The following is a 131888-nucleotide window of genomic DNA, read 5'->3' as shown; positions in this document are numbered from 1 at the left end:
AACATCTCTTGCAATCCAGTCTTCACATTAAACAAATTTATTCATTCATTACTTATTGCAATGATGACGAATATGCTTCTTGAAAAAAAGAACAAAAAATACAACTGAACCTTTTGATGAATGTTGCTCAAAAATGTAGAGGGGGAGGAAGAGGGGGAGGGGGAGAGGGAGGGGTATCATGTGATTCTATTTTTTAGACAAAATGTTTCCAATTACAGTCAATCACATTTGCACGCTGATCTGATTCGTTAATAATACAAATTATAATAAATTTTTGAAATTCAATCAAAGTAGCAATAGCAATTTTTCTCCTTTTCAATTTGCATGTTAAAAATGTCAAATGAACATTTATTATAAAAGTGATCATCGTTTGTTTGTCAAACGTATGAACAAAACAAATTTATTTGAAAATATTTTCAATAAATAACGCAATTCTCTCTGATAATCCTCGTCATCACCATCACATCAAATTATCATTATTGCACACCGTTCGATTGGAAATGATCAATAACCCAAAGCTGCTATTCACATGCTGAAACAAACGTAACAGCTTCCGGCAAAAATTGGCTCTTTTACTAATCGATCCATCAACAAATGCGGTAACAAAATTGCCGGCACAAGTTTTAAAAACGTACGCACCCACAGAATTTTCTCCTTTTCACTTCTAACGATGCAACGAACAAATCAAATTTCCCATGAAACAATATCTACACTGAAGTAAATATATACAAGAAGCTCTGATCGATCGACAACCCTTGCTTTTATATTGTTAGCCCGTTGTGTGTGGACAAACAAAAAGTTAAATGTTTTTTATGAAAAAGAAAAATAATGAGAAGCATCGGTTTTTTAGTTTTCTCAAAATTTACATTAAAAACGACAATCTTTCAATTTTTGCGTTAGGTCGAAAAATGCTTGATATTTCATTTGTTGGACAAAAACAAAAATTTTAAATAAAACAAGGAATTAATAAAGAAATAATAATCTGTCATTTTTCATCCTATCAACCAATTTGACCAAAATTTGTTTGACATCTCTAATTTATCAAGCACCATAAATACGTCACGCATACAACAAATCTCACGTGCGTCAGATTTGAATGGAAATCTTTTCTATTCCACATGATTATTGCATGGCGGATTTAAATTCAATGCAGAATCGTCAACTACATTCTATATAAATATATTTATATTTATATATTTATTATTGGCATCAGTTTTGTACAATATCAAGTAAATTTCGTAATAATCATTGTATTCATGCAACTAATACTGAAACTTGATAAACATGCTTACTGCTTGATTATTATTCATATTGACCAACTTTTCTTTCGATCACTTATCATATTGATTCATCAGTAAAAATTAGGCATAACTTCCATTTAGAAAATGTTTACTTTTGCTTAATTTCATACAAATAAAAACTGCTTGAACCTTTTTACATTCTGTACAACTTTTACTTCAACATCAACCGTATGAATAAAGCAAATGTAATAAATAAATAATATTGATTGTTCGCAATTATTACACCAAACATCTATTCTTCATAATTTATTCCTTAATCGAAAATAGGATAAAGGAAGTGTTTATAATTTCTTACAATATATGTATACTTTTTTCCTTCTATTCCATTAACTTGAAAAAAAATCAATTCTGAATATAATTTTAAATTGCAATGAAATAATTTACAAGTTAAATAAATTAATAATAAATGAAGTATTATTTATTCGGAATTGGTATTGTGCACCTCTTGAGGTGGAAATCTGAATTACAAAATTCTTTGCATTGATTGCATAATGCTATCGTCACCTTATCCATATGATTAAGGCAAACTACAGGAAATGTATTTATTATGCATTATAATTTTTAAATGAACAATATAAAATGATTGCCTGATGTTTTGCTTTCTAATCTTCAATGTGCTTATTTTGTAAAATTGCTTTTCAAATAACAAAAAAATACATAATAATAATAGTAATCCAACATAAGCAAGAAAGAATGGGAAAGTTGATGAGAAACATAAAGGAGAAAACAAAGTGTTTATTAACATTAGAGATCTGAAATTGAATCTACAAATTTCAAATTGTATGATTTCAATTCTGAAATCTAAAGGAAGTAACGTCAGAAATATTGTCAATGTATATATTTTCTTTCCTTTTTATTTTTTTAATTATTTCCCAAGCTATCGTTGTCATCGATATAATTGGGATTTATGCTTGCGTGAAGAAAGAAAGAAAGACGGGAAAAAAATCAAATGAAATCAAATGACATTGACATATAATGGATGACAATTTTCCGTCGGGATATTGTCATGGTCAGTGATGTGAGTGGTTTCTTGAACTGTTCTTAGTTCAATAAATATGATCCGATAAAATTAGACAAATAAAAAATGGTAATAATCAAAATGACAAAAAGCTGAGCTACAGTGTTGTCAAGTTGAACGTGAATCACGGCTGAGTTTAATGAAAAGCTTGCAAGCAGTAGTTATATAGTTGGTTGATTATTGATCAAGAGTTAGTTTGCTTTCATGCTTATGCGCCTTTTACGTACAAGTCATTAGATGATAAAAACTGGAGCTGTGTAGTAGCTAGAAGCATGCGTTTGCTGTTGGCATACGCTGTTGGTATTGATTTTTCACCTAATCCTGATCAAACACACATGCGCAAAGTCATTCGGTCAAATTTAAATTATTTTATTGCAGCATGCGGTCGCTTGCTCTCTCTCCCTCTGTGTGTGTATCTGTGTTCAAAGGTTATCGTTTCCAAATTGACTGTCCTCATGTGAAAATACGACGCTTGGGGCTTGGAGTATAAAATGTTGAAGTTGAAGTTTGTTATAAATTGTTTTTGTTGTTACTCATTGGGATTGGGATCTGTGGATAAAGTGTGCTGAAAATTCAGCCTCAGGTTTGTCAGTTTAATCGAAAAGCGGCTAACTTGAAAATCAATTTTCAATTGGTCAATTCACCAACTACATTAGTTGGTCGATCGATCGCGTATCGGTTTTTCGACGTGTAACATTCGATTCGGTTGTTTTTCGCAAAATTCAATGGGCTGTAAAGGGGGGCAGCGGCTAAAACAAGCAAAGCACCTCCGCTTAGGATGCTTTCAAAGCTTTTTTATAACTGTTCAATTGTTGTGTTCAACAAGGAAATTTTCATTTAGATGGGACATAAAAAGACAACCACTGCGATGGCCAATTTCACCAACAACTCCACGTCTTTGGTGCGCAGGATGCAGAAACGTCCGAAAGAGGAACTTTTGGACAGCAGTTCAAAACCCGGAGCCCGTTACAGCGTTGGCGTTGAGTATGAGAGGAATTTTGACGGAAACAAGCCAATGCGCATTTGTGTTCTTGATTTGACAATTTTTCAGGGAAGTGACAAATGCCATAGCTACTTCAAAGACAACACAACCAACCACCGGTGAAAAAGCACTCGAAAAATTCACCGTTCTCAAAAATCAAATTATCAAAAAGACAGGCGGTAAATACATTTACACGTGCAATATTATTTGCAATCGATAATTCTTGAAATCACTTTACAGTTCCTGAATGGGGATGGATCGGCATTGTCGTCTTGATTGCCCTAATCGCGCTCTGTTGTTTCTATTACTGCATACGGAGGTTCTTTGCCAAACGACGCCATGGCAAAAAACAAGAAGGAAAATCTAAAGGATTTAAAAAATTTGCCAAGGGTGTAGATTTACTTCCCACAACTATGAAAAACAAAGTATTTTTTTGCTTTTTCTCTTGATTGCTTTTTTTTGGGATTTCTAACTTTTCTCTTGTTTAGATACAAGCCAGCGATCTGGAACAGCTAGAAGAGAATATGGAAGAGAATGAAGTTGAACAAGCTGGAGAACCAAAAGAAGAAGTGAAATTGGGAAAAATTCAGTTTCGACTAGATTATGACTTTCAGCAAAATCAAGTATCTTTCAATAATCATAATAATAATAATCAAGTGTGAATGCATGCATTTGCAATTTTTGTACAGCTTTCAGTTACGGTCATACAAGCAGTGGAATTGCCAGGAATGGATATGAGTGGCACTTCTGATCCTTACGTAAAAGTATGCTTAATGCCGGATAGAAAGAAAAAATTTGAAACAAAAGTTCATCGAAAAACGCTTAACCCGGTGTTTAATGAAACATTTCTATTTAAAGTGAGTTCAGCTTAGCAGATCTTTGTAGAATTTTGTTATTACATTTGGATTTGCATTTGATTCATTAGTTGCATAACTTTTAAACTGAAAAGCATATAATTATCTTTCTGATTATCATTATTATTATTTGCTAACATAAGATTAAATGGTCATGAACACTTTTTACCCTAATCTAGACTAACTTTAGTAGATAGATAGACAGATAGATAGATAGATAGATTTTTGTCATGACGTTTTTTATAATAAACCAGCAAAGTCAACAAATCTATAAAACATGGAAAATTTTCGCTTGACGTCAATCAATAATGGCTCCTAATAAGAAAGCTTATTAGGAAGCAGGAAATTAAATGTTGTTTGAATTAGAAAAAAAACCTTCCATGCTAATAAGGAACATTTCACAAACACACGCATTCGAACAATAGATTGGTATTTCATCGCTAGAAGCATTATTCAACATTTTATTTCTACATTCGGCTTGAAATCTATTTTCATGGAAATTTTCATTTAACCTTACACAATGAAAGCAGTTTTTTACAAGCAAATAAATTTCATTCAAATTGGCACCTGTGGATAATACTATTTTGTGCAGTTCCATGTTTAGTTGAACTTTTGAATCATTGCCCAAACTTTATTATTGCGCTCTCTGTACTGTTCAAGGAATATCAATATCGTATTAATTATTATTTCTGCATATGAAATTTCAATTCTACTGGATGTAAATCAGTCGTTTTTATAAACAACTGAATATTATGAAAAACTGCTTTTCATATTATAATGTAATACTAATGTATATTTTGTGTTGCACTTATTAGGTTCCATATGGTGAAATTACTTCGAAAACGTTGGCATTTTCAATATTCGATTTTGATCGATTTTCAAAGCATGACCAAATTGGAATTGTTCTAATTCCTCTGAACACGATTGACTTGGGTCAAGTAATTGAAGAATGGCGCGATATACAGCCTCCACCAGATGACAAAGAAGCTGAAAACAAACTCGGTGATATATGCTTTTCTTTACGCTATGTTCCGACAGCTGGAAAATTGACCGTAGTGATTTTGGAAGCGAAAAATTTGAAAAAAATGGATGTTGGTGGACTTTCCGGTATATTTCTTTACAATACTAATATTAGCAGTTTAAACGTTTTAAAATGTAATAGAAAGCTTATTTTATTAACAAAAGAATAATAAATTATTACAAATACTAAAAGTTAAAATGATTTTTCACTAATATTTTTAAAAGTTGGATAGAAAATGGAAAGTTATAAAGACTATTTATTTTAATTTATTTCGAATACCTTTAAGCAGTTCAGATTATTGTAAAGAAAGGACTATTCATGCAGAATTATTTGTGTAAATTTTCTAGAAAAAATGTTTTCTGCTTAATCGATATATATACAAATGCTGTTGTTGCTATTCAGTGATATGATGTACTCACGGATGATTGCAATAATACATGTGTATTATTTAGATCCATATGTGAAAATTGTTCTGATGCAAGAAGGCAAACGATTGAAAAAGAAAAAAACAAGTATTAAAAAATGCACTTTAAATCCGTATTACAACGAATCGTTCTCTTTTGAAGTTCCTTATGAACAAATACAAGTAAGAGAACATTTTCTATGCTTGTAAGCTAAATTTGAAGTAATTAAATTTTTAACAAGAAATTAAAATGTAATCTAAATAGAAAAACTAAAGAAATTTGAATTTTTAAACACTATTTAACAAACTTCACCATTACTTTGCTTGTTTTAACAGTAATAAGTTCAGTTTGTACTATAATTCTTTTGGTTTTATATTGAATATAAAAGAAGATGGATAAAATGATAGGGGAAAGTTGGATTAATCTGATTTGTAGCTTTCAATGTTAAAAGAACTGTTGGTTTAGAAAGTATCATTGATGATTACTGTCATGGACTATGATCGAATGGGATCGAACGAAGCTATTGGCAGAATAATATTAGGCTGTAATGCTACTGGAGCTGAATTACGTCATTGGATGGATATGCTTGCCTCCCCACGACGACCAATTGCTCAGTGGCACACTCTTCAATCTGTTGAAGAAAACGCAAACTGAATTTGAATTAAAATTATTAGACTGCTTATTGAGCATCATTTCTTATATTGCGTGAAATATCAACACTTCGAAAAAGCTTATTATTACCACTATCGCACGGCAATAATAAGACGAGCAAATTTTGCTTCGTGATACTTTCAATAATTATTTTCCCGTTGCTTGCAATTTTACATTAAAATATGGAAACTTTTTCTCATAGGTGTATCTTGTGCGAATTCATATCTTTTATTGTGTAATTATTACGGGTGGGAATTAAAGTGTTGTAAAAAAAGCGCAGTCTTTATTCAAATCAAAATTTATTCTTGGCTGTTCGTACTCGTATTTTTCAAGCAGTGCATCATGCAATTTTATGTATAGTCCCTGTGCATAGTATGCCCAGATTTTTGTGTGAAACATTACAATAAGAAACATATACTATATTCTCAATTCTGTGCTTTCTTTTGTCTCGTACATCAACTGTTAGTATTTTCCAGTGTTCATTTTATAGTGGTAATAAAATTTAAAAAGAAAAGAGCTGTTCTGCGTATATTTGAATTTTATCGACTTTGAAAAAAATGTTCGCTAACCCCTTTACGACTCATTGCAATTCAATCGAACTGAGCGTTAAAAAAATTAAATAACAAACCCTTCATGTATGCAGTAGCTTATGTCTTCATTTAATTTATTAATTTATGTTTGTTTACTTTGATAAGCTTCTAATGCAGATGTTTTCTTGTAAAATATTTCTCAAACTTGTATATTGTGATATGTATGTAAATTGTAAGCAGAAAATACAACGAGAATAAAATTAATAGCTTAACGATGGAGATAAATGTAAATTCTTAAACTTTGGTTTGAATTTATTCTAGTAATGATATTTATTTATGGGAATACGCTATTATAAAATTTATGTGCATTCGTAAAAAGTTAAATAATAAAATTTTCGAATCAAGTATTGCTTGTATTTTAAAGCATGCTCAGATTTAGAATGATGATGAGTTTTATATATTTTTTAGTGGCTCCAAACTGATAGATGGGCGTTGATAGTTGTGTTCAGCAATATTTTAATAAAATATAATAAATAAGATTTTCATATGAACTGAAATGAGTAGTTGAAGCAAGCCATTTTAAAGACAAAAAGCAACGCAAGTTAAAATAATTGTCAAAAGTTATTCTCTTTTCACAATGCAAACACTGGATACTGTAATTCTTATTAAGTATGCTAATTTTTATTTAAAACATAAATTAAATTGCAGATAATTGCCGTGATTCAGTACAATGCAGTACTTGGCGTTGTAGAGCTAGTAATGCTTAAAAGACCGGTTGAGGTGCTTCACACAGAGAGGCACATCTGCATTAAATCATGAGCAGTTTTTCATAAATGTCCACTGCTGCACTCCCGCCATTATGAATATCAGTTATGAGAACAATCGTTTATTCGACACACGTGGAACAAAAATAATCTTAGTGCAAGCAGAAACCTACGCGCTCATCACTGAACAGTTAACAATATTAGCTATATGATAGAATAGAAGTAATCCAGTTTTACTAATTTGATTCTCAAGTAATGCTAATTTGATTCTTCTATAATCTAATACACAGCACCAACAATTAAAAATAATAAAATCTGAATATATAAAATAAATTCTGCAAATCATTTACTGTTGCACTGCGTAATAAAATTCTTTTATAACTTTTTATTTCTGACCTCAGTAGATAAATTCACTTTTATGTCGCTGATGTTGCTTTCAGGCTTAAAATATAAACATTAAATTCGAATATATGCGTCAGAGCTAAATGCTTAACTTATCTAATCAGTTTGAGGATATTTGAACCCGTTTGAATAATATCAATCTGAACAAAATAAATCGTTTGTGCTATATTATGTTTTTTACTATCATTTTATCAGTATTATAGAAGATTGTTGCCAAGGAAAGAATTCAAAACATTTGTTTTTTGATACCATTTGGCAACAAAAATCTGATTATACATTAGTGTAAGTTTCTTTAAAATATGCTATAAATAAATAAATATATATATATATATATATGATGGAAACTTTCTGCACAACGTATAAATGCACAATTTGTACTAATAAAAAAGATCTTTTTCCAAAGATGATAATATTTGAAAAATATACAAATAAAAGTATGTAAAATTGTCATCTTACCAATATATATAACAACTTTGGGTAGACGAAACTGTGAGCTGGCACTTTTCTCAGTTAATTATTGAAAAAGAGAATTTGAAACATGTATAAATGATAAGAAGAATTCGCGGCGCATGTAACATTCATCACGATCGGTGTGTGGAAATTCTGTTTAGCAAAATGAACACTTACGAAAATTCATTTCAGATAAGAGATGAAATTGTTATGCCTCTATAGATTGAATACGCAAATTATTCGCTACTCTGACCTTTGACTATTATCATGCACATCTTAAAATAAACATATTTCAAGCATGTTTAAACACTGTATGCGATGTAAAATTTACTTCAAGTTTTGATTTTCAAGTTATAATTAACTTAGAAATGGAATATTCGAAAGAATTGATTTGCTATAAAAAAAATTTTCCAAGATTTGAAAATTATTTTCAAATGAAAGCAAAACAACAATTGTTACAATCGTTTCATAGATTGCCAGCCTGTTATCAAGCAAAATTAAGTTTAATGTCATTTGATATAGTTTGAAAGATGCTCCACAGTTGAGCCTGTGTAAAACATATTCGGACAAATTTGGCAAAATGGTCAAAGCGTGAACGTAAACAACAGCAAAAACTGACGTCTGAGAAGTTAATTTCATCATCTTGCACGAAGCAAGCAAGCAAAAAAAGAGTTTGAAAAAAATCTCTTTGCGGCAGGTGCTGGGCAGCTCGGCTTGTCAGTCTGCCAGCAAGCAGTTACAAGCAAGGCGGAGTAGGAGAGTGTAGCAAATAAATGAGGCCGTCAAAGCATCAATTGCCGAATAAATGAAGCCTGACCAGTCGGCTCGTCATTGCAAAATGTCTCGCAAAATGCAGCAAATTCGAAAGGCAATTCAACAAACCAATTCAAATTTCCAAAACTCTGGGAGTGTTCACCATCATCTCTCCAACAAGCATTAAAATGTTAATAGCTTTGCAAATTTTCAACTTGCATTTGCAAAGTTGTGATTAATAAAAAAAAAGAGTTGATTTTTAATTTTTCAATAAAATATTCAAATCTTAAAATTACACTATTTTGAACAGGTGGAAAGAATTGCTTTTACACTTTACGGCAGAGCTTATATTCTACACCTCATTGGTTGTGCTTACTCATTGATCGGTAAGCCATAATTTTGATCAGTTTGAATTCTGACTCTGTCAACAAACTGATCTTGTTTTCAACAAAAAATATCTCTCCAAACATCACTAGCAACGATTGTCAAAACCATTCATTGATTGTCATGGTGACAGACCATCTATTATATAAAATTGTTGATTTCAATCACACGCCAAAAAAGGAATGTTGCATATTCTGTAAAGAATATATTTTTTCCTGAAAATTTCAAATCATTTTCACGTTCCAAAAATAAACTCTGCAGATGCTAATTTTAAAGTACAGTTTGTGTATTTTAAAGGTGCATGCAAACTAAGTTGTCAGTCAGCTTTTCGTTAGAAATGATACTTCAAATAAATAAGCATTGACTTTACTTTGACCATTATATTCATATAATAATTCAATTTGCAATGCTAATTCTGCTCTACTTTGCATTACAAATGCAAATAAAACTGCAACCTTATTAACCTTTTACAATCCATTCTGAAGCGTAATAATTGGTGTTCTGAAATGCTCGAAAGAATTCTTTTTTTTTATTAATCATGTTGTCAGTGTATATGAAATAAAAACATTGCTAAAGAAATTGACAGTTCAGCAAAATATTGTACGCAAAACAATTTGGAAACATTCAAAGCATATAAGTTTGATCACAAATAACTTAAACCAGGATTAGCGGATGCTCTATTTATTATTCAATCTTTACATTATTTATTCTCTGTAGTAAAAAGAAATACATTCTGCAAAACAATTCTGCAATGAAATTCCATTGTTTTATTTTAATAATTCATTCGATTCATAATGATTAATTACTCTAAGAAACACAAACTGCGATCATGTGGAAATTTCGAAATCGCTTCTGCTTTCTGTGCATGCTATTTATTTTGTAAGAATCCTAAAATAATGGTGAGATGTTCACTTTTGTATAACATACAGATTTTTTAATTATCCATAAATATTCTCCGAACGGTAAAATATTAGCTAAATATCTATTTGAATAGTTAATTTGAAAATTTCAAAGTAAAAATACAAAATCTGCTTAACAGAATCGACGAACAGACGCACTGAGAGCAGCTGATTTGCATGCATGCATAGGTTGGTAAAAAATTGATAAAAACTTTCTTATTGAACAAATTTAATAATAAAATAAATAAATAAATAAGTGGCGCATTATTATTCATTTGGAGATTATAATAAGTGAACATCGTAAAGAAGAACGATTCGGTAGTGGACGGAAGTGTGCATAGCTGAGTGAAGCATCCGTTTGGAAAAAAAGAACCTCGAAATACACGTAAGAACTTTCTGCTTTACATCAGCAAAAATAAGTTGCAATATTTCCAAATGTGAATGCATTGTAAAAAAATTTCAAAGCTGGCTAGACGCAAATTGTCTGCACGTTTAAATTTTGCTTTTATTCTTTGTTGCCTGTTGGCATGTTGTGCGTGATTGCTTTTGACCCCGAATTCTTCCCGTTTATGCTTCTCTGTACAGAATCCACGCCTACAGGTGTTCTGCATAAAATAATAATGCATATCACTTGTATAAAAGTATTCTGTAACTTTTTTAAGGAATAAGAATTTCACAACTTCCTCCTATTGCACTGCTGGCTTCCAACATCTTCGCTTTTTCTAAAATTTCCGGCGTTGGAGTGAACACCGCTTGTGATTGGTTGATGAAGCCAATCGCATGCATTTATTGCTAGTGTTTCACTTCTTTTAACTTCTCTCTGTCTGTTCTCACCTCACTCTTTCTCTGAATTTTACGACAGCAAGAATAACGATAAATAATTTCAGTAAGCCAAACAGAATTGTTTTTATGAACAACTGAACTATCGAAACAAACCAACATATTGGTTTCATTTCAATTTTTATAATCCTTCGACGCTTCAATAAATATATAAACATTTTTTATACTTCACTCATTACAGCATCTTCTTTAAAAAAGTAGTTTATAATGGATTGCTAAGAGAATGAGGAGGAGGTGCTTGTGCTTTTTTACCTTATTGATATATGTCACATGAACACAGTATGTGCTTGCTGAGAAAAATTTCATGACAGCTTGAATAAATAGGCTTGATTTATGATCATACTTTTTTTACTTTTTCAGAGTATCTAGCATAAGCGGACTGACTGGTACAGCCACGTTCATATCACAAACACTTTTTCTTTTCAACAAGTCAGGTAAGCTTCAATGTGAAAAAACGTATAAATTAAACAAATTTATTCTTTTTTATTTGTTAAATTGATAATTTTGAACGTTTTTGTATTTTTTATACTGATAATGACTGTAACCAACATTTGATGACTTTTAAAGTTAAAGATATGAAGCTGTTTGCTTTGTGGTTTTTTAAGAAGAAGTAACTTTACTTTTTTCTTCCAAAGATGCATAAATGTTCTTACAATGTGTTGTTGTTCCTTTGCACATTTTGTTAAATATTGCTATAATAATGCTATACAATGATATAAAAATAAATAACATTTAGACAATTAACAAATTTAAATTCAAGTGTATTTGAAGCTTTGCCACTGCTTGTACGCATGCATGCTGATAATAATTTCATTAAGAGTGTGTTAAATTTCACAACTCTAAAAGCAGTTTTTTTAAACTTTAGTAAAATATTTCAGCAATATAATGATTGCAGGAAGTAACATAATAAATATGTTATGATGCTGTAACAACTTGGCCAAATTTAGTAAAAGGTAGTTGAGACATTTGAATTGTAACAATGAAAATATCAAACTTATTATGTAAAGTGTCAAAAATTGTAAAGTTCATAAATAAATTGCATTACATATACATACATACATACATACATATATATATATATATGTATGTATGTATGTATGCATCTATGTATATCATATATATGTATGTATATATATATGATGTTTTATTACATATAAATTAATCGAGTAGAAGTTATTCCATGTTGTAAAATAATTTTAAATTCTTTCAGTATTAATTTCAAAGAAGCATTACAAAATAATTTAAACACCAAAATTGGAGATGAGGAATTAGGCAGAAAACTTTTATGTAATAAGATCATTAGATAAAGGCTTGACATTCAAGCATGGAAAATCATTTTTTAAAAGTGTTACTATCCAATCAAGTTACTTTTAAATTTAACAGTTTCAGTAAACAAAAGCAACATGTGATCAGTTAATTAAAAAGAGCCAGAGTCTTTACGGATAGTTAGAAATGATTCATGGCTTTCTTCTATGCTAGTGTATTAATGGTGGATACGCATTGTACATTTTTTAAAAATTCAGTCACTCATCTGACTAAAAAGACAACAGCTTTCACAGGTGAAAAATTTTGAATGCGGAAGTAGCCGCTTCTTTAGTATGAACCTATTGTCTGTCAGCTTGCTTCATGCTGAACTGTCAAAATTGTGATTAATTTTCTAGACAAGAATAAAAATAGTATTCAATGAAAAAGAAGAGAAATCTTTTTCACATGAAGACAAAGGCACTGACATGTGCAGTGCCAGGATGAAATATAATCGCAAATAAATGAGGTGGATTTTGCAGAAATTATCTGAAATTCTGTCTACCATTTTCTTTAAGGCTAACTCGGAAGTAACCTTGCAATATGCGGAAGTAAGATCAATCTTTCATAGTTGTGAAATACGAAAATGTTTTCTCTCTTATGTTTCAAATTTATCAATAGAAGCTTTTATATCTGAATGTTACTGATACATGCGTTTGCAATGTCTGAGTTTCATTTGCTGCCCACATGTATATATATATATATATATATATACATTTATATATATTTATTTATATACATTTCCATGTGTTTTATTTTTAGCCATTCTAAAATTGAATATACGATTTTTGCATAGTAATTGCACTTTTCTTTTATCAGTGAGACATGGGAACTGGATGAAAGAGTTTTTCATATTTTTGTAAAATTGAAAAAGAAACTACTGATATCATTCATTTTGTGAAACTTTGGATTGAAAAAGAAAGAATACACAATTTAATGTATTTATAGAAATTGTATAAAAAAAGATTCAGCATGCTTTATCATAATCGAAAAATGTAAATATTTTTCACTTTCAAACGAAACAGCATTCTCTGTTGCAATTTTAGTAAGAAATAAAATTTTTGTTAGTATAATTGCTTTTATACCTTGTTTATATAGTCATTCTTTGACCACTAGTGGAGAAGGGTGAAAACTTTGTTCAACATTGAAGCTTAAAAGTTGCTGAGTTTTCAAACGTTTATTTACAAATCAAACTTTTTTCATACACTTTTGCAACATGCATTCAAAATGCTGGCTACTAATATTGACAACTTGCAGTTTTTTAAATTGTATTTTTTTGGAAAACCAAACGAGTATTTTTGCTATATTTGAAATTAAAAATTCCTTCATGTTTTAGTCGTTTCGATATTTCAACTTGCTAGTCTACTAAATCTGTTTTAATAAAATACTATTTTAGATAAAGTTCAAAAAAATACAATGGCGATGATAAATGGAAATGAAAATTCAGTAAACCTGCAACAATCAAGAGGTATGATTGAATAACTGTTACATATATATGCTGTATTTTAAAAAATTGTACAACAAAATAGGTTCAAGTCATAAATATCCAACTATACAGTATACCATCATTGAAAAAAGTTTTTTTTTGTATTTTCTTTATAAAAACTTTTTACTAAATGTAAACGCATGCTTGTGCTTGCATTTTTAATTTAAGATAATTTTAAGATTAAGCATAAAGATGCATGTTCCCAAAGTAAAGTAAAAGTATTCATTAGCAATGTAACGTCTACTAAGAAAAATAGCGAGTACTCATTTATGCGTATGCAAATGTCAGTGCAAAATGCAAATTACATTGCTCGCTTGCGCAAAATAAATATTGCTGTTGCAAAACAGAATTGTAGTAGAGGAGTTAATCAAGGCAAAAAGATTCCCGTTTTCAGTAGTATTAACATTTTACACTTGATCTTATGAACGAATTATTCAAATCTGTATTGATGTGAAAAATAATATTTTATGTTAATATTAAGAAAAGAATAAATTCATCTCAGAATATTTTTAAGACAATAAAAAGTATTTTTTCAGTTTTTAATTTAATTAATCGAAGATTATTACATTTCTGTTCAAGCTGCCGCAATGCAAGCAAGAAATTATCAGTCAAGACAGAAAAATAGTTGCATAAACTTAAATAATTCGCTAAATATAAAAGCTTGCAAACAAAACTTTGATACATTTATTTTTTGCAATGTGTACTTGTTAAATGGTTAAGTGGTTATAATTAGTTTAGAAAACGTTTAAATTAACTGAAACCATCTATAAATTTAAACATTATGTAAATCATTTGAAGTAAATTGTATCAGTATTATTATGTGATATAAACTGTGAAGAATTTTCAATACCAAACAAATGAAAATTGAAAACTAATCGTACTTACAATTTCATATGCTGAAGAGGAGTAGATTTTTTTCTGTTGCATGAAAGAGACTTTGTTGCTTCTACTTTTGCATATTTCAATGCTATTTGTTAAAAGTTGATATTTCAAAATAAACAAATTGGTGGATTACTGTTCTAATCGTTTGATAATTGATAAACAGATGCATACTGTATAAAGAAATTCAAATTGCTTTACTCCTACCTTTGGATTATCTCTTTATGCTAAAATAAGCAATAATTATCTCATGATTTCCTTGTTTGTCGTTCCATTTTAATCTTTCTTATGCATTAAATCAACAGTGATTATAAATCAAGCAAAACTTTTACTAGAAATAATAATTATTTTAGTTTTTAAATCAGTTAAAACATACACTGCTTGAGTTTTAAATTAGCTGAAAATGTTTTACTTTTTCCAACACTTTGATGAAATAAAACTTTTTATCAAATGTGAAATAATTTCCATGTCTCGGTAATTTATTTTCTTTCAGCATATAAAGCGTTACATGTAAATTTTCTTTGAACTTTATTATTTTATTAATGATTTACAGGTTTCCAGATAAATTTGGTGAATAAGTGTATTTTATCATATTATGAAGATGAAACAATAAATACTAAGAAATACAAAATACTTTTGGCTATATTGTTCATTAAGTGCCAATTGTGTGGTCATTTATTTAAAAGCGGAGCTAACAAATAAATACATTATTTAAATTGCTGTATTTCTTATTACTCTCAAAACATAAATACTATAAAACAGTAACCTATGGTCAAAATAAAGAATTGTGAAAAGTATATAAATAAATAAAAATAAATAAATAAATGCATGTGTAAGTTGCATTATTCAGTGTTGTTTATTTTTTTTAATTTTGTTTTTTGATTTCAGTAGAGAATTTTAATTTAAAAATTGGTTGCTTTTGAAACTTATGTTGACTGATTGATTGATTGATTAAATGATTGGCTGATTGATTGATTTTAAAGATTTCTTACGTCATCTGTTCAAACTGGTGATTGATATCGTTCGTTTGAATATTTATTGCCTTTATAAGTGCACGATTTACCTATTATTGCAAAAGATATTTTCACACCAAAAACTTTTTAATAAAAAACCAATTCTTCGTAAACAACACAACAACACAAAAATACATTTCTCGAGATTACAGTTGAAAAACATTTACATTATCAATTTGTTTAATGTAGTATTGAGATGAATAATTTATCATATACTGTAATGATAAAATGCACTGTAAAACAAAGTAACGTATTTCAGTCTGCATTCAGTCAGCTGGGAGTTCCGTTTTTGTTTTTCAAATTACACTCAATATTATTGAAGAGTCAGTGAATTTTTACAAAAATCAATTTGGACCATTTTTTTCATTCTGTTAATTATTAAATTTGCACAAAATTTTAAACTGCACAATTGCACTGCTGATTGAACAGAATTCACAAAAATATACCCAATTTGTTAGACATATTGCGGCAATTTGCTTGTACAGTTGAAGTGCAAATGACTACTGTAAATATTATAAATTAAGTATGAATAATAATGTTGCGTGTTACGTGTTGGTAGAAGGTTTTATGTTTCATTACAATCATGTTATCGAATTTTTGCTTAATTTAATGAAATAGCTTTTTTGAATGTATATAAACTATTCGAGATTATCATTATTATTCGCTCATGTATAATATACACAATATATGTTGAACAGAAATTTTAAAAGTTTTCAGAAAAAACAACTTACCAAAACGATAAAATATCTGAATGTCGAAGTTTCCATTATTTGAACTTTTAATTATGAACATGAAAAGTTCTTTGAAATTTACTTCACACAAAAATGATTTCATGCTTGTTGTATGCAGAATGATATAAAAATAAATAACATTTAGACAATTATCAAGGAGATGTAAATGTTGAATCTTCCACTTCTATGCCATTGGCATTGCCTGTATCAGGATTTGGCGTAAATTCAGTAGTTCCAGTTGGCGGTAGTGGCATTTATCCATCACCGGTGGCGTCTAATTTGTGTCGCACTCAAAGCAATTCAACTGGCAGTGGAAGTCCACGTCCAGTACCTTCACCGTTGTTTTATACATCAATGTCTCACGCTGGATACCAAGCTCCGTCGTTGATTCCAACGCCGATGCAACTGTCCCATTATGGAAATAATTTGCGAGCTATGACTGCTTTTGGAAATATCAGTTCAACTCCGGCATGTATTACGGCAAATTTACGTCGCTTTTCGTGCAAACTGTGTGCAGCGGTAAGTGTGATCAATTCACTTTAGGCACATTAGAAAATAGCTGCAAGAGGTAATGCACCAATTTTTGCGCGCATTTAAAATAAATAATGGGCAACAGTATATAGAAAAAAAACTTAAAAATTTTTTGTTTCAAAGCAGGAAAATATTGCGGTTATTAAAAATGTGGGTAGTCAGTCAGTTGTGCCGCGGCATTTCAGTGGAGTAGGAGGAGACTGTTGGTGACGTTTGGACTGTGGTGATTGGGTTGCGGTGGATTTTGCTTTTTTAAAAATGACTAAGAAGAGTTTTGTTTAGCATGATGATTTTTCATATTAATGGTGAAACAGTATTGGCTAGGCTAGTTAGTAAGTAGGTGAAGTAAATCTCATCGTGTGAACATGTCAGACGAGGCAAAAGCGACTTCATTGTATCTGTGCAGCCTCTTCTATTCTTTAAAAAAGTAAAGTGATCAATTTTCGCCACAAGTAATTTACACACGTCGTAAAAAAAGCTCTCAATCATGCACTCGGCACTACGTCGTGAACTGACTTGCGTATTCGTTAGTTAGCTGACTTGTCATCTCTACGATTAATAGCTGGAGACAGATAAATTTTGACGTAGCGCTTAGCTAGCTTATGCAATCGGCTAGATTTTGCCTGGCACTGTCTACCGCTCGTTTGATTTATCTTAAAGCTGAAATAAGCTGTGTTTAGCCATCTGCCATCTTTTTTATTTTCCTTCTCCAACGTGGTAAGTTGTAATAAGTTTTCTTCCCCTTAATAATACTATATGTTCTACAAAAATTTCCCCCCCCCCTCTACTTGAGCACTGCCAGTTGAAATATCCCTAACAAACAGACAACAACATTAATCATTTTAAATTATAATATTGTTTCAAAATTTACATTTTTTTAAATTCACAACAAGTTTTTAAATTTCCAATTGCAACGATGCATAAATTTACAATAATACGAATGCAATATATTATTTCAAATATTTCAATGTAATACTTTTGAATTTAAAACTAAATGTGAAGTTGAGTGTGAAAAACAAATATGCAGTTTATTAATTTAATTTAATTTAATTTAATTTAAATGATTGATTGAAGTATTAATATATATATATATTTTGTGCCTATTCCTTCAATTTACCGTTCTATACTTCTCGGTTGGAGACGGTTTGAAAACAACAGTCGTGCAATGATGATAAACTTTACACTCTGACTAACAAATTTAGCAATTGGATCGATTTTTTTTAGATAAATCATTTTAACTTATTGACTTGGTCAATTAAATCAGACTTAACGTTCGAATTGATGCGATTAATGCTTATTAAAGTTTGTCCAAAGTGAAATAAATGATGGCACACCTTTATGTGACTTTAAAAATTACACTGTACAATATTTGTGTAGTAATGTATTAGTGTTATTGTTGTTGTAATTGGAAAATCACGTTCAAAAATAAAACTTTTACCTTGTATAAATGATAAGCATTGGAAAAATTTTATTTGCTAGTTAGTACACGGTTGAAAAACATCCCTTCATGTGCTTGATGCATTATTTTCAAAAATCAGGAAACCCTAATCACGCGCGCGCGAAGCCTTAACCAATTCACTATCGTATAGCAATATGCAGTGAAATTTCAAAAGGAGATGAAAGTGATTTTCTCATTTTGCAACTATTCAAATTAGCTGCTTCAACTTTCAATATAACTAGGTGTTTTATTATTCTCAACTTGTGACATGCAAATTATTCGAAGAGATTGAATTTTGTTTAAAGATGAAAATTTTTGCAAAATCCACTAAATACAAAGTTGTAGATACAATCAATGCAAATATAATTGCAAAAGGTTTGCTCTGATTTGCAAAATTTTTCGTAAAGCTTTCATTGTGAGTTGTGGAAGAAAAGAAAAATCAGCAGCAATACCTGCCTGCATTGATTCGATATGAACAGCCTTCTGGTAAAGGGCCTGTAATGACGACATCAAATGTAATGTTTTTTCGGCAATAATAGAAAAAAAAGTTTCTCGTGCAAGAGATTACGCTGCTCATCAATCCGGTTTGCACTGCTTCATGTTCATGGAGTTTAATCGCGGGGAAGCATATCGTAAAAACGTCAGATTTGCTAAGTCTGATGCTTCAGTTGCTCTGCTGATCATAATTCATATTTCCAATAGTAAAATCCATGTTTTAAAATTGTACGCTTTTTGTAAAGTGCAATATACAACGCGTGGAAGGGTTTTGCTTGCTCTGTTCTTGATTTCAAATTTTACATTTTTATGTGTTGCCTCTGTGTGCGTGCGCGATGCATTTTCAGCTACTGCTTGCAAATTCTTTAAGCGTTCCTAAAATAAGCTTATTTATCGATTAGTGTCCGTATTTATTATCTATATGCCCTTTCTTTCTTCCCTTTTCTCCAATTCTGCTTCTTAGTCTGGCTTCTGCTGCAGCAACTATCGCTATTATGCAGAAACAAGAAATTTTTATTTTTATGTTTTTTTTCTGTGTGTATGCTTGCTTCGTCTCTTCTACTCTTGTGCAGCTTCCACTGGGAATTAAGCATCCAGTTGACTGTTAATGGAATTATGGCCAACCGGTGCGAACTTTGTTTCGATTCAACTCGTTTTTTTGCTTCATTTTACCAAACATGGCAGCCAATAGCCAAAATTTTATTAGCTGCCAATTTGGATATCTTTTTTCTTTTATTTTTACGTTTTCCTTTCACAAAAACTCACCCAATAATTTCATCAAATGTAAATACACTGTTTATCGCATGTTGTTGTTGTTTTTTTTGCTCATACTCATTTTTGTTAATCGGCTTTTTTTCAAACGCGCTTCAATCATTGTATAATAGCAATTGTGAATGGGAAAAAAGTTAAAAAAAAGACAACAGCAACAGCAACTTACCTGGGAACTTTCTTTTGCAGATTCTCAGTTGTCAAGCGTGTTCATTGTTAGCCTAAAATCTTCAATACTGACTGAACTCACGGCAAAATTTTATTATCTTATCTTGAAGGAAATGCAAATTTATTTTATTCAAATTTACAATTTTAAACTAGTAGGCTATAATTAATATTTGGATGTGAATATTATTTAATATCTTATAAATAAATATACGCAAAAAGTGATTTTTGTTATCTCTGTAGGATAACGTTGTAAAAACATTGGCTTCTAAAGTTTGTTGTATTAAAATTGGATGTTTACTGAGCAAACAACAATTTGAGCCGAGAAGTACTTTAAGAAATAGGTTGAAATGATTTTGATCGACCGATGAAAGTTTAATAATTATCTGAGGAAGCTAATTGTATCGACTATTGGCGGCGAAGCGTCGCAGACATCGGCCGGCTGCTTTTCGTCCGCCATTAGTTATTAGCTAGAGACGACAACGGGCGTTGGTCAGTCTGAGTTTCAAAAAATGAAAAAATTAAAAAAAAACACAACTGTGTCTGAAGCAACTGTTCTGTTGTTGGTTTTAGGATAATTTTTCCATCTTTTTTTAATTTTTACTTTCACCAACATAATATATTATAGAAATGCGGTAGTGTGTGTATGTGTGTGGGATTGGTTGAAATTCAAATAATGTTTGAAAAAATTACAAATTTCAGCTGTAGAATAATAACAGCAAAAATGAAATGTAGAAGTTTTTTTTTAAATTAGCCAGCTTTCAAAAGTTGCACGACGTGTCAGTTTTGAAAAAAAAGCTGCTTTTAGTCTCTTTGATCTGTCTGGTGAACGGGCAAAAATAGGATCAATATACGTGTCGTGTGTGCAACGACATTGGCGTGATTTCAATCACATCATCACGGAAAATCCCACCGCATTATACTTTTTGCATATGTATATTTTTTTGGTGATGAATATTAAAAGAAGGGAAAATAAATTTTTGAATATTTTAAAATGTACGACGATGGTGATGATGATGATGATGATGGTGGTGGTGATAATATAATTGCATGTGCACATGTTTTCCGTAAAGGAGTAGAGTTTTCATCATCGGGCGGTGGTTCAATTTTGTAATTAAAATGAAATGAAAAATTGAAAAGAAATTGTCCAGTACCAGTTGAATATTGGCATAGATGACCGCCGGGACGGTTGGCCGAAACTAGCAACACTCGACCTTAATTACGGTCGACGTTGAAGCCGACGCGCAAGCTTGCCAGCGTCTTCATCGTCACCATCATCAAGCAGCAGCAGCAGCAGCAGCAGCAATATCTATCATCAGCTTGGGCTGCTTAGGCTTTTTTTTTCACACGCATTCACATTTACACACAACTTATCACCACATACTGCACGGCGCACACTGACTACTGCATGCGGCTCGTTTGTCAAAAGTATGTCCAATTTTATTAAAAATTTTATAAAAATAATTTTATTTTCATTATGTTAATATTATTTATAATCTGTGTTTATTATGTATATGTTGAGTTTCTGATTCAAATTTTTTTGACCAACTAACTCTTCCTGTACAACTTGGAAAAGTGTAAAATGAAAAAGTAGAACGCAAATTTTGTTTTCAATTAAAACAATTAAAATGGACCAATTTTAAAATTAGACCAAAAAAGAAGGAGAATTCTGTTATTTTTTTTACATTTCTTTCTTAATTTTCCTCCTTTTTTCCATACAAATCTGCAAAAAATTCCACTGCCGGATGAGAAGAAAGAGCTTCTCTTGCATGACGTCATCAAAAAGCATTGATCATCACTTTTATTAAGCTTTAGGAAAATTAATCGTTGATTTTTCTGTTTTGAACATTAAGATAAGAAATGGAAATTTTCAAAAAAGAAAAAAAAGTTGAAGGAATACAACATGTATTATTAAGCTTTTCAAGCAAATTATTTATTGAAATTGAATTTTCATAATGAAATGATATTTTTTACATGGAAAATTTTTCTTTAAAAAACCCTTTATGCAAACGCATACACACACGTACACATGTATATATATATATATATATATATATATATATATATATATGTCATGCAGATTAAATTTCAGGTTGATTTGATTTCAGTTTTACGACGTCTGAGGTCATAACGTTTGTCTGTTGTGTAGCATATTTTTAGATGGATGCGTTTTCACTGTCCTGGTTTCGTTTCTTTATTATTACTATCATACATTTGTAAAATTTGAATATTCTCCTACGAGATTTTGTCGTATTATTGTTTTTGAATTATTATTAATTGGTCTGATGAATTATTTATTAATTTTTTTTTTGTTTTTCAAAATGACATTTTCATTTTATTCAAGCAACTTCCAAGTCGACAGACAGACAGACAGACAGACAGGCAGAGGGGCAGAGAGGCAGGCTTAAATAATTACAATGCTACGGATCCTGAGTGTGGAGAGAATTTTTTTTTTTTGGTCAGTTGTAAAAGTGGAAACTGGAACAACTGTCAGTAATTTTGTTGCTGTCGTTGTAGCAGCAGCAGCAGCAGCAGCAGCAGTAGGTATTTGTAGAGTCTTCTCTTCTCTTCTCTTCTCTCTTTTCTCTTCTTTTTTTTCTGTCGTAAAACCAAATCCAGTTTATGAGCTTGCTTAGTGCTGTCTGGTGCATTTGTCAAGTGCTTCTATTACTACTGTTAGACATGCAAATCAGTTCCATGCTTTTCCACACACTGCACTGTTGGCATTTCAAACGAGCAATCGTCAAGCCGTCTGTGAAATGAAGTACGCTATTATACTGCGTGCGGACAATTAAAATTAGGTAATTAATTAATTAATTAATTAACTTTTTTTAATTTAAATATCATTTTTTAATAAGTAAAACAAAAGAATAATAACAATAATAGTATTGAAGCAGCAGTAATAGTTGGTGAGATGAAGGAAAAAAAAGACAAATAGTATTTCTTTCTTTCTTTCTTTTTTTAGGCAGTATGTTGTGTCTGGTGTATTTGTGAGTAAGGGAGGAGAAGTAAATTGGAGCATTAATTATAAATTGTCATTTTCTTTTGTGAGATTTAAATGGAAATATTGATTTTCTGTCTGCTTAATAGAAACAAAGCGCGGTTATAATTTTAAAATAATCTCCGGAAGTACAAAAGCCGGATTGCAAACTAGGAAAATAGTTGCGCTTACAAGCGGAACTTTTTTTTTTAAATCAGTCTATCTATATCTATACATAATGTTTATTTTTGTTCAGCAAAATTTAATAAATATTTATTTATAAACAGTATATATATATATGCATATTAATTTCAAATAAAAAAGTAAATAATATTAATAAAATTTTATTCGTTTTTCTTTTTTTGAGTTGTAATAGAGTAGGGACAATGATTATGATGGCAAGGAAGAGAGCGAGAGAGATGTAAATCAATGTTGAAGAGTGTTAGTTGTTTTTGTTGTTGTTGCTGGTGCTGAGCTTTATCAAGCGTTGACGATTTTTCGATTTTCCCGACAGTGCCGTCTTGCTTGCTCCCTTTGGGAAAGCAAATCCTTCCCTGATTCGTCTTCAAATTCAACAAGGAAAAAAACCAAGCTGCTTCCTCATTCGAAATATATTTTTTCTGTTTTATTTTATTTTCATCCCCAACAACCGTATTATATATCTTTGAGAAAAGAAAAGAAAAAAAAGTTAAAGAGGAAGGGAGGGAGGGAGAGGGGGAAGGGTAGAGAGGTAGGTAGAGAGGGAGTTTTTTGAAGATGCGTATTTTTTTCGTCTTTTTAAAAATAATAAATCAAATATGATGATAATTTATTTTTTCATATTCGTTGTCGTCGAACAGAAACGATTTTTTATTTTTTGCTTGATCATGCGATACAACTCTAAACTAGCTTTCCCATGCTTTTCTAGTTTTTTTTTCAAAAAATGTTTTTTCTTGTTTCATGTCCTCGTCTACAGTTGAGCACCAATTGTTGTCTGATGGCCTGATTTGGTAGCCTGTTTTAAAATAATAACTGACAACAATTATTACAGCTAGCTTTACCTTTTATACGTATATATATTATATACATACACACATATATATACGTATATATATATGTGTGTGTGCGTGTGTATTTTTTTGTAATTTTGTTGAAGCATGTTTCTTTACTTTCTTCTTCTTTGTTTAAAAATAGAATGTTCTGATTAGTTCAAGATTTAAATATATATATATATATATATGTATATATACTTATCTAACAGGTCGAACAATTCTGTATCAATGATTGAATTCTTAATTAATTATGTAGTTATTTGAAAAAAAAGAAATTCACTTTTGCTGTTCAGTCTGTTCTGATTAATCCAATAAATTCAACATTTTAAATAATCTGTTGCAAATGTATTATTATTATTATTTTTTTTATCTCAGATAAATATAATCAGCAAGGTAGCATGACGAATGATAAATTGTAGTAAAAATTTCAGCTTATTTCGAGAAAATTTTTAAATTGCTCTCTGATACAATTTCTACAATTTCACGCATTACGTGTTTATTTATATTTTCAAATAAAAAATTAATACGAGTAAATTATTCATTTGCAGTTCGACCGAAAACTAACATTGCTTTGTGATTGAGATCATTATTTTCTCCAAAGCGGCATTTCCGCGTTGCAAATGAACTTGCCCAAAAAGACATGTATATCTGATTAAACTTCCTTGTTTTACACTGAACAATGTAAAAAATAAATAAGAACCTCTCACAGCGCACACGCAGACACATCATTCTTTCTAGTCGAGCTACGAATATATACGAATAATACACATGTGTGTATGTATGTACTGAATATGAGAAATTGCAATAAATAACCAATGTCACTGAAACAGTTTATGCTTGATTAGTAGTAATTAAAATATCAATGAGGTGCTTTGAAGATGGAATGAAGATTGTTGAGATAATTTGCTTATTGTTTTTCGATTTGCCTTTCACTTTCCATGTATAAAAGTTGTCGATTTATTAATTAATTGAATTAATCAGCTTTTCAACTACCGCCAGCCAACTAATACATAATTCCGTCCCTCTCTTTGGGTTTGCATGGAACAGTAGTGGTGGTAGTAGCAGAAGCAGTAGAATAAGTTGTGCTAGCAGTCGCGGCACTAGTAATAGCCGTAGTTAGTGTTCAGTAGTGGAAAACTGGCAAACTTCCCTCTCGCATGGATTCACGTCCAGGAAAAATAATTGCGCCATAGATTCTCTTTCGATCACCCCAAGGAAATCAACTCGTTGCGCAAGCAAAGCGTCTGTGGTGCAAAATTAATCATCGACGTCGGACATTTGTCAATTTGCTTGTCCATTTGCAACTGCAAATGCGAAAGGTAGAACAAACGGGTAGTAAAACGAGGTAGTAGAGAGTAAAAAAAGACAAATTAAAAAATTAAAATAAAAAACATTGTCATATTAAAAAAATATGTAATTTTTTTTTCACGTAGCTTATTCAAATTTTATCAACAAGAAGACTTCAAACAGAGTGATGCTTAAATGTATTTGTTTTGTTAAAGTTTGTTCATAAATTTAAATAAATACATTTAATATATAGTCAAATGTGTAAGAGAAAATATGAAAGTTGTTCGTATTTATTCTTATTTAACAACTTTTTTCAATATTGTGCATTCTCATTTCATTAATCATTTATTAACCACCGTGAGTGAAATTGATATGGTGTAATTTTAGTGATTTTTTGTTTACCAGAGAATGTACAAAAATAATCTGTAAGCACATATGCAGAATTGAAAAATTAAGTTTGTGCAGTTGTTGTAAAGATAATTTTCATATTCAGTCAGCATTTGTGCTTGTTCAAAGTTCAATTTCCGTTCAAGTTGGGAAAAAACGAGCTCGCATAATCATTCACACGCTTCTTCATTTCCTGTTTATAGAATTTTAAATTATTTTTTTCTGCGACAAACAATCAGCAGGTTGCTTGCTTGCTTGGTTGGTTGTTTCTTATCATTGCCATCTTATTTCACATTCAGACGTGGTGGATAATTTGAAATAACAACTGCTTGTTGTAGAAACAATCAATTGTTGGAAAAAAATAATCCAACGCAGAAAATTGTATTTCCGTGTCTGTGTCTGTACCTTTCTCTCTTCTTAGTCAGTCAGTTTAGTGTATGCGTATGTATATTTGTGCATAATGTGACAGTTCTTTTCCAAATTTTGGCACAGCGTAAAAATTGTACATTTGTAATTTGTATTGTACAAAATTGAATATTGAATTGCTGAATTGCAAACTTTGTTCCCGATTTAAACAATCCATAATTGCGTATTAGCATCAGTTGTTGACTTAAGAGAAAGAATTTTAAGTTCTAAATGCCATTCGTAGACAGCTCGGCTTTGTGGTTGTGGGCTTGGTCATTTTTTTCTCTCTCTTTGCTTTTGCACCCATTTGACGTGCTCACAAAGTGTTGTATATTATTATATTGTTAAAGCAAGTAATACAATGATTGTCTATCGTGTATGTGTGTGTGTGTGTGTGTGTCTGTGCGTGTGTGTATTTTTGAACTTTTTTTAATACATCTTTTCTCTATTTAATTCCACACTCTTCCTTGACCAAAGTTCAGTGTTTGATGGTGCAGATGATGAACAACATGCTAGTCAGCACTTTTCCTTTTCTGTCCACTTTGAGAAATCATGTCAACACCAACTTCATTGTATCCCAGGTACCGAATGTGATTTTTCATACATAAATCTATTATTATTATTATTATTATAAAATATTCTATTTTTATTGTTTCTACACCATATGTGATGATGAATATTTTGAAAATAATTTGGACCAATTTTGATGTAATAATATAAATTGATAAATAGCATCAATAATCATTGAATACAACAACAGTTAAAGCGGTTTGTCAATTGGACTGCCATCAAAAAACTGACTTGGCGTATTGGTTGAATTTTTATATTTTTCTTTCTTTTTTAAATGACAGCTCGACCAGATTTATAACACAACACACACAAATACATAAAAAAGAAGTAGACGAATAAGAGGAAGATGATGAATAATCATAAAAATAAAAAAAGTCTGCTTGCTTTTCTTCTTCAAAGCGGCGGCGCTCTCTGTTGCATCTGTTTTCAAAGTAGTAATAGCAGTAGTAGTAGTAGTAATAGTAGTTAAATAGCAGAAGGCGTTCAGTGTTTTTTTTCACCGTATATATTCTACTTATTCAAAATGCGCTTGTATACACGAGATTTTCATTTATTCCAACATGAACTCATCCTCATGGTTTCATGTCGACAACGGCTTTGCTATATTTCACAATTTTAGATTATTACAGGTAAATGCATATACATATATATATATATATATATAAGTGTATATAATTGTTATTTCAAAACTCTAATCCCATTGTTCATATAAAAATCTGCCGTCGGTGTTTTTTTCTTTTCTTTTTTTTCCTCTAATTAATTTTAAATAGTACTTTGAAAGAAATAATTAATTCTATTAATTTAAATGAGCTATTGTTTTGTTTGAGAAAAAAGAGAAAGTAAACTGCTTTATAATATTGTCTGATTGACTATTTAAAAACAAAAGCAATACTTTGGAAAGAGTATATTAATGCAGGAAGGAGGAGAAAGTTGGAATTTCAGCTTACTGTTATGTAGCCGGTTAGCAAGCTAGGTTAGGCTAGGCTAGGCTAGGCTAGGCTGGGTTGGTTCAGATGATTTTGGTCAGGAAGTTGGTTAATTTTTTGGCCAACTTGTTTTTAAAAATTGCATTTTTCAAAGAAAATTAATGTGCTCAGAAACTTCGGAAATGGTCAGTGAAAAAAGAGCATGCACGACGTTGGCTTTTTCATCATTATTATCGTCGAATAACAATTTAAAATAATTAGCCCCTGTCACGTTTCCAAACGAACAGCCTCAGACCAATAATCTACGATTGGTGTTGCTTTTGTTTTGGTTTTTTTTCTGTTTATTATTTTTTTCAACAACGGGCCGCCTCCATTCCCACGGGATTCACAACCAACGTTCCCGTCCGCTGATTGGTTAAATTATATTGTTATTAATTTGAAAACAAGCTTCTTTTTAAAAACTTTTTCTCACACTCCTCTTCAGCGCATGCTGAACAAGCGGAACGGCGGGCGGAATGGGTTCCTTTTAGCTTTGCATTTACCTCCCTATCCACCCGTCTCCATTATATATATATATATATATATATATATATATATATATATATACATAATTATTGCATTGTCCATTTGTTCACAAAAAGAAAGCATATCTCCTTCTTGAAACGCTGTTGACCGATTTTTTCAACACAGATCAGGTCGTACGTTTTACAGTGAAACGCTTTTTGCTTTTTGTACTTGCTGCAACTCGTTAAAAATTTATCTATCTATCTATATATATATTATAAATGCGCTTTTTGTTGCATTTTATTTATTACCAAAAAAATGATTTCACTTTGCATCATCAATCGTTAAATACTTGCTTTTTTCCTTTTTGCTATCACTTCCAGATCAAATGTACACACCACACATTGACTGTGCTTGTTTTTTCTTTTTTTGTTAGCTCGCTTTAAATGAAATTATTCTATTACTTAAATACTACTCTCGTTTTAAGTTTGAGAAATCAAAAAAAAAGAAAAAAAACAGCGTAGTATAATCAACAACAGGCAACAACTTAAATCATTTTTTATTGCACCACTTGTAGCATAGTTTGTATGTTTAAGCTGAAAAATTGTATTTTTGCTGTTGTTGATAATTTAAAAAATGAATACAACTGTTCAGTATTCATCTTCTTTTACTGGCAGGATTGTTTTGGATTGGTTTAAAATGAAATAGATTGCGCTTTCAAGGGACAATACGGTAAAATTGAAAATTGAACAACAATTAGTGTTGAATATATATATAATTTTGAAGTGGCTGAAATTCAGAGCTTTTCAGTGGTGCTCTAAGCGCGCGCGTTGAGAGTTCAATTTTCAGACAGCATTTAAAAAGTAAAGCGATGGCAACACGTGTTCCAAAAAGTCCCTCCACATCAAGGACCGCGACGGCGCTTGATCGATACGTTTTTTTCAACAGAAACTTCACAAGTAGAAACTGAATTTTGAATTTATTTTTTTTAATTTTATTACCTCACTACTCAACTTCTCCAAAATTGATTCTCTACGGCTCGGCAACTGTGCAATTTTCTCATTTCAAATTGTTACCTGCAAATCTCCAAATACGGTAGTTTGGACATTATTGATTTTTCAATTGTTGGACACGCGAAAAAATTTGATAGAATAATATATTTTTTTCCTCTTTTGTTTTTTTTCTTTTGATTTCAAAGTGAACTCCCAAAGCAGATGTATCACAATGACAGAAGATAAATCAGTGAAGTTGGAACAGAATGAAAAAAAAATTGTTGAAAAATGATTTTGTCAATTTTTAGTAAAGTATGAGGAAAATGGAAAAAAAGTTTTTAAGTGAAGATGAATTCCTCTTTTTTGATTGTATTTCGGTTTTTTTTCTTTTTGTGAAAATGTATTCAGGGTGTGTGTGCGCGTGCTTGCTTATATATATATATATGTGTGTGTGTATATATATAGATGTTATAGATACTTGTACGTGTGCATGTGTTGTGTTGTGTGGAGATGGATGCTTTGAGGGAAAATTGTCGATCGATCAATCGAGATGCAGTGTAAAGCAATTTATATATGAAAAAAAAGCACGACCGGCTAATCAATCAGTTATTTTCCACTGGCCAAACAGCAACGCGTTTGTTTGGCTCTTTGCTTTTTCACGGTTAAGTTCCTCGAGTTGTCAGTATTAGAAAAGTGTTTAGTAGTAATAATAATAATAGTAGCAGTAGCAGTAGTCTGTCCGTCGTAGTTTTTTCCCCTCTTCGATTGCTGCTCACTCATGCAAATGTGTTCGTTCATTTTAAAAAGAGACGGCAAACGCAGAGACAGAGAAGCTTGGGGAGGGAAATTCTTTTTTCTTTTTTAAACAAAAAGCTCATATTCGAAAAATGCTAACAACTTTCTCACAACAAAAAAACAGAACAACTCTTTCTTTGCATATTTTCCTTGTGAAAAGTTCGAAGAAGAAAAAGTACAAGAATTTCGATGTTTGACAATTCTCCTCTACCGTCTGTCCCCGTCCGGTGGTGGTGGTTTTGTTTTTATTCTTATTTTTAAAATGAATAATCAATTTAAAGTTGAAACGTTTTTAAAAAATTGAAATATAATTACGAAAATTATATCTGATAAAAATGAGAAAAAAAAATTCTTTTACCTTTCAGTTTTTCAATTTGCTTCTCATTGGTGGCCGAATAGCAGACGCACAGTTTAGATGTGTGTAGAGAAAAAAAAGTAAACAACAAATTTCGAAATCAGTTTGTTCTTTGCAATTTCCTCATTTCTTTGCTGCGGTTAGTTGTTGGCTGAATTTTCAGCAAACTTCCTGCTTCTGTTGCTGGTTGGGATAGTCGATTTATTCTCATTATCGCAGTAGTTCGGTAATTGATTATGTAAAAATCAAACCTACATACAGATATAGAACACAGTTGGACAACAGTATTCGACAGTAATGCGGATAAAAGGAACAAATCCACCACAGAATTATATTTATCAAATAGAAAAGAAAGAGAAAAATGTTTTTTCAATTTAATAAATAAAATATAAAAAATAATTAATTAAATGGATAATTTGTTACAAATTGGACTGGGCAGGGCAGGTTATATAAATTATAATTACTTCTAAGCTGACTGTATCGTCGCTTCGCTATCGACTGTTTGACAAAAATTTCTGCACCCCTACTGCATACTAGTTTTGTTGTGATTGTTGGGGTTTTTTTTATTTTTTAAATTTGTTTCTGCCAAACATTTCCTTGTAGCTGGTTTTCAGGCAACGTTAGCCGGCGGCTTTTTCCGCGCAAAACGTGTGATAGATAATTTGACGAGCGAAAAAATTTCCACACTACATGCTGGTGGGGATGTGTTTATTATTAGTGAATTGAATTGTCAGGGTGTGGCTGTGATGTAGAGTTTGGAAAAGAACTTGAAATAATAATAATAATAATAATGATAAATAATAATTAGTCGCCAAGAAGCGATTGAGATTGATCGTGGAAAATTCATTTTATTATTCATTATTCAAACTATTTTATTAGAAAAAAAGAGCTCAACTCTGGGCTGGGGAATGGAGTTTGGGATGGAAATGGAAATTTTAATTGCAAAAATTTCTGTAATGACAGTATGGTGATTGTTGAGCAAGCGTGAATGGGACAAAGGTTTTGAGATTGTTGTTGATTTAGAATTCAAGATAGCAGTTTGTTGACTTTTTGCACAGCACAAGCAGACAGACGGGCGGCTGTGATGATGGTGATAGTTTGAAGATATAGTTTGGCCAGGCTTTTTAAATTTGATAAAGTAGTCTCTATGTGTGTGTGTGTGTGTGTGTGTGTGTGTGTGGAAGGGAAAAGTAAAAAGTTAAACAGAGGATACTGTATATAAACAAGTGAACATAAATTTAAAAACATTTCAACACGTTTTCACAGTTGGACAGTTGGAGAGGGGGGAAAATTGGTTTCGATAAGCTGTTCTAATTGATGATAAGCATGCTTTTCAATTGGGAAGGGATGGAGGATGTGGATGGCTTGGTCGACGATGAAAATTCAAATGATAAGCCCAAACGAAGCATCACCAGCAGCAGCAGCAGTAAGAGCAGGAACGAGGTGGTGGAGGAAAAATACGTTGCATGAAAAACTTTTTCAAGGTCATCCATCAAGCACTGGATGCTTGGCTGACTTGATGTTTGTAGTCCGGCGCGCGCGCGCCAGACAGTCGGCGCCCGGCGCGTCTGCGGATCAATTTCTCCATTTTCGCGCGCGCCTTCTCGGTCTGTGTTGTACGAAGCAAATGGGGGGAAGTTGGGACGAAGTTTGACAATTCTAAGATGTGAAATTCAAAAATAAACAAACAAACAAACAAACAAACGATGAAATAAATAAATGACTGCTACAAAGAAAAGAAACATTGATTCTATGAAAATTTCAAAAAGTTCTGTTTTGTTGTTGTTGTTTCAAAAATACATCCCAACCGCTAGTCTAGACTTTGTGGACAAAGTTCGCCTCGTTGTCAGACATGCAGATCGATCGACACAACGATGTCGACAACGTCACCGGGCAGATTTTTCTTTCTCATCATCATCATCATCATCATCATTTGCTGCTCTCGCGTTCGTCGCTTTTCCACTTTGCCGCGTCGCGCCGGATTTCCCGGCTGCTAAGCAGGTTCACAACTGCCAACTAGCTGCCTGTCTGGTTGGCTCACTGCAAGCCACACCCCCGCTTTCAGTTCTTTTTCCCATATTATGTTGTTGTTTACTTAGATTTTTTTTGTTTCAACAAACGCTCGGTTTTTGCACAATTTCGTTAAAAAAAATTTTTTTTAAATAATAATCAAATTTAATTCTTTATATGTTGGATGGATGTACTGTTTGCTACCGTGACCGTGACAGTAGCAGTTGTTCAAATGTAAATTTGTTTTGAAAATAATTTATTCAAATTATGTAATGTTGTTGTTGTTGTTGTTCGTTCATCTTGTCGCGACAGTGCGGAAAAGATTTTTGTGTATTCTCGAATCACTCGAATTAATTAATTAATTAATTAATATCAACAACAAATTTAAATTTAAAAAAATATTTTTTTAATATTTATTTTCAACAAGAATAACAACAACATTCAGTGGATTTTATTGGTCTACTACTACTGTTGCTACTACCGTCTGCACTGGCTTCAACTGTTAAACAGCACCGTCGCCGAGACGCGGCGACGAATGTCGCCTCCCCGTCAACTACGGTGAGTCAGTCAGTCTGATATTATTTAAAAAACAGAAACAAAAAAACAAAGCTATAAATAAATAAATTAATTAATGAATTAATCAATACAATTAATTAATTAACTGCTTCCACTCGTTTGCACTACTGTATAACACAGCCGCACTTTGATGAAGCTCAGCTACCCACGCGCACGAATTTGCATTGCATTGAAAATAGCGAGAAAGAATTACAATGTTGTTGTTGTTATTGTTATTGAAATGATGCAATTCGGAGAAGTGAAATAAAAAAGAAACAACAACATAAACCCGTAGACTGGTCTCTTTCTCCAATTCATCGCCAGGCGTATGCAAATTTTTCCACCACTGACTGATGTGCTCTTGTCACCTTGGTGGAAATTGTTTTTTTTTCTTCAAATAATTTGCATTTTTTTCTCTCACTTTCTATTTGCAAAACTTCTGGCCCTGGCCACTTTCACTTGAATTTTTTTCCCGTATTTTTTGTTGTTGTTGTTCAGCCAGTCTGTGTCTGTCTGCTTTTTTCTCCCCCCCCCTCCACTCCCCAGTTTCTTGTCGGTGCCATTGGTGGTGTACTGTAGGTAGGTTCTTCGGATGATGCTTGTTTACGTGTTGTTGTTGTTGTTGTCTTTGGTGGTGGTGGTGGTGTGTCTTTGCTTGTTTGTAGCGGGGAATGAGGAAATTTTCAACGGGACAGCGACTTGGCTGTTGTGAAGCCGGTGTCTAGTCTCTCGCTTTTGTAACTTTGTGTCTTTCTGTTTCTTTTTCCCACCGGCTGTATCGTTCGTTCACCGACCAGAGAGACATTGCCGACGGCAGGGAAATTTGCAAATAATTTTTTCTAAAAAATAGCTTATTTAAAAAAACCAACAAAAGCTATTTCTTGTTCTGAAATTGAAAAAAACATCTGCTGCACCACTGGCTGTTGTGGCCTTTTCGCCTGTTTTTTCTTTTTCATTTTTTTCAAGCCGCGCTGCTGTATGAGGGTCACGAGAAGTCGACGAGAACAGGGCCATCCAACCAACCAACCAACCGGCTGGCTGGCTGGCTAGTTGACTGGCTGGGTGTCTGTCTGTCTGTCTGTCTAAATGCTTGTCTGCATAGCTGGCTAAACATTCCGACAACAACTTTGGTATTATTAAAATTTGAAATCTTCGTTCTTCTTAGTATCATATTTTTTTCCACTCTTTTCCATTTGTAAGAAGGCGATCCTCTGCATCCCATCCATTCATTTATCACACACACACACACACACACACACTTTCCCAGCGATGGTTGTTTTGGGGTCGCGCAGATGTTTTTTGGGTTTTTTGTGTTTTTTACGTTTTTTTGCGTCGTCGAACCGCGGCTGCATGTCGCTTCGTTCCAGTTTCAAACAGAGTCGACCGATCCAATCGCCGGAAAGGGGAACCTAATTTGCACAAAAATTACAGTAACTCAATGGGATGGGGTTGCGCACGGAGCGCTGGCGCCTGCGGTCAAGCTGTCCTTGACTGTCCGGTGGGGGCTTTTCTCTTTGCGCGGCCGACTGTCCATCGGGCGCGGCTTTCCATTGCTTAACAGCGGCTTTGGTTGCCTTTGCCCACCAAGCAGCAGCAGCACTTTGCGCCGCCGCCTCCCCCCCCTCCCCACCTTTGCTTTCCATGAACTTTGTTCGTGTGATCACAACATTACCAGCAATATTAATATGTTAATATCTATATGTGTTAATTAATTATACCAGTGACAGGGGAGCATCTTTTTCACACAGACATACATACACACACAGACAGAGAAATTACAACGCATGTTCAATTTTCACATTACCTATACGGCATCCGTTTATTGATGAAAAATTTTTAAAGATGTCTCTTTTTTTTCAAATTGTCGTTTACTATTTCAGATGTTCGATTCGAAGACAGAGTTGCAGATCCATACTCAAGTGCACATGCGTGAAGCGAAACCGTACAAATGTTCCCACTGCCCGAAAAGCTTTGCAAACTCGTCCTACCTATCCCAGCACATGCGCATTCATCTGGGTCTGAAACCGTTCGGACCTTGTCAATATTGTGGACGAAAGGTAACGGTAAAATTGAATTGCATCATCTTTTTTGAATAGTTTAGGTGGGATGGGTTCAATTATATTATTTTTATGTTTCGTAATTAATTGGTGTTCTTTCTGTATTGATGAATTAGTTTACCCAACTGTCGCACCTGCAACAACATCTTCGAACTCACACCGGTGAAAAGCCTTACAAATGTCGTTATCCTGGCTGTGAGAAAGCGTTCAGCCAGTTATCCAATTTGCAAAGTCATTCAAGGTGCCATCAAACTGACAAGCCTTACAAATGCAACAGGTAAGTTGTCATTCCTGGCACCGTGACCAGAATTCGTTCATGCATGCATGCAACAACGGTACTTGTGAGTGATCAGCAGCTGTCATTGTACAATATATATGTATATATACAGCATATAGCATCCATTAAGCTGAGTATCCATTTTTGTCTATCAGAACAATTAATTTGTTTCAATGTTTGAAGAAAAATTTCAAAACAATATACAATATGTAATTCAATTTTATTCCATTCTTGCTTTTTTGTCTCTCTCTCTCTCTCTTCAAAAAGAAGAAAAAAACCCAACCAGTTCAATCAATTTTAGCAATCATCCAAAACTTTTTTACTAGTCTCTGTTCGTTTTTTCTTCATATTCGACAAAAAAGCCATATGTGCTTAAAATTATTTTACAAATATCATATTCACTTTTCGGCGATAATTTCTTCAGCATGAAAATTGATTAGCAATCGTCTAGTGAGTAGAGAAATTCTATGGTAATTATTTTGTAATTCTTGTTGCTGTGCTTTCTTGTTTTCCAATTCAACCAAGCGGAGATGTTTATTTTCATAAGATTGATATTGCATTTTGCAATCATCGCTTGTCTGACATTGTCTTGGTTTGTCTTCGGTAGACAGCTGTCAGTGTGGTTAAGCCAGGAAGAGAAATTTTTTGACACTTTTTTCCTGACATCCAGTCGAGCAAAGTGCACGCAAGCTGAAAAGTTTGTTTGCAGAAATTTTACATTAATCTTGTTACAAAGAAGCGTCTGCACGGGTGAAAGCAATATCAACAACATCTTATCATTTATAGACATGTAGATTGATAGATAGGTAGATTAGATGGATGGATGGAGAGAGAAAGAGGTGTATTTTTAAGAAAATAATAGTAAATTTACAAGATAACAATACATCTAGATAGATCTATATGCATGCATTTGCAATGTTTTCCTTCTTCTTTTTTGAATATTGATGAAAAATTGTCAGACAAGCCTGTATTTTCACCCTGACAAGCCAGTCTTAGCGTAAACTGGTGATTCGTTAAAAAAAACACGCATCTTTCGGTTCGCAGTTTTTCGCCCCCAAGCAACCAGCAGTGTGTCTGTCTGTCTGTCTGTCTTGCATAATTTCGTCTCATTCCACTTCCAACAATGAGCAGCTCTTCTGCACACCAGCAAGCCGGGCAGAGAAGAGCATTGAAATACAGCACAAGAAAAGCAATAATGGTGCGTTTTCACTTGTCCACATCTCTTCTAAACAATTATCAAAACCGGGACGACTGAGTGGAGATGGCAACACAAAAAAGAAAAAAACACTGCTCGGTATTTTCTTGCTGACCAACTTATTTTACAGCTCTTGTCAATAACAGCAAAAAATTCATCATTTCTCTTTTGCCCCTTCGCATTTGTCATACTGTAGTACTGTATTTTATTATTCCGAAGCAGGACAACAATTCACATTTTTTATCAACATCAACAATTTTGTTTTTCTTTCGTAATAATAATGGATGTGCAAGTTTCAAAATTTGCATGTATCAGTAGACGAAAAAAACTATCTAAAAAACAAACAGAAGCAAAACCTAATAAGAATATGCAAATTTTTTCTGCTTTTTGACGGTTAGGTTCTGTTGTGATTAGGCGGCTCGTCAGATGCATAAAAATTTGTCAAACTGTGAAAACACGATGAAAATAATTATATAATTTTTTTTCGAAAATTTTTTCCTCAATTTCAATTTCAATTCTAGTTGTTACAAGTGCTTTTGCGATGAACAGTCGTTGCTTGATCATATTCCAAAGCACAAAGAGTCGAAGCATTTGAAAGTGCACATCTGTCCGTATTGTGGCAAGTCGTACACCCAAGCAGCTTATCTGGCCAAACACATGACCAAACATGCCGACAAGAAGCCGGTCAAATCTGTTCACGGTAATGAGCAGCATTTGTGGATGAGGGAAAACTCGTTGTGCGCAGTGCCCAGCATTTTAGACAATTGTGGAGACCAAGCGTCGGCCAGCGCGTTGCCGTTCAGTAAAAAAACAGCAGCATCTATTTTGCACGCTTATTCATTTTCCTTTTCCTCACGCTTATTCATTTCCCTATTCAAGATTCATTTCCTGCTCACAACCACATGATGCAACCACAGACCTGTGCCTACACGCCGACCGGTATCGCGTCCAGCATGGCCGCAGCCGGCATGACTGCCGATCCTTCAGCTTTCACCCGGTTGGCTGGATTGAATCCTTTGAGTCGAAGTTTCGCTGCCGCATCCAGCCGGACGCCGTACTTTGCTTACGATAATTTCAAATCTCCAGCTCACCCGAATGCTCTAACACATCCCAAGTGAGTTTGATGGAACAGTTTGAAAAACTTTTTCCCCTTTCAATAATCTATCTCTCCTGTCTTCTTCATTAACACATACAAAACTAATCAACAAGCGCAAAATTTTATGTTCCGTTTTTTTTCTTAAAAAAATTATCCAAATTTCACCAAGCTCGTTGCAATATGATGGCTGCAACGATCTGTGCATGCGCAAAAATGAGCCACTTTTGCCGCCTCGCTCGTCGTATGTGCTGGCGAAAGAATTTTTTGAATCTGTACATGACATGCTTTTGTTAAAAATGAAAAAAAGCAGCAACTTGACTTGTTCGTCCGGTGCTTGTTTTTTTGTTTCTTCTTCTGTTCTGCTTCTTTTGTACCAACCCAAAACCAGCTCGCATTCCTTCTCACAGACATCATCATTCATTGTCGAAAATCAATCACAGAAAGCGAATTTTCCCCCCACTTTTCTTACATATCAGTTTTTAGATGTTTTTCTCTTTATATTTAATTTTTATTTTACAATTATTTTCATCAACTTACCATTATTCAGTTGTTCATTCCGCGTTGCAATTCACATGTGTATAATCAAAAAAGCAATAGCAGCTTCGGTTGTTTTATTTCTTGCACTCGTTTGAAAGCAGACTGTCTTCTTTTCTAGTCTTCTTTTTCTTATTTGTAGAATATGTCGCGTACATTTCCCAGTCGTCATTTCAGTGCTTGTATATACTTTGAGTTCTACTGTATTGCGTGATTTTCAAGATCATACATTACTTTTTAAAAATAATCACCACCGTTAGTGAGTCTGTGGTAGTTGCAATTTTCACGTTTTGTGCTTTACTTTGCTTATATGCTTGCTATCAAAAAACCGCTAATAATTTATATTTTATTATTGTTTTGTTTTTTTAATTTTTTTGCATCTTTTTTTGACTAAATTAATGGTCTTTTTAGTTACAGTACACCGTACAATCATTTGATTCGGCTGGACGACATTCGCAATTATGCCGGCCAAGCTGCAGCGGCCGCTTCTGCCGAGCATCTGAGCATGCTTGTGAAACGGGATCCGCGTGAAGCGGTTTACAACTAACGGATTCATCCGTATATCTGCTTCTACCATATCCACAGCGCATCATTTATCATCTTAGCGCTTTTCTTTGTAGTTATTTATTATTTATTTTCATTTTATTTCATTTATTTTTTTTTATTTTATTTTATCATTTGTTTATCGATATTTTTTTCATTTTACACAAATAATTTGATACGCAGACAATTATTTTCTGCTATTAATCAACGGTGTTGCTTTTCAAAAAGGCCAAATACCGGTGAAGTTAAATGACGGTGGGCGCTTATTGAAAAATATCGTCAATTTAATTATTAAGTTTTTTCTCCTTTTCCTTCTTTATATAAAATTTCGAAACTATAGATAATAACCGATGAAAAATTTGTTTCACAAGCATTAGGGTATTTCATATTTTCCCGTTTCAACGCGCGTCACGCTAAATTCCATTTCTCTTTCTCTCTCTTTCTGCTCACGTTGTTCTCAAAGAGCACGTTGTTAGTACGGATCTTTTAGAAATGCAGCCTTGGCCTAGCGGAGTGACCGCTTTATATACATATACATATACATATATATATATATATATATATATATATATATATATGTAGTCATTTTCTTCTGAACTCTTCTGTTCGGTTGATTTCATTTCTACTTAAAAAGAAGAAAAAGCCAAAAGATTTTTTAATCTTTAAATGGAAATACATATATAATATATATTTTATCTTCAAAAGAAGAAAGTAGTCGTTTTTTATATATTTCTATCGTCCATTTTTAATTTTCAAAGAAAGAGGATGCAGAAGAAATTTTAAAATAAGCCGCCTTGCGGCCCGACATATAGTTCCATTGGGCCCGAGGCCGTTTAAATTGTTCTGCTTTAAACTGTTTTTCTTTTTTACTTTTTTTCTGTTACTCAATACTATGATTACCTTTCCCCTGTCCGGTTCTTGCTCTGTTTGTCGTCTGTGGATGAACTTTTCTTGGTTTTCTTTCTGTTTCTATTTTTTCATCCTTTGGCTCTTTGGGTTGGGGGAAATGTTTCTCTTTTTCCTGAGTAAAGAAAGAAGAAATTTTATTTCATTTATGATGAATTTTACTTTTCGATTTTGCTCATTCACCAACCAATGAATGAATGATGATCGGTTTGTGTATTTTGCATGGATGTTTTCATGAAGGGAACAATAGGAGACGAAAAGTTAGTCAAAAGCGAACTGCTGTGTTGGTTTAGCTTTGCTGATGTCGTTCCTTGAGAAACTTTTCCCCATTATCGATGTATCCATCCATCCATCCATCCATTTATATATGTGATGTGAAATTCTGCTTTTGCTGAAATAACTTACTTGTTTGTTTTGAAGTTTCAATTTTCTTTCGTAAAAATCTCCTTACACGAAGAATACTGACAAATTAGAGAAATGCAAGTACTATGTGGTACAGTGCAACAACAAGCTCACACTATCCACACTTGTCTGCCAGTTTACGTGTACAAGAGAACATAAATCATCAAAAAAAAAAGAAACAGTGCACGTATGGTTTTTTATGAGTTCATATTTTATTTGCTTTTATTTACTTATTTATTTTTTTTGAAAATATGCTTGTTGTGAGTTTTGTTTTTTTTTGTCAATGCTCTTTCTGATTTGTCGTCGCGAGTCTGCTGAATGAAATGGTTTTTTTACTGCTCAGATAAGAAAAAAAATTACAAGAAAGCCTGGAGCTTCTCAAAAACGCCTACTGTGTCTACTGTATGCCCAAGGCCAATGATCGACAAAGTGTCTCTCTTTTTTTGATTTTTTGCAAATCATATTTTGTCTGCCTGTTTCGAGGTGAAACGAAACCGAAAAAGCCACACCACCATTATTATTAGTATTTTATTGATTGCATTTTCGTTCAAGTCTCAAAGACTCTAATTGTCTGACATGAGAAAAATTAGTCCTTTCTCTCTTGCTCTCTTCTTAGTCGATTTCACTCACGAAAATGGTCCAAAGATTTTTATGAACGTCACTGTAAAAACTGGCGCCACTGTTTTGTCGGAAAAGAAGACAACCGTTTCCGTTTTTTTATTCAATTTTTATTGTGTTCTCATTTCGAAACTGTCATCGATAGTTTTGTTCAAAATATACATATATCTATATTTTATATCTTCTTGTTCATGATTTCGATGAATGTGGAAAAAAGACAGGATCATCCAAAATACACTGCAAATGCAAATTTACAAATGATAAATAGATAATTAGATGGATAAAAAGCCTTTTCATTACCATTGACAGGAAGTAATATTCAGTATATGCACTGAATATACAGATATGCGCGCGCCCATCGTCGTCTCTGTAACCGATGTCCAGTTTTTTTTCTTTCCAATCAAATCCGTTTACTTTTTAAATGATGATGATCATCAAATTATTGACTCACTTTCACACATTTCAAATGCCGTCTGTGGCTTAAAACTGTTTGTTTTCTTTTAAATACTTTTTTGCAGCATCTCCTCTTTCTCGTGTTCTTTTTTTTATTTCATACAAACATCATCAGCCTGGCTGGTTGTGATATTACTTTTATTATTCTTTTACGGTCGCTCATTAAAGATAAAACTTTTATCAATACACTTTTTTATTGGTGACAATAATCACACGAGTACAAATATATATATATTTATATTTATATATAACCAACGAACATCACAGGAACATATAAATAAGTGAAAGAAAAAAATATAAATCTACCTTTATCAATTGATGATTATATATATGTACATCAATAAACATTATTACTTACTAATCAAGCTAACATTATGTGACTAACACAATGAATGATTAATCGATCGACCGATAAATCACTTTGTTCAATTATAAAACAAAAAATATTAAAATCGTCTGCTTTTTTTGTTTTCATTTGAAACCTTAAGTAACTAAAATGATCAATCGATCATTTTGTTCCATTGTAAAATAAAAAATATTAAAATCATCTGCTTCTTTTGTTTTTTTCATTTGAATAACTTTTGTTTGAAAATGTTCATCTTTTTTTGTACCTTCGCATCTTTAAACTGCTGAACTGTCTCTTCTTCCTTTTCCACACCGCAGATTGGCGCCAAACTGGCAACCTGAAAATCAATAACCTAAATATTCAAACAAAAACAACTAACGTTATTTCAAAAAAAAAGAAATTGTTGTACGCAATAACCAAAGTACAGATCAATTTGAAATTGAAAACACTTTTCAAATAACCAACATATACCACCTGATGAAAAAAATTTATCCAAAAAAATTAATTTCCACCTAAGCAATCAACAATAAAAAAAACATTTCAACTATTTGTCTATGGGCAAATCATTCAACAGCACTCAGTTTTTTCTTCATTTTATGCGCTTTATAATTAATTAATTAATTACAACAGCTTATATTCAGGCAAAGTTTGCTTTTTCGAAATAACTGTAAAAATCCATATTTGATGAGCAAATTTCAAGATTAGAGAAAATTAAACGCGAACGAATCTCCTTACCTCTTCCGCTGAAGAATTGGTGGCGCCATCACAACTGCTTTTCGACTGGGGAGTTTCAACCGTATGGGCGCTTCTCTCCACTGCGTCCAAACGTAAAGCCATCAAATAATCACTTTTCTCTTGCTACAAACAGACAAACAAACCTCACCGAGCATGAAATCAACAGAGAAAAAAAAGCAGCTTACTTCACTCTTCATTGCCATTGGTAAACTGTTGTTTCGTTCTTCACTTTCCATTAAACGTTTGGCAATTTCCTAGAATCAATCAACCAACCAACAAATACAACTCGTCGAAAACAATCATCCCACCACACCCACACCTCGTCACGAGCTTCGAGTAAAAGCTGATCACGGCTTTGTTCCAACATCAACTGCTGGTGCAGTTGTCTAGCATATTGTTCGTCGTTGCTCTCCTGTTCGTGGCGTCGTTTCCAATATTCGTGCTCTTCAATTTCTTGCTCTTTTTTCGACAAACGCAAATCCGTACCAATAATCTGCCTTTCTCCACGATTCAAGTTGTAATGTCTGTTGACTGCACAGTGAAAAAAACAACAACATTACAAATCTGCATTTTCATTTCTGTCTGGTTGGTCAATCAAGCAAAAAAAACGCTCGTTTACATTCTTCATCTTGCAGACGTTGAGCAAGGCTGAAATCTTCGACTTCTTGCCACTGCCGGCGAACTGAAAAGGCAAAAACTGCCTTCAATATATTATAAAATATGCACTATAACCACCAACAACCTTGGCGTATGTTGGTCGACTGCTGCTCTGACAGATCATCCTCATCCACTGTAGTGGAATTCATCGTCAACGCAACGTTCAAATCAAGCGTCTCGTCGACAGCATTTTCACCAGCTACAATAATTGATCGGCAAAACAGCAAATATTTGTCATCATATTATGGAAATCAGGATAATAATCAAATCAGTAAACCTGATATGGCTTGTCATTGAACAACGCAAACAAAAATGAAATTAACCACAATTAACAAAAACATTTTTATTGCTCATAAATCAACTGCTGCTCACTTAACTGAAGTGGAAACAATGCGTGTAAGCAAGCACTGGAAAACGTGTGAACTTTAAAAAGATAAGATGGGCAAATAGACGGATAAATAAATATATATAAAGAGAGAAAGAGAAAAATGATAGATAAGATAAATAGATAGAATGATTAGATAAACGCACACACACACAGATAGAATGATAGCTGAACACACTGATAGATATACTGATAAATAAATATCACTCCTTTTAACGATATAAATCTGCTAAACATGACACGCAATTAACATAATCTCCACGTCCCGTTACTCTATAAATATAAATAAAAATAAATAAATAAATAGATAAATAATAAATATATGTATATATATCGCGTTAACAGTAAAAAAATAAAAAAAATAAATATATGCAACACAACACATACTGTGCCAACTCTGCTCCAATGTCTTCCAAATGTTCGGTCATCTCAGCGTTTTCATTAGCAAAGCACTGGATCGACTGTTTCAGCCAAGATACAAAAAGCTATGATAATACGAGAAGCAGAATAAGACACAAGGGTTGGGGCAATTCTATGAAAAATATTTTTAAAAAATCCACTCACATCATGGTTGTACTTGGCTATAACGTACAACACTTCGCCCACCGCTTCGCTGATCGAATGTTCAATGTGCATTATGGCCGCCTTGAGAAGAGTAAATACCAGCTCAAAACCAAACTTCATCACGTAAGCATTGATAATTTTTACATCTTCTTCTTTTCTCTCTTTAAATTCCTGAAGTGTTGCAGTTGTTTTTTTTCAAATTTGATCAATCCAAATTGGCAATGATTTCTTCACATTGCTCGGCAAATGCAAATATACACTACTACAACTCACTTTTGCATCTTTGTCATTGGAGACAAACTCAAACAACGTGCGCACAAAAACGCACATACTGCGAAACGACACATCCGTATTGATATTGGACGTTGCAATGACCAATTTAATCATCACTTCCTGCAACTGGACCGAAGCAAATGCATCGGGAAAGCAGACAAAATAGCTGAAAAATATGCAAATGGAACAAGCATTGTTCAAGTCTACAACTCAAATGGGCATTTTTACCGATGCACAAAACGGAATAGATCATCCAACGTCTCGCTACAATCATCGGAGAAATTTTTCTTGCTCAACTGTTGGAATGCTATTGGAATCATAGCCTACAACATCGAGCAGTGAACAAGACGAAAAAACAAACAAACGAAAACGGTATCCATTCATATTTTACGTTGAACAATTGCTGCAGACCGGAACGAAATTCCGGATGTTCACCAAATTGGTCAGTCAAAATGCTCGCCATATACATATAGCAAGAGTAGCCGGTCTTCTGGTACATCGTGTAAATCTGAAAAACGAAAAAATTTTTCCATATCAATTCAAAAATTAACCAAATCAAATATTGGCACGTATACTTTGATGGTGACGGGTTCCAGAAACACCAATGCGGTTCGTCCCAAACAACGAAATATGTGACGCAACCCTCGACAGGCATGTTCACTGATACTGTAATCCCCAGCAGCAGCTTCGCAGATTTCCAATAATAATGGGCATAACTGAAAATAGAAAACACGAACCCAATACTTGAATATTTTCCTTGCAAATTTCGAACAGTTCCAACTGGAAATTGTTCATTCATTCATTCTCCACATCTGTTTGCGAACGGAAAAAGAAATGAACGCAAATTGCATTCCAACTAATGACATTTACAACAAAAAAGATCTTTACGTGTTGTTAAAAATATACACCAGATAACTGACACTAGTTTCAATCAATAATGAAGAATTTGGTAATTTATGAACTTGAATAATAAGTCGAAAAGAAAAAAATATTTGGCAATTCCAAAAAAATAAATAATCCAAAACTTATACAAAACATACTTGGGTACAAATTGGAAAAAATGGATGATAATCGTCCTTGTCAACTTGAAGTTTTACAGAGCGAAAAAAAATTGAAATATTGTCGAGATAGTAGACAGCTCGTCGAGGAATACAATTATCTGCGCTCGCAACTCTCATCACCTAAATTGCTTATTAACGTTGAAATTACATATGCAAAAAAATAAAGCAATAAATGAACAAACAGATAAATAAATAATATTCTTACGTCAGTCAAACGGTTCACTTGATCCGAAATCAGTTCAATCATTGTCGGTTTCAACCGTTCGAATGCTGACGCCTTCATAATGTTCATGACAGCTAAAAGGTAAATCATAACGTGTAACTCACATCAGAACAACAACAGTCTGCCAGCAAATGACATCTACGGTCAATATTAATATATCAAAATGAAGTATTAAAGGAAAAAAAACAAGTAGAAAAAAATCAATAAATAATTTAAATAAACAACAACAAGAAAAACCTCCGATCAAGCGGGAAGTGATTTTTGAAGACGCTTCACTTCGAAAAGCATTTTTGAGTATGTTGATCAAGTCGTCCAAAAATACGACTGCACTTCGTTGGTCACTCAAGTAAACCACTGCTCCCGAAGCCATGTTCTGTAACTTTGGAATGTTGAAACAAGCAAGAACAAATTTAAATGTCGCATCTGCAACAGAAAATGGAAAATATTATTTAAAATTCTGGAGAAAAAAACGAATAAAACGGACCATAATATTCTGGATTGTAACAAAGCCATTTGTAAGAGCAAATCACGAAATCCAACGCAGCTCGGATAAGACAAGGGTGGATGTCCGGTGGCATTGTTGTAATTGAGCTGAAAACTTCTCCAGTCTGCTCAAAATGTTCCCTACAATACAGATGTAATGTACTGTAATAACAACACGAAAATAAATGATAAAATTCAACTTACAAAGGCGAAATGCCCGACACCGATGAAAGTACATACATGCATGCTTCCACTTTACGCCAATCGTCTCCGCAGCTGGTTAATTTTTTGTAAATCTGCAAGAAATACGATGAAATTGTTGAAAAAAATTTTTCACCGCGGTATCACCTTCTTCAAAAGATTTATAGAGCCAACCATGAAGGTGACATCTCTGATCGACTCGCGAGCCATGAAACGAAAATCTTCAAATTCGCCACCGTACGGAATAATAAGCTATATGAAATAAGCCGATCACAAAATACTGCAAACATGCCGAAACAAATGCGCATACAAAAAAATATCGACTTACCATGTCTTCTTCATAGCGGCATAGGTTCATTAATTCACTCACGTATTTATAAATTTCTTCTTCTATATTGCAATGGTCGTTCATTTTATAAACCGCTTCGGATAATAAATACCAAAAGCTGAACGTTTTTAAAATAAGCTGCAAAGAAAAAACAAAAATGAAACATTTGGACAAGGTTAATTTTTTGTCTAGTGAAGAAAAGCAAATTTTCAAAGCTGTCTGTAAAGTTTTCAGAAAAAGTAATGAAACCAGAAAAGAAACATTTACTTGATAATCTTTGAAAGTAAAGATGTCGAGCATCAATGTCACTGGCTTTTTGCCAATATCTGGGTCGGCTTCAGTGATCATAGTAGTGATGCACGATTCACTCAATTCTACGAAAAGCTTCACGTAACTCTGAATTCTAGAAAAACAAAAAAAACAAGTACAATCGGTTACATAATCAAAAATATGGATCTACATATCAAACAACATAATCGCTTTGCCTACATTAACATAAATTACAAGTATAATAACAACTTTTTTTTACTTTCGCTCATCTTTCTCCGTCACAGCAGTGGACAACATCGGCAGCAATTCGAACAATTCCAGTATAATATGCTTATAGTGTTGGAGAGAAAACGAGGGCTTGTATTGCTGAAAATAAAAACAATAAACATATATATATATATATATATATAACAAATAATGAAAATCATCATTATAAAATAAAAAACAAATAATTAAAACAATATTCTGACCATATCTGCAATTTCAAGCAAAAAATTCGATGCACATTCTGCAGCACATTCGTGAATGGCGGCATCCGCCGACTGATCTTTCTAAAAGAAGAAAACAGCATTACATCATCATAATCATTTGTTGCTTCAACTGAAAATTTCTGCTAATATTTCGATCAAAATAAATACGTACCAAAATTTCCAAAATCGTGCCAAATAATGGATATTGAATAACTTCATTCGGTGGAAAAATGGGACCAATTAAATGAGAAAGGCACTGCAATGCACAGTGCTGCGCGGCGAGGCATTCTCTTACTGTTCCGTTCATAGCAAAAATGGAAGTCTGAATAAACCAATTATGAGACTTTTATTCTATTGTATAACAGCAGTTGAGATTATTGCCCAGAAAAACAACTATTTCTTCCAAAGTAAAAGAAATATTAATTAATTATATATTCGATGCTGAATTCAAAATAATTTTTATAAAATAAATCTAACTATATAAACATAACTATTCAATTCATATTTATCAAATTAGAAATAAACTAATTATTTTTATAATACATTAAATTATAATGAATATTTAACAGAAAAATAATACGCATTCTAAAAACCCCTGCTTGGGTTACTACATTTTATATTCGATTATATTCGAAACTAAATCTAAGTACGAATTTACAGTATTTGAAAAAGTTGTTTAACTAACTTTAATTTAAATTTTTAAACTTTATCAATTTAATAATTAGAAATTTATTAATTTATGTTTCAAAAAAATTATACATACTATGCATTGCATGACATTATTCATCTGCAAATGCATTGCTTGCTTCAACTCTTGTCGACGACATATTCCAACGCGAAGCCGGTCGTTACTCAATTCTTCGGCGTATGTCGACAATACTGAAAGAAAGAGCAAGTGTTGATTTCCAGTAACAAGCCTAAATTCAAAACAAATAAATAAACATTAACCTTTACATATTTAAATCATTACTTGGAAGACAAATCCAAAACTGGATCTTTCCAATCTTGAACTCTAATGTGCAAAACTGCGATCGCCGAAGAAAGAGTCGCCACAACAGGTTTCATTCCCATAGCATAAAATTTTCTAAAAATATTTCAAATTTCAAACGACATTATTGATTAATTAAGCTGCCGATTACATTAATAAGGTGGCCAACGAATCAAAAAACACTGAATACGATTCACTGGAAGCCTGTTGAAAATTCTTCAACAATTTTGTCCTAATTGTCGTTGCGGCAAATGTCCACGCGGCCGGCAAAGCATCATTATTCAAAATTTTTTCCGCAACAGCGACGGCCATATCCTACAATTTACAGTGTTAGATAACAAATGAGAAAACTCAAAATCAAAAAAACAAAGTTTTTTAATGAAAATTATCTCAATATTAAATTGAAATTGTACTTTACAAATAAAATGCATTTTATATGATTAATGTTGAAAATGTTTAAAACAAAATGGACAGATTATAAAAAAAGAAACTTAACATTTAAAACGTTAAGAAATCAAATTTAATAATCTAGTTAACATTTACCGACTGCTGAAATTCATTAAGCCAATTTGTAGCACTCCGAATTTCTTCAACATTTGAGCCAGCCGACATCGTCCTCACCGCACAGATTACGTTTGTGACAAGCGAATCGACGTCCATCTCCACAATCTAAAGTAAAATAAAATTGAATTTAATAAATTTAAAGTGAACTGATCAAAAACAATAATTATAAATAACTAAAAATGGTCTCGCCGAAGCACAAAGGATTACATAAAATTACGCAATCGTATAATGAGAAACTATTAAGAGTTATTTAAGCAGTTAATGCCTATTCAAATCAAAAAGCAAATGAGTCTGAAGAAGCAACCAAAAACATTCGCAACAGAGAGCCACGAGCGTGCCAAACACAACTACAACAAAGAACTTTAACCCGTCATGTTCAGTAAAATAAGTAAATGCAGGTAAAGAAAATGTAGGTTAAGTTGAGGAATTTAAGAATTTTATTCCGTTGGTATTGTGATCAATTTATATTACCTTTAAATTTGTAAAATGTTTTTAAAATTTTTAGTATACTTTTGAAAAATTATTAAAAGGTTTTTCAAATAAAACAGCAATTTTATTTATTACAGTAAGCAGGAAGAAACAATAAAAAAATATCTTGGACAAATAGTGTTTTAATAAAATTAATAATTTAAATATATATATATTTAAATATTTAAAAATTATTTTTTAGCGATGCTACTTTTATTTATCGGTGATTTTTTTCTTTGTCAAAGATATTAAATTAACGTTTCATCATTATTTTATATATTTTATACTTTATTAATAATTTAATGATTTTCTAATTCACTATTGGCTTATGTTATTTGCTCTGTCAACGTTATAAAAGGTTTGTCATTTATTAATAATCACGTTCAATAAATTTTCATTTGATTTGAAAAGCCTTATAAATTATTAGAAATGCATTACAAAATAAAAAAAACGGCAAATTTAATTACTTCATTAAATTCTGTTCAAAGAAAATGAATTTCAGATTTTTACTTATTTCAGAAGACGTTAAATAAAGCTTTGCTATATTACAGTAACATTTCATAAAATTACATGATAATGAATCAAGTTTTATTTCATTCATATTTAAAATAAAAGCATATAAAGGGTTTCATAGATCATTTGAAATTAATTGCAGTTTTATCTGTTAATAACAGCGTATTGTATAGAAAAGTTTAGATGGAAGTTGGTTTAGATGCGTATTTAAGTACAAAGTGCGAAAATTATTGATGACAAGCAAAGTAATACATGAAATCAGAGAGCAATAACCTATCACAGACATCTGTAATACTACTTGGCTGCCTTGAATGCAGCCATTTGAGAGCCTACATATTTGAAGTAGGAATGCAACAGCTCTTGAATAAGAGTTGTCATTCTGAGAAGAAATTTCTTCATTATTGTTTTACTGGGAATACAGTTGTTCAGCAAATTGTTGTTTTTGTTTATCAAAATTATTCTTAAAGGAACGTAATACTTTTAATTTCTCTGTTATTCGCTACAGTTTTTACCGGGTGAACGCAGAATTTGATCAACAAAATACAACGTTTGAGGAGGGTAAAATCCAGATTGTAATGTTGGATGTGAATATGGCATGCGGCCGTGAAGGTGAACAAACACTATGCGAACAACATTTTTGTTTTGCCGTAATGAGACGTGGGATGAAATTACTGGCCAGGAAGTCGAAACGGCGAACAATAGCGCTTCTTGATTTTAGAAAAATACGAAATACAAGAATCAAGCTTGCGTAATAAAATGTAACAAGCAAAAATTTATCATCTCAGGCGCAGATCATAATTTTATTCAATAATACCCAAAATTCATGTCCAACCATGGCTCTATACGAACGCGTGTTTGAGATACTCTGGCGAGAGCCAAAGTTGTATAACAACAGTTGAATCGTTTCACGTATAAATGTATTCGAAATGCTTTATCAATAGTAGCAGTGAGATTATTGCATTAAAGTATTTCAACGGTCAAAAAGTATTTTGCAAAGAGTGAACAACAGCGTCAGCTCATGATGAATGGCCTTATGTTGTTCCTTATTCGGATACTTTTCATTCAAATGGTTCAACTTTATTACGTATTCAATAAATTCAAGTAAATCACATAAAATGTACATTGAACATCATCTCCTTAAAGTAATGCAGAATTGTTATTTTCCATAAATTCAGATAAGCTTCGATTTACGGCTTCCAGAATATCGATTTCTTCTTCTGAATTATAATTCATAAAGCATTTTTTCATACAAATAACATACAGCGCCTCCTTATCAGGACACGAATGAAGTTTTCCTTGACAAATTTCAATAATTTCCAAGTATTCTTCTTCACATATATTGAATTGACAGTGCGAGAGATACATGGACAATATCTACAATATTGAAATCAGCTGTCATTTTTAATTAAATATTTAATTTTTTCTTAACGTTTTATTTAAAGTAAACAATTTTTGCATTGCACATCAAGTGCAGTTGTGTAGATGACAATTTATTATTGCTTTTAAATTTCAACAGTTAAAAACATATATAAATTGTAAGTAATACTTATTTCTAAACTAACTTTAAATAATCAATGCGTTCATAATTGTTCATATTTAATTTACGACTCGTACTGTGAAAGTTACGATCAAAACAAGCAAGAGCAATTCTTATTGTCTAAAAATTACTATAATGAAGTTGATAACCGGCAGTTTGTGATGTTATAAATTGGAACTTTTAATTTTATGTATTTTTGAAAAGATATTATTTTAACACTTATTTTTCTTTTAAAACTCATTTTATGATAAGAAAAAATACATGTGTACTTGTGTATATTATTATAACAATATTTTTCACATGCAACTTACGTTATAAGATACATACATGGGTTATTGTAAACAAATTATAAACAGTAAACGTAGTTATTGTAAAAAGCAGAAGTTTTAGATGCAAAAAGAGCATTATAATAATATTCAACTTACGCTTATACAGAAACAGACTTTTAATAATATTATAAAAGCGATTGGCGATAAGGAAATCAAATGGTGCATAACGCAGGAAGAGAATGAAGAAGTGTAATATCAGGAAAAAGATTGCTACGCTGTTATTGCTTTTCGCATGCCATTGCTTTGAAGATTGATTAGTTCAGTGCGTTATATGTCAATGTAAACAAATTTATTTGCGTCCAATGAAACCAGATGCTGCGTGAAACAAAAAAAAATTCATCACCAAAATTAAAACGTAAAAGTGGCATAAATGCAATCTGTGTTAGAACAATGATTTCTCGAATTACGCAATTCTGATTTCTCATTTTTAGTAATGATTCCTCATTTCAGAAACTTTATCACAATGTTTGGGAAGGAAAGAAAAAAATTTTCAACGCATTATTTTCAGAATTCTAAAAATATTTACTTTTCAATGAAATTTGACTTTAAAAATTGCGTGCAGCAAAATGAATGACTTATTAATGTCAATAACGTCTATTTTATATAAATTTTTCTGTTCATTTTATAATTAATGTAAAAACGAACAGATAAATTTGTCAAATGAATAGTATTCAATTAAATAATAAATGCTTACAATTCAAACTTGCAAACAACATACTGTATTTATTTTACAGTGCATTTGACAGTGCGTTAAAGCGGTGCATTTTTAAGCTGTGTAATTTTATTTTCGTAAAGTAGTTTTTCGTTCATCATTTATTTGCTTATATTAATAAATTATTTATTGTAGATATCAACGTCAATCCTTGGTTGACTGGTTTATTTTTGAAAACATTTCTGTCAAATTATGGTATTTCTGTTTTTTTGAGAAAACTTTGCGTTAAAATTTTATTTTAGGATTCATTATTAAGTAGAATAGAAACCGGTCATCGAAGTCTTATTGTATGTTAATCGTCATTATGTAATATTCGTTTGTTGACAAGGTTGTTTTTGCAGAATGATTGCCAAGTTGATTTCTATGGAACAAAGTTAGCCACATGTTCCAGCGATCGACTGGTCAAAATTTATGACATAAAATCGGATGGACAGTTTATGGTTGAAGCTGAATTAAATGAGTAGGCGAAAATCGTTTGTGCAAAAGTTTGCTTATAGAAAAGTATTATAGCCATCAAGGACCAGTTTGGCAGTGCAGTTGGGCTCATCCAATGTTTGGAAATATGCTAGCTACTTGTTCTTATGATAAAAAAGTAATCATCTGGAAATGCAAGGAGAGAAAATGGTCTAAATTTACTGAATTTGCTTGTCATGATGCATCAGGTACATGTTGATTTTTAACAGTTCAGTAGTTAGTGCTTGTTTTGTGTTCAAGTGAATTCCGTTTGCTGGGCGCCACACGAGTATGGAATGATTTTAGCTTTCTGTAGTGCTGACGGTACTGCAACAGTCATGTCTAACATTGATCAGAGTAAGCATCGGGACTGATTTTGTTGATTAATGAGAAAGTTAATCTATTTTAGGTTGGAAGCAGTCGAAAATTTTGAATGCACATAAAGTTTGTTTTTACGTTACTTTCTACTTTTTAAGTATTGTAGCAATTTTAGCGAGGATGTAATGCAATAAGTTGGTGTCCGATCGCTTTTTCTTTTTCACTGTTTGAACAGAAAGCATCTCATGCTTCTATGCGTGTTGTGACTGGTGGATGTGATAATTTGGTGAAAATTTGGAAGTATGTTTGTTGTTATTACATAAGTTGTGTAATTTTGAAGATATGTTTTTCAGTTTGAACAATGATAATCAATGGGAACTGGAAATTTCACTCGAAGGTCACGAGGATTGGGTACGTGGTGTTGCCTGGTCTCCTATAGTTAACAGTAATGTGCACAAAATTGCTTCCTGTTCTCAGGTATTTCAAGCAGTTTAGTCACTTTAAATTTTATTCAATTGTATTTTCAGGATTTCACTTTCATAATCTGGGAATGTAATGACCTAGACAAAAAGATGTGGATTAAAAAATTTCAGTGGCGTTTTGACAATGTAGCATGGCATGTCAGTTGGTCGCTTTGTGGTACCAAGCTTGCAGTTTCAGTTTCAAATCAGGAGGTGATTTTATATTTTCAAATTTTATTATTAGTGATAGTTTATTTCATTAATCATAATTTAGGTATCAATTTGGAAAGAAAACTTAGAAAAGCGTTGGATTTGTGTTTATGACTCTAAAAAGAAAAGTGGTGCAAGTGGTGACAGAACGAAATAAAATGATGAAATTTTTATTCTGATTTATTATATATTCAAAACTTTTTCTCTTTCGATGAATATTATGTGTGTGTGTGTGTGTACGTGTGCGTATGTGAACATGATTCAACAAACATGTTGAGGAAATAAAATTATGTAACATTTATTTGTTGAGAAGATGAATCGTGTCTTTTAGAATTGCAAGATTTTGACACTAAGAAAAGCAATTGAGAACTAAAACCTTTCAACCAGCAAAGTTCAAATTTGCCATTTTAATTATTTTTAAAATTATTCAATTTCAGTCACAATATCTAGATAGATATATTTTTTAAAACCTGCTTAATCTTTTTAAATGAAAAAGTAATACAGTATTCTTCAAAAAATTCAAGTATTTAAATGTATTCAAAATTTTAAGATTGATATTATTTATAATTTAATGCCGAAATTTGATATTTGTTTTTTATAAAAAAATAGACAAAGACAACAATTTTCAATTCAAAAGGAATTTCTATAACTTCTTTGTTTATGCTTATGTTGTAATGTATTTAACGTAGGATTCAAATTTAATCATTTACATTTCCTATAAGTGCTTAGCTTTTGCACTGCTTTTTCTTGTATTTCAAATTATGGCATATCTCATCTTGTGCACTGCGTCAAATGAGAAATTCATTCGATTACATCCTTTGTGAATGTACAAACATCGTAATTTTTGTTGTATAAATTAAAAATAATTTTTATTCCGTCTGCATTACATTATTATGTTAGTGTATAAGAAAAAATTGCAATATGTTTTCCAAATTGAAAATTCGCCTATTCAATTGATCTTGATTGTTCGACATACTATATTTTCACTTTGACAGTTATGCATACTTTGTCTTGTACTGAGTTTATGGTTCCGTTGTGGAGATCGATTTTTTCTGACGATGTATTCGAATTGTAATTTCAAGTAGATTACATTATATGAGCTGTTTTTCAGATTTTGCATATTATTGACGCGCGTGTTCGTTGAATTTGTGTTCTACCGATTCAATTTCTACCGATGGATGATAGTGACGAAAGAAAAGAAATCACCGACAACAGTTTTCTAAAAAGTTGCCTACAAGCTGCTGCAGTTTTGCTGAATGTTTCTATTTTTCTCTTCAGTCCATTTCTGGCTGTCTGGTTGTTGTTTTATATCTTTTACCAAACTCAGCTGTGGTGGACTGTAATTCTGTACGCGATTTGGTATTGTAAAGATTTTTACGCTCCATGTACTGGATCCCACTTGTTCATACCATTGCGCTGTTCATCGTTATACAAATATTTGGCCGACTATTTTCCAGTTTCGTTGAAGAAAACCGTTTCCCTGGATCCGACGAAGAATTACATCATTCCGAATCATCCACATGGAATCATGACTGTCGGAGTTTTTACCAATTTCATCACCGAAGCGACAGGATTCAGCAAGCTTTTTCCAGGAATAACCTGCTATACGTGCACGTTGGTTGGAAATTTCTACGTACCTCTACGGCGAGAGTACCTGCTACTCCTCGGTAAGCAAGCAGTGCTGAATTGTTGTTTTTGTCTCCACTGACAAGCTTGAATATTAGGAATCGTCGACTGCAGCAAAGAAAGCATCAGCTTTTTGATGAACAAACCAGAAGGTGGAAACGCAGTGGTGATTGTCGTCGGCGGTGCAGAAGAAGCGCTTGAGGCACATCCAAGAAAGCATACTCTGGTTCTCAAATCAAGAAAAGGTTTCGTCAAGCTTGCTCTGCTTTCCGGGTAAATTGGACAACATTTTTCACTTACGATTAATACAAGCAAGCTTAATTTTGTATACTGAGCTCATCATAATTCATCTTAAAAAACAATCAAATTAACAAAAACTACAACAATACCGCTTTCAAGCTAGCATCAATCGATATTATTATTTTTTTACGTGCAACGTAAAATCGATAGAAAACACTTCATTCACAACGTAGATCGTAATTCACCGCTAGTATAGTAGCAGTAGTTGAATAGTTAGCTGCATTTCAGTGCATCACTGGTACCATCATATTCGTTCGGTGAAAATGATATATTTCGACAAATCAACAATCCACATGGCTCCTATTTGCGAAAATTTCAAGTAATAATTGCAATCTTTTCCAAGAGAAGAAGATCATCAGTTTGGTTTTCTTTTCATTTTTTCAGAATAAATTTCGCAAATTTATTCGATTCTCCACACCCGTGTTTTATGGTCGCGGTTTCTTGAACTTGCCTTTCGGGATACTGCCCTTTCGACAACCCATCTGCACGGTCGGTAAGTAGTAGCGGAGCTTGTAAAGCGTAAAATGTTGGCTAATGCTTTAATTCTGATGTTTGGTTTTTGTTATCTTTTTACAGTTGGTCGACCAATCGAAGTCACCAAATGTCCAAATCCCACACAACAACAAATTGACCAACTCCACCAGCGTTACATGGACGAGCTGAGGTTGCTGTTCGAAGAACAGAAAGGCTTCTTCAACATTGCCGAAGATGTGAAATTGGAAATCATTTGAACGTTTCAAAATCTTCGGCTTCACCTGTCATTTTTTACAACAAAAATTAAAACTCTAATCATGTGAAGCAATACCAAGTGGAAAAAGAAAAAAGATTAAGAAAAGACAAAAAACAAGCTACAAACGAGAATATTTCAATTGTTCTTTCCTTCTCCATTCTGTGCAACAACGTTCGTTTCATTTGAAATTCAACAAATCATACTGTAATTCATTCAAACCGTTGCGTGCTGTTGGTTTGACAATTATTCTCCATATGCAAATCAGTTTTGTTTTGAAGAAGCTGTTGAATGAAATCAGGCGATTATCAGTTTTTTTCTTCAAAGTACATCAAAAGCAATCGGTGCATTTTCAAATAGTGCTGCTTTCTCACATTTATCTCTACCAATTCGACATGTCGCTTGAAATGACAATGAATAAATAAAATAAACTACATCCAACCTTGTTATTACTCATAACCCGCACGAAATGGACGACAAAACTGAAAACAATTTCTGCGCAGACAGATAGACAGGTGGAATCATGGCATGAACAAGCGAGGCACGGAGGGCAGTCGAATTATTAATTTTAAAAGAGGATAAATTGAGAGGGAAGGAGAGAGAGAGAGAGAAAGCGTTGATATTATTATGATAAAGAATGACAAGTAAAAAACAAAGTAATATTTAAATTTTTTATATAGGCATATATATATAGCATCGAACTATGAACTACCATGACGAATGGTGATTGAAGGACGAGACCAGCATTTTTCAGCCATAACCAGTGCAGGTGAAGCGCAAATAAAACTTACAATTCATTTCCAGTAAAATCACCATATTGCCAAATATTCAACTGGAAAAGAAAACGGGAAACAAATAATATAAAAAAAAAATTTTCCCCACTTTTCAGATTATCATTTACAAATTATTTGCATACCCTTTCCGATTTCGCAGATTCCTGAGCTTGTAAATAGTCAGCAAGTTGCAGCTGCATTTTCCGATCACGACGTTGTTCCACCAGACAATAGCCGTTTCGAATCAACGATTTTCCAATGTCACTTTGATCGGCTCGAAGCAAAGTGACATATTCCACACCACCAAGACGATATTCCATATTCATCAAACACTGTTCCCCGTTCACCTCCTTATAAAAGTGCTTCACCGCAGCTGTGCAATAATCGGCCTGGAATGAATAAATTTGCATGCAATAATTGAATTTAAGAGCAAGAAAAAAAACCTACATCATCCGGAAGCTTGAGCAAAGCAAACGCGCATTCCCTTGCTCCAGGAGGACGTGAAGCGAATCCTGCTGGCAAACTGGCCAGCTCATTTTGCTTTCTGGCTTCTCTCTAAATGTAATTTTTGTTTCAGATAAATTATCACCAACAGATAGATATACTAATTGATATTGATCGCGAGTAAAATCATACGTTTCCAAAATCAATATAAAACACGTCAATTTCGTCTTTTCGGACAGCTTCGACTCGAGCTCGATACCACTGCTGATCTGCGCTGAACAACGCAGCACAAACATCGCCCTTTTTGGGAACAAATGCCCCTTGCCTGCCAGGATCGGCATTCAGTGCAGTCCGCATCTCCTTCATCATCTGCTCCAACTGCGAACCTATTTCAGTTAATAATGCGAATTATTAATATTGCAATACAATTGCACATTTGGTACCTTGATCGAAATATTGAATGTAAAATTTCAAATTTTCACATATCTCCGTCACCAGAACGGCTTTGTACTGCGGCACTCGCTCCGGAACGATACCGGCCGAAGGGGTGGCCGAGGGGCCTTTTTCCAAATCGTCCGCATCGTTCAATTCTTCGGCCTCATCGTCGTAATAAGCTAGGGTCCAAATTTTCAACTTCGCTTCTTTGGCACGCATTTCGGCGGCTCTCAATGCTGGACCGTATTTCGACCTGTCGGCGGTGAAGTGAACCGCAGCGAGGCCGTTCTCCACAAGCAGCTCGGACAAATTTTTGCCATGAAAAAAACACCAGCCGATGAAATTGCCGGCTTTGTCGACGGATTCAACTTCGAATTCAACCTGAAAAAACAATTTAAATTGAAATAGTAAATTAAACAAAACAAAACAGAAAAATACTTCTCGTTGTAAGCAAAAATCTTTCGTAAACTGCAGCGCTTCTTGGCTAAACGGTTCGTCTTCAGCTTCTGCTGCACCACCGCCTTTGGTCATTCTTCCAGGTCTTGGACAACTGACACCTTCGTAATTGATAATAATGAAATGAAATAAAATAAACAATACTGACGACATTATCCGACGAATAAAATGAAGAACAAAAACAGATGCATCATGAAATAAACCAACCAACCTCCGAGAAGAAGAGTTATCATAATGGACTCTTTGGGTACAAAAATGCGCAAACGACTGCCCGTCACAACAAACTCTACCAAACCGTCGGTGCGTCCTGATCGAATCAAAAACGGCAAAAATTGCTTACTCTTCGCAACATTCTGAAATGGAGTATCAGGGGAAATAAAGAAAAGCGAAAATAAAGAAATCCACCCCCTACCCCTTGTAGTTCTTGAAGTCGTACAATTTGCTTTTCGCTTGTATTGTAAATGTTGGCGGTTTCCATGTGGTTGGCGTCGACCGAATGCTTGAGTGAGTGAATGCCAAGACGAGCCTTTTCAGCAGCTGCTTCAGCAGTTAGAAGATTGTCGTAGAAAGGTGATCGATTTTCGTCCCCTTGTCTATTCCGTACAACTGTAGCCAAACCTTTGCTAACCAACAGTTCGGCCATATTTCTAAAAATACACCAAAATAATAATTTCAAATGACAAAATTTGAATAGCATATTAACATACTGTCCGCCGAAGACCACCGTGCAACAAGTCCTCTCCGGCAACTGATTGACGCTCGGCTGAACGTAATCGATCGTCACGTTCACCTTTTTGCCAATCAATTTTTTGCGCAACACTTCTCGAGCTGCAAACATAAATGGAATGTCGTACAAAGGTCTGAATTGTCGACCCGACTGAGTTTCTCTCACTAAGCCAGCATCTTCCAACCTGAAAACAGTGACTTCAGTCAATCATTCAGTCAGAACGAACATCCTCCTCCTCCTCCTCCTCATCATCATCATCATCATCATCAATTTTCTTCTTCTTCTTTTGCAGTCTTTCAATTGTTAATCTGTTCACTCACCGTGGTGGTCTGACTGATGACAGGAATATTTTCTGGTACATCCCGTCCTGCTTTTTGATTATCATCGAATCGCCAAGGGTAATTTCCACAACCTTCGCCTGAAAACTGTTTTCACCTGCGGCTTTCGCGTGACTCGGTTCGTAATTTTTCCACAATCGAAGGCGACGCTCTTTCGCTTGACTGAAACCAATAAAATTTTAATTAAAATAACAAAATCTGCAATCACGTACCGTTCAGCTTCACGCAACTTCTCCGGCCCAGAGGTTACCAAAGGCATGCTCCAGTCTACACACTTGGCGAAGCCTTCTTTCAACAACGCTTCGGCAATATTTCCATGCTGAAGTGAAAAATAGTTGGAAATTTAAAAAAATACTTGCTTTTATAAAAAAAACCTTATGCAACACAGTGCCCAAAAAATTCTGATTCGACGCGCCTTCCAATATAACTTCCACATCATTCTGAAGCAGACGACATTCTGTAAAAAATTTCGCTTCTTCCGCAAATGGTTCTGGATCTTGTATCATTCCACCTTCACCAAGTTTGAATGTTGGAGTCTGAAAAATACACATACATACATGCGTAATAAAAATATATCATCAAACCATAAAACTATTCGAAAGAATAATACTTCCTTGAAAACATAAAAATCAGACGTTATGTCATGTCATGAGTAGCTTCAAAGCACACACAAAGCAAAAACAACAATCATTACGCAGTAGGTACTAACAAAAAAATAAATAATAATAAGTTTACTATTCCCTCATCATAATTCGAAAACTACGTCAGAGTAAACAATTCTTTGTTTAATAAGACTATACATTACATCTTCAATGTAATTACATCCAAGCATCTGATAAAACAAGGAAATACTTATAGAGTTATATAGAAAATGCAACCTAATCAATCTTTTGAAATGATCGATCACCATGCAATCTGTATTAGGTACTACAGAAAAAAGAAACTAGCAACTGAAAGTCATGGTCTACCGGCACAAAACTTCATTCATTGAACTGCATTTCAACATATTTAACTTATGGACTCCGAATCTTAAAGCGATCCACCTGTGAATCCACAAAAATGTCCATCTACTTAATAAATCTATTTCATAAACTTACTACCCCAAAAAATAAAAAAAAATACTTTAAAAATATATTTGAAAAAAATTTTTTTTGCAGTATATATTTTACAGTATATCTAACAATGAAAAAAAGCTTGAGTATCAAAAAGAGAATACAGTAGATAGTGTTATGTAACCACTTGAACAGCAGCAGTGAGAGAAGTCGAACAATCTACGGTGATGAAGTTACATAAACAATCTCTCCATTAGCAATCCTCGTCAACAGACGTCAGAAAAGAAAACAAGAACATCATTCGACGAAAGGTAAACTAAGTCGACTATGGAATCAAATGATGAAAGTGAGTCTGAAAAGCCCCGTTTGTGAAACAAAAGAATGATAAAATTTTAAAGATAAAAAAAAACGAAGTACAGCTATTTATCTAATTAATCATGTTTAAATTTATTTACGTTTTTTTGCGCGAAACAGAAAACAAGGAAGAAGCGCGTTAAAATAAGAGAGAAACAATAAATATTGGAAAGATAACGTACTCGAATGCCAGAAATCATGATGGTCACGTAATGAAAAGAGGGTAGTAGAAAAGCTCTGACGGTGCAGCCGTCCCGGACATGCTCGATGACCGCTTTGATGCGACTGCGGTTGAAAGATTCGACCAAGCTTCTGGGGTTTGCTGTTGACCAGATGATTTGGCGGACATGCTTTGTCGCATCATCTGCTTGCCATTTGCCTTTTGAATTCGCCTTCGCCGTGTTCTGCAATTCCAACAGACGCTTCACTGCATCACTGAATAAAAAACGCAGACTGATTAAATTTTTATTATACAATTGCAGACTCAGGAAATTTACTCGTTGCTTTTCACGCCACTCTGACGCACTTCCAGCCAACCTTGGCTTACTAGTGTCTCGGCGACATTCTGACGTTTACCGTCTGAAAAATGATGAAGGCGATCTTCTTCACCGTGAATTATAATATTAATTACCTATAGTAACGAAAACGCTTCCATATTCTCTGCCGCTTGTCGGCACTTTATAATCTACGGTGAACAACAACTCATGGCCAACGACCAGCTTTCGAAGTGCTTCTCTGGCTTCCCAAGCGTAGGGCTAAACAAAGTTGTATTATTTAAATTCAACTTATACAGCTGAAAAAGATTAGACAAAAATTAAAAAAATATTGGTCAGAGAGAAAGGACAAGTATAAGACAAGACAGAAAAGGTAAGGAAAGGAAGAAGATGAGGGACTCATCATAGAAGTAGGTATACTTCATCTTGGGAATCAGTAGCAGTCGAATCGGCCTGACGCCGAGCCAACTTTGGGGAAATAACATTGCTCAGGTTGATAAGACGTTCGGGAGGCGGCCCGCCTTTCGGTTGGCCACGTATCACAATGGAATCACCGCCCAGAGCCATTTTTCCAATACCACGCATCAAAGGTGGGGAAGAGACAGGTGCAGGCTGCGGGGTTTGACTGCTAACGTTATTTGGATACATCTTTTTACTTAATTCTCTTGATCAGAAACGAATGTGAGAAGACGTGAACGAAGCAACCGACGTGTCGACAATACGAGGTCAAATGAACTGAGCACCACCAATGAACACGTGGAAACACTGACGACTAGTACAGCACAACTTGTTACTGTCCAAAAAAAAGAAAATCAAGATCACTGAATGCTTCCTCATTTTCAATTCGTTTAATTTGAAGCGGAATTACCAATTACAAGAATTTACAATTTTGACCACCGCGCAAACTCTAATGCACTAGTCTGTGTTATTTTTTCAAATTTAAAATTGCCCGCAGTTTGCAAGTGAAGTCTAATGTTCATTAAGACGGCATTCTTTTTTTTAAATTTTAGTACACGTCATCTAAAGATACTGTAAATATATTTAAACTGTCATTTATACTTTTAAAATGAAGCAAATTAATCTTGAAGGTCATGATTACATGTCACAGGTTTGCCTAAGATTGGCTGCATGTGTAATTTCACTGGGTTTTTTATTTTGATTTTGAAATATAAAAAGAAATATTAATTTTTCCAAACGTATTGAATTATATCTTTTGTTCAGTTATAATGTACTGTACCAGAGGACGGTGAACGCGACGGCTAGACAAACAGCTATTCCAGTCATTGCACAGAAACCGGTTTTATTTGTCATCTCCTTTAAATGGTATAAAATTCTTGTTGGTTACTAATTTTGGTTTTGCATTTGAAAATTGAAAAAAAAGCATTATTACTGTCAATAATGGACACGAGGAAAAACAAAACGCAATTACTAGCAAATGTGCAGGCAATTTGTGCAGAAATTTTGCAGGCTTTGTTCAAAGATTTCAAATATTTGCCTTGTTCAGGTTGGCTGCAATCATTTCAGTAGATGTAAACAACCGAGCAAGTTTGAAAATGAAATTTATTACACAAATTCAATTATTAAAATGCTGAAATTGGATTTCATTATTCAGTATTTAGATATATGTGACAAAAGTGATTCAAGTTAAGCGATTCGTCTTTAATCTTTTTTTTGTTTTTTACTTGGTAATCAATTTTCAAATGAGCTATTAGTAGAATATTCTGTCTGCTTTGCAGCTTTTATTTCGTACTGTCGAAAAGCAGATTTTCATTTCAAGCATTGAATTTGGAAATGGACAATTTGAATGAATATCAATATGTTTAGCCATGTATTCAGCAAAATATTTACAATTTTCCCATAATAGATATTTATAATGGTGTCGGATAATTCAAATTTATTTACATGTTCAGTCGATTATTATTTGTAGTTTATAATATGATAGCCGCGTTTTATTGTTCAGTGTTTTTCTTGCTCATAACGAGAAATGTTATTGATCGATTGATCTAAGGCTGGAAATTTATTATTGATTCAACACAATGACAGAGATGTCGTTTTGCAATACATGACTGTAAAGCTTTCAATGATAATTACGGATTTTCTGAGCTGCAATCTCAATTCCACGACACTATTGCTAGTTTTATTGATGTTTTACAGAAATTAATGACATGAAGATGTTTTTCCGTTTTTTTCCTTAGCATTTGAAGTCTGCTTCATGATCACTCCTTGTAATTAGTATTGGCAGTGCCTAATGTCATTTTTACGTCAAATTTTCAAAGGACTTGTATTTAATTACGTGCAATGAGGAAGAAGCAGCTCGTTTCTTCACTGAGAGATGATCATTCAACGTTTTTCTTGTTGTTTCAAGCAGGAGATGCTTTAATTGCCTCAGGCTCTGAATGAATGAATGAATTATTATTATTTTTTCAGATAGCACGTATAGCTGCTACATTGTTTACTTGAAAACTCTTTTAAATTTAGACCTAAAGTGTTACAATCATATTGCAACGGCATAATGCAAAAATTCATATTTTATTTTTCTTCTCCTGCTCGTGACGTATTCAAATAGTTTAGTTTTTAGCAATATCACATAAGAAAAATAAAATTTCCTTAGTATATAAGCATTTCAACATCATTACAATTATTTAGCAATGATTTTTTATTTCAGTGATGAAATGAAAACTTCTTTATATACATTCATGGAATTGCCATTTATTTCTGCTGATGATTTTTCTTTTACTTTTTCTATGCATTGTGTAATTATAATTTGAATTCAATGAAAATTTCACTGTGCTCATGATTTATAGATAAACTTATGTGTGGAGAATTGCTAAATGCGAATAATTCGACGCTTCTTTTTTTCATGTTGCAATTATATTAAATAAATATTTTATTTCAATTTATTTTTCATTTTAAACGAAATCATTCTAGTAATACAATCTTCCAATTTTCATAAAAATGCAAACAACCATATTGAATTATGTAATGTAAAATGATCAGTTTGAGGCTTTTTATTTGATGCAAACAAAATAAATACAAGTCTGTATTTAATGGCAAGTTATCAAATTAAAAATATTGTTTTTGAGTGTAAAATACAGTTTTATGTTAAATTTTAAAAATATACCATAGAGTATTTCAGTTGAATGCTGTTAAATGCAAATGAAAAAATGCCGAAAAAACTTGCACAAATCTTTAATATTAGTATATTTAGCAACGCAAACCTTCTATTGAAAGCCTCCCAATTATGAAAACTTTTTCACAGAACAATTATTATTCATTATAATCAGTTCAATATGGCAAATATGTAATCATTGATTGAAACATCATCAAAATTCAACAACTGTTTAGAAAAATAAGTAGCTTTGTAATGTTTTTATTATAAATTTTTATTATATTACTACATCAACTTTGTAAATTATAAAACTTTGTCAAATATCCTCGATTACAGTTGTAATGTAACAATAAAATGAACAAAGTTTAAGCCTTTAAGTCAACACTTGTTAGCTAAATATAAATTGAAAATTATTTAGCTTTAATTTTTATAAAAAGCAAAACTGGAAAAAGTTTTCTAAAATTTTATGCATTTTTGTCTGAAACAAATGAAATACTTGAATAAATTTCTAAATAAAATGAGTAAAATGCAAACTGGGCAAGTGTAAAAACTGTTTTGTTATTTTGTTAAAAATATAGCTTTGTATGATTGAAAAATTAATTAATGATCAATACTAAAAGTATATTAAAAAGTAAAATATAATGTGCTTATTTTTTTATAAAAATCTTTCATTCAGTTGAAACTTTATTATACGTGAACATCAACTACAGTATGACTAGTTTTGATGATAGCTGAAAAAGTCCTACAGTTACTTTGGTTTTATTTATGTGCAACTGTATTTCAGCAAATGTGCTTGTATTTTAAAATTATATGAAAAAAGCTTTCCTGCTCTGATTTCATCATTTGCAAGCGATTTTATAAATTACTTAACGTACAATATTTTAACCGGTACGCAGCATTATGGTCGTATTTGAAAATGATTGCTTCTCTGAAGTGCCATTCATTTTTACAAATAATTATGTTGCCTTTTTAGAAGTAAATAATGGCAACTTTAAATGATTCAACAGACAAAGCAACAAGTAATGCATTTTTTAACTTCTGTAAGAAAAGTTTTGCGGTTTTACAAGTTGTGTGGGTTGTATGCAATATATGTTTTACTTTAAATGGAATTGACGGGATTTAGTTGTATGCCGCAAATACTTTTAAATTGCACTTCCTAAGTTAGTCATTATTTCATGTTATGCTATAATTTAATTCTGTTAGTAGAATGTTTGTTTATATGAAAAGTAATGTACTGATAGTATTTTTGTGAAAGTAATTTTTGATAATTTACTTCGAAAATGTAATTGACAAAATGCGTACAAGAACATCAATGTTCATTGGTGATTTTTGTATAATTGGGTGGCTTCTTAGGTGTTTTGAAAGGTTAATTTTTGCATAATATATTTTGCGTTGTATTTATTTTATGATGCATTTGTCAGAATAATTTAAAATTCTTTTGACCTACATGCTGTTGATTCATAGATTTGGTAAACTGGTTGTGTTTGCTTTTGGTTAATTTAGCCCGCAAATTTTACGTTAAAAATGATAGTATTAGTGGTTTATTTTTATGTTTTCTGTTGTTTTAATTGGTTAATATGATCTTGAATGGATATATGTAGAAAATATTTAATTTTCTGTTAGATAAAGTACAGTTTTCGAGTTATACATAATTCTATTATATAAAATGATAATTTGTTTTAAAAGCGTTATTGGCATCAGTTGAATGAAGAATATCTTTTGTGATTTTAATGTAGTAAAATGTATTACATTTTTGACTAGCTTTTGTAAATGGGATGAAAAAATGTTGATTATTGATCTGTTGCATTTTAGCTTTAGTTCAAATGGAACAAATGCTGTCTAGTCTTCGTGAAGAATATCGAAAAGTACAAAACAGCTTGATCGAATGTGAGCAGAAATATGAAACTCTGCAAGCGTCCGTCGATTTCGATGAACTTCCAGAGAAATCATTTGCGCGTCGTCTAGTGATGAATACACGGGAACTTTTTGAAAGTAAAATTTTCAGGTAGAGACAACTTTTTTTGAATGATTTTTCTTGTTTGTTTGTTGTTGCGAAAAAATTATGAATTGCACGCGTTGTTTGTTTGCATTTTTTTAGTGATTTGACTGTTACGTTAGACGGTCATGAAGTGCCTTGTCATCGGTACGTTTTGGCAGCACGATCAGATTGCTGGAATTTTTCCGCAATGGCAAATACGACAGCTCTGAAGTTTGACAGTCCGTGACATGCGATGATTTTATTTTTACAATTGTTTTGATTTATTAATAGAAAATGTTTGTTTTTTATTCTTTTATTTCAGATATTTCATATAATATTGGCTATATTTTGCTGAAATGGATTTACACTGATGAAGTGGATCACCGCCTGGACGAGATGATGTTGATCGAATTGATGCAAGTGGCCAAGCGTTTCAGACTTTCTCAATTAATTGAAAGGTTTGCACAATATGTCAATTGTTGCTTATTGTTTTGGTTTGATTTTAAAATGTTTAATGTCAGATGTGAACGGCTTTTGATTGCTTATGTTGATGAGAAAAATTGTATTGAACTTTACAAACATGCCTATGAACTGAACGCACCTCGATTGATGGAATCAGCAGCAAGTAAAATATATTCATTTCGGGTAACAAAGCCACGTGCAGCACGTTCAATAAGAATGTGCTTATTTTTAATTATTTGGGATTGAATTTCTTTTTTGTTCTTTTACTTTTTATTTTAATTTTCAGAATGAAATGTCACGCGATCGGTTCGATATTTTATCTGGGGTACTTTTGCATGAACTGTTGGAGTCGAAATTTAAATATCCACTACATGAGGCGATTCTGCTTCAGAGAAAAGATGCCGTTGATCTTTGCTTAGCAGACAAAGGTCCAAAGGTGAATTGCATAGTTTTACGTGACAAACGAAAACAAATCTGCTTATTTTGTAAATTGTGCCAATTTTTGGGGTTTGATTTTCTAGTTGTGCAGTCGATTGAACGAACTGATGAATGTCCATGGCGATTGTCCACTCGCTTTGGCGTTGGCTAGTGGACAAGAAGCTACCTGCAGGACACTGATCGACCACGGCGCTGATGTGGATGGGAAAAGCAAAAACGGCGAGGCGTTGTTGTTGTATTTTTTGAAAAAACGTATGTTTGTTTGTTTTTTTAAGCACAATTTCAATGCAGGGGTTTTGTTTTTAAGAAGATTATTGGGCGTGTGAATTTTTGCTGCAGCACGCAGCTCGATTGGATTGCGTTGATCCAGTTGGCGGGGGCAATTTGCTTCACGTGGTAGCTGCTTGTAAAGCGGAATCGGCAACTGATAAGGAAATATTGAACACTTTGATTCAACGATTCTTATCCGGTAGCGTTTCTTCGATCAATTCGACCGATTCTCATTTGAAGTAAGCGATTAATTAAAAATTTTCATCGACAAAACTATGCCAATGAATTTGATCTTTCTTTCTTTTTTCATACAGTACTCCACTTCACTTGAGTATAATTCATGATAATGTGGCACTGTTTGACGGACTGATGAAAATTCAACAACTGGACTTGGAAATATTGAATCGCGAAGGCTTGCCAGCGCTGTGGTATGCGTTGACGAAAAATAATACCGAATTCCAGTATGCATCGGCGTTGATCAGTCGTGGCGCCAATTTCAACGCCATCCGCCCACGCTCTGGTGATACGTTGTTGAATTTGTGCGTCATTGATGGTCTTTTGGAAGCTGCGATTTATCTCATAAAAAAAGGCGCTTCAGTTGACGTACCCAATGCTAAGGTTGTTTGTATTTTTGTTGTATTATATTATTTTTTTATGTTTGAATATTATGTGAACCGCTGTAGGGGGAGACGGCGTTGTATTTGGCAAGCAGTTCGGGCTTGGATCAGTTGGTACAAATATTGCTAAACAGTGGAGCAAATCCGAACGTGCAGACTAAAGAAAATCGTGATACACCTTTACACGTTGCCATTCGTCGTATCTATACCCATGTTATTGATTCGCTTCTCGGAGAGAAAGGTATTTTCTGTTTGTATTATTTTGCCGTTGCTGCTGTTTTATTTTGTTTCTACAAGAATATTCCTAATCAGTTAAAAATCATTCATGTGCTTTGTTCTAGCAGGATCGAATGGATGTCGACGTGTGCCATTGTTGTTTGAAATATACAATTCCGACGATGACAGCGCTTTATCATTGGCAGTATCGTTGGGATTTTATAGTGTGAGAACAATCATAAATTTTTTGTACACAATAATCTAATGATTAAAATTATCAGGTAGCGGACAAGTTGATTGATTTTGGGGCTGATGTGAATGCGAAAATGCCAGACGGTCGATCGCTTCTATTTCGGCTAATTAGCAACGGTACAGTCGAAGGGGCGCTGTATTTAATAAAGAAAGGATGCTGCCCAACGTCAGTCGAGCCTAATTCACCGGCACCACTTTTCCTCGCAATAGAGCATGGCGTCACGTCAGTGGTGTCGGCATTGTGTCAGTGTGGTGCTGATCTGGCGGCAAAAAATCCAAATGGTGATTCACCACTTTGGTTTGCCTTGTGCACCAATCACGAATCCATTGCCGATATATTGGTAAATGAAGAAGCATTTGGCGTTGATTTTATTTGAATTTTGTTATTCAATTGAAAGAAGAGCATTTCCAATAGGTCGAACATGGCGCTGATGTCGACTGCTGGTCAACAGGTCCTAATGGATGCATGCAGACTATGTTGCATCGCGCGATCGACGAGAACGACGAACGAATTGCTTGCTATTTGATCAAAAAGTAAAATATACGGAGGCAATTTTTTTCTACCTTACGACTGGGAAGAGGCCAGTGATGTCGATGAAAATTGAAATTGAACTTTATTTTTAGTAAGTGTGATGTGAATGCAATTCGAAAAGAGGGTCCTTCTGGAAGTGGTCATTCCGAAGCCGTAGAAAAGCAAACACCACTGCACATGGCTGCGACGTGGGGTTTGCTGGACGTTGTTTCGGCACTGATTGCTTACGGGGCTTCGATCAATGCGCAGGTTTGTCTGGAGATCAACCTCAACTTCGGTATTTGTCGGTGAGGTGAATTTTTGTTCCAGGATTCTGAAGGCAAGACTCCGTTGCATTTGGCCGTCATCAATCAACACTTGGCCATTACGGAACGTCTTCTGCAGTCGCATCACATTGATCTGAACATGCCCGACAGAGCTGGTCTCACTCCTTTTGCCTGGGCTGTACAAGGCAAAGCAGATCAAATATGCGTTGCCATTTTGAAAAGAAATCCCCAAGTTGCTCTTCAAGTATAAACATTTATTTGTAAATGAGAAATTTTTATGTTCAAAGGAAATAATTAGTTTTATAACAAATTATCAAGAAAATTAATTTTTATTTTGTAAGCAAGCGATAAATAGCATAATTGCAAAAAAGTTATTTGAACATTGTGAATAAGTTCCATTCAGGTTGATTCAGCTGGTTATAATGTATTGCATAACGCGGTTAAGAAGCAAGATTTTGAATTGTTTTTGTTTTTGTTGTCTGTGCATGTGGACGTGAACGTGCGAACACAGGACAGTGAACGACTTTCCCCATTGCATATTGCTTGTCGAGTTGGCAATGATTTGATAATTCGAAATTTGGTAATCAGTATTGTTTTTCCAATGTTATTATATATGTTTGTTCATTTTTTTAATGAAAATGTAAAATATTCCATTGCAGCTTTGCGCTGGTTCAAGAATCAACGACACTACTAGTTCCAAACAAACTGCTTTGCACATTGCTGCTCAAAATGACAAAGCTTTTGTGTGCAGCATTTTGTTGGAAAATCAAATCGACGCTACAGCACTTGACAACGAGGGAAACAATGGTTTGTATATGAAATATGCTTTTTATCAAAAATTTTAATTCAGTTTTTTAAAAAAATAATGTACAGCGCTTCACGTTGCTGTACAATACGGCAGTTTGGAATGCATTCAAACTTTGCTCACGGAATCGAACATCAATCCATTTTTGGCAAATTCAAAGTATTTTGCTTCGAAGATTCAATTTTGCTTCCATGTACTATTATTATTATTGAAATTTATTTTATACCAAAATCAACAGGGGTTATGGAATTTTGCATCTTCTCGGTCTGTTTGGCAAAGAGAACGCAGCATCGATTCTCATCTCCATCATGGACATCATTCCAGATTATCCGATTGAGATGCCCGATCCGGATGGCAATACATGTAATATGAATGTTGCTTTTGTTTTACAATTCAACGATCAATTTTAGTATTGTTATTTGCATTTATGAATGAAAATTATTTGCTTTGTCGAGAAGCGATTAGAGCCGGCGCATGTGTGGGTGTTTGCAATCGACATTTTGTATCCATTTTCAACTATCCCATGTCATCGCCGAAATTTTTATTTCGAATTTTAGGTTTGTTACTTTCTCAATGTTTTTTTATTATTTATTTTATATAATTCCTTCTTGTTTCGTTGATCATAATGAAATGATCATAATTGTAGATCAACTTGACCATGAGCCGAAATGGGCTGAGGGGGATTCTTGCTCAGAGTGCAAAGTGAAATTCGGTATTACTACTAGAAAACACCATTGGTGAGTGAGTGGAGATGAAAATTATGAAAGAGAAAATTTGGAAACAAAATTCTTCTCTTTTTTTTCCATGTTATAGCCGGCACTGTGGACGACTGTTGTGCACTAAATGTAGTGAACACTTTTTGCCAATTTTAAAATACGACATTCCAAAGCCAGTTCGAGTCTGCAACGTATGCTATGACGTTCTCACATCCGGTGTCAGTCAAAGCTAAGTTTTCATTATACATACATATATATATATATATATATATACTTTTTTCTTTCATTTTCTTTTTCTATTCTTTTTTTATCTTCATTAGTTTTTCAATAATGCCGAAAGTTGCTATTCTGCTTAGTTTCGTCTGAATGCCGCCAATGCGAATGCATGCCTGCTCTTCTTGTTTTTCTTCTTCTTCTTCTTTCGAATTATATATATATATTTTTTTATGAAAAAAAAGAATCATTGATTTCGTTGAATAATTGGTCTCATCTTTGGACACTGATGAAACTGAATTCACATGTGTAATTTTATTTTCTTTTTAAATTTATTTCTCCATTCTTCTTCTTCAGATTTGACAGTGGCTGAAATTTTTTTATTCTCATCAACAGTGTTTTGAACATTTTGCCTTGCACAATACTTTTTCCATTTTCTCTTTCTCTCGTTCACTGGGCAAATATTGCTTATTGTGCTTTTTACAGTGCAAAAAGAATGCAGTTCGAACATTGCAATGCTGCACAATTAAAATCACAAGAAGAAGAATATTTGTCAACTTTTCCCAGTTTTTATTATTTTTTAAAAATATGCAAAATTGGATGGAAAATTACACATTTTCAGAAATTTCAATTGAAGTGCATTGAAACCTCGCAACCTACCCCTCTCTACGAGAGATCGAAAGAGAAGAAATGAAAAAAACAATTGATGATGTGAAGCATAATTTTTAAGCTATTTACGATGAGTATAATGAGGATAATTTGTTTAATTTAATTTATTTCATTTTATTTTTTTACTACACTACTAGGTTATGCACGAGAAATTATAATTGAAAAAAATGGACTCTGAATGATTTATGATTAATTTGTTTCTTATGCTTGTTTTCATTTTGCTTTTCTGTGATTTTTTTCCTTGGTTTTATTGTTTTTCGGTTATTTTTTTTAATTCTTCCTTTGAACATGTAATCAACGGTCGATCAATGCTCTGAGAGTTCCAAATAATTTTTAAAACACGGCTAGCATAGTAGGCAGCAAGCAGTTCACTCTGAAGCTGTGTGTGTGTGTGTGTATGTGTGTGTGTGTTTACACGGCATTTCCTCTCTGTTGTTCTTTGTGAATAGAAATCGATCTGAGCAGCTTTCTGAAACTCGCGGCTGGTGTCAGTTGCAGTAGTTTGGTTGGCGTTGTTCAAATGCGCTAGACGTGCTTTTGCCCTGGTACCAAACTCCTCCTCCACCACCACCGACTCTTTCTTGCATTTGCAAATAAATAAAACACGAAGTGAAAAAATAAAGTTCTACGTTTAATTTTTTGCATATTTCCATCCTACACTGGCTCTGTTCGACCAAAAGCGAACGAAAGTATAAAGAAGCAGCAGCTATCAGAAAAAGAAAAAAATGCTTACTTGTTTTTTTTTCTTTTAGCTTTCTCCCACTCCAATTTGCATAATGTCGAAGAAGATATTTTCACATTGTTTTCCATTGGATATTATTCACATTATTGGTTTGCTGTTTTATTTAATTTGTTCATCTTCCCGCGTTGGTCATGGTTTGTATATTTCAGTTTATTTGAAAATAGCCGAATTTGTTCTTTTTTGAAACTCTCATGAGAAAAATTGAAAACCCAATTACACATTTTATCTTTTCTCACATTACAACTCACTTTGAGACTTTTACATTCAATAATAATAATTTGTTTTTTAATTGGGTTTTCTTACGAAAACTATTTGAAGGAAATTGCTTAAATTTTGCTTTCAGCCGCTCCTGCTAATGAAAATGCGAAGCGACTTTTCGATGATCTTTTGATTAATTACAACAAACTGCGTCGGCCGGTGAAGAATCCAAATGACATATTGACAATAAAATTGAAATTACGGCTTTCTCAAATCATCGACGTTGTAAGAAAATTGTTACTAAATGATCATTTTTATATTTTATAAATAAAACAATATATTTGCTTTCAAGCATGAAAAGGATCAAATCATGACAACCAGTGTTTGGTTGAAGCAAGAATGGATTGATAACAAATTGATTTGGGATCCACAACAGTACGGTGGTTTGAGCGTGCTTTACGTGCCTGCTGAAATGATCTGGCTGCCGGATATTGTTTTATACAACAAGTCTGTTGTGTAGCATTGTGCTTCATTCTCACCAGTTATGACTAATGAACAAACATTTCAGCGCGGCTAGCAATTATAACATTACAATCACAACTAAGGCAACTTTACATTATACAGGTTTGGTTCGTTGGGAACCACCGGCTATTTACAAAAGCATGTGCTCAATCAATGTGGAATGGTCAGTCAGGCATTTGATTTTTTTTTCTTCATCAATGCTACAGTAATAAATATTTTTTTTAGGTTTCCATTTGACGAGCAAACTTGTCATCTGAAATTTGGCTCATGGTCATACACAGAAGCGCAGATTGATTTGCAGCACATGGATGAAGCTATTGAATTTGTTCTCGAACTCGACGAACGTGATGACACTTGGAAAAATATAACAGTAGTATGGAATGGAATTGGTATGAATTTCAATTTGGAATATTTTTTAATAAAATTGAAAATTAATAAATTATTCTACTGACAATCCAGAATTTTACAGATTTGTCTGATTATTATCCGTCAGTGGAGTGGGATATTTTATCCATTCCTGCGAAACGACACGGAAAGCATTACAACAGCTGTTGCGCATCTTTTGATCGAGATTTCATTGATATCACTTATTACATCAATCTGAGACGAAAGCCGTTATTTTACACGGTTAACATGATTTTTCCTTGTATTGGAATTTCTTTTTTGACTATATTGGTTTTCTATTTGCCAAGTGATAGTAATGAAAAGATTTCTTTGTGCATTTCAATTTTGGTTTCGCTTACTGTCTTCTTTTTACTTCTGACCGAAATCATTCCCGCTACAAGTATCGTATTGCCATTGATCGGTAAGTATTTTCGCTCGGCTGTGATATTTTATTACTTGTTATTTAAAATATCTAATTAAATTAAGAAAATAGTCTCTACAGTGTAAAAATTATTTCGTTTCAGTTTGTTCAGTTTAAGTTTGTTGAATTGTGTAAGTTGTTAGCAGTTGTATTGAATGAAAAATGTTGGTTAACCATTTCAAATTTCTTTTTTCACATCATTTCTCAGAAAATGACAATAATATCTTGCATTGTCTGTGATCATTAGTAATGATTGGCAGGCAATAAAAAGTTAAATGTGACACAACGTCAATAGGATATTTTCACAGGGGTTTAGAATTATTTACAACTTTTTTACAATTATATTATAATTGCTGCAAGTGGTAAATTTCAGGCAAATATTTGCTGTTCACAATGGTGATGGTCACGTTGTCGGTGATTGTCACTGTGGTATCATTGAATTTGCATTTTCGAACTCCAACAACTCATCGAATGCCCAAATGGGTGAAGAGGGTTTTTTTGAGAACGTTGCCCAAATATTTGCTGATGCGTCGTCCATTGGGTGATGATGATTCATTTCGTAGAATGGACAGTCGCCGTTCGACAAGATCTTCCAACTATGTTCAAAGTAGAAAACCTTCTTTCACTGGAACCGTTGAACAAAGCAACTGTTGCAACCAGCAGCAGCAGCAGCAGCAGCAACAGCAGCAACTGCAGCACGAACAGCAATGTTTTCAAAATGCATTTTCGGAAAAGCACATTTTCGCTTTTCAAGAAAGTCCTGCTGTCACGCCAACTACCACTGAATCATCCGAGATTATTGCGGAAGATATTTACATCTCACCTCCAGTAGTGAGAGCTTTCCGCAACGTGTGCTTCATTGCGAGGCTTTTGCAGAAGAAAGATCGCGATGACAAGGTGATAGACAATTTGTTTTGTGTTCAATTATTAAAAATGTCGTTCGAATTCAAATGTTTCAGATTGACGAAGATTGGAAATACGTTGCAGTAAGCGGAAAAATTGTGCAGCAATTATGCCCTTATTGTGATGTGATAATGGTTTGTTTTTCAGATGGTATTGGACAGATTGTTTTTGTGGATTTTTGCAGCAGCTTGCTTCTTTGGTACTGTCATTATTTTACTCCAGGCGCCTTCGTTTTATGACAATCGCGTTCCGCTTGAGCCACGCCTTCCAACGACGCAAAATCGTCCTCAGCATGTTTGAAAATGATCATTTATAAATTTGAAAATGTACAAGGAAAAATGAAATTATTGAATAAAGAGGAACAAGAGAATAAGAAGAAGAAGAAGAAAAAGAAGAAATCTGTTTTTGCCAATTATTAGCGTTTGCGGAAACGACATCGTAGACAGACGGTTGCATTCCACAGGTGTATCAGTGTGCAGAGTAAAAGGCATATCTGAAATGTTGAACAAATGCATTCGAATAACAAAAGTTGTAAAATACTCACAGCTGTGCATGTCCAAAGAAATTCAATGTGACATGTGGCGCAGGAGAATCCGGCATTGAATTTGATCAGCATGCCGATTTCAATCATGAACGCCAGCAACGTGGCAACGAAAAAGCACACGCTGACAATGCCATCCTACATCGAAAAGCGACAAATTGGACTTTTTTGAACAATTTGAAAACATCCATCAAAAATAATTTTAAAATTGATCTTCAACGAACAAATTTTTAGAACAATATTGAAGAGAAAATTAACCTTTGACACGCGATTAGTTTGAATTTGAATGCAAAAGTGGGATTAATTTTTCGTTCGCTTACCGCTTTTTTCAGCGATCCATCTATGCTGGATTGAGGTAAATTTGCTGCATTGTTTGTTTGCAAAACAACAATCCACCAGATCAAAAATATACAACAAACAATGAGTTGAAAGGCGACCACGACGATGGGTATGTTCTGTAGTTCAAATTGAGTACCACGACGATAGCAATATTCGGTTAAATAATTGGTAAATTTGCACTGAGACAACAAGCAGCCTAGGATAACTGCCGAAAGAAACTGCAATAAGAAGCAAATAATGCAAAATAAAAATAATTAATAATTTCGGGAGTATTGTCGAACGTTACAATTTGCAAAACTTTCACCGTAGCTATTGAACAGATGCTTGTTTTGAAAGTGAGTGCTTTTTGTTCTTGTTTGCAATTTCTCCGCTTTTCTGCTTCTTTTTCTTCTTCTTCTTCTTCTCCAGTTGGTTGTCTTTGCAAAGCTTCACGAATATACACGCGATCCGAAAGTCCATCACTAATGTAAAATATATCTCTTTCACGACTGTCAGTATGCTCTCGAAGAGCATGTTCATTTGAGAAATGCATATATATATTGGGCAATTTGCAACTTTAAGCAGCAAAAAAATGGAAATGTACAACACAAGCACTTTGTTGAGAATTTGCCGTACGTAATGTGTTCACTGGGATCATTTGACACTATTTCAACATGCAGGAGGAAAATAGTACACAATTTCTGACACCATTTTTCCGTTCCACGTCATCATCTGCGAATAAATGCCGAATCGGTTGACCGACGTGAAACAGCTTTCCTGAAGCTATTTGAACAATTTGAAATGAAATTTTTGTTCAATTTCACTTGAATATGTTCAACATTAATGGTCAAAGGAACAGGTCGAAATGCTTTGATTCGTAACGTCCAAAACTGCCGCTTGTTTGTTGTAGTTCGGATTTGTTGTTTGCACAAACATTTGAAAAATTCATTCAACTGTGAAAAGTAATTATTTCAAAATTTGCATTGAAAAGTTGATTGATCAAAAAGCAAAATAATTAATCTGTGATTTTTGTTCACTTGTTTACATGCATAATCAGTTGAAGAAATCACACATGCAGCACACAGAAATATATTTTTGTACAATGAAAAGTAGTTATTTGTGTGGGTGTAAGAAGTTCCATTTAAAAATAAAATTTTTTTTTAAAAATAATTCCCCTATTCTTTTTAAAATGAGTAAATAAATTCAGTTGGCTTTTCAGTTCCAATTTTTACACCAATGTATTATTATTATTATTATTATTATTATTATTATTGAACGGCGGCAGCAAGCCTTTCGGAACGATTGTCTCGGTGTTGTATTGATTTCCAACCACGCTTATGACTGATAAAAGAGCTCAAAAATGATCACATCGGTGAGCTGAATGTTTACTTTACTGATAAGCAGAAGAAGCAAAATATTTGCATAATAGTGTCATGTTATCAGTTTTACTAAAATTACAAAAATCCAACGCTCTTCTGTTTTGCACGATTGAGCAAGTGAACATCGTGTCATCATCATTTTTGTTCTTGAATAAAAATTTGAATTAATAAAAAGAAATTGTTGAAACTGTTTTGTTGAAGAATAAATACAACATATCCGGTGAAAATTTTATTCACATTCCCAGTTGTTTGATTGATTGTTCAGAAATTGGTTGTTGATTATAGCAATGAAAAGTTAAAGTTCATCAAATGATGTTGAATATAAATCATAATGATAATGATATTTTTACATTTTGAACGTTATCAGAAAAGTGATAAAGTCATCAAGTGGATGGATTTATTTTTCAAAATGAACATCATCGCGTGTTGCAGGTAAAAGCATGCATGCTCCTTCAAACAGCTCATATATAGCGTATATATACATACATATATATATATATATATATATATGTATAGTTAGCATGTTGAATGTTGTTTAGAAGAGCCGTTGAAAAATTAATTACAACAGCTGCGGCCAAGGAGAAAGAAGTTGGTTCTAAAATAGCAGAGGCTTGTTCCGTCCGTTTGATGTACGTATGAAATTGAAATGGCAATAATTTCAGAAGTAAAATTTATTCCATTTTCATTAATTTATTTTCTTCACTCAATTGATAATCAATTACTTTGGAAAAATTGATCATTTCCATTGAATGTATTCACTTTTTCTCCATTATTAACTGGCATTTTTGTTGTATACATAGGCACACACACAAATACACAAATATGAGAACATTTCAAGCATCTGAAACAATTTTTCAAGTTTCTTAGTGCAATATAAAGCTTTTGCATGGATGAGCAAAATTTTTAATTGCAATCATCATTAAGCACTTCCATTTTTGCAAACGGAGAGAGGTAAATAATAAATGATCACGCTTTTATGCAAATTTTTAAAATTAATCTACAAAGCAAACAAAAATCGGTTCGGAAATGTTCGGTCAACATTGGCATTTCTGTGACGCATCGTTTGACTTGTGAAAGATTGTTCGCTAATATTTGTCTTTGCATATTTCACTCAAAATTTTGATCATTCAAGCGTGTTGCAGTTTTCCAATGGAATTTGTTTGCTTCGTAATTATTATTATTATTATTATTATTATTCGTTAGTTCTTTTAGCTTGTTTATTAAATTTTCACTTACAACATCAAATGATATGTCCTGATAGGGATTTGAATATTTAAAAATTCTATTTCATTTTGAAATTTCATTTCATCTTTTTGATCAAATTGCCATCATATCATCATCAATGAATAGTGAAAAAAGTTTTCCAATGATAAAAACAAATTTTTATTTTTGTTCCATTTCCAATCCCAAGTTATGCATATATATATATATATAATAAGCTTGCATATTGACCAAACGATGACAATTGAAATATTGCATGATTTGGAATTTCTTCTTGTTGTTTTTTTCATCTGGTTGATGTTTTTATATTTTTGGTTTTTTTTTCTTACTAGACAGCTTGTGCTTGAAAAGCGGCTGTGGAAGATTTTTCCTTTCAAATTTCAAACCTAACCAACCTAGCAGGATTTGTCTAAGGCGGTGATCGATGGTCCGACTAACGGGAGAGCAGATTGGTTCCGTCGCGGATTCCCCGAGCACAGGGTTGGAGGAAAAGCTTGGACACTTTTTCAAGCTCCACTGCTAACCGTATTTCCAGGCTCCATCCAGCCCGGGCAAACCAATAGACACAAGTGACTGTCAGCATTGTGTTGGTCGAATGTCAATCATCGATTCAGATATTCTACGTTAAGCAAAGCTTGCGGGCGTTGTCTCGATTTACGGTGTGCATTGTGATGCGTAATGATGATCACAATTTGATCAATTGGCTGCCGAGTGGCGTGCTATTGACCGGCTGACGATTATGGCCTACTGGTTTACTTACTTAGTGTGCAAGGAAAAATAAGCCGCCTTCCGATTCGACTATGGCTTCCAGTTTTCTAATACCACCGGACGTTGCTTTCAGGATTGGCGTTAAAATGAACGGATTTTTTTTCCCAGCTTTGAACAGATTAATATCTCCAACTGGAGAAAATTAGGCTCAACTGCATGCACGTTCAAAAGAATTTAACATTCCATTCAAACAGACAACAGCTGTAAAGCTTAGTTGTCTATTCGCATGCATGCATGCAGAGTTAGTTGGTTGGTTGGTTAGTTAGTTAGTTAGCTAGTTAGTCAGTTAGTTTTATATAGATGGCATTTATTGCTTTTTTTCTTCTTCTTCTTCTTCTTTTTTTTCTGGTTTATTATTTTATTATCATTTTATTTTAATCTTTTTCATTATAGTTTCTTTTTTTTAATTTTCAATACAATTTCAATAGAATAATGATAAATACATAGCAAATTGCTTTTTCCTGTATTTCATAATATTAGTACTGATCGATTGTTCAAATCAACTAAATAATTATTACGCGACAAGCGTCGCCCCATTTGTGCAACCGTTTTGTATTAACTTCTTGCAGGGTGTCATCAATTTTTACTTATCTAATGCTTGAATGCATTCGATGCGTATATTCCAGTTAGTTATGACGGCTGATCGCCTTTCCCAGGTCTGCTGATGTGGTTGGACATAAGTTCAGTTGGAAATTTCATGCCAAAAGTTCCTATCATAAGATCGTGTTCACTTGTGTTGTGGCAGTTGGCGGCACTGCGTCGATAAGCAGCGGGTGGGAAGCGCCATTTGGAAGCAGTGGAGGTTTCAAGTGTTCGGCTGTTTCTCTGGCCATCCATCATCACCTTGCGAAACGAAAACCCCCCATTTACCACAAGCTACCTTTCACTGCCGCTTGCATTGAATTTCAAATCTGCAACTTTACGGCCGTAGTTTCATCCTCGTCATTTCTTCTTCTTCTTCTTCTTCTTCTTCTTCTTATTCTTGGAACTTGGTCTTCTAGCTTTTGGCTCTTTTCTACATCATCTCATTGGTTGTTCTCATTCAAGGCTGGTTTCATTTCTCTCAATGGATTGTAAAAAAACCTAATAGAATTGAATAATTAAGAACGATGCTAATTCTTTTCACCACTCCTAGTATACAAAGCACGCTTGAACATTTCGGAAAAGGAAAAAGGAGAGAAAAATTACATTAGAGCTTTTTTTTCAGGAAAGTAGCAACGTCCATTACGACGCCGGCCATTGTGCTGATGATTCATTGACCTTGCTAAAAATCTCGACGCACTGCTGGCGCTGGTTTCCCGTTCGCCTTACGAGCTGCTCAGCCGCCGGAACATTATGTTCATGAATTATTCTGCGTCACTGATGGGCATTTCTGGTCCGGATAAGCATTACCATGCATCAACGTTATTACGGTCAACTCCTGCCAATTTTCATTTTCTTGCTTGAAATCTTAACCGGTACGTGTGTAATATTTTTCATATATTTTGTTCTGTTTCTGGATCATATCTTTGCTTACAAATTCATCCTGTCGCAGCTTTCCAGACAACACACTTAAATATTTGAAATCATCAACTACAGTAGAATATGTAAATTGAATTTTCGGTAAAGTTTTATGGGGTAAAGTTGTATCAATTCCCCCCTCCTCTCTTCGTCTAATCTTCTTCTGGTTGTGCTATTATTCATTCTTCATTGCGTTGTCAGATTTAACAATTGGATTGTTGAAGGTGGATTTTGTTGTATTTCATTTTTAATAACAAAACTGAAGGCTAAATATGAATGCTAAGTAGTTGTATAAAAGGCAACACGCACACGCATGTAAATAAATAAATGTATAATATGTACTTCTTCCTATATGTATACTGCTTGGATAGCAGCATAAAGCAATAAAATTTGAGCTGTACGCATATTTGAACAGCTGTGAATTAGAATTGATTGCGCCTTTGCTCAGCATTCTCATTCGAACTTATCATATCGGGCAGATAGCAATGATTACTAGTAGATAGATATTTGTTTATTTATTCATTTACATTTCAGATAATTTTGCATTTTTCAATTATACCGCAATTTGAGCCAAAATTTCCAATTATTGGACAAAATCGAATCTAACATTTTATTAACAATGAAAAATCTCCACTACACTTGGTAAAAGTGGAATTATTTGTACTTTTCTAATTTTCTTTTATTAAATCTTTGTACTGCTGCTTTTGGAAAATTGCTTAATAAGCTGATATTAATGAAATGAATATAATTTTTGACGATGATAGTCGACGAAAATTGAACTGCTACATTAAAGAAATGTTTTTTTTCCACCATTTTCAATCATATAGCGAGCGTTTTCGTGGTTATGTGAGGCTTTGAAGCACATGTGTCTTTGTTTGTTTCTTTTTATAAAGTAAAAAAGCGTACACCTTTATCAAAATCAAAAATCAGTTAATAGACTATTATAAAGAAGCTTTCAGAAATAATTCACTTCAACAGATTTGATTTCTTTCTCAGCGGAATAAGCATATTCCAAATGGTTGATTTATTTCATTGATCTCAATGATTGAAGCTATCATTTAAATAAATTTATAGTTTCGTTTCGTCTTTTTTTTCTTTTATTTATTCATTCATTACTGCTGCAAAAGCATTGTTATTTTACTTTTCTCAGATATACATTCCAATATACTCCATTTCAAATTCACATTACCTATACTCGGCCGTATTATAAATGATTTATTGTTCATGCTCATTTAGCTGATTTGTTCACTGATCATCATTTGGTTTCATCGTTTCCGTATTTTCTGATAAAATTTATCAATTTTAACAATTTCAGATCATTATAATAATGCAATTGTGAAAGTATTTAAAGAAAACCGATTCAAGTATTCATAATTTATCAGTTTTATAATGGTGTTTTACTAATAGGGTAACATGATAAAAGAATGAGAATAATAGCCAACAACTCTATTTGTCATACACTTGCTCGCTTAGTGTGAGTGGCATTTCGACTTTGATTGAGTAGGATGGGACTTTTTTTTATATGTCTGGATTATTTTATGCTCGTGAATCATAAAAATAGAAGCTCAATTAGTCGATGATAATGTATTTGAACTGCGTACTGGTAGTGTTTTGTAAAAGGGGAAAAACCAAATGTTAACAATCAATCACCGCACAACACAGCACAGTTAGCTAGCTGCTGAGGGGGCTTCGTGAAGAAGAATAATTTCTATTTTTGCATAAATAGTTTTCAATTACCGCGAGCTTCTCTTTTATAAAGCGGACACGTGAAATTATTGTTGCGTTTTACTGCTTTTGAATAATAAAATTCGTCGAATAATAAAAAGCTTAACTTTCAGCATAAAACTCGAGTAATGTATTCTTGAAAAACGGAGGGAGCAACAGCTTTCACAACTGACAAATGTATTTTTTGCTAAAAAATGCCAACGTGCTTAATGCGATGCTTCTGGCAGTGCATGTTTGCCTTTTTATTTTTCAGAATAATTTCATGCTTTGTTTTTTACGAAAAGAACGAACATTCGTGTTTGTATTCTATTAAGTTGTAAAATTTTATCGAGCAAATTGCCAAAAAGAAGCAACATTTTTGCAATTTTAAAAGAATATTACAGTGCGGTGCTTTGTTAAACAATTTTCAAGTTTCAAACATAAAGCAGCACATTCTTGCAGTATGCGCAAAACACTGCCCAACTGAATGCAGTACTACTACTACTACTACTACTACTACTACTTTAGAGCAGTGCTATTATGCAATTTTGAAATATGCAAATGTGACAAGTTATAATTGGAAATAATTTATTAAGGGAGCAATGAAAAATGAACAAACATGGTCCAATAAAAGAACGCACAAAAAGAAGCATGCAAATTGAAAAGAGCAAATAGTTTTTGCAAAGTAATCTTTTCAAAATATGCGAATAATTTTCAGAAAAATTCTTTGAAAAATATAATTTTCTTAATAATTTCATCATCAAAAGCATTTATGAAAAAATGTGAACATCTATTCTGTTGATTAATAAAAATTACATGGAGGTAATTTGAATCTGTAAAATATTTCCTCCCCATCCTGGGCATAATTTGGCTCATCATCTTTGGCTTATTGATGTTGTTTAATTTCTTTAAAAATTGCTCAAAATTTCAACATTTTCTATAGATTTCAAAGGATATGCTGATTTCATAATTCAGTGATATTTACACGCATTCCAGATATTTTTGTTGTCACGATTGCTATGATGTTATCAGTGCAATGGAGATGCTTGTGCCAATTATTTTTAAAATTAAAAGATTGTCATAAACAGGTGAGCAGCAGGTTTAAGCTTTTCAAATTGCCAAATCAACGCCTACATGCATAATTGAAGGATAGCTAAAAATATGCCTTTATCAAATAAAATATGCCACAGCAGAGCCATCACTTTTTTGCCATTTCCATTTCAACACTATAATTCAATTTGATATTACAATTTTGCTGTTTTTTTGTGAAATTGTTTGTGATTTTTTTTCCAATTTTTGCTCACAGATTGACTTTGAGCACTTTAGATATTAAGAGGTTGTTTTTTTTAAAGCTAAATCAATAAATAGATGATAAATGTTGAAATTTAGATAAAACAATGAAAAATGACATCAGTTAAAAGTGAAAAAAATTATAATTTAACATAACAAATGATTTTCTCGATTTTGACATGACATCAGTGCTGGAAATTTCCATTTCAATTACTGAACTTAACTTTTTCTTCTAATATGACACTGTATTATTCTATTTTTTAAAAGATTGCAAAACTAATATTCTAGCGATGCAGTCATTTTGGCATATATAAGCATTAATATATACGTGTGTGTGTGTGTGCGTGTGTGTGTGTGTGTATACTTTTTTTTGCAATTTTAACTTTCCTCATATGATCATAATGCTTACCTTCGAAATTAATAACATTGTTGTTGGTTGTTTTCTTTTTTTTGCTAAGAATATTGATTTTGAACTAATCAGATTGTGTTGAGGCAAATAAAGTTATTGCATGTTTGATTTTACAAACAGACAAAAGATTGACCATCTTGACATATCCAGTCGTCGTTTTCAATTGAACATCTCAAAACCATTGATCAATCTTAGAACATTTATCAGTTTCAGTTTGAAATTCATTTTCCTTGGCGTATTTTGCTTGAAAATTGTCACTGTCAAAGTGAATAAGTTTCACAATCGCTGGAAAATTCCATTGAAAAGTGGTCAGTTTAAATTTTCACTTTCATTCACTTATATATCTATCATTCAGTTTGCGAGTTCTATTTTCTTTACAATGCCAAGCGCTTATTATCTGCAATGCTTGTTGTTGTTGTGGCTGTTTCTGAAGCATCTTAGTAGGTTTATTGTGCATTTTTGTTTCACATCAGTATATAATAATAATAATAACTTCTCCAAAGATTTGTGCGCGTATGATGAAGATCTTATTTATTCGGACATTTTTCATGGTTATAATCCACTCGTTTTGCCTATTGCTTCTGAAAATGAGAGCAGAGTTGTGATAGAGTTTGGAATGTCGATGATTTTGTTAGTCAACGTGGTAAGTGTTGTTGTTTTGCAACAGAAAGCAGCATATATGGCTGATTCGACCGATTAAGTTGGTTTCTCAAATATGCTTAGTAGATATTTTAGGATGAAAAAAATCAAATATTACAAACTAATGTTTGGCTTACTATGGTAAGAATGAATTACTTTGTGCTTTGAAGAAGATGTAAGCGACTTTCATTTGATCATAAATTTTCACATCCATTCCATTTTCTGTTGAATCGATTGCTTTGCAAATGTTCATTTATTTATTATCAGCGTTCAGATGACTAAAAGTTAATTTTTAAATCGTCGAACAAATAAGAGCTTTTGCTGTAGAGCTGGAAGGATCCTTACCTTCGATGGAATCCTGCGGATTATAACATGATAAAAGATATTCGAGTGCCAGTGAAGCACATTTGGGTACCTGATGTTGTACTATTCAACAAGTGAGCATATTGCTTCTGTTTTTTGCATACATTTCAACACGAATTTCATCTTTTCAAAATAATGCTTAGTGCTGACGGACACTATGAAGTATCTTTCTTTTCCAATGTTATGGTAGAATCAGATGGAACTATTCTTTGGGTTCCACCGGCAATATACAAAAGTTCGTGCACAATTGATGTGGAAAATTTTCCATTTGACGAACAAACATGCTTGCTTGTCTTCGGCTCATGGACGTACACGCATCAAGAAGTTTATCTGACGTTTTACAGAAACAAAAAATTCATTGAACTTCAAGATTATTCGTACAGTGGTGTTTGGGACATTATAGATGTTCCGGGAATTGTACACGATTCTGGTTCAAAGTTGACATTTTGCATCAAAATCAAAAGGAAGCCCTTATTTTATACAGTACTGTTTGGCATTCCCACGATGATGATGGCTTATTTGAGCGTTTTTGTTTTTTATCTTCCTGCTGGAGCTTCTGAAAAAATAACATTATCCATAAATCTTTTGCTAGCTTTGGTGGTGTTCATGTTGTTAATTTCGAAAATTCTCCCATCCAACTCTAACACACTACCATTAATAGCGAAATATTTATTATTGACATTTATTTTGGACATTATGGCAATAATTATGACCGTAATAATACTGAACATTTATTTCCGTCGTCCAGGCTGCAGTCGTTTGCCACATTGGGCTAGGTCGTTATTTCTGGTCTACTTGCCTAGAGTGCTATTAATGAAAAGACCAGCTACGCAAAGAAATGCTGTCGTAGAATACGTAGCAAAAAAGTGTGATAATCAAATTTGCTTAATTAATGAACTGTCAAAACGCGTTTCTCCAAAAGAGGCACTGCCCAATGAAAGCAACCAGTCTGTGAATGACGATCTGAAACAGATGTTCAATAATACGGCGGATGTAAAAATTACTTTGCCTGAATTGCTGGACCAGCCTGGCAATGTGCAAGATTCCATTTTCAATTTGAATACGGTCAATTTTCAAATGCTCAATCAAGTGCTCATCTCCACTGATCAAATATTTGATCACTTCCGTCGTGTGCGGTCGACAGAGGCGGTGAGTAAATGATTTCTCAACAAAAGAATGACAAATTTTCAATTTTCTTCTTTTCCATGCAATTTGCTTCTCAAAACACTTTTCACTTAACAATTTCTAATTTTCAAAAGCGAAAATAGCATTTCAGTTGTTTTTTCTTTCATTGGATTTATTTGATATTTTATGAAATTCCTTCCACTTGTGATCTCCTCTGCTTTATTACGTAATCAGAGTGAAATTTTTTTCTAGGTTCGAGAAGAATGGAGATTTGTCTCTCTTGTTCTAGATCGGTTACTTTTGTATGTATTTTTTGGTATAACTTTAGGAGGCACGGCGCATATTTTTTTCCAAATCCCAAATTTATTTCTTCGGGTTGATCAGAGGGAAATAATTGAACGCATTTACGCTCAGTACGCAACCCAAGAAGAGTAAACTGTACTGTTCTTCTTGTGGTATTATATTACACTGAACAAAGTCGCTTTGATAATTCATATTTTTTAAAATTTAAATTTATCAAATCATTTTTTATGCATTGAAATGGCGTATCTTTTAATTTTGCATATGCATTTTTGCGGGTTATTAATTTTTTTCATAAAATAACCGACATTGTGACCGACTGACACATCTTGTGATGTATCATTGCCAAAGTTGCTGTTGTGCTTGTTTATTGTTAATCGTCAAGTATTGTCATTATCATTGTTGTTGTACAACTATTTTTGAAAGAAAATCAGTATTGTCAATTGATCCAGTTGTGTGGGATTGCTGCGGATCAGGTGAATATTTTTCATTTTGAACTTTATTCTAAAAAATGTTTAATTTCATTGTTTTCATAATTCAGCTTTGCAGATGATCAATTTTGCTTGGAAAAGCTAATATTGCTGCTTGCTACTAATATTCCACTTTATCTAGCACTGGGCTCTGAAGATGAAGATCGTTTAATGATCGATCTGTTCCGTGGCTACAACTCATTGGTACAACCAATTGCAAATGCAAACTCGACTCCTCTACTGTTGCGATTTGGTTTGCAACTTATATTATTAATTAATCTGGTGTGCTATTCGACCATGTCATTTTATTATTTCATTTTTTTCAAATTGATTTATTCAGGATGAAAAAAATCAAATAATGCACACCAATGTGTGGTTGACATTGGTAAGTGCTACTTTTGTGCTTCACCCAGTGAAGTGAGAATTAAGCTTAACCTCTTAAAGTAATAGCAAATTTTTCACTTGCAGAAATGGTATGATTTCCAGATGAGATGGAATCCGGTGAACTACGGGGAAATCCGACAAATTCGAGTAGCGACAGACAAAGTGTGGCTCCCTGATATTGTACTATTCAACAAGTAAGTTGAATTGTTGTAAAGTTTGAAATAATTTCGACAATTGTGCTTTTGCTTAGCGCTGATGGCAATTACGAAGTGTCTTACCACAGTAACGTTGTCATTGATCATGATGGTAAAATGCTCTGGGTTCCGCCCGCAATTTACAAAAGCTCATGCATAATTGATGTGGAATATTTTCCATTTGATGAACAAGTGTGCACACTGTTGTTCGGCTCGTGGACGTACAACGAACGGGAAATTATCTTGAGCTTCAACGATGGAGTTGAAGGAGTTGATCTCCAAGACTATTCGTTCAGCAGTATATGGGATATAATTGAAGCACCGGCTGTACTTACGAGACAAAAATCCAGAATTGAATTTCGAATAAGAGTGCGTCGCAAATCGTTATTTTATACAGTCGTGCTTATCATACCAACCGTACTGATGGCCTTCTTGAGCATGATGGTATTTTATTTGCCAGCGTGCGCGGGTGAAAAAATTACCTTAACGATCAACGTTTTACTTTCTCTAGTCGTATTTCTGTTGTTAGTTTCAAAAATTCTCCCGCCCACCTCATCCACTATTCCACTGATGGCAAAGTACCTGCTGCTCACTTTTTTGCTCAACATTATTACAATATTAGTGACCGTTATTATAATCAATGTATTTTTTCGTGGACCAACTACGCACCGGATGCCGCAGTGGGTGCGTCATACTTTTCTTGATTTTTTACCAAAAATGTTGATGATGAAAAGGCCCAAGAGAGTGTCAAAGCAGCCGTATTACGGATGTGTCGACACATTCCGAAGAAATAATGCGAGCAGACTGAACGTGCCACAGCCACAGCCAAGTTATTTGGATGCAAATGAGTCCGTACAAGCAGTGCCCCAATACAGTGTGCCTGATCATCAGAGCTCAGAATCGTTCGCGTACTATCAACTCGCAGGCCAGTATCCACTCACGAGAGAGGCCTGTAAAGCGATAGAAGCGATTGAATATATATCCGAGCACCTGAGAACAGATGAAGAATATCAGTCGGTATGCAAAACTATTTTGTCAATGATTTTTTTCATGATGCATTGTATTGTAATTTTAGGTACGTGAAGATTGGAAGTAAGTGAATCCGTATTTTTTCTTTTTATACAAGAAAATGGTTGTTTTTTTCTTCAATTTAATGTTCAATGTATTGTGCTTGTTTTGCAGGTATGTCGCGATGGTGATTGACCGACTGCTGCTTTACATATTTTTTGGCGTCACTTTAGGAGGAACAGTCGGTGTTCTCTTAAGTGCACCAAATGTTTTTGAATTTGTCGACCAAGCTCAGATTGTTTCCCGATTGTCGTTGCTTTACCGTGGAGAAACTTGAAACAAACTTTTTTTCACTATCAAATTTGATGGAAGTTTTTTTCCTAACATTGGGCTTTGTTTTTTTCTTTTTTTTTGGAAAAGCATCAACTCAAAATCATGAATTTGAAAATTCTCTTTTCTGAATTATAATCGTTTTGTAAAGGTAAAACTTTAGGAAAAGTGTGCAACATATTTTACTGATATATGTGTGGTAAAAAAAAAAGTTCCACTGCCAACCCAAGATTTCCCTCTCTTGAAAATTCGACACATTCATTGGTGTTTTCTCTATTGACAAACGTGAACAAGGAACGAGCGGAAAATTTATTTGTACTTTGTGAAATTTTGAAGAAAAAAAAATATATATTCTTTTTGTAAATCTCACGAACGATTGCATTTCATTTAAAAGGTTCCACAGAGATTGTATGAACTATTTTCAATAATGGATGCATTAGTTGATTTTAAAATGAACATTATATTCTATTATTATTGATTGATTGACTGATTGATTGATCGCTTAATTAACTAACTGATTGATTGATTTCTCTCAGTCGACATAACGAAAAATTCAAATTTCATCAGGTCATCATCGTTTTCATGCATTATTATTATTTCATATTATCGTTGTTCAATAAGCTGCCTTTTCAAAGTTGTTCAATGTTAATAATGCATTGTTTTATTTTATTTATTTTTTGAAAATAATACATATATTTTGAAATAATATCTTGTGCTTGCTTCTAGCATTTCAAAGGCGAAAAAACAAATTCAATTTCAGGTATGCTAACAAGCATTCTTCACAGTACTTGTGCTTGGATATGGATGGATTGGATTGCTTGCCAACAATCGTCATGGCAAATGAATAATTATAATTGTTGTCACTATTTGCACACAGATAGAAGAACATCAAGCAGATGAACATTGCATTTCCAACTTAGAAACCCGTAAGGTAAGTGATGCATGCAGCTCTCTCTCTCTCTCTCTCTCTCTCTCTCTCTCTCTCTCTCTCTCTCTCTCTCTCTCTCTCTCTCTCTCTCTCTCTCAATAGAATAATCGAAGAAAAAAAATTAACAAACGGGGCATTTTTTCATATTCAAAATAGTTTATTCAATTCAATATATGTATGCATGGAGAGGGAAGGAGAAGTAAAATTTGCCGAATACCAAAAAGCCGTTTTATGTGGAGTAAATGATAAATGCTGCAATAAAGTTAATAGCCAATAGCAAACAGTGAGTGCAGTTGTTAATCGATAAACATGTGCATGCTGAAAAAATTAATTAAGTAAAAATGTATAAATGCTAATTTATTTTTTTTTCTTCTTTTTGTTCTATTCATGTGCCTTCCCTGTGAACTCCAGTTAATCAGTTGTTCTCGCCTTCTTCTTCCGACATATTACCGTGATTTGCACTTGCAATTTGCATGTTCAAATTTAAAATATCACCAAAACCATTCACCATGTTTTGCATTTCGCTGTCCAAACGAGTGCAAATATTCTATAAAAAAAAGTAATAAAAATTTGATACTCGAATTATTTTTCCAGATACAGATAAAATAGAAAAAAATACAAAATTTTTTTTTAGTATACCATTGTATCCTGAAGTCGCATCATTAAATTCTGATGCAAATTCATCACCTGACTGGACACTCCATAGCAAACAAACGCAGCAGTTTGCATTGCCTGAAATCGTTCGCCCTGAAATAATTTTCATCCAAATGAAGGAAGGTAATGAATAAATAAATAAATTAATTAATTAATTATAAGCTATTTAACGGCAACCCAAACGTACACAGACTAAATCAACATTGGCAGTAGTTCTTTCTTCAGTAAGGTTATCGACATATCGTTCCAAATTATCCAACAATCTATTCACCAGATCTATCCGGCATTGTAGCGGTTCCTTTATCTTGTCCAACAGAGGTATCTCGTTATCGGATTTTACCATTTTCTTTGACAACTAGGCAATGAATAATTTTTACCACACCAAAATTTTACCAACTACTAATACACAAACTTCTTCCGAATTGTCTTTAGCATCTCGAACGACAATTTTAGGATGAAGATCTTTCTCGCTTTTCCACAAATATTCTACTACACTGTACAGCGCCTTTTGTTCAAACTGTAATCGAAAAACAGATCATACATACATATACATGCAAAACATGTGCTGTTAAACAAACAACTACACAGAATTTTAGTACAAAGGAAGGAACGATATTCTTACCATTTTGATTTTTGAATTACACGAAGAATACGCGTTCATTTCTGCTATAGCTCTTTCTGCGTATCCCAACTCTTTCGACGTTTGCTTATCCGATGTTTCACAGAACAGTTGATAAATCTAAAAACAACATAAAGCAGTCATTGAAAAGTAATAACAGCTCAACATAAATTAGTCAAACTTTTGATTTTAAAAGATGACCAAGATTTATTGGCGACGCATTCAGCAAGCTTAACGCTTGTGAAAAATCTTTTCTCATAAAGCAGGCCCTGGCTAAATAAAATGTAGCAAATTCGTAATATTCTTCTCTTACTGCCAGAATCGGTTCCCACAGTTTCTGAGGCGGAATCTCCCTCGGTGGTTTCATATTGCCCAGCTTTCTTAAAATCAGATCAGCTTTGTGTAAATTGTGATATACATGTTAGAAAAATATACTTCTCATCATCCTAGCACTTACTCTTTGCATGATTTACGAATCCAATTCCAATAATTAGAAGCATAAGCCGATATCTCGAACACGGACATTTGTTTTTCTTTGTTTTCCAAAATCACTCTATCCAACTAATTAATAAAGAATGTTTTTGTTACCAAATCAAATAAATAAGCTAATTTAAAAGAAAAAGCAAATTCAACTGTGATTTCAAGCATTTCGCCAGTGGTGAAAGCCAACAAAAGATCAGTAATCGAGTAGGACGTAGCTCTCAACGTTTCCAATGCCAGTATAAACAAGTCATTGTCTGCGTCACTTAAAAAAGTTATAAGATTGTACTTTCTCTTCTTCATTTTTTAAATAATTTTTCTACTTTAGTATTCCGCCATTCAATATGGATTGCAAACAGGAGAAAAACTGACGTTGCCACGTTGTAATTGGAGGCTTGCAGAGCATAAATGGCAAAATCAACTTCTGTATGCCATCTCGTGCAAATGAAAAACGAGCACCATGCATTGAAATATGAAAAAATACCTAAAATTAATCATAAGTTTAACATCAGATACAAAATTAATAATAACTTTTGCAATACAAAAAATGCACGCAATTATTTAAGCTGTAAAAAATGCAACTTTCGATATCGATAACTATTGTATGATTAATTCAGATGCTATGGATATCATTTCAAAATGCTTACCATCACATCCAAGTGACACAGTGTGGTCGCCGATGATGTTGAAATTTCATCCACTACCAAAGGCAATGTCATATTTTCAACTATAAATAAAAACAAACTTGAGCGTAATAATCCAATACTAATGGGGCATGCACTTTACGTTGAAAGTCAACAAAGTCGTGTGGTTTCTCTTGAAACAAAAGCATTATCCATACACAACGTTCAAGCGTGTCAGAATGATGTCCAGTAGTCATATATTCTTAAAAAAGTTTTAAAAAATATCTACAATTAAAATCAATAATAGGCATACTGTTGAAGTAAAATGAAATATCCGAACGGGTTAGCTTTTCGAAATTTTGCAATCTTTTTCCAACATCGATGTAAAATAAGCAGCCTGCATTTTCTGTATATAATTTTCTAGGGAACAATAATTTAAATGCTTCATTAAGATGCTCGCGCATTGAAGGTTTTCCGAAGTCTCGCTTCAGTGATTCCATAGAAAACTTATTTTCAATTTCTGCAGTCAACCGGTAAGCTTCCAAAACGATAAAATTTAAATCCACTGCCCACGAACTGTTTGACTGTTTGCAAAATTCTTCCACACTCGGAGCTCCGTGAAGAATGACTTGAAAATAAGTATAAATGCAATTCATCATTGTTCTGTATTTATCAGCGCCATGAACCTGGAACTGTTTCTTAATGAAAAACTTATAAAACAAAACTGAAATAACAACTTACTGATGTTGACTTGAACAACAACAAATTCGCGGCCAAAGAGAACAATCGGCTTTCACAATAATTCGCAAAAGTTCTGGATGTTTCATTCTTATGAATCACTTGTTCAACAGTCCAAGAAGTCAAACTAAACTGAGAATTTAAAAAAATGAATAAATACTAAATTGAATATAATTAGCACTTGAATAATGTAGAGCTTGCGTCTTCCAGGTTTAGGTTATGCATGTAATTTTCAACAGCAGCGATTCGAGCTAAAAAATAGCCTTCGGGATCAGTTGCTGAACTGAGCTTGCTAAAACAAAAACATCAAAGAAAATAATGATTCAAAAAGCATTAAAATACTTAAAAAAGTTGAATTCATATTAATTTTACATAAACTGAAAATAATGCTTTTCTAATATAGAATTATTGAAATAATATCATTAAAAAATGTAACATTAACTTGAAAATTTTCTATAAATACTTATTTAAATATTCAGGGGGTTTTAAGTAATACAAACCTTGACATGCTTCAAATTTTCAAAGAATGACAAGTAAAATGCAAAAAATTATAATTCAACTTGACCAATTTACAAATTTGACGTATGAAGATACAGTAAGAAAAAGTCTTCAGGTGCTTGAAAATAAACTACTTTATCAGTGTTTCAAAATGTATTACATTAAAAATAAAGTAGAGCTGATATAAATATTAAATTTGATTAAAAATAAAATAATTTTTAATGAATTTTATTTATTTAATTATTAAATTGTTTATATTAAAAAAGCATTTAATGCATCAAATTTTTATAGATAGACTTGTATTGAGTTGCAATTCTCACAAACTAATTAGCGAGATTCTGTTAAGGTGCGAATTTGTGTTTCTCTAATCTTTTCATTTCTTGATTTCAAAATTTGTTCTATTAATTTTTATTAATTTTCTATAAGTTACAGTTTCTATAATTAAAAAAATTTTCTCTTTATTTACGCTGTTAAATGTAATAAATTTCCATGGTTTTTTAATTCCGATTTTAAAATTATATATTTTACATGAAATTGTAGCATATTGGGCAATTGCTGTGTGCTTGTAATTTATAATGGATACTGTAGTGTATTTTTTAAGGAGAAAGTTTTTTTCAAGGTTCTCAAAAAGCATTTTGTAAAATGCATTTATGTTCGTAACACGTTTGGAAATTATGCTGTTGCGTTTCACTCTAAATTCTGAACTCAAAACGCTGGCTGTTAATTAATTACATTGTAGGTCAGCGAGTTATGCACTTTCGTACTTGTTTACTAAATTGATTACTGTACGGCTATGTTTTACCCAGTTAAAAAAATTTTATTTCCGATTGATTGCTTTTACTTTTAAAAGTTTTGTGCTTGTTGTAGTTTGTCTAGAGTCAGACTTCATTCAATTACCAATTTTTGAGAAAAAAACAGGTACGCTTTATGGGCAACTGATTTATTTCAATAAAAAGGAAATTTAACTTTGTAAATGAAATTTGCACAAGTGCTATTGAAAATTTTGTGTTTGTTTCTGAAGTAATATGCGGTATATCTTATAGTAGCACTAAATTTAAACGAAATTGCTATATTGTAGAAAGAGGATATTATTTTTGAGCACAGTTTCTTTTTACAGATAATTTAGAATGCAGCTGTACCAAGTTCAGTTTTATGATTTTTGATTTGTATTTTTTTTGCTTTTTTATTATATATAGAAGACAAGTCAAAAAATAAATGAATTTTATTATGGTTATATAACAATTTCAGAAATTTGTGACATGATGTTAAAAAAATTTATACGTGATGATGATGATAAAATGACATATAATGATGACTGATGATGATGACAATAATGAAAACAAATGACAGATAATAATTCATAAGGTTATTTGTCAGTGATGCCGGTAAATGACTATTGATAACTAAGAATGTTTTTTAAAAATAATAAAATTATTTTAAAAAAGTAATATTATAAATTATGCGAAAATACCGAATAGATTTATTCAGAGTGAATTAAAAAACCAGTCTGTCGCTTCGTTGAAAGACTCATCGTCATCATTGAATTCGTTTTCGCCCAACGGTTCTTCCTCATTACCATTTTCTTCTCCATATTCGCTGAATGACATTTCATCACTGCTCCGTAATTCACCTTCTTCTAGACTACTACTAGAGTCGTCGTCCTTTTTGCGAGTAGGTGGTGGTAGACGGTTTTCAAAATTTCGTCGACGCACTGCTAGTTCGGCCATCTGTAGCTTGATTACCAAATCGTCATTTCCATCCTCGGGAACTTTCAACAATTCTTCAATGAACATTTTCGCTTTTTCGATTTTCCAGTTGCCCACATTTTCATAATCTCTCACAGAGATGCGTGCACACATCTTGCCTGGAAAGAAGAAAGCCAGGTCGACCTCGCACTCCGAATACTTTTCAATTGCTTTCACAGTACTGCCCCTAGGACCGAAAATCCGTCCACGAACATTCCATGGTTTTTGCGATATGTCCATGCACATTCTCGCGACCGCATATTTTACACTTCCCGACGGTTCTGGTGGAGACTCGACATTTTGGAACATCGGGAGTTTGAAAAGGTCATCAATATACTGTTCGATCAACTCCTCCTTTTCTGGTCCTTCTGGCATTTCTTGAAGTATGGCAATCAATTCGTTGTTCTTCTCGAACCGGGATTTGTTCGAATGGTTTCCATTTCCATCCATTTCGAAACAAAGCGAACCGTTCTTCAGTTTTAGTGTAGACAAACTGACCGAAGGCTAAACTGACGTATCGTAATCTTTTACTTTAAACTCGTGCCTGTGTCTCCTTAATTTAAACTTTATTTCAAAGTTACATTTTTTACTTTACTTTAAATTTAAACAAAAGTTTATTTTTAATTCTAAATTTTAATCTAAAATTTAATAATTTATCTCATTTAGAATAAGTTTAAATTTTTATTAAATTTTTTTTCATACATATTTTTAGTTTTAAAATTTACTCTTTTGCATGTTCACATAAATTGCTTCAATATAAATAGACACCAATCGAACTTACAGAGGGTGTTATTTTATTTTTTTTAGTTTTATGTGCGAAAGATCCGGTAGAAATATTATCAAAAAATTATACACTGTCGAAATATATATATTAGCAAAATCATAAATTACAAATTTTATCATGAATTTATTTCCATCATCAGTGTTTCCATAATAGATCATGTTTTGATGTTTTTATTAATTTTTCATTTCATCAGATTATATTACAAAGGAAAAAGCACACGAAAAAAACAATTTTTTTCAAAAAAATTCCCTGCTAAACGATATTCCCAATAATGAATACAGAAGAAAATTTCCATGGCAGTGGTGCCGAAATCGTAGCTAGCGTATCGCATTGCGGTAAATGCAGGCGACCATTCTATTGTGGTTGTAGTGGACGAAAATATGGCATTTGAAAATTATTTTTAATAACGAATTAATGATGTAAACTTTTTTGAAAAAGTTTTATCACCTTATTATCAATAAAAAAAAACCATACGCTTATCAATTTCATACTGTGATTACTCCTTGATTTTCCCTTTACAATAGAAGTTTGGTTGTATGCTGGCACTTTTTGATTCTACTCGAATATATTTGCTTTCAGTTTGTTTGTTAGTTTTCAAATGAAATTATTATTTTCGAATTTAATTTAAAAACACCGTTTTACATTTAAAATAATCATTTTTTGAGCATATTAATTGTATTCTTTTTCTGTTTTGTTGCTTTGATAGAAACAACAAGAGAAGAAGATCATTTGTACTGTACACATCGCATGTATTTATGGTTACATGAAAAGTTTATCGACAAAATATATTTAAATAATATATAATAATAATTGTCGTTTGAAATATTCGTTTGTATTCGATTGTAAAATGTTCACTGTTGTTGTAGGTATTTGAATTGAATATTTTTGTCGTCTCATTGCATGGACCGGTGGAACTATGGTACAAACGATGCGTCAGGAGGCAGAGTCGAAGTTGTTGGAAAATTTTAAATCCGTCGGCTGTTTGTGCACTTGGCTGAGGTCGGAACAGTTGGAGTTGGTTCATTTCAGGGAGCAGTTGTTGGAACGACTTGCGACGTGCGCCAATGGCAGCGTCTGCTGCGACTGTGGCGATTTGTTGAAAGCATCGTTTCTGTTGTCGATTGGTCGCCAAATTTTGGCCCAGTACCGTGGTCAACGCTACGACTGCGGCTCGTTTTGCCTCAAGGTTGATGTGCCGGTGTTCACCGACGCGCAGGATTCGCTGGACCGTTGCCTGGGCTCGGACGACGGATCTTTGGACCGGAAGTTGCTGTTGAAAACCGCGCTGGTCAGTTTCGTCGAAACCGAACTGTCCATGCGTGCCGTGGACAGGCAAACAGCCGACCTGGTCATCGACGTGCTGATCACTGACGAACAGGACCAGCAGCGCTGTTCGGCCCTGCTGGTCGACCAGTTGGCAATGGATACGGCCCACTGGCCGAGCCAACGGTCGGCAGTGAAGAAATGGGCCGAGGGTTTGGATGCTGCTGAAGCTCTGATTTGGCGACGCAAGCTGGCGTTGGCGGTGGCCGACGGTCAGTCGACACGTCAGTATAGGGTCGAGTTTAAAACGTCGACGCTTTACTTGACCGGACGTTATTGCAAATTTTCGCGTAAGCTTTATCAAAGCCCATGGTTAGGCTCCTGGTTCGACTCCCTGCAACAGCAACTGCAAAAAGCCGTCGGTTCGATTATCTTCGCAGACCGATTCAAGCTATCGACCGCCGGGCGCGAGGATTCGGATGTGCGCATGCTGGGGCGTGGCCGTCCGTTCGTTCTGCACTGCCTCAATCCAAAAGTGACGCGGCTAACAGACGACCACGCCACGCGGCTTCAGTCGGAAATCAACTCCAGCACGTTGGATTTCTCGGTCAGCGAGCTCAAGTTGACTACCGAAGAAGCTGTGCTGGAAGCGTTGAAACGATGCGAAGAAGAAAAGCTGAAAACCTACGTCGCCCTGTGCCGCGTGGTCGACCCCGAAGCCGGGGCGGTGGTCGATAAAGCCAAACTGCACGCCCTGGGCTCGCTGGTGGATCTCACCATTCATCAGTGGACACCAATACGCGTGGCCCACCGACGGGCCGTTCTACGGCGACGCCGTTTGATCAAGTGGATGCGAGCCATACCGTCCGATTGTCCAACACGCTTCTTGATCACTTTGCAAGCCGAAGCCGGAACTTATATCAAAGAATTTATTCACGGCGACTGGGGACGAACCAGACCTTCGCTGTCCGACCTGTTGGGCATTCAGCTCGACATACTGCTTTTGGATGTTCAGTCGGTCGACTGATAAATACAAATTGCAAAAATTGGTTCATTTATTCGCTATTTATTTCCTATACACAGCAATGAGGCATTTCACACCGGAGGAATTCGACGCAATTCATTCAACAACCACAAACAAAAGCTGAACAAAGCTAACGAGTTACTCTGATGCAAAGCACCCATAGAAACTGGTACATGGTGCAACAACGTGCCCACACCAATGGCTGCTTGCAGGTACGCGATCGTGATCACAGCATGTAAGATCCGTCTGCATCGTTTGTTCAACGGAAGCCGACACCCAACTAGCCAAGTAGCCGTCACCAACGCCACCGTCATGTAGGCCTGTGTGAATGAATGATGTCTCTTTTCAAATAAATCACATAAATAAATAAAGCAAGCAAGCATATGTACCAAATTTCGATGAACAAATTGTACTGTTGTTGGATTGTCGAAAAAATTAAGCCAAGTTGGATTCATGGTCAACAAATCTGTCGGTATCCAACGGTCGGCGAACTTCGGCCACGAATTGTAGACCAATCCCGCATTGAGACCGGCAACAAATCCGCCAGAAATTGTTGTCAACGATGTCGAAACGACGCTCAGTATGCTCAATAATTTCAGTCTTTTCATTCCAGCAATTGAATAATTCTATATAATAATTTATATATATTTTTTTTTTCTTGAATAGCAACATAATAACAGAAAACAATTACCGCCGATGGTGGAAATATACTTGACAATCCGTACCAGAATAGTAGACCGTACAAACCAACTGCGAGTGATAAATGAGCTGTGAGGCGATACTGACTAACTCGAACATGTGAATTTTGTTCACCAGATTCTAGACCAGATTTCACCATATACCAACCCAAAAGTGCCTTGAAAAATCGATTCGACTTATGCTATCAATATTTACTTGTACACTGAAAACATTCACTTGTGAAAGGAACAGAGTGCCTGCGGTAAGTACTGGAACTTTCAAATGAGATGCCAGGCGTCCTCGCAACCAGAAATACACGGCCGGTACAGCAAATACCAAGCCTGTGCTCCTTGCTAGCATTCTGTGTGCGTATTCCATAACCCAAATTGCTTTGAATTCATCCAAAGTCATCTCGGAATAGGAACTTTTTCTAAACACGTACTCTTAAAAATGCACTATTTGAAAACTTTCCCACTGCACAAACTGTTTATAATCCGGATAAAGCTTGTATTTTTCAAATTCTCCAAGCCAATCTTCTTCTGTTATAGGTGGCATCATTTCACGAAAAACACGCCAATCTACCATGCTCAAACCGGATTCCGTTAGCCTGGTTCAAAAGACAAACACAAAAATATTGTATTATATTATATTATATATTGTTGTTTTTCTTGATTTCAGAAAAAAGCATTTCACACCGTGTAACACCACCAATAATGATCGTTGCAGAGACCATACCAGCTGAGGCGAATAGCCATACGGATTGCGCTTTACGAGGTGACCATTTTGTTAACTTGCCATCTGTTCCAGAGTGTACAAATCGTCTGCAAAAGCGAACAACTGTCAGGTAAAATGAGTATTAAACTTTCATCCTACCTGAGGTTGCAGGAGCGTGCAACGTTTAAACTTTTTTTCACTAAGTGGTTCTGCAAAAAACTCAACTGCCCACGACTTATGCTGCTCATTCCAATCAACATGGCCATAATTATTCACTATACACGTCAGATGTATCTAAAAATTAGAAAATTCTATTTCTTTTTTAGAAAGAAAAATATGATGACAAATTCCATGCACAAATTTACAACAGAAAACTTCAATTGATAAATCAATTGAATATTAAACGTTCGAAGTGAATGAATTATTAATTAAAATATAAAAATCAGGAAGTAATCCTACAGTAAGACAGTTTATTACTGTAATGAATGAAATGATAACGTATTATTTCATTTTCAGCATTGAATGTAATGCATAAATTATAAAAATTATTGAAATGCGTTTATATTATTTACATAATTATTTATTTACCGTTTATTCATCTTGCACAAATATGTTGCATAAATATGCTATTTTGCAAATAAATGCTAATTAAAGGATAGCATTTTAAACTTGAAATATTGGATTATTAAGATATTCCCATTTTTTAATTAGTATTTGAATTTGTTATACTATATTTTATTTCATGAACCGTAAAATTTACTTGCAGTATTTTAAAATTACTGTATCATGGGTTTGGAGTTTGCAATTGTATTGCTGATTGCGTTCAGTTTTGCAGCAGTTTGAACTTTATAACTCTGCTGACGTGTTCAGTGTTATTTTTATCGTCTCTGTGCTTCCATGTTTATGAAAAGTGCAAGCTGCAATTGCGATTTTCCTAATTCAGGAGTGGCAGTTGAACATTTTGACATTTTAACGTGATTTGTTGATTTAGTTTTAATCAAAATGTAAACAGATGGCAAACTTTGTGTGCATGCTTCATGCTGATGATTATTCATCAATGTTTGCACATATTTTATGTATATTATTTTATTTATTTATTTATTTATTTTGTGTTAATATGCGGACTTTCTCAAGAACGGTTTCGTTGATTAACATTTCTTTCTTCTTGCGTAAATTAGTTTGATATTCAACTTACACATTCTTGTGTTGAACGTCATATTAAAATTGCTCTACTATATGAACACTTTCAGAGTAGTTGAAATGTGCACATATTTTGGATTATTAGTTGTGTGTGTGTTTTTCAAGCCATTTTTTCTGTTTTTTTTTCAGAATTGTAAAAATTTCACAACTGTAACAAGAGAATGAAAGCACAGCTCACTTATCGTGGAAGATCGTTGATGCAAAGTCGTGCCAGGAGAAGTAATTAATTTGATCGGTTGAGTTCAGTCAGATTTACTCTCTTACGCTGAGTTATTGTTTTTCAAGATCAAGAAGATACTGTTGAAGAAGATGACCAATTCCAAGATTCTGACTGTAAACAGTTTTCCGATTAATTGTTGGAAATTAATACTGAATTTGCATAATTTCAAGCTGTCGAAGATAGAATAATTTATTCGTTGCGTGTTGCAATCAGTGGAACTTGTAGTCATGTAACTCGACTGGCGAACGTGAAACGTTTGGTCACTCTTTTTCGTCATGCGGCCGATGCTGCATTTGCAATAGGATTATCGGCAGAGGAAGTTTTCATGTGGTGAGATTCTGGTGGAAGAAGAAAGAAATAATACGTTTTGCAGTTATCTTGCGTTTCAGCATTCGATGTCTTCTGCTTGATGAAGAAAGTGAAATTCGTTTGGTCAGTTTGCTTTGCTTACGTTGGCTGCTTCGTTCGTCGGATGATTTTAAAGTTGCCCTGAAACTTGGAATTGATCATCTCGTGGTCAGGTGATATACACTGAAATATGACTGAACAATAAATATTTATTATATGCCTGTTTGTGAATTTAAATTTTTTGCAGATGTTTCGAAACTGCTCTGGATGATGACAGCGACCGAATAGCTTGTCTTCGACTGTTCATGTATATCATCGACAAATTTCCAAACGATGTTCCAACGAGTATTGTGAAATCATTGATGGCTGTGATTTTTCACGGTCAAACCGAAGGCGATTCTTTGGCCATGGCTGCTCTGGCGTTGATTTGCGAACTGAGTAAGATTTATTTATGTTTATTTGTTAATTAATTAATTAACTTTATAGGAAAATGCAACAGATTTGAATTATTAAAAATAACAGTTTTCAATTTTCAGCCATTCGTCATCGAATGATTGTTCTTCACTGCAACAGTTTTTTGAACTGCATGTCACGTCAGATGTTGATGTCGCCATTCCCACGTCAAGTGCAGTGTCTTTCTTATTTGATGTGTTACGTTTTCAACAGTATCTCTGCCTCGGATGTGCCTGTTAATCACCGTTCTGCGTTCTATTATGTAAATTGTCTTCTATTTTGGTTATTTTGATTTGATTTGTTCTGATGTGCAAATTTGTACTTTCAAGGAATTGCTGGCGCCATTGATGGAACCGAATTATGGGAAAAGTTTAGATTTGGAAAAGCGTCAACACAACGGACCGTATGTGAAAATGAATTTTTTTTTCTTTGTTAATTTTTTTATATGTATTTTTTTCTGCATGCAGATTCAAACCAGATAACGTGTTGAATAATTGTCGCATTGCGATCGTCAGCTCCTTGCGTACATGGTCAGGATTGATTCACTGTTTGTCAGTCGACAATTTACCAATAAGTTGTCGGCGTATTGTCGATTTGGGTGAAATAGAAAATTGTCCAATAACTTGTATCTTTTCCGCTTTGAGAATCGAAGATAGTCCAATACAGGTTACATTTTTTTAATATTTAAATTTAATTAATTAATTTTTTTTATTTTTTGCAGAAAATGGCGGTGAAAATTCTCTGCGATTTGGCGTTAGCGGATTTTGCTGACGAAGAATTTTCTTGCTGGGATGATGTTCGCGCATACAAAACTGGTGAGCTTGTCAAATAGGCAGGCTACATGGTTATGAGGAATAGTTTTCAAAATATTTTTTAAAAATTTAATTCAAGGTACACGTATGTCGAGTTCATGCCAATGTAAAGTGAATGAAAATTTCATTTTGGCTGATGCGGAATTGCTAAAGAAATTTTGGGAACGGAAACGAATGGATCTTTCTGATTTGTGCATCACTTTTTCTCTTTATTGTCTAGTTCAGCGAGGAATTTTGCAAGTAAGTAATAAATTAATTTTATAATAACAAAAACTGCTGCTTATAGGTTTAATTTGCTTTTAAAGAACTTCGTTTCAGATATTGTGCAGAATGGTTATTGTCGATCCTGACGATCCGTTGAACATCAAGATAACTGTCCTGATTGAAGAAATTCTAAACACAGTATTGTTTTCTTTTTTGATTTTCTTTTTTTTGTTGCAAAGTGATTTTCAGGGTTTTCACTGGTTTAAAAATATGACTTTGAAATCCGCTCTCGGATGGGATCAATTGTACGATTCACAGAATTTGCCAATTGTGGATGAAATTTTGAAAAAGTATTTCGATCTCTTTTTATCATGTTCCTTTATCAGAAGTCAAATTCATCTTAATAATTTTTTCTATTTATATCAAGTCGTGGTTTGATGGTGATGAATCGTATAAACGAACTGAGAGCTTATCGTGATCAAATGACGTTCAAATATTTACTTTTTGATCTGATTTATCGAAGATCTACTCCAAATAAATTTCCATCTCATTCAGATCCCTACGTCACTGCCATTCAACGATGTAATAAAGTATGGCTTTTTGATTCAATGAAAATTTTATTTCGAAATTTGTATTCTGTATTTATATGGAAAAAATTGATGTAGAAAAACAAAATGAATTGTATACGTTATGCAATTTTTCTTGTAGGATTATGTTTTGAAATTACTTCCAGAGACGAAAGTTCTCTCTTTGAATATGTCTCAGTGGCAAGAATGGGATTGGTTGCTCGTTGACCACGCAATGTCCGTATTACCGACAATCACCGAATTTTACGAAGAAGAAACTTTTGTGAAGTAACATTTTAATGATTAATTTTTAATGTTATCTGTTTTTGAAAAAAAAATTTAAGAAAAATTCGTAAAAATTGTTCGTGCAAATTACAGAATTCAAAAAACTACAGTATATTGAAAAGCATGTGCAATTGTCAAAAATGAAAATTTGCATATTATTTCAAAATTTAAAAATCATTGCCGGAGAACATTGGTTTTGTTGTAAATTTTATTATTGTGTTTATGGAATTTATTGTTTTCAGATTGACAGAAACTGTTTTACAATTTTTCGAACCTCAGGGGCCATTCAAGGATCTTTGTGAAGATTATCGTTCCTATTCGCGCGTTGGTTGCAAATTGATGAATGTATTGTCCAAAGCTCCGGTTGGTTCTGCAATGAATCAGCAGTTGCAGGGCTTTTTGAAAAATCTACTTATCGAACTATCCCCGGTTAGTTATTTTTCCCTTCTCCAACAAGCAGATCATGTCAGAAGTGTAGAATTTTCTCATATCTCATTTTTACTGATTTTATGTTTGAATTTTATATTAGGATATTTATTGTTATTGTTTTGTTGTTGTTTTTGATAGGAAAATCTATACTTGGGTATTCTGTGCAAGAGGAGTTTGGATACAACTGCTGCTGTTGATTATTTCGCTTTCATTTTTCAACTGAGCAGTACGAAAGAAGGACTGGAACAGCTTTGTCGTGTTGGAATTATTGACAGGTATGTAAATTTCATTTGCTCCACACATATATTTTGGCTTTTTAACGTGTTAATTTCTTTTCAATATGTAAAATAAAACAGTAGAGATGCATTATATTTTATTGAGCAAAGCAAGATTACCGACGACTTTTCTCCATTTATACAGACAGATTGATTGAAATTGTACGTTCAAAAAATTTCATTATTTAAATTAATAGAGAAGAAGTAAAAACAGAATGTTTCAATTGTGATCTAAAGGGTATTTTTGTGGATTCGATAGAGGGGAAGTGAAAAATAATTTGATGGAGAAAGCGAACCATTGTCGTACTTTTTTTTCTATGCTTTCAATTGCATTTGTATTTGCTTGATTGTTGTTTGTTGTTGCGTGGTTTTGTTTTCACTGAACTGATTGATTGTGAAACGGTTTTTTCAACGGGCGAGTTTTGTGTTTTCAGTGGGTAAGTTATGAATGATTGCCATTTCAGTATTCGCGTGAAAAGTGACCGAGTTTTCCGTTGCTTCAACTTTGGCACAGTGCATTTGTCTCGTTTTACAATTTGCAATTTGTACTTTTTCGTTTATATCCCATTTATTTGCCTTCATATTCAACTCTGACGGTGTAAATTGTTAACAAATCCGATGGTTTCCGCCAGAACGTAAGGGTTCCAGTTTGTTTAAGGAGATCCGAGTTTTATTGAAAAAGCAAATGAAAAGCAAACATTTGTATAGGATTGTTTCCTTTCTTGTTGATGTTGTCGGCTGAATCAGTGTGATACAGTAGAATATTGTGGTGCAGATTCTACTGCAGTCCAGCCCAGAAGCAGTTCATCATTTGCATCAGTTTCTGTGCACAGGGCTGGTATTTTGGTTTTGCACCCGGGAATCCGTCGAGGTCCGGTGCGCAGAAGTATTCGCAGAAGGCCAGCGATCCATTGAGAATGCCCTTTTTACGACAGCAGTCTCGTCGGTCCTTGCCCTGCGCTGCGCAAGATAGATAGGTTTGGAGTTGTCTGAATGGGCATTTTCCATGCATGAACGCGAAACGTGCCTGGATGGATAATAAAAGGGAAATGAGTAATTGAACAAGAAAATGAAATATATGTATATATAACTCACTTCTTCCAAAGATATATCATAGCGGCAGTAGTTTATACAAGCAGTCTTTATGCCTCTCTCCTCGCAACAGTCCTCGTAGCGCCTGTTTGCCTCTTCGAGCGGTATGCATGGCGTTATTCCATTGCAAACTCTTGGCGGTGGTGTTTTAGGTAGCCGAGTGGCCGGTTTGACGTTGGGCGATTTGGTATTGTACGGCCTGGTGTATTTGTTCGGTTCCTGGCCGCGGTTCCAAGACATCGTTTGCACTGGGCGCCCTTGATTCACTGACGGTTTCGTAATCCGGACTCCCTGAAAAATAGTTGAAACTCCTCAAATATCCATCCATCAGTGAAAAATGGATAATTCGAACAAACACAGCCATTATTTTAAATAGTTTAATCATTTATTTATGAACAAAGAAATTTAAAAAAAAATTAAATACTGTACCGTATTTATGCTGTTCACGGATCCTATTCCACAAGAATTGCAAAAGGCAGCGCAGTGTTGTTGCATTTTTCCATATCGACAATAGGCACAGCCAGCTTTTTCACAACTCAGCGTGGCTACACTTTCCAACTGAAGTAACAGTAACAAAAATCCACCAAACCGAAGAAGCAGAAGCATTTGGGAATTTTAAGCTGATATAAATTGGCAGAGAGAGAGAGAGAGAGGGAGACAAGCAGGAGAAAGTCGAACTGCAGCGCAGAGTGAATTGACTGGCTAAGTTGGCTCGATTGGACTATAATGTTATAGTTCTGGATGATTAGATGGACTTTGCAAATTGTTGTTGCTGATAATAAACGGCGGCAGTGTCTCGGAACAGTTTGGTCCTGGGTGTCAGGAGAAAGTGAAAAATGCCACTTTAAAAATTGCCGACCGTTAGACACTAACCTAAATAAAGACCTGTCTGAAGGCAAGCAAGTGAAACTGAGAATGGAAGACTTCTGTGAACTCTTACGAATCGCTTAATGTGCTAATTTCCTTTCTTCTGCTCCATCCGAAATTTTTTCCCCATACCACCACCGGAGGTGATTTTCCAATGCTACCCACGCTCGCTTTGCCCCGGATGGCTGCTCATTCGTTACTCCAACACTGGCCAAGGCAGCCAACCAACCAACCAACCAGAAATCAAAACCTCTATTGAGGTATTTATTTGCTTTTTTGAAAAAAAAGTTTTTCGCATTTCCTTATGTATTATTTGTTCCTTGTTGTCTATCTGTCTAGCTGAACGAAAGGGAAAATTTGGGTTACTTCCGAAGACTGGATTGCATGTATATCACGGATGGGGTTGAATTCAGGTTGCAAGCGTGTGTCTTTAAATAGCTTCGGGGTTTATTGTTCGGGTGTGATCCACATCGACGTATATCACAACTGGGCCATCATCTTGTAGCACGACTGTCTAATTGTTGAAGCTGTGCCTTTTGTCGACACGCTCTGGTTGTGCTCTGGTAGCCCACTGAATTGATACTGTCTGTGCACAACGGTGTCAACAAACACTACACAAATCTATGTTGTTTGCTATGATAAGCGACCTCGCCTTCAATGTCCAGTAGGGTCAGTTGAACCGTTTCTGCCGGGGCAGGTGTTCTGATCTTATAACAGGAAGAATTGGAACAAATTATTTCATTTTCTTCAGTAATAAGAATCGTAATACAGCTACAGGGAATTTTATGTTGTCACGTTTCCGTTTGCGAGAAAATTGAATCGAATCACACGTGGAAATTTGTCTTAAAATATTCTACTACTACGCCACAGGAAATAATATATTCACGTAGCATCTTGGAAACGCGGAAGTGTACCTATCTGCCTGCTGTGCTGGTCGACTCTGTTGAAAATGGCATCCCAGATTGTTTGTAATTATTATTTTGTCCATTTCAACAGCTGACGAATGAATAATTGAAGCACTGTTGGAATCATCATTTACTCTTTTACATTGATTTATCTACCGAATAGGAATGCATGCAGTTTATTGCATGAATAAAAGCGGAAATTTATTTATTTTTAAAGCAGCTAATTTCATTTTAACGGGCAGGATAAGATCGATATCAAAAAAAAATAACGAATAATGCTATTATTTGGTTGTTTTTGCATTGTCATTGTGGGACAGTGACAGAGGAGCAAAGTTGTTGGTCAGTTTTCAGTCAATAAGTCATTTTGAAGTTTGAATTTCGTTGACATTTAATCATCACGTGTGAATTTGCCGGAAAATCCATAAATCTTTTTTCTAAATTTGAATACGCGTTTGCGTGCACAACTTGTCCAGTGCAAGCATATTTCGTTCCACGTTCTGTGTGTGTGTGTGGGTGTGGGTGTGGATGAACAGCTCGAATAGAACAAATTGATTGATGTTTAGAAAATGTATGAACCTGTGGTGTCAGCTGTCATCTTGGAAGTTATATGATTACTGAATTGCAACTGGCATTGGAATCAGTCAGAACAAACAATGTTGGATGGTTTGGTGTTTCTTATGTCTAAGTGTTGCAAGTTGCAAGTTTACTCTCCAAGATGGAGGCGAATGATTTAGAAAATAATACCTGAAAATTTGACAGAACTTCAAATTCCCATTCCTTGTAACCGTTACTAAAATCATAATGAGAATAATGACAATGTTGGTTGGAGATGATAAATTTTTATTCAAAAATAAATTTTTCTTGTCATCAAATGCCTAAATGCGGTAAATACAGTAAAATTAGATGAACAATCCATCATTGCAGTATTTTGATTTCAGAAATAGACGTTCATGTTTATCTGTTAACTGTATCTCAAGGACGGCACAAAATGCATTTATTGTCTTGCATTTCTTGACAGTTTGCTTTTTACAAGTTTATTTCTTCGCAATCTTAGAAGCAGAACAGAGAATAGAGTTCGAATAGAATAGAATTGAATGAAATATAATTATTTTTTGTTATTAAAAAAAGGAACAAGTTCTTTTTTTTGAATTTTTCCCCTGTAACATTGTCGACAATTGCGAGGACCAATTTTTATTGCTCGTTATTCCAAAAGGCGGAAGCTCAACTTTTTTTTCAATGATGCTCTCGTTCAAGTTATCAGGGAATGTTGGAAAAGAAAAGTTATCTTTAAAATGATCATTATGCTTTTATACGGAAGTTACCTGCTTTTGTATGCTTTGATGATGCATGACAGGTTTGTATTCAGTGGAGGAAGCGTCATTTTCATTATTATGACTGGGTGCAGGTGAACGCTCATACTTCACCCATCAACCGTAGTGAAAACTACTTTTGGTGGAATTGTTAACCAGCGTGAAGATCATTACGTTAAATTTACAAAGAAAATTTATATATACATATAATAAAATAAAGTAGAAACAAGCAAAATTCAATACAGTACTTTTTTGTTAGCAATTTAATGCATTTAAAAATAAACTGCAAATGAATAACGTTTTTAACCTGCAAATTACAAGCCTTTGAACATTGAGACGGTCGACAAGTAAATTTCAGGTTTCACTTTAAATGCCCACGGAAGTATTTTTTTCCCCTTCATCTACCTCCCTTTCAGCATTTCTCCACTCTGATTCACATTAATCTATTCAACAACGAAATCAGCATTATCTCTGTTGGTGAAAATTAACTAACGACAGAATTACAATTGAAAAAAGGTATTCTTGAATATTATGCTACGGTTGACCAAGCTTTTCAAGTAAACTTTTTTAAACTTATGTTCTATTGTCAAATTCTTTTCTATGCAAGATGACAATGCCAAAAAATGTTTTATTTCGCTTTTGTAAATTGCAATAAATTTTCTACAAAATGTATTAAAAATTAACATACGATGTTCAGATTTATGGAAATACTGAAAAAAAATCCAAGCCATTATTATACAAAAGTGATAGTATCTTGTTTGTGCTTTGATGGACAAGATTTGGCAGATGCTGAATTATCGACTAGAAGAATTCTTGAAACCGTACTTACTGATGCTGCTAAAGTGAGCTCAGTTGTTTATTATAATTTGATATCTTTTCAACGTGAAACAAATTTAATATATATTTTTTTATTATAAAATGTTATTATTGTTGTTTTAATTTTGTGCAGAAGCTGAACTCTGGCAGAATGCACGTATCAGCAGTGCATGTGCATGTGTGTGTGCGCTTTTCATTAATACAGTAGTTGTGTAGTGTTTTTTTTTTATAAAGAATATTGATTAACTTTTAGGAAAGTCGAATTTACGCAATTCGATTTTTGCTCATGTTGGGTCATTTGCAATGTAATGGATACGAAGATTGGGGTCTCAAGCTTATGACCGATAGGCTCAACGATTCGAGTATGGAAGTGGTGTCCGTTGTTGTCGAAGCTTTGCACAGCTTAATGACCATAGGGGTAATTGTATGTCGTTGTGATTTCTCACATGACGATTTCTAATAGATTTCAGATAATTAACTCCGATTATGATCAACGTCCTATGTTATTGATTGACAAATTTCATAATTGATCGTAGCATTGAAACTGATTCTTTTTTTCACACAGTTTTATTTGTTCTTATCAATATATTTGTAGTCGATGTTGTTATTGAATTTGAAGAAAATGAAGAAATTCTACTACTGATTTATTTTTTTAAGGTGTACAAAAGTTCTTTTGTGAAGCTGAATATAGATTTGTCAAAGATAGATGACGCGGGCGTGTTACTTAATACTTATCGGTACAGTTTTGACGAAGCTGTCAGAGCAAGCGATGAACATTTGAAAGCTTGCATTGTCGAAGTGAACTATTGGACTTATGTAAAAATTGATTTGTTTACTTTATTAACTTAAACAACACTAGTAATAATAATAATAGGAAAAGTACTGTTTTTTTTGTAATGTCAAGTACTTGCAAATGTTGCAGTTTATTTTAAAGTACACACACACACACATATATATATATATATATTGATTGATTAGAATTGTACAACTGATTTTCTTTTTATATAAAAAAAGTGATGTATACAGATGGTGTAATTGTTTTTTCTTTTCTCTTCAGTCATTCTGTGAACAGTATGCTGCTATGGTTGAAGAGGTGATCACTGAGATCCAAGGCAATTTTGAAACTCAGCCAGACGGTACATTTCCAACGCACGCGTCATCCAAGTATGCTTAGTATCAGTGATGAATGAAATTTTTATTATTGTGATTTTTGTTTTGATGTTGATCGCTTTTAGCGAAGAACGTCGGGATGCATTTTTACCTCCACACCTTTTTGGACAGCTCTCATTGCATATGACGGGCTGTTGCATCATGGTTGAGCTTGGCGTAATTTACCGGCTAATGCAAACGCTGCATCAATTTCCTGCGGATTCAGCTGATCAGTGTCTCAAATTGAAAAGTGCACTTTTAGCAGTGGTAAATTTTTATTGTATTTTATTTCAATATACTACAATATAACATACTATTTATTATGTATGTTTGTGCTGCTTTTATTTGATCCTTTCAAATTTACTATAAATAGGGACACATTGCCAGCTCAGAACTCGGCCTGCTGCTTCTTCCAGTGTGCGCTATACCTTGCGTTGTTCAAATAATTGAAGAGAGTCACCTGTGCGATTTGAAAGGTTTTGCATATTATGCAATGATGCTTGTATCCGGCACCGGCATGGGTTCGTCGATTTTGTCCCTTCTCAGTTGGAATCACTCAGTTGAATGTGAATTGTCAGACGAGGACTTTTGTCAGCGTTTGGATTCGTTTTTTGAAGACTTGCACAACGTGGCCAAGTTGAATTGGAGACAGAGGAACATTGCCGGTGAGATTGGGTTCAGCGGAGTCTCGAACCAGACGCGGACAGTGGAAAGCGATGCTTCTTCGATGGTCTGCATCTGGTGCGAGTACCGGAGAGCACTTTACGATTGCATGTTGACGGGCTGTGGTGACGGCAGCCGTGGTTCTTTTGACTTTGTCAAAGAGATAGAACTGCGCGAGATTCGCATGTCCTCGTCGAATCTGATGGTACGCAGCTGTTCACGATCCGATACCCGTTTGGACGCCGGTCTCGACTCAGGCAAGCTCAGCAGTTCAGATGTTGTCGAAATGGATTCTCCTGCGGACCAGAGGAACCGACGAATGCCTCTGTTTCGACGGTTCAAGTTGGAACACGAGAGAAGCAAGCGTACCCGTCGGTCCACGCCCTCCACCGACTATTCCATCTCGTCGACCGTGCCGCTCAGTTGTTCCTTGGACGGTTCGCTCGCTGTCAGTCCTAGGGCAGCTCAACGCTCGCCTCTCAGCTCCACTGTTTCACGTGAGGCTGTTGTTCTCCGATATTCTTCTGGTCATTCAATTTGCGCATGTTTTGTTATTTTATCTGTTTCAGCTGTTTCACTTTCAACCACTGCTGCTGCTGCTGCTACTCGTTTGTTGGACAAAAGCAACATCATCACTTCATTTGCTTCGACAACGGTCTACGATTCACTGAAAGAGGCGAATCGGTTGTGTGAATTGCAAACGTAATTAAAAAATTAGACTACACACACACACACACACACACACACACACACACACACACACACACACACACACACACACACACACACACACACACACACACACACACACACACACTCATACACACATACAAGCACACACGCACGCGCGCACATATGTATAATATGTATATACGTACACGTACATTTGTGTGTGTAAACTTTTATTTTGCATTAATATTTAAAAATTGATAATTTATAGAAATGCTGTATGAGAGGTTCAATTTTCATTTCAGACGTGATCAGATGGCAGAATATACGCCTAGTGAACATTTGAACCATTTACGGATTTGTATTCCTGATCGAATTGATCAGTTGTGTAACTTGGTAATTTTTTGATGTTTATTGTCTTTTTCAACAAGAAAGAATGAATATTTAAACTGTGCAATTTTACTTTCATTTCTAAAGTGAAATTGAACTTGTATGTTCGATTGTTTTTAGAATCCCTATTTTAAAGTGGCAGAAAATGTAGACGATCAAACTGCTGCAGATAGTTCAGGCAATTGTGAAGAGATATTCCATGAAATAGAATCCCACTGTGAGCACAGTTGTTTTCTCTGTGGAACTTCGGGATTACTGTCACCGCCGATTTCGACTATTTCTGTGACTAAGCCGGACTCAGATTTCGTTTCCGACGTAGCAAGCGATGCTAGCAAACAGATCACATCATCCTCATGTGAACTGGATCCTTGCCAAACGTCGGAAATGAGTCTGAGTGATTATTTGGGCTCGTTGGCAATGACGAGTTCCAATTCAAGCGATAAAGAACTGCCTCCGGATGTTGAGAAGGATGTTCGTTTAGAAGCAGCACGGCTGATATCTGTACTGCCGGTTCGTCCTAAATTTGCAGAACGAAGCCTGCTCAGGTGAGAAAGTACTTTGAATTGTGTTTCAGCTCAATTTGCACTGCAATCCGACTGTATGGTTCAGGTTGAAACGTGACTATCCTGAATTGTTAAATTCAGTATGCTTCTATTCGGACATATGCAACCTGCTCTCTGCACATCCGTTTCCGTTCAAGGCGAGACAATTTTTGCAAGAATTGTTTTCAGAGGCGAATTTCCAGTGTCTCTGGTCCAGACCGCGCGAAGTGCTCCAATCGCTCGGCAAATGGACCAGAGACGGTCACGCGAAAGCAAAAGTGCCTGGTCATATTTGAATCCTTCTTTCCCTACTAACAGCCAACGAAAGCAAGCGGCATATTTTTTTTCTGAGATTAATGCATTCATTTTAAGGGTAGAAAAAGCTTCTTCTTTCGATTTTTTGCCCACCAACACTAGTGAAATTGTGCATTGAATTTATTTATTTGTTTATTATTATTCTATTTATTAAAAAATGCTTTTCATCTTTTTTTCAGAAATGATTTTTTTTTCATCGAAATTATTTCGAATTGTTCTTTGCTTGAACAACAACACCAAGCAAGCGAGCGACCGAGCGAGGGAGCAACTCTTGGAGCATTATTATAATTATGTTAGTTTTTGCTTTTTCTATTTTTGAACGAGCGGAAATTATCAACGACGTTTTATGATGATGAAAAGAGAAAATTGAAGAAAAAATGATTTGAAAAATTATGCATTTCGATTTGGTTGGTTGTGTTTTTATATCTCATTCACATCGTTGTTGTGCAAAGTTGAACGAGAATCCATCCATCCATCCATCCATCGATCCATTGATTATGTGTATGTGTGTGTGTGTGTTGCAGTGATTATTGGGGCTTCTTCAATCAGAAAATCTCCCGCGAAGCACAGCACCCATTCGACTATGCGGATATGAGGTGGTTGCCTATTTTACAGTTGGGACATACTGTTTCCAAGTTTGTCGTCTGCTTTTGTTCAATATACAATTCTGTACGTTGTTGGGCGATTGGTGTCGATTTCAATCAGTCGAAATTAAATTTCTGTTTACAATCAAAATAATCAATCGAGCACCGCACATTGTTGAGTTGAACTGCTGAACATGAGCAACTGCAATTGTTTTCTCTGCTTTGTCCGTTGATTTCAGTTTCTATTGGAAAAATTATTCACATGTGCTCATCAAGTAGTTCAGAGTTAGTAGTTAGAGAAAAAAATATCCGAATCAAGAAAAATTTATTATTATTTTCTAGTTGTTTAATTCTTTTAATTTTCCCAAATATAATTTTAGTAATTAAATGAATACGGATGCGGTTAATTGGCATGTACAAAATTTATGCGGCTTTAAGCCAGCTGGCGATTAGAAAAACCAGCGCTTGTTTCCAGCTGGTGGACATGCTTGTTGATGGATGGGATCGTCAATGGCTGTTGATGGCGCCGAAAATGCGCAATTAAGTCTGTCCATTGCATTGTGATTGAAGCTAGTAAATTCAGCATCACTGACCTCAATTTGGTGCAAGCTTTGGAGGTCAGCTGTGTGAGCTGTCGATATTTCAGTCAAATTCATCATAGTCAAATGTATGAAAATTGTTGTCGAAGCGTTTTTCTTCTCTTTGCAGTCAGTTGATGGTAATGAAGTTTGGAACTTTTTCAACACTGCAGTTGAAAATAATGGAAAAAAACTGCATCGAAGTATGCACAAGTAAAGCGATGGGCTGAAAATAGCCCATTGTTGACAACAACACTGCTTGACTATTGGAACCTCCAATTATAAAGAGGAGGATAGAGGGGGAGGGGTGGGCTTGAAGGGAAGGAGGGAGTGGAACAAGGGGTAGGAGAGACAGAGACAGACAGACACACACACACAGGCATACATAGAGAAGGAGAGAGAGATAGAGGGAGAGAGAGAGATACAAGCTGAATTGCATCAATCGATTGCCGCTGCGAGCGCTGATCTGCTCATTCGTGAATTGCACCAAATTATATTGTGTCAAATGCATCTCGATTTGTTCTCAAAGCTCTTTGCCGTCTTTGAAGTTGCGTTTCTTTCACTCTCACGGCACAAGTGTACTCGAATGAACAATTTTCCTCCATTTCCTGATTCGAATCATCTTTCATTTGTATCCACTGCAGGCAGCCGTCTGTGTCTGAAATTTCAACACCCCTGCCAATGATCACTTCCGAATTTTATCGCATTGCATTACAAAACTGACTTGAGTAAGTAATTTCAACGAAGAGTTGAAAAAACAAGGCAAAAATTAATTTTCAATTCTTAAATCCATCTTCTTCATGAATTTTATCATTTTATTGTTCAATTTGAAGAAACTTTCTTCCGTTAATGTCTGCATTAATTAATAAAAGTTGCACATATTTGATAGCAAATTTATGCAACAGATCACTGGCAATAATCATAACAATACACGTACGTGCTCGTTGAAGGATTTTCACTCACTCATACACGTTGTTATTGTAGCGTATTGTTGTTGATCGATTAATTTTTTTAGCTGGTAAGCTTTTACACTTGCTTTTATTTTTCTTTCCACTTTGTGCACTTTGACTTTTAATTTTAAAGATTTTTAAAAAAATTTTCTGGCATTTTTTCCATCTTGGTTCTGTTTTCTTGGAAAACCTTTTCAGCAAATACATCTTCAGCGGATAGAGCAGCAGCAGAGAGCAGCATTTTTGCATAAGTTGAATGTTTAAACTGTCTGTATATTGAAAGTTATGAAAACCATAAATTCCCTTTTCAGTTGAAACATGTGACAAGAAAGGAGAGAAAATAGTTTTATTTCAAACAACAATTCAGTTGAACATAATCTGCAGGGCAATTTTTTGACCAGCCAAATCCAACGTGAGCTATGGACAGTTTTTTTTTCTGTTTTTGTGGATCAAAAATTGGTAAACAACAAAGAGAAAAGCGTTGCAATTATTTATAGCACTAGCAGCAGCGGTATGAACGTCAAGAAACAGATGAACTAGTTAGCAAGAATATACAAGCGCTTTTTGAAGAGAATGAAGAAGAAGCCTTTCGAAGCCTGTCTGCCTAGTAATGTGCGATTAATATAAGTAAGATCATTGTGTATTTTGATTTAAAATAGCATCAATCACGAGTCTTGAGCCGCCATTGAATATGTGTAATATTGGATTATTCAAGATTATCATTTTGTTAATTATTGTTCTGCAGATGGCAATTTGGTGTTAAATTATGACAATCATTAGTAGGTTAATTAGTAGTTGAAATGTTATTTTTATCGTTTCCCTTGTTTTCTTCAATCACTTTCTGTTTCATTCATTGTCGGCTGGTATTTTGAGGAAGCAGGTTTGGAGTAAAACAACAGAAAGCGAAACTTCCTTTCTTTTTTCACTGATGATGATCACTAGAACGTGGGGTGTATGATGATAGAACGTGGGGTGCGTGATGATAGCAATGATGCGATGCGATCGATGTGCAAAGATGAACAATTGTCACTGATTTTGTCTCACAGTTTGCCGTATGTTTCGATAGAGATCTATCTGACAGATCGTTGTTATCAAAAGCCATTCACTTAAATACAACAAGCAGTACTAGAATAGAGGCGTATCGATCATAGTATGTATGGTCGAAGTAAATACTTTGGTTTAGAGATTCGATTACGGGAATCGCCGGATAATTTTTGAGCTTTATTCTTCAACGGTTATGTGAGGTACTTTAAGTTGGTAAAAAGGGAAAAATATTTAAAGTTAAACAACTTTTTTCCCAACATTTGCATTAGTAGCAGTGGTTTTAGAAAGCAATATAACAGAATTCAGTTACAATTCCACTGTTGAAAACGCTATTCCAATGCACATTTGTTAACTGTGAACTGAATGATACAGTCATCTTTGAATTCTGCTATTATAAATACTTGCTTATTATTAATTAAAACGAGTTGCTTTGAATTTGAATAATGGAATGTTTTCTGCTTAATTAATCGATGATGTTCAATGAAATTATCTTGTGACAAATGGAATGTTTTAATAGAAAGGAATTCGTTTGATACATTTTTACGATCGCTTTCTAAATGCTAGCATAAAATGGAGTTGGATAATTTAAAGGTGTTAACTGTGATTTTCTTACAGAAACCCCTTAGTGTGAACAATGTCATTCGGCACAATAAATAAATAACTGTTCTTTTGGTAGTTGATATGTTTTATCTGAAATTGGAAATTTGTAAGTTGTAAATTTGTAGGATTTTCCATTTTCGACTTAAATAGTTTTTTTGGAAAAATGTTTTTCCAGAATTTATTATTATTTGCATTGATCAATTCGTTTGTTCTTTTCACATTAATAATTTCAAATTGAAGCAACTAAAGCAGAACGATCATTGCCAATAATATTAGAGAGAAATAAGAAATCATTCAGAAATGTCATTTGAATCGTCACCTTTTAAGCATGAACGGTCAACATCCCTGTTTGCACATTTCAATTCAGCTCTTGCAGAGAAATAATTTTCCAAAATAAATTAATGATATATTATTGAATTTCGATTTATTATTACCTACTGATGTTTGTTTGTTCACTTTGAAATATACCAGTTGGTTCAAATATGCCTATCATAGAATAAATGTTTATTTTTGTAATCGTATAAAATTATTTGCAAAGGACATTTTTGAAGCTGGTATTTCTTTTGATTTAAAACTATCTATCTATTTTTATTAATGCAATACCGTTGCACGAACGATAACTTTTTCCATTCTCTTAATAACAATTTATATTTATGAATCATCTACTTTCTGCTTACTCAGATCAATGATTTAATTTTAACTGATAAATGTGCATCTCAGAGATGTTACTTAAATGAATCGTTTTTCATAAGAAAAAAAAGTTTCCATTTTGAATTCCCATATTCCCATATTTGATTGCGGATGCAAGTATTAGTTACAAATTTAGAAATTTAGCAAATACAGTAATCAAAGCTAGCATAAATGTTCGTCAGTTGAACATGATCGAAAATTTCATTTGTGTCGTTTCAAAATTATTCAATCAGCACCTTAACCCTCACCACAATTAGCGGTTATTTGTACGACAAGGTTGACTAATGTCAAACCAGGCAAACTAATCGTGGCTGATGGACATATCCATTGCGAAATGAAAAGAAAGTATTTTATTATTGAATTTAATAATCTATGCAAATGAGCAGCAATGATGGTTTGTTTGATTAAGCTGAATATTTTACACACCAAAAGTGATAAACCAATCACCACTGTTGATAGTTTCACATTTTGTTTTGCAAATTTATTCGAACCTGTACTTTGAACGTTTGGCTTCTTTGGATGAACATAAATTTGTTGTAAACTGTAGGATTTTTCCAAAAATTTATTACACATTTCACTTCTTTGTTTTTTCAATTTTAGTTTTAATCAATATTGTCAATATATTGATAAAGCAAAATTATTATGCATAATTCAAGATGTAATAATGATTTTTGTTTTCAACTGCATCAAACGGTATTTCAATTTGATTTCAAAATTCGTTGAAAGTTTTGACCTTTTGACAATAATATCAAATAATATTTAATCATCATATCATGTTTAATTTGGAATGAAGAATCAAGAAAAAAATTGTATTCTACTTTTTTGCAAATATTTTATTGACTGATTCAATTTTCATGCTCAAGTAAAATTTTTGTTGCGAGAAATTTCATTAAATTGCAATCATATGCATATGAATTACTGTTAATTTTCCGTTTTTCAAAGTTTGCAAGCTTTTATTCGTTTGTGCTACTTGTTCTGACGGTTCAAGCAGATTGTCTGCAATGTCATCACTGAATGTGCTCATCTTCTGTAGAGAAATATAAATTAAAAATTATAAAATAAGAAAAATTATCATCGCACCAGTTAGCAAATTATGTGAATTGTAATTGTGAAATGAAGAATATTTTTCAATTTTCAAAAGCTTTTCCAGTGTAGCCTTTTTTCTTTTTGTTCACTGCGTAAATTTTGACGTAATGCATGCTTTTCACCTGATAATGTGAAACCAAATGAGAAAGCATTTGTGTATTAGGCTTTTTTTTATTCTTTCAATCAAGCTATTATAAGCTTTCATAGGGCATTATCGATTGTAATTAATCAAAAGAAAATCCATCGAGTGCTAATTGTTATTTTATAAATAAGCAAACTCTCTCTGTCTCTGGTCTGATTCATTTTGGCGGCATTTAAGCAAAAACAATTTTCATGTGAAAATGGAATGCATTAAACTGTGATTCTCTTTTTTTAAAAGTGCTATTTACTTTTAAAAAATTTTTTTCTGAACTATTGAGCAATGTATTGTAAAAATTATTTTAAACTTGGAAGCCTGACACGTGAAATCACGTTCAGCATCATCACTCAGTTATGACTTCATCATCAGGTTATGACTAAGTTACAAAAAATAAAGCAAGAAGTTCAATAGCAGGAATGAGATAAAATTTGAATGTAAATCAACATTCTAAAATTATCATCATAAAAAATAACTCGAGCAATTGAATGAAGACCATAGCTAGACGGAAGAAGAAAGTAATAATGAGCAGTTGAGTTCTTAAGCTGATGGCTTTAATTGCCCACCGCTGAACTGCAAAGTCGTTCTACATCTATAAGCTGTTCAGACTTTTCCCAACTTAACAATTTCCCGGTGCATGTTTTGCAAAACACATTCCACTGATCCATGACAATTTTTGTTGTTCTGTTCAGCTCATTTTAATTAATCAAAATTTCATTGAAGTTGAACACTTATTATTATTATTATTAAATAATAATTATGTATTCAATCAATTTGTGTAAATTATTTATACTGTTTTATTTCTTTTTTTTGCAGCAAAAACATTTTATCCAACTGTACATGCGCTGCAAGCTTCTTCATCACAAAGTGTTTGGTCTTAATAAATTGTGAAACTTAATCTCCAGAAATTCAGTATAATATATTTAAAAAATGTATTTAAAAATGTTTATCATTGATTTAAGTGTAAATTCAATTTCACATGCGAAATCATTCATATTATTTTGTTCATTAGAGGAAGTATGCATACTGTAATTTGCTTTGTGAAAATAAGGATTGCTTAATTTTACAAATTTTTCCTTCCACAACATTGTAATCATTGTTTAATTTAATTAAAAACATTTTGCGTGACGTTTTGATCATGCATGGAAGTATGAGAAATTGCTGTATTTAAAAGATGTAGAATATAATTGTGATATGGATTAATTAATTATAAGTAATTTGAAAATTTCTCATCTCCAGTTTGTTGTTGTTAACACAATATGTCCAGCGAAGTATACATTTTTAATTGTTGAAAACGTCAATCTTGGTCCATATTCCATACTTATGCTTTATTGATATTGGAAAGAAGTGAATTTCCCGTCGATTATGCACTGCAGCAGTTGACGCTTTAACAAAGAGTTCAAAGAGCTGTGAATGCATGGGTAAAAATTTCTAATCCCTGCTGAATTCTCGACGCCGCATGCTGAAAAGGCTTTTATTCTCAAACGTCGAGCGTTAGCATTTCTTATTTAGCCGTTGAGCTGGAAAATTGTCTTCAATTGCTGATTTTCATTTCCAAATTCAAATATGAAATAGTTCAACTCAACGCTGGAGCACTTTTTGAAAGTGAATCAAAAATCTCAACATATAACCGTGCGCACGTTAATATTTACTGCCCAAGGTTTGATATTATTATTATTATTCATTTTTTTAAAAAAATTCATTTGTTTTTTGTATTCTTTTCAAAAATTAAATAGTCTATTTCACAAGCTCAACTAAGTGGTTGGATTATGCAAATAGACCAGTCGATTACTGATTTTGCTTGAAAATTTGCATAATTCAGCACTGGACAGGATTTATCTTGTTAAACATTGAGTAACGCAAGCTGCGCTATTCAGTGACAACGACCAGATCAAAGTTGTTTAAAGTAATTTCTATTTGATTATTGTTTCTTATAAGAATGTCTTTTATTGAAATACAACACGGCTACCAAATTATCAGTTGCAATTATTATTGATTGTTCAAAGTAAATATACTTTTTAAATATTGAACAGTAATTACAGTTGAAGTATTTACATAAAATATGCATGCAGTGTTTCTTGTTTTCAAAAATAATACAAACGTTGATGTTTAAAATCACCGTTTAAATATTTACAATTGTATATAGAACTGAAAAATACGGTGATAAATCAAAAGTGCCCAACTTATCTTTTTATTACATCTTTTTCCAAGTTACTTCTGAAGTTTAAATTGATATGAATAAAATAATTGTTTCTTTGTAATATTGAATCGCGGAATAATCACACCAGAATCAACTTTTCACAAAGTTCTATATTAATATTGCTATAGCGTTTGAAGTGAAATTTTTTCATCATTCACATATTGAATCATCTGTTTACTACTTAATTGCAGATTTTGATGGAAGTGTTTACTTGTGGATTTTTTACCTGCAGCACGTTGTTGATCGCATGACGTTTCAGTACTGTAGCATGGTCGTAAGTAATATTTTACTTCTTGCATTTATAAAACAGAATAAATTTGTGAAATAAATGAAAGTGAATAAAATAGTACCTCTTTTTTTTAATAATACAAAATGTGAAAAACAGTAATGTTTCGGTTAGCTGTATAATAATTGTAGAATTAAAGTCAAGTTTTCTATGCAAAGATGCTTTTTTATTCGATACTGAATTTCATCACTTTTCCTTCATTGAATCCTTCTGAATGAATTTCATACATAAAAATTTCTAAAATGCACATTCGAAAATGAAATTTTCATTACAATACTTTAAAAATAAAATTTGAACTAACCACTTTTATTACTTTTTATTGAATTGATGCAAGAAAATTCTTTATCTGAACAAAATTATTAAAAATTATTTTTAATAATCAAACGATTGCACTTTTGTATCAATAATATTTTATATTATAAATAATTTTGAAACTTGGTTTCATAAAAAAAAGTTTTTATTTATTTTTTATAATATTATTTTACAATTTTGAAAATATTATTCTCCAACCAAAACATGAAAACAAGAGGAACAATTTTTAAATGCAATATTTGAATAATTTTGTGTATAAGGAAATAATGCTCTGCAAACTGTAGCCAATGAAACCAAACTTTACTGTTTAGAACTGGAATGTTTAACGCTGTAATTTATAGTTTAAAGATGTAAAAGTAAATTGCAATCGCTTATTCTAGAACAATAATTTTCCATCTGAAAAGATGTGTAAATGTATTTTCATTAATTAACTTATTAAGTAATTAATTTGATGATATTTGTAGTAAGGGAACTTTTTTGTATAGGAATTTTATTTTATTAAATAAATTTAATCTGTTGCTGTTGTTAAAAAGCCAAAGACCAAAACATCCGTATAATCATGTTACGATTAATTGTACTGTTGCTGAGATGTCAAAGTTTTAAGTTAATAAAGCACTTGAAATTTCTTGTTTATATATGGAAGTTGATTTTTAATTTGATTAGCATTTCGCACTCTGTGAAATTGCTTTTATTTATTATTTATTATCATTATTATTAGTGATGCATATTTTTGTAAAAAAATTTATTACATTTTCTATTGGAAAGCTCTATTTTATCACAAACATTCAACTGTTGCATTATTTTAATAATTTCAATTTAATACACAAATATTTTCGAATATTAGCAGTTTATTAGCCGTAAGCAAATTTGCTTGCATTTCATTTTTTGAACACTGCCTTTATATTACTATTTTATTTATTTTTATGCTCGTTATTTGATCAATTTTCAAATTCCAGTAAGAATAAATATTTTCTTTTTCATTTCTATCATTTCAAAATTTCCATCCTTGTACATTAATACTGATGTTAGTTGAAAATGGATGCTGTATATTATAGTTATCAGGAAGCTTGTGTATTTTAAATAAAAATATTATTTTTTGAAGCAAGTCAATGACATCTAAGATTACAGTGATTCTTTTTACGCACATCAAGTAATGTTTCAAGTGAAGATAAGAAAAATAAGCTATCCTTAGTTGTATGCATGCATGTATGATATGCATACGCTTATGCGTGCCATACGGCCTAGTATGTGAAGTTGGCCATACCATAAGGCCTGGTATTCATTTGCATCGTGATTGATTTTCCTCGCATACATTTCACTAATGAATGGTGCATAATTTTCTCTAACTCGTTTATGGAGGCGTCAAGTTAGCATTACATGCATTAGTAAAACAGCAACCGAAAGGAGGGAAGTGGATTTCGCGTAAATTGAACACAGCCAATCAAACTGTTCGTTGAAAGTCATAAATTGACTATCATTGAACCATCGACCTGAAAATGCTCTAGCTTAACAAGTTGTCCCCAGGTTTAAATTAACTTTTCTCTATTTATTATTATCATCATCATCATTAGTATTAGTAGTAGTGGCCGTAGCAGTAGCAGTAACAGCGGTACTACTATTGAAATAAATAATATTACATAATATGTTTGCAAATGTTAACAAATGTTTGTTGATGCTTTAGTTGTATGGCACCTATACAGAAGTACAGATTGCTACATTCACCAATTGTCTGCCCAATCTTGGAGTAGTTTTAGCCGGTGGACGCAGTTCTGGTGTTATTGTCAAAGCAATATTACCAGGAAGTTTTGCTTATAAGGTTATTCAGTGTTATTTATCATTTTACTGAAATGTATAATATGGAATTATTATTCAAAGGATGGACAAATTAAGCAAGGTGACCACTTGTTGGCTGTTAATGATGTTTTCGTTCATGGCATGACTTGTGATCAGGTGAGTACTGGAATTGTGGACTTTGTATTTCTATCTATTTTGTAGGTGGCAAACTTGTTGAGACATAATGCTGATGGAAAAATTCAAATGATCGTTGGACGCGCACTGAAATCATCAACTTCTGCTAAAAGTAGAGTAAAGTTAAAATGCAGTTGCATTGATCATTATTAAAAAGTTTAAAACTTCTAGAACATTCACGTACAACAATACGCTTACCAACCGATGTGGTGACCAACCCTGCGTTGTTGAAAAATCACATCACTAATTTAAATGCAGACTTTGGTCATAAATCTTCCGTAAGCATTGTTACCGTTGGCCTTCTTACACAAACATTTGTCTTTGTTTACCAAAGTAGGCTTCAACAGAGCGGTATCAATCAGCAATTGTAGAACCAAGCAAACAACAAGACGTAACAGCATCTGCTCCACAACATACAGGTTAGAAGATTCCTTTTTCTAACAATTTTTGAAATTAATGCACCGTGGCAGCCAATCTGATCTGATTCTTTTCTCAATTAGCACAAATTACCCAGGATTGAAGACTGCTTATTTGCTTAATCGATTTGCTGGTAGGGGGGGGGGACCATTGAATTTTGCGGAATATTTCTTTTCGATTTTCCAATTCGACTTGGGAAAGCTTCGTTTCAATTGCAATCGATTAAATGCTTCAAAGGCGTGGCATGATTTTTTTTTCGCCCATATCTCTGCTTTGCAGCTGCGATTGCTTGACTGCTGACTGATTTAGCATTTTAAAACTGAATGCTGATGTTCTTTTAGGCAGTCGAAATGATGAACTTGAAAATTTATCCAGCCAAGCTTGTTTGGTAAATAGAAGAAAAGTTGACAAAAAAACTGTTCAAGTAAGTCAATTTATCTTATGTATTCACTTCAAATTGGGGCATAAATTTAATGAAGACAATGTACAAATTTAAAGACCCCGTTTGAAGGTTAAAACTTGCTGATGCATAAAAAACAATTACGTTTTGCTCAGTGGCAATTTCTAACGAACAATCAGTAAGTTAAAAGCATGCTGAGAGTTGATCTATTTTGAACTTTCGTTTTTGCAATAAATAAAATTTTATTCGGCTTTCATTTCTCCAAGTCTTACACGGGAATGTCTCTGTGCACCGACATCACTTCTACTATAATCTTTTTTATTTTGTTCCAAATCTCGTTTTTTTTGAAAAAAAACTTTTAGTCGTCAGAATAAATTTACACGATTTAGCAAGTATCTACAAGCAAGCTTTGAATAAATTTTCTGCGATTTCTTATTAAAATTGTCTTTTTCTTTTGTATCATAATATTGTGCAGTATAGCGAATTAAATTATTTTATTTTTACATAAATTATGCAAGATACCCTTAAACTGAAGTGATATATTAAAGCATCAGAAAATTAAAGCTCAAAGTTGTATTGATTTTTGTAGAGCTGTTTACGATTATTTCCAGCTAATTCGAAAATTGTTGAGGTCAGACATCGTCAGAAATTAATTCAAATTGATTTTGTAAAATTGAATTATGGTGTAAATAAAACTGTACTTCGTATTTTCTACTCTAATCTTTATATTGCCTCGATGTGTTGAAGCAAACACAATTAACACTGATTATACGGATTCTACTACTTAGATTTTAAATTTTGGGACATCAGATACACTGTTCACTCGATTCTTCTTGTTTAATAAAAAAAACTAAAAGTTATTTATTGTTTGTTGATTGTTGTAGTAGTTGTTGTTGGCTTCTTTGGAATGGAGTGCAATGCGATGCTTTTCTGTTTTTTTTTTCAGTATAATTTTATATTTATATTTCCAAGCATCTAGCAGCTAGTGTGCTGTTGGTTTTCTATTATGACAGCTATCATGAAATCGTTTATCTGTTTCCCACTTCTGATCGATTTTGACCAAATCTTAGTTTGTTATCTGCAGCTTTTTGAGATGCATTAGTTTTCAAAATAATTAGCAACAAAAAAATGTTTCAGATTTTTATTAACTCTGAAAGTAGAAAGAGAGGAAAAAATAACTAGCTCATTTAAACATTCCAACAAACAAATACGCTATTTTCTAAAATTATTTATTTATATATTATTTATTTTAACAAAAAAAATTGAAATTTTTTCTGCTTGATTAGTTTATTTTTATTATTTATGCAATAACATATTCTTCAGCAAAAAGTTACAATTCACTTGCTATTTTGCAGTTGTTTTCAAATTGTTGCATTTTCATTTAGACTAAGCTAAGCCAAAAGTTTATATGACAAACAAAATTTCATGAAAATGCGCTAGAAGCTAAAACCGAAAACAACTGTGCTTTTTCATATTTTATTTTAATTGTTATATATCCTCCTTTTGATTTATATGGTTTTGGTTTGAGGTAAATTTTAAAGATATATTATAACAGGCAGCGCATTTTTACTTTGACAAGTGCTTTGTTTTCTTATACGCCTCAGGCTTGTTTTCTGCTTAAAATTTGTGCTAAACAACGAAAACCGACAAATGCATTATCCATATTCCATACTGAATAGTCGAATGATTCTCTACTTGCTTTGTCTAAATGTGTCTGTATTTATTGTTCTTGTTATTGTTGTGCTTTATTAATTTTTGAAAGCATTGACGTTACATAGCTGTGAATATTGACAATAAAAAATTTATTTTTCAAAACAAAGGAATACAAGTAAAATGTAGGCATTTCACTCTAAGAATGCTTTCTTCGAATTCATACGTATCTATCTGTTTTGTTGCATGTTTCTTTTATTCATGTTTTCATGCTTAAATTCCATTTAACTTGCAGTACTAATAATTACTGAGTTGAAATTCGATGCATAAGGTGCATAAGTTTAATGGACGATTGGAAGTACTTTTTATCAATAATAATAATAATAATAATTGGTTAATGTCTGTTTTCTTTATTTTTCTTACTTTCAAGTATTAACAGATAGTGTTTTGTTTTGTTGCCGTTATTGCAAGGCACCCTCATATTGCCCAGCACTTGTGAAGTAGCTCTTCTGACCTAGTGGGCGTGGTTTTTGCAGATCAGAGATATTGATTTGGAAGAGCTGAAATATGAACAATTGCCAAAGATTTTGGAACAACAAACTGCCAACAGTAGTCAGCTAAGTTTGCAGCAAAGCAGCCACATTTCACCATCACACGAACAACTACTGCCAATGCTTTGTAAATTGCTGAGCACTATTTATTGTTATCATTAATTATACATTAAATTTATGATGATTGTGAACGTGTACTTGATTTTAGCAACTGGTGAATCGAGAAATTTTTATCAACCACCTTCTTCTGCTGCCACTACCTCGTGGGAGAGCGAAGACGATTCCAAGTTATCGTTACATCGATCGTCTTCTGTTGGAAATTGTGACAAAATTGAAGAGACAAGGAAGAAATGGCAGCCTATTTGTGGACCAGAATACAACATTTTGGTATGGGCTTGTTGGATCTTTTTCTTAAATATTTATTTATTTATCATTGAAGGTTAGATTTGTATGTATATATCATTTTTATTACAAATTTTCAACAGAATTGTTAATTTTTCAGATTTGCAGTTAGAAATAATTATACCTCAAAGGTTTGTTTTACATCAACCACAGTCCAGTAATAATTCATTTCAGATGATTGTGTAGAATAAGATTAATAAATAACAATGAATAATAAAGATAATTTTAATTTTTTAGCATTTAAAATGTATCTGTTGCATTCTATGCAACAAAGCAAATGCTCAAATAATGTTGAGGATAGGAAAAGCAAAATAAAATATAAACACCAGAACAGAAGAACTCGCTTTGTTTTTATTTTCTTGTTCAAAGGTGTTCTTTTCAACTAATCAGTGCTTTTCCCATTATTCACAATATGCAGCGCCATGTGCTGTAGTTTATCAAATGCTAAATATTTTCGTAAATATTACACAACTTTTAATATCTGCGAATATACGTTTAGGTTGTTGAATTTGAGCGAAGTCAATGCGACGAAACTTTAGGCATTTCGCTAGAAGGAACCGTGGATATCGTAGGAAATTCAGAACAATGTCCACATCACTTTATCAAATCAATCAGCGAAGACAACGATTTGTGCTCATTGGCAGAACTGCTCAAACCTGGAGATGAACTGCTCGAAGTGAACGATGATGTTTTGTATGGGAAAAGTTACTGTGATGTACTGAATGTTCTACGCAATTTGGGAAAGCATGTCAGCATAGTTTGCGCTCGCCGACGTTCAGAATTTACAAAGCCGCAAGTTACGGTAAGTGGATTTTGAACTTGCATTTCAAGGTACTGTTAAAGTTACTCATTTAAGCAAGCTGGTATGGAATTGCTGGGCAGATTTGAAGATCAAGAAGATATGTCAGATAGCTGGTCAGAGAAACTGGACAAAGCGATCATTTGGTCACCTTATTCGGAACGGATAATGCTAGTCAAAGGCAGCGAAGGTCTTGGATTTACAATATTTGAGCACAAGGTGAACTTTTGCCTATAAATACAAAAATAGCGACAATTTTGCGAAAAGGCTATTTTTAGGCTTTTATAGACCGCGAAAGTACAGCAATTGTGGTGCATTCGCTTATTCCGAAGGGAGTAGCGCAAAAGAGTGGCCAAATTTTGCCTGGTGACCGGTTGCTATCAGTGAACGACATACCAATGACCAACCTAAGCTTGAAGAAAGCGATCAAAATTCTGAAGGCTACTCCAGTGGGTCCTGTTACGTTGGAAATTGCTCGACCGTTAACTCTTACCGGAGAAGTGACTGCTCATTTTGATTTCGAAAAACTTTATTTAAAATTATCATCCATTCATTCATTGCCTGCCTTTCAATGTTCGATGTTTACGACAGGTTGAAGATCTCTCCGAACCGTTAACAGATTACATCAGCAGCAGCCCTTGTATCGAAAAAGAAGAATATGACGAGGCATTTTTTCCACCTACTGCTTCCGCTTATGGTACAATAAAGGTAAAAAATTGATTTTTTTCAAATGTAGAATTGGAAATCTTTATGCAAATATCTTCTTATTTTTGTTTTTAATGTAATCTTAAATCCAGCATGTAAATAGTGTTATCAGAAAAATATTTAAAACTGCAGGTTAAAATTTATTGGTTAGGGAAAGGAAGATTTATAAAATCAAATGGATTTTATTCAATTGACAACTTGTGTGATAAAATAAACTCGACGTATCTGTCAATAATTGAAGAAAATGAGCAAATAAAAGCTAAACGATATTCTTTAATATATGTGATACGTTTAATGTTGTTCTAGTGTTATAACTCTACTCGAATGAGACTGATTAATCATTACATCTTTGGACAAGTTTATAATGTATGAATTAAGCCGAGTGTAATTGTTTGAAATCATTATCATTATTATTACTGTTATTATTATTATTATGTTTGCATATAGTAGAAGAGTAATTTTTTGAAATTGAAAAAAAACATCATAAATTAAATATCATTGAGTTGAATAATTTGTTAATTTTCCTCATCATTAAATAGTATTGAAATCAATATAACATTTTAAACGATCACTGTTGTCATTACAAATTGCATCATATATATACGTATGAATAATTTATACTTACGTAAATGAAGCACTCATTTTGGTTTTCAAACAGTTTAATTTTCTTTCTTCAATTTTATAATGTCCAGTCTGATAGATATTTTAGTTATGCTGAAAATGTCAAATTATTATCTTTTATCTTTTCAAGAGTATCTCGTCGACTGTTTGTTCTGTGGAAACGAACGCATCTTCAAGTTCAGCATCGTCAGTGAAATTGCAATGTTCAATTCCTGAATCGTTGACCAAAACTATAAGAATCAAAAAGAAGTTGTCCAGTTTCGGTTAGCAATTAATTACAAATTAACAATGCTAAATGTTTTGATTTTCCTATTCATAGGTGTGAAAGTAGAAGCTGCGCAGTACGGATCCGGCGGCTGTGTTGTCAAATCGATCGACAAATACAGTGCTGTGGATTTTGATGGTCATTTGAAAGTTGGCGACATGCTTTTAAGCGTCAACGGTCAAGATTTGAAGCACGCTTCCAGAGCTCAAGTGAAAGCAATCATGCGCCGGGTGAATTTGCTTACATCTGACATCAGGTGATTAACTCTTTTTCCCCTCTTACTTTTACGCAAATGTAAATCATGCTTACAGAAATTATTTTTTATCTTATTATACTGGAAACTTGTACGTTGGTGAACTTTCTCTTTCATTTTCATTTCCATCATTCATCAGTGTTCATTCTGAAAAAAGTTTTTTCATTGTTTCTGTTGACCAGGAAAATGGTGTTCATGTAATTTGATATGTAGAATGTGCGAAATTTTAAACTTGTTGAGTTGAAGAAAAGTGTTCTTAATCTGACTAGCAGGAGCAGGGCAGGTGAGCAAGTGGATGCATTCAAATGAAGCATCAAGAAGACAATTCAAATTTAGCTTGCACAATTTAATCTGTTATTGATACGTTTTGCAAGCAATTTATTAACAAATTTAATTATTAACTAGAGGTAAGCATTCGGTGAAATCGTATTTTATTATAATAATGATAATCGTATTGTTGATGAACACTGACTTTAAATTATTTAATATAATAATTTCTAAATTAAAAAGAATCTTTTATCATTTAAGATGTGATTTCAAGAAATAACTTATTACATTTGGCTTACAACATTCTGTACAATATATATGCTAGCATTTTTGTTCGAATTTTCCATTATTTAATTGTATTTATAAATTATTTTGGATTAGATATTGTTTTTATTTTTATTTTTTATTGCGATAAATAAATAATTGAGTTTGTATAATTTAGTTGACAATGAATAAATTTGTTTAAGGCAAATTCGAAAGTGAAATTATGAAAAAGAAACAACCGTTTTAGTAGTACAGAGCTTTCTTTCTATTCTCAAACTTTATTATTATTATTATTGCTATTTTGTTTTATTACTTTTTCGGTGAGGATTTCATATAGCAGCAAATGATGAATTTTTTTCCAACATAATTTCCAATGTCACAGATGGCAGTTGCAAATTGCTTTCATCTTTCAAATGCTGCTTCCTTTGTTTTAGCGTGAAATATGTGCCAGCGGAAAGCGTGAAAAAGTACGATTTTTATCAAAGAAGAATGAACCAACGAAGCAGTTGTTCCTCTTTGACAGGACTTTCGTTGAAGTAAGCATTTTTTTTCATCTAACTTTAGCTTTCCATCTCTGCGGAATTGATAAGCTTCTAGTACGATGTTAGCTTAATTTTGTGTGGAGAAAAAAAGAAATTATACGTTACACAAAAAAAAACAAACATGCATACATATATATATATATATATATATATATGTGTGTGTGTGTGTGTGTGTGTGTATGCTTGTATGCGCGCTCGCTGCTTGTCGAATCCTCAGCATAGGATTTACACTGATGCCAACAGCAGTTGTTGCGCATCGCGTGTATTTTTTCAACTTATCAACTGCAATGCAAGTCGGAAATTTTGAAACATTTTTTTAAATCCAGAAATTACAAAGCTTGTAATAATTCCATCTTCAGTTGTCCATTAATCATTGTGAGACGGATATTTGTTGCTTCAACTGCGTCTCTAATGAAAATAATTCTAAATCAGTTTATTCAGAAATTTGCGCATTATATAGGTAAAACATAAAAATGATTTCTGTTATATATATCTTATAATATCACAAAACTTCAAATTGTCTCATCGGAAATGGTGTATTGTAATGTAATTTTTGAATGTTGAATATATAGATGAATATATATTTTTTTATTCGGATATAAGTCTGTTCAGTTTTCGAGGGAATAGTTTTCATCTGCCAAGCAGCTGTTGAATAACAAATCATGCATGTGCAAGCTGCATAATGCAAAACTTTTTTAACATTTAAATTATCTTAATTGTGGTCAAAATCAATTATTTCTGAAATTCAACATGCAGTTGAAATGTTTTTTAAATTTGAATTAAAAGCTGATTTTGTTTCAAATTTCTTGTTGTACTGAAATACTGTTCTTTAACATTATAAATGATATTTTTATATTTTTAGGAAATTTCCCGAATATTACAGGTAAGATAAGCAAAGCATATTTTTAAAATTATTCTATTTGTGTAGCATTGTGGCAGAGGTATTTAATTGAAGTTAATGCACGAGTAGTTAGCTTTTTTGTAGTGGTTGCATAAATTGTTATTATTTTGGATTTACATTGTTTGAATTATGTGGATTTTACATTTTTACGATTTCCAATTGTTGCTCTCTTTATCCAAGTGTCCAAGTTTTATATCATATTTTGTGTTAAAAATTAAAATCCTTTCATTTCGTACTTTTTAAATATTTTACATTCTTGAAACTTTTGTCGATTTTTGTTATAATAACT

General features: G+C 33.4%; 31 protein-coding genes across 31 annotated transcripts in view; 19 read left to right on the top strand and 12 right to left on the bottom strand.

The window, feature by feature from the left end:
• The first annotated feature begins 2276 nt into the window (after positions 1–2276).
• On the top strand, positions 2277–3013 carry Tsp_08221 (hypothetical protein). Its single transcript, XM_003373582.1, has 4 exons — positions 2277–2310; positions 2509–2671; positions 2698–2803; positions 2897–3013. The coding sequence occupies exons 1-4, from the start codon at positions 2277–2279 to the stop codon at positions 3011–3013; spliced, it is 420 nt and encodes a 139-aa protein (XP_003373630.1).
• A 216-nt stretch (positions 3014–3229) lies between these two features.
• On the top strand, positions 3230–6234 carry Tsp_08220 (synaptotagmin-1). Its single transcript, XM_003373581.1, has 8 exons — positions 3230–3303; positions 3371–3480; positions 3542–3726; positions 3790–3957; positions 3991–4158; positions 4971–5262; positions 5629–5762; positions 6046–6234. Exons 1-8 carry the CDS (start codon positions 3230–3232, stop codon positions 6232–6234), a joined length of 1320 nt encoding a protein of 439 aa, XP_003373629.1.
• A 4684-nt stretch (positions 6235–10918) lies between these two features.
• Tsp_08219 (hypothetical protein) lies at positions 10919–11411 on the bottom strand. Its single transcript, XM_003373580.1, has 2 exons — positions 11248–11411; positions 10919–11018 (listed from the first exon to the last, which is right to left on the bottom strand). Exons 1-2 carry the CDS (start codon positions 11409–11411, stop codon positions 10919–10921), a joined length of 264 nt encoding a protein of 87 aa, XP_003373628.1.
• Positions 11412–12712: 1301 nt separating this feature from the next.
• Positions 12713–14589, top strand: Tsp_08218 (putative 30S ribosomal protein S20). The gene is made up of 5 exons (XM_003373579.1): positions 12713–12812; positions 13952–14023; positions 14092–14132; positions 14221–14427; positions 14578–14589. Exons 1-5 carry the CDS (start codon positions 12713–12715, stop codon positions 14587–14589), a joined length of 432 nt encoding a protein of 143 aa, XP_003373627.1.
• Positions 14590–16458: 1869 nt separating this feature from the next.
• Positions 16459–17405, top strand: Tsp_08217 (hypothetical protein). The gene is made up of 3 exons (XM_003373578.1): positions 16459–16495; positions 16810–17183; positions 17319–17405. The coding sequence occupies exons 1-3, from the start codon at positions 16459–16461 to the stop codon at positions 17403–17405; spliced, it is 498 nt and encodes a 165-aa protein (XP_003373626.1).
• A 3650-nt stretch (positions 17406–21055) lies between these two features.
• Tsp_08216 (acetyl-CoA C-acyltransferase) lies at positions 21056–21462 on the top strand. The gene is made up of 3 exons (XM_003373577.1): positions 21056–21158; positions 21202–21291; positions 21344–21462. The coding sequence occupies exons 1-3, from the start codon at positions 21056–21058 to the stop codon at positions 21460–21462; spliced, it is 312 nt and encodes a 103-aa protein (XP_003373625.1).
• A 10550-nt stretch (positions 21463–32012) lies between these two features.
• Tsp_08215 (hypothetical protein) lies at positions 32013–32879 on the top strand. Its single transcript, XM_003373576.1, has 2 exons — positions 32013–32418; positions 32749–32879. Exons 1-2 carry the CDS (start codon positions 32013–32015, stop codon positions 32877–32879), a joined length of 537 nt encoding a protein of 178 aa, XP_003373624.1.
• Positions 32880–33352: 473 nt separating this feature from the next.
• Tsp_08214 (hypothetical protein) lies at positions 33353–33872 on the bottom strand. Its single transcript, XM_003373575.1, has 3 exons — positions 33762–33872; positions 33558–33697; positions 33353–33512 (listed from the first exon to the last, which is right to left on the bottom strand). The coding sequence occupies exons 1-3, from the start codon at positions 33870–33872 to the stop codon at positions 33353–33355; spliced, it is 411 nt and encodes a 136-aa protein (XP_003373623.1).
• Positions 33873–34175: 303 nt separating this feature from the next.
• Positions 34176–34501, bottom strand: Tsp_08213 (absent in melanoma 1 protein). Its single transcript, XM_003373574.1, has 2 exons — positions 34294–34501; positions 34176–34267 (listed from the first exon to the last, which is right to left on the bottom strand). Exons 1-2 carry the CDS (start codon positions 34499–34501, stop codon positions 34176–34178), a joined length of 300 nt encoding a protein of 99 aa, XP_003373622.1.
• Positions 34502–34738: 237 nt separating this feature from the next.
• Positions 34739–38564, top strand: Tsp_08212 (zinc finger protein). The gene is made up of 6 exons (XM_003373573.1): positions 34739–34915; positions 35032–35192; positions 36909–37087; positions 37267–37501; positions 38160–38276; positions 38435–38564. The coding sequence occupies exons 1-6, from the start codon at positions 34739–34741 to the stop codon at positions 38562–38564; spliced, it is 999 nt and encodes a 332-aa protein (XP_003373621.1).
• A 2356-nt stretch (positions 38565–40920) lies between these two features.
• On the bottom strand, positions 40921–43490 carry Tsp_08211 (conserved hypothetical protein). Its single transcript, XM_003373572.1, has 10 exons — positions 43450–43490; positions 43280–43335; positions 42763–42876; positions 42630–42702; positions 42304–42544; positions 42164–42274; positions 42021–42143; positions 41703–41759; positions 41551–41622; positions 40921–40965 (listed from the first exon to the last, which is right to left on the bottom strand). Exons 1-10 carry the CDS (start codon positions 43488–43490, stop codon positions 40921–40923), a joined length of 933 nt encoding a protein of 310 aa, XP_003373620.1.
• A 13-nt stretch (positions 43491–43503) lies between these two features.
• Positions 43504–51334, bottom strand: Tsp_08210 (conserved hypothetical protein). The gene is made up of 30 exons (XM_003373571.1): positions 51317–51334; positions 51027–51125; positions 50726–50842; positions 50444–50543; positions 50283–50397; positions 50013–50175; positions 49879–49928; positions 49767–49847; positions 48792–48834; positions 48467–48592; positions 48114–48238; positions 47906–48019; positions 47699–47852; positions 47108–47257; positions 46936–47016; positions 46725–46831; positions 46463–46598; positions 46196–46333; positions 46015–46119; positions 45871–45962; positions 45668–45828; positions 45421–45606; positions 45166–45257; positions 44940–45080; positions 44451–44615; positions 44291–44407; positions 44128–44222; positions 43900–44065; positions 43640–43797; positions 43504–43594 (listed from the first exon to the last, which is right to left on the bottom strand). Exons 1-30 carry the CDS (start codon positions 51332–51334, stop codon positions 43504–43506), a joined length of 3486 nt encoding a protein of 1161 aa, XP_003373619.1.
• A 660-nt stretch (positions 51335–51994) lies between these two features.
• Tsp_08209 (protein transport protein SEC13) lies at positions 51995–53645 on the top strand. Its single transcript, XM_003373570.1, has 11 exons — positions 51995–52001; positions 52182–52249; positions 52289–52333; positions 52388–52506; positions 52557–52708; positions 52761–52856; positions 52909–52943; positions 52993–53117; positions 53171–53294; positions 53345–53491; positions 53553–53645. Exons 1-11 carry the CDS (start codon positions 51995–51997, stop codon positions 53643–53645), a joined length of 1011 nt encoding a protein of 336 aa, XP_003373618.1.
• Positions 53646–54762: 1117 nt separating this feature from the next.
• On the bottom strand, positions 54763–56598 carry Tsp_08208 (hypothetical protein). Its single transcript, XM_003373569.1, has 7 exons — positions 56595–56598; positions 56472–56542; positions 56047–56169; positions 55833–55945; positions 55126–55430; positions 54962–55087; positions 54763–54833 (listed from the first exon to the last, which is right to left on the bottom strand). The coding sequence occupies exons 1-7, from the start codon at positions 56596–56598 to the stop codon at positions 54763–54765; spliced, it is 813 nt and encodes a 270-aa protein (XP_003373617.1).
• Positions 56599–57045: 447 nt separating this feature from the next.
• Tsp_08207 (nuclease domain-containing protein 1) lies at positions 57046–61862 on the bottom strand. Its single transcript, XM_003373568.1, has 15 exons — positions 61635–61862; positions 61352–61475; positions 61218–61299; positions 60903–61155; positions 59689–59850; positions 59527–59633; positions 59297–59476; positions 58957–59160; positions 58662–58896; positions 58461–58602; positions 58232–58350; positions 57802–58174; positions 57551–57744; positions 57362–57469; positions 57046–57303 (listed from the first exon to the last, which is right to left on the bottom strand). Exons 1-15 carry the CDS (start codon positions 61860–61862, stop codon positions 57046–57048), a joined length of 2769 nt encoding a protein of 922 aa, XP_003373616.1.
• Positions 61863–65305: 3443 nt separating this feature from the next.
• Positions 65306–71108, top strand: Tsp_08206 (putative ankyrin repeat and FYVE domain-containing protein 1). The gene is made up of 21 exons (XM_003373567.1): positions 65306–65342; positions 66136–66328; positions 66422–66540; positions 66624–66759; positions 66823–66946; positions 67050–67199; positions 67285–67453; positions 67509–67710; positions 67786–68089; positions 68155–68329; positions 68430–68530; positions 68586–68897; positions 68972–69090; positions 69181–69337; positions 69398–69598; positions 69758–69934; positions 70014–70161; positions 70228–70318; positions 70398–70542; positions 70806–70861; positions 70973–71108. Exons 1-21 carry the CDS (start codon positions 65306–65308, stop codon positions 71106–71108), a joined length of 3252 nt encoding a protein of 1083 aa, XP_003373615.1.
• A 1959-nt stretch (positions 71109–73067) lies between these two features.
• Tsp_08205 (acetylcholine receptor subunit alpha-type unc-38) lies at positions 73068–75227 on the top strand. Its single transcript, XM_003373566.1, is given in 8 exon segments — positions 73068–73213; positions 73266–73424; positions 73445–73608; positions 73689–74024; positions 74398–74631; positions 74779–74921; positions 74984–75061; positions 75075–75227. The coding sequence occupies 8 exon segments, from the start codon at positions 73068–73070 to the stop codon at positions 75225–75227; spliced, it is 1413 nt and encodes a 470-aa protein (XP_003373614.1).
• Positions 75228–76514: 1287 nt separating this feature from the next.
• On the bottom strand, positions 76515–77298 carry Tsp_08204 (hypothetical protein). The gene is made up of 3 exons (XM_003373565.1): positions 77256–77298; positions 77021–77127; positions 76515–76739 (listed from the first exon to the last, which is right to left on the bottom strand). The coding sequence occupies exons 1-3, from the start codon at positions 77296–77298 to the stop codon at positions 76515–76517; spliced, it is 375 nt and encodes a 124-aa protein (XP_003373613.1).
• Positions 77299–77574: 276 nt separating this feature from the next.
• Tsp_08203 (hypothetical protein) lies at positions 77575–79014 on the top strand. Its single transcript, XM_003373564.1, is given in 4 exon segments — positions 77575–77597; positions 77705–77798; positions 78789–78911; positions 78922–79014. 4 exon segments carry the CDS (start codon positions 77575–77577, stop codon positions 79012–79014), a joined length of 333 nt encoding a protein of 110 aa, XP_003373612.1.
• Positions 79015–79756: 742 nt separating this feature from the next.
• On the top strand, positions 79757–80413 carry Tsp_08202 (hypothetical protein). Its single transcript, XM_003373563.1, has 3 exons — positions 79757–79810; positions 79875–80227; positions 80362–80413. Exons 1-3 carry the CDS (start codon positions 79757–79759, stop codon positions 80411–80413), a joined length of 459 nt encoding a protein of 152 aa, XP_003373611.1.
• Positions 80414–84436: 4023 nt separating this feature from the next.
• On the top strand, positions 84437–85137 carry Tsp_08201 (acetylcholine receptor subunit beta-type acr-2). Its single transcript, XM_003373562.1, has 2 exons — positions 84437–84700; positions 85024–85137. Exons 1-2 carry the CDS (start codon positions 84437–84439, stop codon positions 85135–85137), a joined length of 378 nt encoding a protein of 125 aa, XP_003373610.1.
• A 57-nt stretch (positions 85138–85194) lies between these two features.
• Positions 85195–88877, top strand: Tsp_08200 (acetylcholine receptor subunit beta-type unc-29). The gene is made up of 9 exons (XM_003373561.1): positions 85195–86212; positions 86513–86615; positions 87026–87236; positions 87295–87339; positions 87423–87532; positions 87589–88001; positions 88155–88549; positions 88608–88624; positions 88715–88877. Exons 1-9 carry the CDS (start codon positions 85195–85197, stop codon positions 88875–88877), a joined length of 2475 nt encoding a protein of 824 aa, XP_003373609.1.
• A 1336-nt stretch (positions 88878–90213) lies between these two features.
• Tsp_08199 (hypothetical protein) lies at positions 90214–95605 on the bottom strand. The gene is made up of 11 exons (XM_003373560.1): positions 94914–95605; positions 93094–93204; positions 92916–93039; positions 92488–92860; positions 91875–92035; positions 91529–91632; positions 91385–91451; positions 91075–91191; positions 90640–90807; positions 90438–90545; positions 90214–90345 (listed from the first exon to the last, which is right to left on the bottom strand). The coding sequence occupies exons 1-11, from the start codon at positions 95603–95605 to the stop codon at positions 90214–90216; spliced, it is 2157 nt and encodes a 718-aa protein (XP_003373608.1).
• Positions 95606–96711: 1106 nt separating this feature from the next.
• Tsp_08198 (hypothetical protein) lies at positions 96712–97691 on the bottom strand. Its single transcript, XM_003373559.1, has 2 exons — positions 97610–97691; positions 96712–97523 (listed from the first exon to the last, which is right to left on the bottom strand). Exons 1-2 carry the CDS (start codon positions 97689–97691, stop codon positions 96712–96714), a joined length of 894 nt encoding a protein of 297 aa, XP_003373607.1.
• Positions 97692–97985: 294 nt separating this feature from the next.
• Positions 97986–99884, bottom strand: Tsp_08197 (cytochrome oxidase assembly protein). The gene is given in 9 exon segments (XM_003373558.1): positions 97986–98116; positions 98140–98225; positions 98369–98565; positions 98616–98852; positions 98918–99106; positions 99121–99347; positions 99372–99511; positions 99600–99725; positions 99778–99884. 9 exon segments carry the CDS (start codon positions 99882–99884, stop codon positions 97986–97988), a joined length of 1440 nt encoding a protein of 479 aa, XP_003373606.1.
• Positions 99885–100979: 1095 nt separating this feature from the next.
• Tsp_08196 (hypothetical protein) lies at positions 100980–105387 on the top strand. Its single transcript, XM_003373557.1, has 16 exons — positions 100980–101037; positions 101209–101365; positions 101428–101559; positions 101634–101824; positions 101923–102101; positions 102169–102242; positions 102307–102505; positions 102561–102654; positions 102731–102891; positions 102970–103053; positions 103105–103205; positions 103283–103445; positions 103564–103709; positions 103949–104135; positions 104274–104410; positions 105186–105387. Exons 1-16 carry the CDS (start codon positions 100980–100982, stop codon positions 105385–105387), a joined length of 2265 nt encoding a protein of 754 aa, XP_003373605.1.
• Positions 105388–106766: 1379 nt separating this feature from the next.
• Tsp_08195 (hypothetical protein) lies at positions 106767–107341 on the top strand. Its single transcript, XM_003373556.1, has 3 exons — positions 106767–106814; positions 107013–107066; positions 107141–107341. The coding sequence occupies exons 1-3, from the start codon at positions 106767–106769 to the stop codon at positions 107339–107341; spliced, it is 303 nt and encodes a 100-aa protein (XP_003373604.1).
• A 1225-nt stretch (positions 107342–108566) lies between these two features.
• On the top strand, positions 108567–113109 carry Tsp_08194 (conserved hypothetical protein). Its single transcript, XM_003373555.1, has 10 exons — positions 108567–108628; positions 109282–109426; positions 109654–109818; positions 110058–110216; positions 110458–110564; positions 110636–110816; positions 110923–111914; positions 112187–112277; positions 112392–112781; positions 112846–113109. Exons 1-10 carry the CDS (start codon positions 108567–108569, stop codon positions 113107–113109), a joined length of 2556 nt encoding a protein of 851 aa, XP_003373603.1.
• Positions 113110–114161: 1052 nt separating this feature from the next.
• Tsp_08193 (hypothetical protein) lies at positions 114162–114912 on the bottom strand. The gene is made up of 2 exons (XM_003373554.1): positions 114860–114912; positions 114162–114516 (listed from the first exon to the last, which is right to left on the bottom strand). Exons 1-2 carry the CDS (start codon positions 114910–114912, stop codon positions 114162–114164), a joined length of 408 nt encoding a protein of 135 aa, XP_003373602.1.
• A 7895-nt stretch (positions 114913–122807) lies between these two features.
• Tsp_08192 (putative patj-like protein) lies at positions 122808–125124 on the top strand. Its single transcript, XM_003373553.1, is given in 10 exon segments — positions 122808–122838; positions 122954–123016; positions 123166–123203; positions 123276–123410; positions 123470–123544; positions 123590–123674; positions 123734–123885; positions 123900–123981; positions 124321–124403; positions 124969–125124. The coding sequence occupies 10 exon segments, from the start codon at positions 122808–122810 to the stop codon at positions 125122–125124; spliced, it is 900 nt and encodes a 299-aa protein (XP_003373601.1).
• A 1636-nt stretch (positions 125125–126760) lies between these two features.
• Positions 126761–131888, top strand: part of Tsp_08191 (putative PDZ domain protein) — a 14673-nt gene continuing 9545 nt past the window's right edge. The window contains exons 1-12 of the mRNA XM_003373552.1: positions 126761–127019; positions 127091–127113; positions 127482–127784; positions 127839–128000; positions 128060–128281; positions 128373–128489; positions 129179–129293; positions 129427–129628; positions 129684–129822; positions 130591–130692; positions 131058–131158; positions 131561–131581. Coding sequence (XP_003373600.1) covers positions 126761–127019; positions 127091–127113; positions 127482–127784; positions 127839–128000; positions 128060–128281; positions 128373–128489; positions 129179–129293; positions 129427–129628; positions 129684–129822; positions 130591–130692; positions 131058–131158; positions 131561–131581 — 1766 coding nt within the window. The remainder of the gene's footprint in view (positions 127020–127090; positions 127114–127481; positions 127785–127838; positions 128001–128059; positions 128282–128372; positions 128490–129178; positions 129294–129426; positions 129629–129683; positions 129823–130590; positions 130693–131057; positions 131159–131560; positions 131582–131888) is intronic.

Source organism: Trichinella spiralis, assembly GCF_000181795.1.
Source record: "Trichinella spiralis strain ISS 195 chromosome Unknown Scfld6, whole genome shotgun sequence".
NCBI lineage: Eukaryota > Metazoa > Nematoda > Enoplea > Trichinellida > Trichinellidae > Trichinella > Trichinella spiralis.
This window is presented reverse-complemented; position numbering and strand designations above follow the sequence as displayed.

Excerpts from the sequence above, each read along its gene's own strand:
- Tsp_08221 (XM_003373582.1), top strand. The coding sequence starts at position 2,277 with ATGGATGACAATTTTCCGTCGGGATATTGTCATG. Across the intron at positions 2,672-2,697 it reads CACATGCGCAAAGTCATTCG|CATGCGGTCGCTTGCTCTCT; the intron begins GTCAAATTTAAA and ends ATTTTATTGCAG. Across the intron at positions 2,804-2,896 it reads TACGACGCTTGGGGCTTGGA|CCTCAGGTTTGTCAGTTTAA; the intron begins GTATAAAATGTT and ends CTGAAAATTCAG.
- Tsp_08220 (XM_003373581.1), top strand. The coding sequence starts at position 3,230 with ATGCAGAAACGTCCGAAAGAGGAACTTTTGGACAGCAGTTCAAAACCC. Across the intron at positions 3,304-3,370 it reads CGTTACAGCGTTGGCGTTGA|GGAAGTGACAAATGCCATAG; the intron begins GTATGAGAGGAA and ends ACAATTTTTCAG. Across the intron at positions 3,958-3,990 it reads ATCATAATAATAATAATCAA|CTTTCAGTTACGGTCATACA; the intron begins GTGTGAATGCAT and ends ATTTTTGTACAG.
- Tsp_08219 (XM_003373580.1), bottom strand. The coding sequence starts at position 11,411 with ATGTTTATATATTTATTGAAGCGTCGAAGGATTATAAAAATTGAAATG. Across the intron at positions 11,019-11,247 it reads AAATTCAGAGAAAGAGTGAG|AACACCTGTAGGCGTGGATT; the intron begins GTGAGAACAGAC and ends TATTTTATGCAG.
- Tsp_08218 (XM_003373579.1), top strand. The coding sequence starts at position 12,713 with ATGGCTTTCTTCTATGCTAGTGTATTAATGGTGGATACGCATTGTACA. Across the intron at positions 12,813-13,951 it reads AAAGACAACAGCTTTCACAG|ATAAAGTTCAAAAAAATACA; the intron begins GTGAAAAATTTT and ends ATACTATTTTAG. Across the intron at positions 14,133-14,220 it reads GTATACCATCATTGAAAAAA|ATTAAGCATAAAGATGCATG; the intron begins GTTTTTTTTTGT and ends GATAATTTTAAG.
- Tsp_08217 (XM_003373578.1), top strand. The coding sequence starts at position 16,459 with ATGAATAATAATGTTGCGTGTTACGTGTTGGTAGAAG. Across the intron at positions 16,496-16,809 it reads GTGTTACGTGTTGGTAGAAG|ACAATTATCAAGGAGATGTA; the intron begins GTTTTATGTTTC and ends AATAACATTTAG. Across the intron at positions 17,184-17,318 it reads CGTGCAAACTGTGTGCAGCG|CAGGAAAATATTGCGGTTAT; the intron begins GTAAGTGTGATC and ends TTTGTTTCAAAG.
- Tsp_08216 (XM_003373577.1), top strand. The coding sequence starts at position 21,056 with ATGTACGACGATGGTGATGATGATGATGATGATGGTGGTGGTGATAAT. Across the intron at positions 21,159-21,201 it reads AGAGTTTTCATCATCGGGCG|AAATTGTCCAGTACCAGTTG; the intron begins GTGGTTCAATTT and ends AAAATTGAAAAG. Across the intron at positions 21,292-21,343 it reads CGACCTTAATTACGGTCGAC|CAGCAGCAGCAGCAGCAGCA; the intron begins GTTGAAGCCGAC and ends ACCATCATCAAG.
- Tsp_08215 (XM_003373576.1), top strand. The coding sequence starts at position 32,013 with ATGACTGCTACAAAGAAAAGAAACATTGATTCTATGAAAATTTCAAAA. Across the intron at positions 32,419-32,748 it reads TTTGTTTCAACAAACGCTCG|TGGATTTTATTGGTCTACTA; the intron begins GTTTTTGCACAA and ends AACAACATTCAG.
- Tsp_08214 (XM_003373575.1), bottom strand. The coding sequence starts at position 33,872 with ATGGCCCTGTTCTCGTCGACTTCTCGTGACCCTCATACAGCAGCGCGG. Across the intron at positions 33,698-33,761 it reads CAGCCAGTGGTGCAGCAGAT|AAAAAATTATTTGCAAATTT; the intron begins GTTTTTTTCAAT and ends GCTATTTTTTAG. Across the intron at positions 33,513-33,557 it reads ACCGGCTTCACAACAGCCAA|CAAAGACACACCACCACCAC; the intron begins GTCGCTGTCCCG and ends GCTACAAACAAG.
- Tsp_08213 (XM_003373574.1), bottom strand. The coding sequence starts at position 34,501 with ATGGAAAGCAAAGGTGGGGAGGGGGGGGAGGCGGCGGCGCAAAGTGCT. Across the intron at positions 34,268-34,293 it reads GCGCAACCCCATCCCATTGA|GTTCCCCTTTCCGGCGATTG; the intron begins GTTACTGTAATT and ends TGTGCAAATTAG.
- Tsp_08212 (XM_003373573.1), top strand. The coding sequence starts at position 34,739 with ATGTTCGATTCGAAGACAGAGTTGCAGATCCATACTCAAGTGCACATG. Across the intron at positions 34,916-35,031 it reads GTCAATATTGTGGACGAAAG|TTTACCCAACTGTCGCACCT; the intron begins GTAACGGTAAAA and ends TTGATGAATTAG. Across the intron at positions 37,088-37,266 it reads GCCGGTCAAATCTGTTCACG|ATTCATTTCCTGCTCACAAC; the intron begins GTAATGAGCAGC and ends TCCCTATTCAAG.
- Tsp_08211 (XM_003373572.1), bottom strand. The coding sequence starts at position 43,490 with ATGACCGAACATTTGGAAGACATTGGAGCAGAGTTGGCACA. Across the intron at positions 42,703-42,762 it reads GTCGACCAACATACGCCAAG|TTCGCCGGCAGTGGCAAGAA; the intron begins GTTGTTGGTGGT and ends TTGCCTTTTCAG. Across the intron at positions 42,545-42,629 it reads GATGAAGAATGTAAACGAGC|ACATTACAACTTGAATCGTG; the intron begins GTTTTTTTTGCT and ends TGCAGTCAACAG.
- Tsp_08210 (XM_003373571.1), bottom strand. Across the intron at positions 47,017-47,107 it reads GCACGATTTTGGAAATTTTG|AAAGATCAGTCGGCGGATGC; the intron begins GTACGTATTTAT and ends TTCTTCTTTTAG. Across the intron at positions 45,081-45,165 it reads AAGTGAACCGTTTGACTGAC|GTGATGAGAGTTGCGAGCGC; the intron begins GTAAGAATATTA and ends TAAGCAATTTAG.
- Tsp_08209 (XM_003373570.1), top strand. Across the intron at positions 52,709-52,760 it reads TGCTTGTCATGATGCATCAG|TGAATTCCGTTTGCTGGGCG; the intron begins GTACATGTTGAT and ends TTTGTGTTCAAG. Across the intron at positions 52,944-52,992 it reads AAATTTTGAATGCACATAAA|CGAGGATGTAATGCAATAAG; the intron begins GTTTGTTTTTAC and ends TAGCAATTTTAG.
- Tsp_08208 (XM_003373569.1), bottom strand. Across the intron at positions 55,946-56,046 it reads ATGTAACGCTGGTGGAGTTG|CCAACATTTTACGCTTTACA; the intron begins GTCAATTTGTTG and ends TTAAAGCATTAG. Across the intron at positions 55,431-55,832 it reads ACCGCGACCATAAAACACGG|CTTGCTTGTATTAATCGTAA; the intron begins GTGTGGAGAATC and ends TACAAAATTAAG.
- Tsp_08207 (XM_003373568.1), bottom strand. The coding sequence starts at position 61,862 with ATGTATCCAAATAACGTTAGCAGTCAAACCCCGCAGCCTGCACCTGTC. Across the intron at positions 59,477-59,526 it reads AAGTTGCGTGAAGCTGAACG|TCAAGCGAAAGAGCGTCGCC; the intron begins GTACGTGATTGC and ends TATTGGTTTCAG. Across the intron at positions 58,351-58,460 it reads GATAACTCTTCTTCTCGGAG|GTGTCAGTTGTCCAAGACCT; the intron begins GTTGGTTGGTTT and ends TCAATTACGAAG.
- Tsp_08206 (XM_003373567.1), top strand. The coding sequence starts at position 65,306 with ATGGCAACTTTAAATGATTCAACAGACAAAGCAACAA. Across the intron at positions 70,162-70,227 it reads TGACAACGAGGGAAACAATG|CGCTTCACGTTGCTGTACAA; the intron begins GTTTGTATATGA and ends AATAATGTACAG. Across the intron at positions 70,319-70,397 it reads CCATTTTTGGCAAATTCAAA|GGGTTATGGAATTTTGCATC; the intron begins GTATTTTGCTTC and ends CAAAATCAACAG.
- Tsp_08205 (XM_003373566.1), top strand. The coding sequence starts at position 73,068 with ATGACAACCAGTGTTTGGTTGAAGCAAGAATGGATTGATAACAAATTG. Across the intron at positions 74,025-74,397 it reads TATCGTATTGCCATTGATCG|GCAAATATTTGCTGTTCACA; the intron begins GTAAGTATTTTC and ends GGTAAATTTCAG. Across the intron at positions 74,922-74,983 it reads AGAAAGATCGCGATGACAAG|ATTGACGAAGATTGGAAATA; the intron begins GTGATAGACAAT and ends CAAATGTTTCAG.
- Tsp_08204 (XM_003373565.1), bottom strand. The coding sequence starts at position 77,298 with ATGACACGATGTTCACTTGCTCAATCGTGCAAAACAGAAGAGC. Across the intron at positions 77,128-77,255 it reads ATCGTGCAAAACAGAAGAGC|TCATAAGCGTGGTTGGAAAT; the intron begins GTTGGATTTTTG and ends CTCTTTTATCAG. Across the intron at positions 76,740-77,020 it reads ATAATAATAATAATACATTG|TTGAATGAATTTTTCAAATG; the intron begins GTGTAAAAATTG and ends TACTTTTCACAG.
- Tsp_08203 (XM_003373564.1), top strand. The coding sequence starts at position 77,575 with ATGAACATCATCGCGTGTTGCAG. Across the intron at positions 77,598-77,704 it reads AACATCATCGCGTGTTGCAG|AAGAGCCGTTGAAAAATTAA; the intron begins GTAAAAGCATGC and ends AATGTTGTTTAG. Across the intron at positions 77,799-78,788 it reads GTTCCGTCCGTTTGATGTAC|GATTTGTCTAAGGCGGTGAT; the intron begins GTATGAAATTGA and ends CCAACCTAGCAG.
- Tsp_08202 (XM_003373563.1), top strand. The coding sequence starts at position 79,757 with ATGCATTCGATGCGTATATTCCAGTTAGTTATGACGGCTGATCGCCTT. Across the intron at positions 79,811-79,874 it reads CGGCTGATCGCCTTTCCCAG|ATCGTGTTCACTTGTGTTGT; the intron begins GTCTGCTGATGT and ends TCCTATCATAAG. Across the intron at positions 80,228-80,361 it reads TTCATTTCTCTCAATGGATT|GAAAGTAGCAACGTCCATTA; the intron begins GTAAAAAAACCT and ends CTTTTTTTTCAG.
- Tsp_08201 (XM_003373562.1), top strand. The coding sequence starts at position 84,437 with ATGCCAAGCGCTTATTATCTGCAATGCTTGTTGTTGTTGTGGCTGTTT. Across the intron at positions 84,701-85,023 it reads TGATTTTGTTAGTCAACGTG|AGCTGGAAGGATCCTTACCT; the intron begins GTAAGTGTTGTT and ends CTTTTGCTGTAG.
- Tsp_08200 (XM_003373561.1), top strand. The coding sequence starts at position 85,195 with ATGCTTAGTGCTGACGGACACTATGAAGTATCTTTCTTTTCCAATGTT. Across the intron at positions 86,616-87,025 it reads CAGTACGCAACCCAAGAAGA|CTTTGCAGATGATCAATTTT; the intron begins GTAAACTGTACT and ends TTCATAATTCAG. Across the intron at positions 88,002-88,154 it reads TTATTTGCCAGCGTGCGCGG|TGACCGTTATTATAATCAAT; the intron begins GTGAAAAAATTA and ends TTACAATATTAG.
- Tsp_08199 (XM_003373560.1), bottom strand. The coding sequence starts at position 95,605 with ATGGATGGAAATGGAAACCATTCGAACAAATCCCGGTTCGAGAAGAAC. Across the intron at positions 93,040-93,093 it reads GCAAGCTCTACATTATTCAA|TTTGACTTCTTGGACTGTTG; the intron begins GTGCTAATTATA and ends TTCTCAGTTTAG. Across the intron at positions 90,808-91,074 it reads GTAATTCAAAAATCAAAATG|TTGTCAAAGAAAATGGTAAA; the intron begins GTAAGAATATCG and ends TTCATTGCCTAG.
- Tsp_08198 (XM_003373559.1), bottom strand. The coding sequence starts at position 97,691 with ATGCGCACATCCGAATCCTCGCGCCCGGCGGTCGATAGCTTGAATCGG. Across the intron at positions 97,524-97,609 it reads CGAACCGACGGCTTTTTGCA|TAAAGCGTCGACGTTTTAAA; the intron begins GTTGCTGTTGCA and ends CGTCCGGTCAAG.
- Tsp_08197 (XM_003373558.1), bottom strand. The coding sequence starts at position 99,884 with ATGGCCATGTTGATTGGAATGAGCAGCATAAGTCGTGGGCAGTTGAGT. Across the intron at positions 99,726-99,777 it reads GCACGCTCCTGCAACCTCAG|ACGATTTGTACACTCTGGAA; the intron begins GTAGGATGAAAG and ends TCGCTTTTGCAG. Across the intron at positions 99,348-99,371 it reads ACAGTTTGTGCAGTGGGAAA|AGTACGTGTTTAGAAAAAGT; the intron begins GTTTTCAAATAG and ends TGCATTTTTAAG.
- Tsp_08196 (XM_003373557.1), top strand. The coding sequence starts at position 100,980 with ATGAAAGCACAGCTCACTTATCGTGGAAGATCGTTGATGCAAAGTCGT. Across the intron at positions 102,243-102,306 it reads AAGCGTCAACACAACGGACC|ATTCAAACCAGATAACGTGT; the intron begins GTATGTGAAAAT and ends TTCTGCATGCAG. Across the intron at positions 104,411-105,185 it reads CGTGTTGGAATTATTGACAG|ATTCTACTGCAGTCCAGCCC; the intron begins GTATGTAAATTT and ends ATTGTGGTGCAG.
- Tsp_08195 (XM_003373556.1), top strand. The coding sequence starts at position 106,767 with ATGGGGTTGAATTCAGGTTGCAAGCGTGTGTCTTTAAATAGCTTCGGG. Across the intron at positions 106,815-107,012 it reads TGTCTTTAAATAGCTTCGGG|CGACCTCGCCTTCAATGTCC; the intron begins GTTTATTGTTCG and ends TGCTATGATAAG. Across the intron at positions 107,067-107,140 it reads AACCGTTTCTGCCGGGGCAG|CTACAGGGAATTTTATGTTG; the intron begins GTGTTCTGATCT and ends ATCGTAATACAG.
- Tsp_08194 (XM_003373555.1), top strand. The coding sequence starts at position 108,567 with ATGATCATTATGCTTTTATACGGAAGTTACCTGCTTTTGTATGCTTTG. Across the intron at positions 109,427-109,653 it reads TACTTACTGATGCTGCTAAA|GAAAGTCGAATTTACGCAAT; the intron begins GTGAGCTCAGTT and ends ATTAACTTTTAG. Across the intron at positions 111,915-112,186 it reads CGGTTGTGTGAATTGCAAAC|ACGTGATCAGATGGCAGAAT; the intron begins GTAATTAAAAAA and ends TTTTCATTTCAG.
- Tsp_08193 (XM_003373554.1), bottom strand. The coding sequence starts at position 114,912 with ATGATTCGAATCAGGAAATGGAGGAAAATTGTTCATTCGAGTACACTT. Across the intron at positions 114,517-114,859 it reads CATTCGAGTACACTTGTGCC|CCCATCGCTTTACTTGTGCA; the intron begins GTGAGAGTGAAA and ends GGCTATTTTCAG.
- Tsp_08192 (XM_003373553.1), top strand. The coding sequence starts at position 122,808 with ATGCATACGCTTATGCGTGCCATACGGCCTA. Across the intron at positions 123,411-123,469 it reads CAGGAAGTTTTGCTTATAAG|GATGGACAAATTAAGCAAGG; the intron begins GTTATTCAGTGT and ends TATTATTCAAAG. Across the intron at positions 123,675-123,733 it reads ATCATCAACTTCTGCTAAAA|AACATTCACGTACAACAATA; the intron begins GTAGAGTAAAGT and ends TAAAACTTCTAG.